At 42.8% G+C, this 144,179-nt stretch overlaps 2 protein-coding genes and 1 long non-coding RNA gene across 6 annotated transcripts; 2 read left to right on the top strand and 1 right to left on the bottom strand.

Moving 5' to 3' along the window:
• Positions 1 to 8,214: 8,214 nt before the first annotated feature.
• LOC127034924 (uncharacterized) lies at positions 8,215 to 20,288 on the bottom strand. Its single transcript, XR_007769526.1, has 3 exons — positions 20,048 to 20,288; positions 13,226 to 13,331; positions 8,215 to 11,728 (listed from the first exon to the last, which is right to left on the bottom strand). It is a non-coding gene; the product is annotated as an uncharacterized LOC127034924 (long non-coding RNA).
• A 1,955-nt stretch (positions 20,289 to 22,243) lies between these two features.
• On the top strand, positions 22,244 to 42,197 carry SLC38A2 (solute carrier family 38 member 2). Its single transcript, XM_050923807.1, has 16 exons — positions 22,244 to 22,642; positions 23,628 to 23,866; positions 24,225 to 24,306; positions 24,468 to 24,583; positions 29,502 to 29,575; positions 29,682 to 29,774; positions 29,955 to 30,036; positions 32,330 to 32,412; positions 34,363 to 34,421; positions 34,553 to 34,732; positions 35,578 to 35,657; positions 35,752 to 35,852; positions 36,760 to 36,884; positions 37,533 to 37,677; positions 37,796 to 37,893; positions 38,875 to 42,197. Exons 2-16 carry the CDS (start codon positions 23,754 to 23,756, stop codon positions 38,971 to 38,973), a joined length of 1,530 nt encoding a protein of 509 aa, XP_050779764.1. The 5' UTR covers positions 22,244 to 22,642; positions 23,628 to 23,753; the 3' UTR covers positions 38,974 to 42,197.
• Positions 42,198 to 85,032: 42,835 nt separating this feature from the next.
• SLC38A1 (solute carrier family 38 member 1) lies at positions 85,033 to 131,725 on the top strand. 4 transcript variants are annotated; one of them, XM_050936258.1, is made up of 16 exons: positions 85,033 to 85,659; positions 102,440 to 102,649; positions 107,127 to 107,202; positions 107,650 to 107,765; positions 114,602 to 114,675; positions 116,338 to 116,430; positions 116,761 to 116,842; positions 118,431 to 118,513; positions 119,512 to 119,570; positions 119,681 to 119,809; positions 120,731 to 120,810; positions 122,357 to 122,457; positions 124,892 to 125,010; positions 126,019 to 126,160; positions 126,253 to 126,350; positions 127,608 to 131,725. In XM_050936258.1, exons 2-16 carry the CDS (start codon positions 102,531 to 102,533, stop codon positions 127,707 to 127,709), a joined length of 1,473 nt encoding a protein of 490 aa, XP_050792215.1. In that variant the 5' UTR covers positions 85,033 to 85,659; positions 102,440 to 102,530; the 3' UTR covers positions 127,710 to 131,725. The 4 variants fall into 4 exon arrangements, with proteins under 4 accessions (XP_050792215.1, XP_050792218.1, XP_050792216.1 ...); XM_050936261.1 differs by lacking the exon at positions 85,033 to 85,659 and adding an exon at positions 97,373 to 97,795; XM_050936259.1 differs by lacking the exon at positions 85,033 to 85,659 and adding an exon at positions 101,480 to 101,613.
• The last annotated feature ends 12,454 nt before the right edge of the window (positions 131,726 to 144,179 follow it).

The following is a 144,179-nucleotide window of genomic DNA, read 5'->3' as shown; positions in this document are numbered from 1 at the left end:
AGTCTCCCAGACAGTACCTGAATTTCTAATGTCAAAAACAAATCATTTTTTTAAAATAACCTTTCAGATGTTCTTTATATATCACATTGTTTCCTCTTTTCCACCTTTTTATAGTGACTTTTTCTAAAATTCAAAATGCTAACTTCCAATTATAGTTGAATAATAGTGTTCTTAGGATAAATTTTATTCAACCATAATAAAACGTTAAGATTTTCTACTGCCATACTAATCTTTTCAAGCTCATTATTCTTATCAAATATATATCAAGACAAATATTCTAATGTGGAACCTTATTGCCTGAACTATCAATTCCACAAGTGTATTATTTTCTTGTGGCTTAATCCTGTATTTCTTGCACCTAATCCAAACCTGAAATTACTTAACAGGAAATATGAGATGGTCATGCAATTCAAGAAAACCATTTTTCCCCCCAAAAAACTTACACCTTTTAATCACAATGTCAGCTATTCATTCTTCTAACATATGGTAGTTACATATTTTAGACTTGATTCTCCTTTCACTTACACTGGTGTAAATCAAGAGTGACTCCATTGATATAAATGGAGTTACACTTGTGTAAGTGAGAAGAGAATCAGGCCCTTTTGATTATAGTATTTGCATCATATAGGCAAACCTATCTGGCAGACACATCATAATTTATATTAATTTATCCATATTCTTTTCAAAAAAAATGTGTTAATTAAGTTAGATTCTATGCTATACTGAGGCACTCAGCTGCTATGGTGATGGGCAAACATATCAAAACCCAGATAGTCCTGACGTGTCTTTAGAACAATTCCTTTTTATCTTATTTAAAATCTTGCCTTGTTTTATTTAGTGCATAAGAGTACTGTATCAGTCTTGCCACCAATGTATGGTAGACAAGCTTGCCTATGGAACTCTACGTTTTTTTAGCTAGGTAATAGAAAATTAGTTTTTGTGTGGAAAAATAGTATTTTTTTCTCCTGTAATTTCCTGTGAAATCTTTCATCATCTTATCCCAACTCCAGCTGAAGATGCATTAGCAGTTCTCAATATCAGTTGATTTCCATGGCCAATTGCTCGCGAAGTATAGTTTGAGCCACATTGGCCTATAGAATACATAAATAAAGGGTAATCTTTTTAAGATCTCTACTTATTAAAGACAGTTGAAATGTTTTCCATCTAAGTATTTTCCAATAGAAAATGGAAATTTTAATCAAAAATGTTTGATTTTTCATTTTAAAAAAACACACCAAATCTCCCCCCTCTTCCCCTTGAAAACTGAAGATTGGATTTTCACATTTTTGGGACGTGCTGGTGGTGTGTTTTTTGTTTTGTTTTACCAAAAATGGTAAAAAATAAACCACACTAATTTTATCAGGGGGAAACAATTTCTCAACCAGATCTATTATTTATTGAATTTGAGTCCACACAAATGTCCAATTTGCTGTAAAGTGGAAATTAAAAATAGTTATATCTTTCATGTGATAATTTAAATTATAAAAGTAATAAAATCCAACTCATGCCATGTTTACCTACATCTGCTTTATACACCCTTACACAACCTGTGAGGACTGCAGCAGGTGGAACTCCTCTGGAAGGAGGGTACTGTTGCCTCCATGACATTATCCCTCTCAGTCTTGGACCTCACGAGTGTGACAGATACAGCAATTTCATGCAATATCTTTGAAAGACCTTATTGTATTAAGGTTATGTATTATTGTGGGCTGGGACTGTATGTAATGTCTCTAGGGTGGATATGTGACCAACATAAAACCTGGGAGTTCAAATGAATGTATTGAAAATTGCCAGATAAGAATGGATTTTGGGGACTGTAAAGGTGCGGGACTTACCCCTGCAGCACCTCCTGCTGGTCATCTCAGGGAATTAGCACAGCTGTGGCTGCTTCCCCAATCAGCCTAGTAGCTGCTTTCTCCCAGCCACAGCCCTCCCCAGAGCTACTTTTAACTCCTCCTGGGCAGAGGCGAGTGATCATGCCGCTACAGGGACAATGAGTATTAAGTGGATTTCGTGGGGAATCCCTGCGGGTAAGTTCATGTACATTACCCAACTATGGTTATGCAAAAACCCAGCATTCTGAAGGTAGGCCCTGAGGAGAGGGTCATTGTCTCCTGACAGAAGGCCAGGATCAAAGGCCTGAGCTACATAAAGAAATGGCTTATCTGCCTGGTCTTTGTTCTTTCTGGTTCTGGATCTAAAATGGATGAACTTGTAACCATGGGAAAACCCAGTTTGGGGTTTTGAAGGGCTAAAACCTATCAGAACCCTAGGCTGGAGCTAGGAGTGAGTTTTATTAAACTTTTCAGCATGCACGTAGGTTTTTATTTTACTATGTTTTCTCTGCAATGCTTTTACCTTTAGAATAACTATGCTTACTTACAAAGAGCTGTATGATAACTACAACTGCTGATACACTGGTCATAGGAACTCTGCTGGGTTTTGGATGTTCTTTCCACTGGAGGTTTTTTCCATAGTTGTGGCTGAACAGAGGCACGCAGCCAGTGGCAGCATGTCTGCTGCTGGAGGTGAGTCAGTGGAGCTATGCGAAGGGAACATCATCCATGCAGGATGCTTCTAGAGGTTCTCTTACCCATTGATCAACTGGATCTGTGGAGTTGGGGAGTTTGCCACCTCTCCACTCCTTGACAACTAAATCTGTCCAACCAAATGGAATGATTCCATGCAAATCCTCTCAGGTGAACCTTATAGAGTCCTCAGTCCCCTTTGGACCTCTCCTATAGATTTCTCAGTGAAAGGGGGAGATCTGGACCCAGCATATGAATATTCTGTTTCTGTAGAAGTGAGATAATGTTATATTAATATTTTAATGTTATGATGGACTTAGCCCATCTATCCTGCTAGGAATCTACTATCACATCCTTGCACAAGAGGCCACTTAGGGCTACATCCTCAATAGGGCCCCATGAGGGTGCAAGCATCCACAAGGAATCTCACCCTCCCATTGGGATCCATTGTGAAGGATATAGACCTTATTCTTTATTTGACCACATCATGACTGATATTTAGAATTACTGTTCACTTTTCAGTAGCTGCACTAGAAGTTTCAAAATCTCCAGCTTAAATGTAAACACTTTGAGTATTATCTAAATTGTCTCACTTTTTCATCCATCCAGATAGTCCTAATGTACCTAATAGTATTGTCCAGAAAACCTATATCATTCAAAGGATGACCTTCTCCTAATTTTCTTTTGAAGACTGACGAGCTGGTTAATCCTGAATCTGCCATTGTAAACACCTTGAGCATTGTACATCTCCTGGCATTTATCACACTGGTACTTCTTGCTAGCACATTATAATACTATCATCAGATACTACCCTCACTTGCTGCTTGGCCATATCCATCCTTAAAGAATGTTCTTTTGGAATATCTTTCAAGCTCCAAGCAAGGAAAGCAGTGAGATCCTGTTGAGGACAAATTTGAGAATCAAGTCTTATTGTTTGGAAATACAGATATTTATACTGTTCAAACTAAAGGCAGTAGTCTCTGAATGCTTCCTTGGGATTTTAAGATTCCTCCTTGTTCATTTTGCCACATAATCTTTCTCCTAGTGTTTAGAGGTCAGCCCAACCTAACCAGAAATAGGATGTTTCAGTTTCCGGAATTTCTGCAGTCATACTGATTGGTTCAACAAATTCAACAATCCTTTAGACATGAAAAGCTTCAAGGCCCCTTCAGCAGAGCTTTTATGGGACTTCTCTACCAAAATCTGACTGTATTTTGTTTTTTTTTGTGATGTGACAGCTAATTTGTAGTTTAATATTATTCTTCTGTCCTCTTAAAGCTTGAGGCAACACCACTAAAGAGAGCTAACATTCAATAAAATCTTGGATCTCTCCAGAAACAAAATATACCATAAGGGGAATCTTTCTGTTTTAATGGTATACTAACTACAACACACATTGAAAAATAATCTGGAGAAAAAAAAAACTAATTAAACCAAGACTGCCTCTAACTCTAAAAATAAGTAACACAGAGAAACATTTCTGCAGCAATAGTGATGGAAAGTAATTAATCTAGAAAGTATAAAAAATACTGAAAAGAGGTATACAACATAGATAACTGGGAACCAGTGGACATATCTGTGAATGCTACTGAGAGAAAAGGAAACAAAAGGTTACATTAACAAGAACGGTGTGTAATCCCCTCAAGATATTCATGTCCTCGCTAATGCCTAACAGTTTTATGTTAAGGTCAAGGACTTGTCTATGGGCTCGTCTACATGGGAAAATTGACCAGCACAGCTCTAGTGGAATAACTATTCCTCTATATGATGCTGATATAACTCCCCCATTCGGACACTTTATTCCAGAATAAAAGTGACTTTATTCTGGAATAAAACAGAGTAATTATTCCTGAATCATATCACTTTTATTCCGAAATACCAGTTACATCAGTATAGCTATAGAAGAACAGTTATTTCACGATGGTTATGCCAGTCAATTTCCCCATGTAGATCTGAGTTTTGAATTAGACTCTCACTACTTTACTATGCACCAAATGCTACATAACTCAAGAACACTGAGCATACTTGCTATTTAAAGAGGGTACAGTATTACCTATGTTAGTAAGAAAAAAGAATTCCTCAGGTCAAGGAATTATTTGGGCCAAATTCTTGTCTTGTATGGATGGAAGTGTCCATCTGTCATGGATTTCATTGAAAGCAATGCATCCGTATCCAAGAGCAGAATCTGGCTTTTTGTATTTCTGGCAGAAAAGAATAGACACAACACAAATATTGTGGCCCAAATTCTTTCCTCCACCCAAGTCAACAGAGTTACACCAGCAGAGAATCTGGCTCAGTATATCACTTTGTCTGCATAGTTTGTTTCAGACATCATAATTCTGGATTGGTCAATGTTTGTCTAAAATATCTGACAATAATCTCACAGATATATAGTGCCTTACATTCAGATTAGTTTCAGGGCATTATACAAACTTTAATAACTGAATAAATTATAAATAGCCATCGCTTCACCCATCACTCAAGTGCAGCCACCTCTTTAACAGCAAACAGCAGCACTATAGAACAGTTAGGAACAAAAACTGAAGTTATATCTAACTCAAGTCATTGAAGGAATTTAGGTAAACAGAATGTAATTACCCAAGTTGGAATGTAGCCAACATTTCTGTATACAGTATCCAAATCTGAATGAATGAATATATATATATATATATATATATATATATATATATATATATATATATATATAATTTTTTTTTTTTTTTCAGATTTGGATACTGTATACAGAAATTCTATTTTCCTGTTTCCAATGTTGCCATCTGTTTAATCAGCTGAGCATATTTGTCATATAAATTACACCCATGACACGAGATAATGACAATCATGTGATAAATTGGAAAGTCATATGACAAGCTGCATTTGTCCTGCACCTTTGACCATCTCACCTGCATTATGCTTACTAATCCATTTCTGCCTGGATGCATCTGGCATCCAAACTTCCAAGCAACTTTAAGCTGTAACGATATAAAAAATAAAGTGACAGAAAAATGTTTCCTCCTTTTCTCCTATAATGGGCACGTACTCTCCACAACTCGGCAGCACCTTTTCATGGATCATCTGGGAAAATTAGCTTGCCGCTGTCCATGCCACCACTGACAGTCGCTCAGCCCATTAGCATTCACTTTGGCTATCCTGCCTAACTCTCTTACAGCTTCACAACTCATGGCCATTATTGTTTATACAGAGCCTAAACTGTGTTGGGTGCTTTACAGACAAATTAAAAGACATGATCCCTGCCCCAAGGTGCCTATAATATAGGAGTCCAATGCTACAAAATACATACTGATGTGAGTAGTCCCACTGGCTTCACCAGGGCCCACTTTTATAAATGCCTCAATTAGTGAGAGCTTAAGCCAATAAACATTTTATACTATATCACTTGATCTTCTATTCTCTCTCTCTTCCTATTTCATTTGTACTCTCACTATATATAGATATATACACACACACATACTGTATATATGTAAATGTATGTATATATGAGTATATATGGTGTGTGTAAACAGTTTACATACATATCTTTCTATCTCTATATATATTGTGCATGTGTGTAGATGGATAGATATGGACTTAAACTATTAAGAGATAACACTGAGATTTTTTAAATTATTATTCTGTTAATAAATGAAATTACAAATACCCTTTCTAGTTTGTGCCAAATCATACATATAAAGATATTGTAATAAATCAGGCATTTACCAAAAATATACCTCATATTTGCAAAACTAGTGTGACTAAGCCAGCCTTCTATAAATGTTTGCAGATTCCCATAAAAAGGCACACAGGAAATGCCTTATAGTGCAGCTGGTTACATAAATTTGTGTGGGCAGATGGTTGGATTTTCTTCAGTCACTTCTTGCTAGTTACACCACTGAATCTAGAGCAAGAAAAGTTTAGACTATATGGACCAAAAGCATTGCTATCACAACTCAATGGAGTTACTTCTATGGAGTTTCGCCAGCAGAGAATTTAGCACTGTGTCAGCTAAGCACAGTGGAATAGACTACTAAAGGAGGAGGTCAAGGCCCCATGACTACAGATATAAGTCAGGTAAGACATTAGCAAAATTGTGTAAGAAGTACTCCCTAAATTTGCACGTCGTCAGGCTACCTTGCCCAACTGGTCATATGCTTAATAGCAATGCATAATGTATAGACAATAAAAAAAAAGTGATTGTTAACTGTACAAAAAATAGGGAGGAGGAGGTAAAGTATTTGAACACATTTACTAGTATTACTAATATGTGGTAAACTTTCATATAAGATGGCCCTTGCATAAATTGCATAAGTGGTTGAGGGTCTCCTTTTTGCTCACTTCTCTCTGTACACCCTGTACTCCTGTATTTTTTAGTCAGAACTATTTATTCTCTTGAAAGTATCTCCAAAGGTCCCATGAAAGTGGTACGCTTTTCAGCACAATGGAAACTTTCTATACCAGGGTCCCCAATGCAGTGCCCGCAGGCGCCATGGCGCCCATGGGGGCATCCTAATGCGCCCGCGTCCTGGCCCTCGGGAGAGCACCTGGCGAATTTCAGCGGCATTTTGGCAGGGACGCCTCTCGATGACGCCCCTTGCCGTCGACAAGTGACGTCATCGAGAGGCATCGCCCCCGAATTTCGGCGGCAACGCCTCTCGATGATGTCACTTTACTTCAACAAGTGATGTCATTGAGAGGCATCGCCCCCGAATTTCAGCAGCAACACCTCTAAAGGATGCCGCTTGTGACGTCATCGAGAAGCATTGTTCCCAAGTTTCGGCAGTGATGCCTCTCGATGACGTCACTTGTCAACGGCAAGCAGCGTCATCAAGAGGCGTCGCCGCTGAAATTCGGGGGCCTTTCGGCGGGTGCTCTACCGCTGCAGTGGTCCTTCATCTGGCGCCCGCCAGACGAAAAGGTTGGGGACCACTGTTCTATACATTATCCATGAAGAAAGTTATAGGCACCAGTCATGCATGTCCTCAGTCACACAGGTCCCAGTCCTGACAACAAACGCCCACAAGAAATCCCACTGTGGTTCCACATGAGCACAGAACTTTGTGCTAGCACACCTATTTTCTAGAAAAGGACCACAAGTAGAACGTGAGATCGATTGAACTTCTGAAATGAATAAACCTTTGATGGATTAAGACCATGTACTATACCAGGGATGGGGCAAACTTTCTGGCCCAAGGGCCACACTGGGGTTGCAAAACTGTATGGAGGACCGGGTAGTAAAGGCTGTGCCTCCAGAAACAGCCTGGCCCCTCCCCCCTATCTGACCCCTCCCACTTCCTGACCGCTGACTGCCTCTCAGAACCCTGACCCATCCAATCCTCCTCAGTCCTTGTCCCCTAACCGTCCCCTCCTGGGACCCCAACCCCTAACCCCCCCCAGGACCACACTCCCATCCAACCCCCGGCTCCCAGTCCCCTGACTATCCCGACCCCTATCCACACCCCTGTCCCGACAGGCTCCCCCAGAACCCCCCCCGTTCCCTCTCCCCTGAACCCTAACCACACCCCCTCCCCCGAGACTCCCACTCTTATCCAACACCCTCCTATGTTCCCCATTCCCGACCGCCCCCCGGAACCTCCACCCCATCCAACCACCCCCTGCTCCCTGTCCCGACTGCCCCCTTGGACCCCCGCCCCTTATCCAACTCCCCGGCCCCCTTACCTTGCCGCTCAGAGCAGCAAGTGTGGCAGCCACACCACCCAGGTGGAGCTAGACACGCTGCCATGCTGCCCTGCAGAAACGTGCAACCCTGCTGCCCAGATTGCTGCCCGGGCAACAGCGTGGCGTGGGGGAGGGGTGACAGCAGGAGAAGGGCTGGGAGCTCAAGGGCCAGGCAGGACAGGGGCTGGCTGTGGCCTGCGGGCAGAAGTTTGCCCACCTCTGTGCTATATGGAAGCATGAAAACAGATCAGTTCATATTGTATGATATTTAATTTTATGGGACCTAAATAAATAGACATGTCTTTCATAGTTCCTTTTAATTTATAGAAAAATGTTTTTTTGTTAGTTTGACACATTTTACATCACAGTGGTAAAATTTAGGACCAGTTTCTATATAATAAATGTACTGGCATGTTTTACTATCTGTAAACTGCTGCAAAGACTTACTGTTCTACAATATTTTTAGCTTTTGGATTTACACAAGGAGGGACAGAAGATCAGCTATATTTAAAATCTGGAAGGCTGTCACATAAATGCTAAGTTTACATGCTCACTTACAGATTAACTACAAATTCTACATTCAAAAACAGATCATCATAATCTAAAGCTTCGTCTACACTACAGATTGAACCTCTCTAGTCCAGAACCCTCGGGACCTGACCTGACCTGGCCAAACCAGAGAATTTGCCAAACCACGGGAGGGCAATGCAGCGTGCCAGCAGGTCTCCAAAGGAATGGGAAGTAGGCTTTGCATCCAGCATGGCCCCCCACTCGGGAGCCCTACTGCCACCTGGGGTCCCAGCAGCCGGCCCCTCACCCAGGATCCCATCCACCGGTCCCAGGTCCTCCCTCTCCCTCCCAGAGCTTGAACGCTGCAAATCAGCTGTTCGTGGTGCTCAGGAAGTGCTGGGAGGGAGGAAGAGGAGTTGATAAACACGGGGCTGCTGGTGAGCGAGAGGGGGAAGGAGAGAGGGGAGCTTGGCATAAGTGGGTACTCCACACCCACTAATTTTTCCCAGGGGTTGCTCCAGCCCCAGAGCACCCATGGAGTCAACACCTATGCCAGACCATGGATGTTGGCAGACAAGGGAGTGCCAGATTAGAGAGGTTCAGCCTGTACAAACTTATCTCGAGGGAAGCCACCTTCTGTTGACTTAATAATGTATGTGTCTACACTACCAGGTCCCTTCCATCCGACCTAACTCACCTGTAACATGACTTAATTACTTCACCTCCATGAGAGGCATAGCACTTAATTCAATGTTGATGGGTCGACAGAGAGGCAGTATAGCACAGCATTGTGTAAATTGACTGAATTGGGCTCAAGGAGGTGTCTCACAATTCTCCACTGAGACCAGTCTGGAGATCATTTTCAACTCTGCTGCACAGCAGCCAGGTACACAGAAAACAACCCTTCCCTATTAAAGACCCAGGGACTTTTGAATTCCCATTTCCTGTTTGATCAGCGTGGAGAGCTCGCCAGCCCAGCTGATTGTGGTGACTCAATGCCCCAGACATTACGATTCTTTTCCAGCTAAAGCTCCAACACTACAATTGACTAATTTCACGTGCAGTCCTGTACCCTCCAGGTGTCAATTGCAAGATTGGGTCCAAACTCTCACTAAACATCATTGACTGAAGACAACTTAATCTTATGTAAATATGAATTTTCTATAATTAACATAAAGAGTTTAAAATGATGTAACTATTTTACAAACACTTATCTTTTGCTGTATGCTTGTGTACCTAAACTTTCACTGAAGTCAACAGAGTTCAGGATGCATACAGCTAACTGATGTGAAATGGCACCATCCCACCAGGAACTCGGGGGGAGGCGGGGGAGCTTGAGTTTCCCAAAGAGCAATGCCTTCCAGTTTCCAGGTCTGCACAAGCATCATACTCACTGCTATATCCCATGTGAGGGTGCCTTATGTACTCCCCTATCTAGCTGTCCATTTCCTGTAAATGTTTGAAAGGGAAGAAAGTTCTTTGAGCCCTTCTCTCCGGTTAACTAACACCTTTATGTGCATACCTTTGACTCTGGCAACAATCTTGCCCTAAAAACTCAATCCTGCATGCCATTGACAACTGCTGAAAGATGTACAGAGAGGAAAATTATTAGCACACAGTACATATGTCTTAACATTCAGTCAGCTCCTCTGCAGAGAAGTTTGTGAATTGCACCTGATTCACACCTGTGGCCAAGAAGCACTCATATACTGTGTAAAACCCATCACCCAAGCCTGCTATTGCTCTGCATCAGGCCAATCTCACAGTGCCAGCTACCAATACTTGGAGGGATTGTTAAAACAGCCTATGATCACTGTGAGGTAAAGATGTGTACAAACATAGGGGATCCTTGGGTGGCATAGATCTATGGTGGTAATAGGGTTTCTTAAAAGTTGCTGTCGTGGCTCTGTGGTACACAGGGATGCCTACATAAAGGTGATCCTTCTGTGGCTGGCTAAGATGGTATTAGGGCTACTTTGCACCAGTGGAGTGGTAATAAGCCTTAATGCAGGAGAGAATCTGTCCCGTTTTAAAGAGAAATTATTACAGCACTCAGCAATGTGAACAAATCTCTATACTCTCACTGGAAATTTTGAATGAAGGGAAAGTGAACATGATGAAGTGTGGTGAGAAGGTTAGGCCAAAGCATAAGGTCTTAACTTACTGTTAAATTCAGTGAATGCAAGTGATTAACTGACCTCTGTTGACTCTGTCATCCCACGTCCCCTTTTTTATCAGTTTTTTTCTGTGCCTTCATTCTCTTTTTTTTTTTTTAAGTAAGGTTCTAATATTGATGCAGCCCAACATTTTGAACCTGATTGAACACTGCAGAAAAGTAGTTATCCTTGTTATTAAAGTTTTATAAAGTGCCAGTCTGGTCTGCGGACTAAGGGTCACTGGCATCAGCTATAACACAAGGCAGACAACGGGGAGGCAAGCAAAGGTCTGATGGAACAGCAGAGAAGAGCAAAAATTGTCTGACCTCTGAACGTGGAGACTTGAAAGCTATGGTTGGAAGGGTGATACTGTTAGTGTTGTTTCAGTTTTGGAACCACTTTAAAACTATTAGCATAGTTCATGTTAGTAATAATGATTGTTGTACACTTTAGTCCAAATTAGTAACTATTACTACTGTGTCAATCATCATCCATATCCTCCGTGAAATTAAAAAACATACTCCTGGAAGTATTCTAAATTCATTCTGAATCTCAGTACTAGCTAGGGACTCAACATTTCCTACACATAGCAGATTACATTAGTAGGCTACAACCCCAACAGAACTAAAACAAATAAATACTTTAAAAGCAAAGGAAAAAAACAGAATGATACACAAATCTGATGCACTCACATTATTTTAAGTTTTATTTAATTTCCTTTGCATTGTAGTATAATTTTCACTTTAATTATTTTACCATTTTTAATTCATTCTATAATAATCTGTGCCATTTCTCCATTTGGGGCTTGTCTTCAGTAGAAAAATAGGTTGTAGTAGAACTTGACCTTGAGGAGTTCTGAAACTAACAAGATGTTAAACATAACTTTGCACTCAGAGTAGACAAGGACAAGTTGCATTTAACATTCCATCAGCTGGGCATGGTTACTTCTATGGTTCCAATTAAACCGTATTTCTGATGTTAAACATGTTACCCCGCGAACACTGACTGCTGAATTGTGTTTAACACTGTGTTAGTTAACACGCTCAAGGTCATGTTTTAACATGACCTAATTTGCTGGTGGTGAAAAGCCCATAACTTCCTAATCTGGAGGCCCATCTAATGCACTAGTCTGCAGAAATTTTAGTACTCTCATAATGTATGCATGTGAGGAGACACACTGATTGAAGTTTATAGGACTACTCAGATATGTAAAGTTAGACACATGAGTAAGTCTTTGTAAGACTGGGAACAAGGGGCTCTCCATACCCATGTTGGCTGACTAGCTAAAATGTGTGGGAATCAAAAGCCCTTAGAGCTCATAACATGATTATTACAAATCCAAACAAGAATCTCACAGGAATTCAAAAAGAAATTAATGTTCACAGCATCTTGTAGCCTCATAAACTATTAAATATAGATTAATATCATAAACTATAGCTCATATGGATCATATAGACTGAGATTTAAGCATTCTACTTGTGTGTATGTCCCACTCTGTTTAGACACCATACCCAAAGAAGAGGGACATGCAGTCTTCTGGGATCTAATATTCCATATATATTCAGCAAAACTCCTACTGAATAACTGTATGGTTAAACTGCTAATTCAGCACAATGACAGGAACATGATTACATTGTGTTTATTTAAAGATTGAACAGTTAATACCAATTAATGATGTACTGTAGATAGGGTTGGATTACTTTATATGACCATACAAACATACTTCTGTTCTTGTCCATTACTTTTTCTAAACCTATCTAGAAGCGCTGTGTCATGCACTGGTTGCCTGAATAAGGAATGCAGATAGCCTTCCTAGCATGGACTGGAGGCAATCATCCAATTCTGGGTCAGAATGTGGAGCACCAGTTATGCAACCTATGCATGACACAGCATTTGCTGATAAATTCAGTAAAAGTACAGCACATAAAAAGAGAAGAACAGAAAGGGTAGTTCAGGTAATCGATCCTTACTGATGCTAGAGATTCAGCAATATTTAAATAAATAGAAAAATACCCTTCCCATTGTGCTGAATCAGTATATATTCCATAAAAAATAAATGTGCTTCATACTCTTGTCTAATTTAAAACAATTTATTGTATTATAGAAGACAATATGAACTGGAACATCTAGCCATCCCTAACTTCTGCCAGGAGTTTGTTCACAAGAACTCTTATAACTAAATGAAAACTGTGTCCATTTTGCCCAGCTGAAGAATATGAAAACTCACTTGCTAGAAGGCATTTCCCACTACATTCAAAGTGTTTAAATGCATTTCCACATAATGTTTTAAATTAAAATTGGCATTTTCAAGTTGAAATGTTCTAAACTAAAATGAAAATGTAAATGTGTTTTACCCACCAAAGAACTCTTAAAATGCCCAGGTTTGGAGTCCGCCAGTCCCTGCTCATGCAAAATCCGCACTGTGTTGCCATAAATATTGCAGGGAAAATGTCTTCACTGAGAGCTAAAGTATGTTCATTTATACATAAGGATTAAGGAAGAAAATAACAAACAAACAAAATCATTCATAAAGGAAGAAAAGGTCTGTTTACTATCATTGTATATAGTACCTTAGTGTAAACCTTTATTCTTAAAAAAATTAAAAATAGACCTAATATTAAAATGGATCAACTATTGATGAAAATGAAGTTTTACATTCAGTAGTTGACTGGCTATCATACATATATGACCTGATACTACAAACACTTAGCCATCTCAGTAACTTTTCATAGATAGAACTATTCACATGCATTAAGTTAACCATATGCACAAATATTTGCAGAATTGGAACCTTATTATGATATTCATCTATGCCCTTTCTATTGTGACATGTTTTTGCAAAGAATACAAACTTGGGACTGACTTTGCAACCTTTAACCATATAACTTGAACAGTCCGATTAGTAGTCAAATACGAGTAGCAAAAACAGGCTTTTAAATATCATATATATTAAAGGTTTTCCATCATCATTTTAAAATTAATTATAGAAAAATAATATTTTAGTTATAGTGGTTTAAACACTTGAAGCTCCAATGTATGGAGAACAGAGGGGAGTTCACAAAGAAATTCTCAAAGAAAATGTTAAATTAATTATAGGAAAGAGCAAAATTAAAAAATTGAAATTAAAAATCTAAATAAGCCATCAAAAGCGGGAGAATTCTGTGTAAAAGAGAAACAATGGATGTATTTAAGACCAAACTTTCACCTAACTCAACATTGTTATAGCCTGATGAAAATGTATCCTAACTTAATTTCTTATAATTTCTTACAAAGTAAATGTGCTCAAGAAGATGCAGTTTAAGAACAGAAGATATCTATTTTATCTTTAAGATACATATCTCTAAAATACCTCTATTTTTTAACAAGTAACTGGACTGTGAGTTGTGGGTGAGCTGAGGAGGTGAAATTCTCATGCACAAAGCCATACACCCTATAACTAGAGCAGGAGTGCATTGCAGCCATATAGCCGTTTCTCCAGCATATGTGCCGCCTCTCTGAACCACCTGGAGTATCTCTGTGCTACAGGTTCACATTAGTTGAATCTATGTCAATTCATTTATCCCGATGCAAGCTAATTAAAGTGCATCTACACTTAAAACACACTAACATGTAGTGAGGTTGCTGCTACCCCCCACACACAAACACACGCACAGATCTACACTGTCACTGCCCTCAAATGTGTTGGACACAGTAACTTCTGGGCATGCATCCCATGGTTCCCAGCACTGCGGCAAACTGCTCATTGCATTAGGCATTTTGGAGGAAACGATCTGCCCCTTTTCCAGTAGAAATTATGGAAGGAAAGGTCCAAACCTCAGACTTCCACAATTCACCCCCACCCCCAACAGTGCTGTGATGTGATGATGAGCTGAAGCACACCAGCTTCAGACAACTACAGGAGAGGCCTTTCTATTTTTAATAGAGCTAGCGGATGCCATTTCCCATGATGGATGAAGAGCACTTTTTTTAGTGTCAGATCTAGACCCAGCCCCTAAAGGCAGCGTGGTATGGAGACATGAGATGGACAGCCATAGACCGAGAATTTAAGGATGAGGAAGGCCACATTTCTGGAACTGTGTGAGGATCTCATCCTATCTCTGGAGTATCATAACTCAAGAATTAGAAAGGCAATACCACTCCAGAAGTATATGCCCACTGTCCTCTGGAAACTGGACATACCTGAAAGTTACAGATCTGCTGGGAGCCAGATTACAGTTGGCGGGTCCACCATTGGCACTCTGGTAATAGTTGTTTGTAAGCCAATAACTGCTGTGCTGCCTGCATATGTGTTAAAGGTGGCTAATATCCTTGAGATGACAGCATGTTCTAAACAGCAAAGGTTTCCCAAATTGTGCCAGAGCCATAGATAATTCTTATGTGCCCACATCTCCATCCCCACCACTCACCAAGGAGCAAATGCTTATGTCAACAGAAAGGGCTGTTGGCCCAGATCCTCAAAGGTACTTAGACACCTAACTCCCATTAATTTAAATGTGAATTAGGTACCTAAATACATTTGAGGATCTGGCCTGTTGCTCCCTCATGATGCAGACCTTGGTAGGCCATTGGGAGAAATTCAAAGATACATATTTTAGATCAGGGGAGGCTCTAGGTATTTTGCTGCTCAAGCACGGTAGGCAGGCTGCCTTTGGCGGCTTGCCTCCGGGAGGTCCCTGGTCCCGTGGATTTGGCAGCACGTCTGCCGGAGGTCCGCCAAAGCCGCGGGACCAGCGGACGCTCCGCAGGCAAGCCACTGAAGGCAACCTGCCTGCCGCCCTTGCGGCGACTGGCAGAGCGCCCCCTGTGGCTTTCCGCCCAGGCACGCATTTGGCATGCTGGTGCCTGGAGCCACCCCTGTGTTAGATACTCCTGTAAAGTAACTCAGGATTGTTCAAGAGTGGGCAGGCAAGTGCGTTGTTCCCATCAAATAATATGAACATGAATGGAGTATTTGTTTCTACTATGATTCTGGGTAACGCTGTCTACCCTCTACTGCCAAAAGTTATGAAGGCTTTCCCTGATGCGCAGTATCCTGGCCAAAGATGCCGTGGTGCATTCAGGCCATTGGATTAATGTAAATACATATCGCATGGCTCCTCCTCTGCCTCCATCATTGTTCTTCACACTGAACCTTGTGAGACTAGTATGAAGGCATGTTGGGACCCCCAGCCAATTGCTATAGTTTCTCTCCCTTGTGAATATAACACCATTGTGTGGCCTTCTGAACCACTCTTCCATTTTTGTGGGGCCCACAAAAATGCAAGTGAGCTTTTCTAGATCTGAAGCGGATTGAGGGCTTTGTTGACATCATAAATTATGTTTATACACAAACAATGAAGTAAATGTGTGACAAACATCTTTGAGATTCTAAATATTGATTTTAAAATTGATTTTCCATCACCAGCAAAATTTAGAAGAACAAAATTATAGCTCTGATCCCTGAAGGAGCTAGACAATAAAAATGGGAGGGAGGGGAGAGAGAGAAGGGGAGGATTCAGACAGTGGAAGGAGCTTGAGCTAACAAATACTAATCCCCAAATTGTACTGCATTATCACAGAGCGAAAAGATAAACAAAAACCTGATGTTAATTTCACACAACATAGGGAGAAAATCAATGTCTGCTGAGTGGAAAAGGTCAAGATTAATGGAGAGAAATACTATTTTTAAACCTTTTTAAGAGAATGTTAAAGAGTGAAAAACATAAAGTGAAAATCTTTTTCATAGCTTTTGGCAGTGCCCTTTTAAGGCTCACTCATTTTTGTGTGGGGGTATTGTTACATATATTAAATGCAGAATCCACTGTTCTGAGTGAACTCAAATACAATAGCACAACTGTATGGCTTAAAAAACAAGGCTCAGGATTCCTACCTACTTTTGGTATGTCTAAATTTTAATATAGTAAATATAATTTTGTTTAAAAAGTTGTTGTTTTTTAACATAATGATTTTGTAGTGATCATATTGGAAAGCTAAAACTAGGCTAGGATGAACCTAGGAATACAGGATTATCCTTGAGGATTAAACAAGGTTTTGAATGATACTCTTAATATGTGAGTCACCATCATATGGGCAGCATACACACTCACAATTCCTGTTGGCTTCAGTGAGCGTTTTACCTGAGAAAGGAGTACAGGGTAAGATCCCATAATAGCATGCCACTGTTTGTCTCTTAATATGAAATATATTTACAGAGTTCATTCGAGATTACAATCTCACCACTGACATCTGAGGCTTCTGTTGTGGCCTACTTTAAAGAAACACAATCAACATGAAGTTTTTTGTATTAACCAATTTTTTTAAAACTAATTTCTCACAGAGCAACCTTTAAATATGTTCTGAGGATTTTTTTTTAATTCATAAGGGTTTATTCCACTGACGTTTATAGGATTTTTTTCAGCAAAGAAAAATGACTCTACAGGCAATAGTGAAACTGTACACAAAGCTATCAATACACACAAAAAATATAGAAAAATATTTTTCACTAACTTCGTTCATTTTTAGCAGTTTTATGTATTACATGGATAACTATAGTAGGTACATAAACTTCATACAGAAAATTCTGTTCCCTTTACATATCCCTTTACATATACACAAAGCACTAAGTATTATAAGGAGGCCTGAAGTGGTTGAAGACCACCTACAAGGAACAAAGTGGAAGGGAGAGGAGGCAGGACAAGAACATTTTAGGTATAGAGATGAGGGAGGATAAGGATGAGGAGAAAAGTCTGAAGAAAAGGGAAGGGGAAGGAATATAAAAAGGCTGAAGAGAAAAAGGGAAGGAAACAAACAAAAAGAAGAAAGGAGCAAGGATGAATAAAAAGGAATAAAAGGAAGAATAAGTGGTAAAGTGGTAGTGGAAAGAAAGGATGAGTATGATGATTGTTATTCTGCCTCCAAAATACATGGAAGAGACATAAAAGTATTTAAATATTTTTTCAATTGCAAAACAAATTAAATCACGAAATTCAGAATTAAAATAGTTAGGAACTGTTTACATTGGTCCTTGGGAAAAAATGGACAAGGTAGAAAATGTAATAGATTTACTGAATCAACTTCAGGTTCTATGATAGATGAAGGAGTTCAAAGACTGTAAGTTCTTCAGGGCAGGGACTGTCCATTTGCTATGTGTTTGTATAGTGCCTATCACAATGGGGCCCTGTGGGTCCTAGGCACTACTCTAATACAAATAATATCAATATTTTCTTTCTAGATTATTTATTTTTATTATCTTCTCATACATTACAGCACCATTCCTATCCTTCAATAAATTATTCACTTATTAACTCAACCCTTTAACAAGTCTTTATATCTCATCCTTAAACCAGTAGCAGTGAAAAATCTCCAGGTGCCAATCCAGCAAAGCATTCAGAGAGGCCTAACTTTAAACAGTAGTGTCATTGATTTAGATGTTCACCTGCTTAATATTATGCACATACTTAAGTGTTTGCTGGATCATGGCCCAACAAAGTAGCAGCCATGGAAACTTTCATACTGTCCAAGACAAGATTTTTTTTTCAAATTCTCTTTTTGTTATGTTAATACTTCTTTTCTCTTCTACAAGAAGTGTAATGTTCATGGCAAGTGTGCATAAATGGCTTTTACATTTATCAAATGTTTTAGCTTCACTTTGGCATTTAATCACCCCCAAAAGCAAGGTGATTGCCTTTAATAGGGTGCTGCCATGGACATTATCCCATAAAAGACAAGTTTATGGTAAAAAAAAAATCCTTCAGGGGATTGACAGTGCCTACAAAAAGCATAGTTTGCACTGCAGCACTCTTTACTTGTTTGGTATTATATTAATGCAAATCACAATAAATAGGTCAACTTGACTTATCTTATTTAAAATATAGCTATTTGTATAATTGCCAGTGCCTGAAGGTATGATTTTGGCCCAATTTTTGATCCAATTTAAAAGGTATATTTTTCTCTCCAAAATTAAAGTGGATACACATTGTTTACCTCTATTATTGTGCTTTTTAGATTTCCCAGTAAAGTGAGCTGTGGAGCATGAATTTGCTTTGGTTCGATTCTTCAGGTTGTTGCTGATTTGGCAAAGTAGCTTTTATGATTGATTTATTTATCTGGATTTATACAAGCATTAAGGGTGCTTACTCACAGGCTACAGGCATCCTTCATATAACTTTAAAATACATCAAATCATGGGTTTTATTTTACATTAAAACCCAAGAACAAATCCCACTTTTGGATGCAGATAGGTAACCCATGTGAACACCTGTGGGTAGCAGGCCATTCAGCTGAACAGTACTGTTTTTCTATGGTTTGTCCTCTGTCTGGTACACATGGGCGCCAGGTTTGTAACATTTTTAGTGGTGCCCAGAACGGGTCCAAGCAGAGCCTTCTTGTCCATAGGATGGACTGGGGCAACCACCCCGGGCCCCATGCTTTGGGGGACATGGGGTCCAGAGAAGGGGCTTTGGAGAAGGGGTGGAGTGGGAGTGGGCTGGGTTGCTCACTGCTGCTGGCACCAGGCCACCCTGGACCCTGTGTCTCCCTGAATCACAGGGCCCTCCAAAGCACGGGGCCTGGGGTGGTTGTTCCTGTCTGTCCTATGGATGGGAAGGCTCTGAAAATATAAGCCCAAACGTTGGTGGAGCCAGGCCCACTTTCCTTAATATTGGAGCATGGGCACTACAGGCCCACATTACTCACCACCTATGCTGGTACAGAGACTAAATGGGACATGGTTTTGACTGGTAGCATGCACAGCGAACAACATTCTGAAGAGCACATTGCTGCACCCCTCACCAGCATGACCTCCCATGTGCTATCATGCTGGCAGAGGCGGGGGTCACACCAGCAGGGGTTAGATCATGCCAGCAGTGGCACAGTCATGCTGAGGGTCAAAGCCGCAGGCACAAGGTCACCTGGCAGGGTTAGGGTCACAGTGTTCCTGGAAGTACTGGAATGTCCATGTCCTGTGTGCAGGGGATTTGTCAGTGACCATCCTGCCTGTGGCACATTTGCCTTGATCAGGCCTTTGCTGAGCACTGACCATCTCTTTCCCAAGGCACCAAACTTCCCAGCCTTGTTTGCTTGAGGGCCACGTTTAACAACCGAACTCACATGTGATGGCAAAGCTGGGTCGGCGCCAAACCCTGCAAGAGTCTCAGCAGATCGCCCCCCAGCCACCATTTGTGCAGGGCGTTTGGTGCCTACCGTCAGCTCCTTAACAACATGCAAACAGGCCCGCTCCGCGTGGCTGCTGGCAACCTGCGTCACGGGGTATCCCCCAGCCAGGGGCACCGTGTGCGGGTTTGCACACGCAGCCCGGGCACCCCTTGCCCCGGTTCAGACCCGGCCCGGCAGAGCGAAGGGAAAAGGAGCAGACGGGTCCCCCTGTCCCTGCCAGCGCGGGCACGTGAACAGCGCGTGAGCTGCCACCCCGCATTCCTGCCCGCGCAGGCTCCTGCCCCCCTGGCCTGGGCGTTGACTAACGCGTCACAACGCCAGGGAGGCGAGGCCAGCGAACACCTCTTCTCTCGCTTGCTGCAGTTATGGAAAATTTTTAGAACCTTGGCCCCGCCCTCTTCCTCCTCCTCCTCAACCCCCCCGCCTCCGAGTTCACCCCCCCCCCCCCCCCCGCCTGCTCTAGAACTTTCGGCGCCTCTACCCGGGCAGGCTGGGATCTAACGGTCGGCTCGCGCCGTCGGGCTGAGGCCCCGGGTCTCGAGGCGCAGAGTGCCTGAGCTGCTCGCGCCGCCCTGCCGGGGAGAGCCGCGCGCGGTCGGCCACTAAAGAAGCGCACACCTGAGTGTAGCAGCTGCGCCTTAAATCCGAGCGCCCCGTGCCCGTGGGGATAGGACACCGCCCCCCTCATCCTGGCCCGCGCGGGGCCACGTGTGGGCCGAGTTCGGAGCGCGCGGGGCTGCTGTGCGTGGCGCTCCCGGGGATGTCCCCATTGCAGCCCTGACAAGGGGGGCGGGTGGGGGAGGGCTAGCATACGGCGTGCGGCTCAGACGCAGGAAGCTAGCCCAGCCAGCACACAATCCCCTCCCCGGCTCTTACCCCGTAGAGTCGCCGCACACACGTGCGCCCCTCCCCGGGCAGGGGGCTCCATCCGCTTGCACACAAGCACCGCATGCTGCATGGCCACCCGTGCTGCAAATGCACGCACCCATCGGCCTCCGGCTCCGGCGGCTGGCAAGGAATTAAAGGGATACCTCGCGGGGGGCAGCGCACGTTGCACTGGCAACAGACTGTCCCCCGCTTCCAAAGGCACCAACCTCGCCACTCACGAGGGGGGGACTTTCCGCAAATCCCTCTCTCGCCCTCCTAAGGCCGCTCGCTAAAGGCGTGTGAATTACAGTGGAACATTTGTCTGCATCCCTGCACGGGGGAAAGATCGCGAAATCCCCCCACCAACTTCCCAGAGCGGGGAGAGGAGCCATAGAATAAAATCCATGCCCAGCCCTCCCTGGAGAGGCGGTAATGCTTAGAACTGACCCTCACCCCGCCACAACCTGCCTACATCGTAGCGAGAGCAAAACCCTCCAGCTCTCACTAGGGGGAAATAGTAAGGCGTTGGCTGAGGATAAGGGTGTTGTGTCCCCTTTCCTGGGCCCCTTAAAAGGTGTGAGACCCAGGCGAAGGCCTTGGAAAATATTCCAGTGACGCAAGCCTAAGGGTTCCTTTTAAGCTCCAGCTACCATCTGGACTTGTATGTCTCTGCACCGCATCATACGTTACAAATAATAAATGACAGCAGTAGGACCATGGGACGGATCAGCTTTCACCTCGGCAACCTTCGCATCATTGTAACATGACACAAACACTAAAAAGGGGTGACTGGAAACAGTGAGAGTCTGGGGATCACTCACAGTGATAGACGGGGGAGTCAGCTACACCCAATTAAATGGTCCTGAAATCAAATAATCTGTAAACTGCAATTGGCAAGTGCGAATTTCTTTACACCAAGGAATTCTTTACAAACAGCCTCACCCCACCTCTGTGAAGTAGGATTTTAAAGATGGGGGAAGTTAAAGCCGCAGAGCTTTCAGTAATGAATGATGTCCTTGAAAGAATGATGGTTATTGCATCATGCACTCACTGAACCGCTCTGTACCGCTAGTGTTGTGAGGTTTCATACATTGATGTCAGGCCCTTTTAGATCCTCTGAAATAGGTGAACACAAAGTAGGGGTGGTATCTCGTTTGGTGATGGGGGATTAGTTAAGTACAGTCTGTCTGCAGTGTTACATCAGTGCTAAATAATGTTCTCTTGGTATTTCTCGTCGATGGAGGAAGAGGTTTAGAAGTAACAGCGCCTGAACGGCATCTTCAGCCGAGCGAGAGAGGAAATGAGCCGGGGGCGTGGCTACGGGGCTGGTGTTGGTATACAAAGGAAAGGCGGCACATTGCTGTGTATGTTGGTGCCTCGCCCTCTCCTCCCCCCGCGCGTCTCCGCAGTCCGCTCTCAAAAAGCAGAGGCAGCAGAGACATTTTTCAGACCTGTAGCAACGCCGAACGCGAGCAATATCTGGCTGCCCGGCAGGGATAACAACACTCCTTCCCAAAGCCACATGCTTCTCCTACTCAGCCGAGGGTTTGAGTAGAAGGGGAACCTTCATTTTTTTTTGTCTCGTGTACCAGTGGCTTGTAAACGAAATTTTGATACTTTTATTTATATTTTTTTTACTTTAAGGATTGTGGTTTTTTTGTTTTAAAAACATCTAAAATTATCGATTTAGAAAAAGATCTCGTCGGTATTCTGAAGATTTCAGAGAGGAAATCCTCGGTTTTCAGCTTCGCCAAGGTAACGTACTGTGCTTTATTGCTCGCGGGGTTGAGGGGTCTGGGCTTTAAATCGCTGAGTGGGTTATTGGTGCCTTCAGTTAAGATCAATATTATGTTTCTGAAACGATATTTAAAAACCCCTGCGAGGGATTTTCTGTGTATGAGAGTGGGTCAGACGGACGTAAAATCTCGTCCCAGCTGCTGCTTCCTTCCAAGGTTTAAAAAAAAAAAAAACTCACTTTGCTGGTGCAGTCTTGTGACTGATTTGCATTTTTTCCCAATTTAAACTGCAGGGATCCCATGTCCCTGGATGGGGGGAGGGAAATAGAAAGCAGGGAGCAGTATGGAAATGTTTGAGAGGAAGGTTAATCAAGAGTGAATATGACAATCGCACATGGATGTTGCATCAGTTTTCTTTTCTGGCACAGGAAGGGTGGACTGGAGGTATTTCTCTTTCACACACATAGTACACGTGTGTGTGTGTGATCAAATACATCTATGTGTAAGGATATTTTATTAATATAACAAATATTTTTCATTGTAGTATACTGTGGGTACTTCTCCGTTATAAATCTTAATGTGAATATTATAGTTTTTTCATTGCAATATGATTGGTCTCCATGTAAGTTATGTAAATTGGGTGGATTTGATCATCAGATATAACTGTCTTCCTAGCAGCTGAAGCGTGTGATCTTGATTTCAGTCTTTTGCTTTTGTGTATGCATGAAAGAACATGTCTCAGAAAGCCCAACGTACATACACAGACCCTTTCCTATGCAGGTCACATCTTTGGCGTGTGCTTGGGTGTTGTAGTTGAAGATTTATCTTTGTTCTCCACTGTAGTCAGTATCTTGTACTTTTCCTCTCCGCCCCTCCTCGGCTGGTACTTTTCCACTCGCCTGGCTGGCGATGAATCAGCCCCAGAGCAGCAGCAAGCAGCCGCTCTTCACGTGACCGGCTTGATAGACCACTGCAGTATTGACGTTTCCTTTTTACCTTCACAGGCAAGGCAAATCCACCGTCCAAGGACAAAAGAGCGAGCTCAGTGGAGACTGCCACCGAGGAGCAGTCATCAGGCCAAATATTCCCCACTTCATCTGATACTGGGAAAAGCTAATTAAATTCCCATCATGGACAGAGCAGATGTGAGCAAGTTTAACATCTCTCCAGATGAAGACAGCAGTAGCTATAGCTCCAACAGCAATGACTTCAATTATACATATCCAACCAAAACACCCATGAGGTCAGAAGGATTTTGCATTGCTCTTAGTTTTGTTTCTATTTGTTAATATTTCTACAGTACTCTAAAGGTGTGAAGTACATTATGTATAATAAAGTACTCTTTTAAAATGCCTTGCAATATATTAATGTGTTTAATGTTTTTATCTATTAGAAATATAGGAAGTTGAATATACAAAATTTTGTATAGTCATTTTGCAGATGACAGATTATGTAGTTAGTTTTTGTTGGATGATTTGCTGGTTTTCTAATTCCCTTTGAAACAATAAAAAACAGGAACAACTAACTTCTTAAAGGCAGTTAACATATAACTGGTTCATTATAACAATTAAATATGCATTTTATTTATTTTTTTCTTACAGACCTTGTGTAGACAGGGATCCAGAAAATCAAAATTTCCTGCTTGAATCCAATCTTGGAAAGAAGAAGTATGACATTGAATATGTAAGTATGCCTAACAGTTTTAAAATTAGCACACTAAACAATTGCTTTACTTTCAAACATTTAACCCTGAAAAGTGGAAAATGTTCATTTCAATTCAAATCTAAAGCACGAATAAATCACCGGTTCTCTATTAATTATTAGCTTTTCCTTCCCTTACACAGCATCCAGGTACTACTTCCTTTGGAATGTCAGCGTTTAATCTGAGCAATGTTATTATGGGTAGTGGCATCCTTGGACTTTCTTATGCCATGGCAAACACTGGAATTATTCTTTTTGTGTAAGTATGTTTTGGTTAATTAAAAAAGGCTCTTCTGCCATGTATCTGTTAATAGACAATATTAGCGGTATCCAGTGTAATTGTAGCTCTGTTGGTTCCAGGATATTGGAGAGGTAGGTGAGGTAATATCTTTTATTGGACCACTTTCTGTTGGTGAGAGAGACAAGCTTTTGAGCCATATAGAGTTCTTCTTCAGGTCTTTGAAACAGTTACAAGCCTTGTGGGTAGGCACAAGTAGTAAATGTGATGTAGCTCAACTTTAACTAGGTTTTCATATGGTCTCACATGACCTTCTCAGAAGCAAACTAGAGAAATATAGTCTAGGGGGCATGGAATGTATTCAGGGGGCGGGAAGGGAGAAGCTTTAAAAGAGTAGCAGCTGCTGGCTGGGTGTGCCTTACCTTGATTGACGGCGGCGCTGCCTTCAGAGCTGGGCATCCGGCCAGCAGCCGCCACTCTCCACTCTGCCTTCCAAGCTGGGCAACCAGAGAGCGGTGGCTACTGGCCAAGTGCACAGCTCTGAAGGCAGTGCCGTTGTCAGCAGCAATGGAGAAGTAAGAGTGGCAGTGTCATACCTTTCTACTCTAACTTCTGCATTGCTGCTGGCGGCAGCACTGCCTTCAGAGCTGGGTGCTTGGCCAGCAGCTGCTACGCTCCACTCTGCTTTCAGAACTGAGTGGCAGTATATGTGCTTGTGGAGTGGGGGAGGAGGAGGGGTGTAAATGACTACAGATATAAGCAGGAGTGGGAGAGAATCAAATAAGTTTGAGAACCACTGGGCTAGATGAACCTATTGCAAGGCGGGTGCACAACTGGTTTGAAAATGGTATTCAGGGAGTTATCAGTGGTTCACAGGTCAGGCTGGAAGGGCATGTAGAGTGGAGTCCCACATGGATATGTCCTGAATCCAGTTCTAGTCAATATCTTCATGGATAATTTGGATAAATGAAATGGAGAGTACATTTACAAATTGTGTGGACAATACCAAGCTGGAAGGGTTTGCAAGTGCTTTGGAGGATAGGCTTAGAAGTCAAAATGATCTTGACAAACTGGAGAAATGAGCAGAAATAAATAGAGTGAAACTCAACAAGGACAAATTGTTCCTTCCTAAGTGGAGTACTTTCAATCAGTTCCACACATTCAAAATGGGAAATGACTACCTAGGAAGGATAGTGCAGAAAGGGATTTGGGGGTCATAGTGGATCACAAGCTAAATATGAGTGAATAGTATAACACCGTTGCAAAAAAAGCAAACATCATTCTGCGATGTATTAGCATGAGAAGTAATTCTTCTGCTGTACTCCACACTGATTAGCCTCAACTGAAGTATTGTGTCCAGTTCTGAGCATCACATTTCAGGAAAGATGTGGACAAATTGAATGAAGTCCAGAGAAGAGCAACAAAAATGATTAAAGGTCTAGAAAACGTGACCTACTAGGGAAAGACTGAAAGAATTGGGCTTGTTTAGTCTGGAGAAGAGAAGGCTGAGGGGGAACATAAGTTTCCAAGTACGTAAAAAAACTGTTTTAAAGAGACGATTGATAAATTGTTCTCCTTATCCACTGAGGACAGGACAAGAAGTAATGGGCTTAAATTGCAACAAGGGAGATTTAGGTTAGGCATTAGGAAAAGCTTCCTAATTGCAAGGTAGTCAAGAAGTGGAACAAATTACCTAAGGAGGTTGTGGAATCTCTATTATTGGAGGTTTAGTGCATGGCATGATTTTTTTTCTTTTTTTTCCTTGCTAAGAACTTTTATATACCCTTTTATTTATACTTACTACTAATATTTTTTAATTAACAAAGCTGTGCCATATAGTAAAAATAGCAAAGAGGCATTTACCTGCCCCTTTTATATGCCAATTCCATGCTCTAAAGAGGTTCTGTAGTAATTATGATAGCCTACCATGTCTTATGCTGGTGACATCTCTTAGGAGTTAGTGTAGACAAAAAAGTAAAATAGGTAGGAAGAAGCAAGTTTAAAGTCAGTTATTTGACTAATTCAGCACATTATGCTATAATCAGTTCATTTAAAAAAAAAAACACTTGTAGCTAGCAATTTAGCAATCATAGGTGCCATAGTGGTTTAATTCATTATTTTATTTTTTTTATCTCTAGAGTGTATTCAGATATATTGCTACTGAAATAAGGCTACACTAGTTCACATAACATCACAAAATTAAGTATGATTATTAGTCTAGATGCAGAAGAGCACAGGTTGCAGTAGCTAAGACGTTACTGAGAGTGCATGGCTCACAGGATTAATAACAGTATAAAAAGCGTTTAATGTCTAGCTGTTTGGTTCACATCTGGCCCAGGCTGATAGTGACTTTAAATTTTTAACATAATAATTATTAGGTGGATTATATGAACTGAGCTGGTGGTATGTACTGGAGAAGTGTTCTCAGTGTGTGTGCTTGGCAGTTTCCGCATAGAAGCCAGGAACTAAATGAGCGCACGGACTACACTAGGAGTTCTCACAGTAATTTTTTTGGTGGCCTCAGAGCGTGGCCACCAATTCTTGCTAGTGGCCACTCTGACAATTCTTCCTAAATTTCCTAATTAACTTTAGGAAAAACAAATAAATATGCACATCTACATGTCCAAATCATAGTAATTTATATATGTAGGGTTTGGGCTGTTCTGTTTTGAGCAGACTCAATAATATACATTTGTCTCTCTTCTTTACTGGACTGAAAGATGATGAAGGTGTTTTGTTTGTTTTTGCCTTTTGGTTGCTTTGTTTTGAATTGCTAACTAGTAAGTCTGCTTCTGTGAAAAGTGATATTAGCTAATATCACTTTTCACATCAGCACACTTTATAGCTAGTTGGGAGGCAGTGAAAAGTGATATAAACAAACAAACAAACATACAAATACCACTTTTCACAGCAGACTTACTGGCAAGCTGGGGGACCAGTTAAGCCCTGGATGGGGAGGTAGTAGGGAACAGGGGGTGATGGTGGGGGATGGGAGGGGTCCAAAGCCCTGCAGCTGGGGATCAGAGCTGGAGGACACAGTAGGGGCCAGGAGCAGTGGACGGGTGGTGAGCCCAGAGCCAGGGCCAGAGCCTGAAGCCCTGCTGCAGGCGGGGGACGGAACCTGATGTCATGCAGCTGGAGCCTGCAGTTTGCCACCCCAGGCTGAAGCTGGAAGTCCGAGTCCCGTCACCCTTGGGAAAGTGGGGAACTTAACTGGCTGCCTGCTTCTCTGGCATTTGCAGCTCCAGAGGGGGGCAGGGCCAAACCCCAGCGGGGGGGGCCTGCTTTGTCACCTAGCCACTCCCCACTCCCCTAATCACTACCCAGGAGGCTGTGGCTTCAAGAAAATCTACTGGTGGGAGCATTTGAGAAACACTGGACTAAACTACCTTGTTACTCTGATAAAGTGGCCATTCTAAGTCTGAGGTAGTGTTGAAAAATATATCTATTATCTATGTTTTTTGTAGTACCAAACATTATAATCTGTACGCTCTTTCCAGTACTGCTTATGACCGGTGAACAAATAAGAAGTCCAGTTACCAGTGCATCACTTAATCATTACCTTTCACAATCATGAAAATTTATTTGTATATGATTTGCAGTGTATTCTGCAGTACACTGATGGAGCTGGGTGGAGATTCTTGTATTACTTGTCAACAATATGCCTGATAGCAACTATAGTCTCTCTGGGAACTATTCTTTTAAAGCAGAATGCTTGTATTGGTGTAGGAAGCGGTGTGTTTTTTTTGATTTATTACAGTTTTGTGACGGTGTTTTTTAGCTGCAAAGAACAGTGCAGCTGCTGAAGGGTGTATTCGTTGTGATTCATTGAGAATTTTTAGAGGTTACAAAGAAGCATGTCAATAAAGCATATATCAGAGGGGTAGCCGTGTTAGTCTGGATCTGTAAAAGCAGCATAGAGTCCTGTGGTACCTTTATAGACTAACAGACGTACATGCATCCGACGAAGTGGGTATTCACCCACGAAAGCTCATGCTCCAAGACATCTGTTAGTCTTTAAGGTGTCATAGGACTCTTTGCTGCTAATAAAGCATATGTAGTTCTAATAGAAACTATAAGAAAATTAGACAACTTCTGGGAGCCATTAACAGTCTCTGTTTAAGCACAGGTGAAACAACATAAATGTTAAGCAAAGAAAACTGACCTGCATTCAGATCATTTCCATGTATATGAATTTTAAAACAAACCGTACTGAGTCACGAGCTCTTACCATTTTCTAATTGTCCATCCATACTTTACCAGTCAATTAACTGTTTTTTGTATCTTGCTTTCCACCAAAACATCACATACAGCTATAAGGTGATTTGTTTCAGACTTCAGCAGATTTTCTCACCTAGTCACAAATTACATCAGTCACAAGTCTAGTATTTCAGAGATGAACTAGCTGTGATCTAATTACCTAAGAATATGAGGGGGAAAAGTAAGAATAGAAAAACAGCTGTTACAGAGATACAAAATAATGGTGTCCTTTTTAAAATATTTTTGTTAAAATAATTTGTCGGATCAATCAAAAATATATTGGGTCTGATTCTCATTTATACTTGCACCTCTCTAAGGCCCCTTTACACTATTAGAGTGATGTAAAGTCGATGTAAGTATCTAATCCTACTTCACCAGTATCTAGTATAAATGAGAATTAGGCCTGTTGACAAAATAATGAAAATAGGTAGGTGTACCTTCCAATGTGGATTTAAGTATGATGTCCTTTCATAAACAAGCACTGATTGATTCATACCTTCTCAGCTAGCATTGGAACTTAAACGTTTTTTTCTTAATTATTGTTTCATTTCACTGTATTTTGATATTGGTTCTTATGTTCTATCTTAAATCCTTCCTATTCAAATAGCTCACTTAATATGGCTAAACTAAATAAATGTAAGGTTGTCTAAAATTTTTTTGGCTTTTCCCCCCCCCGCAGGATTCTCTTGGTGGTAGTGTCAATATTCTCTTTATATTCAGTTCATCTTCTCCTAAAGACTGCCAATGAAGGAGGTATGGTAAATTCTTATTATTGTACAAATAGTTATTACTAACTTCATATTATCTTTTTCCTTTGTAAAATACAGCTTTTCAATTGATTTATTTTGTATGTTTGTAGGATCTCTATTATATGAACAGCTAGGAATGAAGGCATTTGGTTTGGCTGGAAAAATTGCAGCTTCTGGATCAATTACAATGCAGAACATTGGAGGTGAGGGTTTTAAAAATATGTACTGTAGATTGTAATGTCAAATAGTAAATACTCCCTCTCCATTCTCGGACTTTTTTTCACATATCTTTTTATTAATTTTGTCAAGTAAAGTTATGAAATAAGTTTTTATGTCATGTTCCATCTATATTTTTAATGATTTATAATGTTGTTCACCTACAGCTATGTCAAGCTACCTCTACATAGTGAAATATGAGTTGCCATTGGTCATCAAGTCATTTATGAACATCGAAGAGAACACAGGGTAGGTGATAGAACTCCTCCTCATCAGAGAAACTATTAGTAGAAACAGAAATGGACAACGTATACATTCTATATGAAGACCTCCTTTGGTACATCTTATTCTAGCTCCTTAATCAGAGATAGGGCTCTGTTAAGCTCCAGTAAGTGGTTTTTTCCTACCCCTTGGGTGGTCTATTTGACATGGATTTAGCCTCTGCTGGTAAAGATGTTAGCAAAATATAAGTATTCAATCATATATAGAAAATAGTTATGGAAAGAATATCTGGTAAGTGCTAATGGCTGTGCTGGTCAAAATATTGCTCAATAATGAAATGAAAGTTTTTAATAGGGTCATAGCTGTTATCTCTAATGTATTTCAGGAAGCTTAGACAGATAAGAGAGTTTTCAAACATTAACATTGTGGGAAGTATTCTTACGTTTATAGTAAGCTGCATTTCTACAGTGATTCTAGTTAATATTTGCTTAAGGACAAATATTCAGTTAAGTCTGTGGCAATTTAAAAACACCAGGTCATTGATTACAGTGCATGTAGTGATTTAAGATATGCTGCCTACATCCAAACTGTGCATCTACATAATCCATTAATCCACACAGAAATTCCATAACTTCTTAACTTTGCACATCATGATTTCCTTCACGTGGGCATCACCAGCAATAAGATGCATTCTGATGAGAAGTGCTGAAGGCCTTTGATATCAGTGTTTTTTGTTTTGTCTGTTTTTTTACTCAACAAAACTTTTTTCTTGTTTTAAAAAAAGACAAGTGGCAGTACATTAACTTTTATCTTACAGATGTCTATATCACACTAATTTTGAGAATTTATAGTATGTTTTGGGTTTTTTTTTTTAATTCCAAATAAAGTAGCTAAAGAAATGGTCCAAATTCTTCTCTCATTTGCATTGGTATGAATCCAGAGTAACTCCGTTAAAATTAATCCAGATTTACACCAGTTTTCAGAATTTAGCCCTTAATGTTCAAACCAGTAAAGGCTTTTAAGATGGATTATTTGCTCAACAAAGCTTCTTTGCTCATCCAAAGATTACATCTGGTTTAAAAATATCTCCTGTTATGGATCAGCTAGTACTATTTCCAGTATTAACAGTGGGATAAAGGCTACACTATTATTCCCACAGTTGAATACCCATGACCAGTTTTGCCCTGTTACTTCTTTGCACTGAAGTTACATCTACTTTACACTGAGAACTGAATTTGTCCCCCCAGTGTTTCAGAGGAAGATGCTCCCAATACACCTGACAAATGACTGATTACTTTTGCCTATTGAAAGAAAAAGGAAACACAGGAGGGGGTTCAGGGAAGAAAATGTCTATTAAATTTCCCTTGTGGTGATATTCTTCCATATTTTTTCAATTGCGATGGGCCACATTTGCCCCTATGGAACCGAATGAAATCTTCCCTGTGTCCCAGGTGAGAGGCAGAAGGCCAGGGCCAGCCATGCAGAGGCCATGTTCTTGGCACTCTCTCTCTGGCTTTTCCCCTAGCTCCCTGGCAGCATAGTAGAGTCACATTACCAGAGATTTCCCCTGGCTCTTCAAAGCCTCTCTTAAAGGATGATCTCCATCCCAGATGGGGCATAGTGAGAAAGATAATGCAGCCTCAGGGTTGGGGGCTGGGGAGCAACAAAGAGACAAAGGCCCAGATTCACTTAGGCAGCTACCTCCCATTAGAATTCAGGGACATAAGTACCTTTTGTGAATTTGAGCAATATGCATTTTTATTTCCACCAGCCTTGTTATTCACCTGACCAACCCACTGTCTATCTCCTGTCTCTTCCCCCCCAACCATGTATACACCTATCCTGGCAGAAGACACTGAGGGAATGGGACATTGTAGGAGGGAAGGTGATGGCAGAATCGCCTCAATATAGTTCTGGGAGGTGTAGTTCTTTTCCGTCCCCCTGCCCCCTTGTGGTGTGATCCTTCCTGACTTGGATAGTATTCTGAAGAGTAAAGTTCAAATAGTATATCTGAATTTTCGAATTTTGAGCATCTAAACCTATTTCTCCCATTTATTAGGTTTAAAAAATATATTTGAAATACTGCTATTTCAAGATGTATCTTCAATATCCCCTTTTATACATTTTTTTTTTTTTTTGTGAAATTATCACGACATAGTTTTATTCTCTGGTAATGTATTGTTACTGGATATTTTATCTTTTACTTATATTTGTTTCTATAACACACTATTTTTTTGTAAGGATTAAGCTGTAAGCACCATTGTTGTAAAAATGCTTTGATACTTATATAAAATTCTCTTCTTTTTTTTTTTTCTTACAGAGAATGGTATCTTAATGGTGACTGTTTGGTTGTGCTGGTGTCTATAGTGTTCATTCTTCCTTTGTCACTGCTGAAAAATTTAGGTAAGCAACTATTCATTTAAAGTAAATGTGGAAACATAAGTTTGATTGGTTGTTAACATGTGGAAGGCCCAAATATGGGAGCTACCTCCACATTACTGATCTCTTGCCAGGTGAATGCTGGGAGAACTGTGCAAATGCTCTCAGTCCCTGAGGAGAAGAACAGGACCTCTCTCTTTAAGAAATAAATGAGGGCTACAGAGTGTTTGTAGGGTATAAGAGGAAAAGAGAGTGGGTGAGGACAGGATGGGAAGCCTGCAGTTCCACTGTCTTTGACTGTGATCTTGTCAGATCTCTGTTTATGCAGATTTGACCTGGTCAACGTATGTGCTATGCACATTTGAGGAAAGCATAGATGCTTTGCAAAATGATGCTCATGATTCAGTTGGTGGAATACTTTCTCTGAACCAATACAGAGTGAATACCCCACATGGTGCTTGACTCGATAACCCACCCTATGTTGTAGAGGACTATGAACTGAAAGTGGCATTTTTCAGATAAAATAGAGGACCAATTTCTGCTCCCACTGAAGACCATATCAAAATTCCCATTTCACTTCATTGGAAACAAGATTAGATCTATTAAGTGAAGCTTCTGACTACTTGTGGTCATCAGTTACCACATGGTACTCTTTCAAGAGTGGGGATGTTAGCCCTTGTGTCCTGACCAAATTTCATTTTGGGTAACTAAATTTTCCCTGCAATTTAAATTGGAAATAATAATTTTTGTTGTTGTTTGGGGTCCTAAACTGTTGTATTGCTGCCTAGTTTCTTAGCAGAAGTGGCTGCACGTCAGTGATCTATATAGGTGGTTTTTTAAGAAAATGGAAAGTGGTGGGTTGTTTTTGATTTTGTGATTCTTTGGGTGAATAAATCTATAGGAGATCCCCAGGGCTTGTCTACACAGTGGGCTAATGTGCTTTATAAGGTGTTTTTTTTAGTGAGTACTAATGTGCTCTGCATTGATTGGGCCATATGCATCCTTCTGGTGCACACCAGCAGGGTATACACAGACCAATTACTGCAAAGCACATTCATGTACTTCAGAAATCATACCCCTATAGAGTCATGATGACTGAGAGCTTGTTTTCACTGTACCAGTTAGCATACTTGAATTACTCAACTTACTTGAGTGAGGCCTAGTCTACGTGTAAAAATTAGATTGACCTAGCCATGTTGCTCAGGGCTGTGAAAAATTTTGCACCTTGAGCACCATAGTTAGGTCAACCTAACCCTAATGTAGATGCAGCTAGGTTGAGAGAAGAATTCTTCCATTGACCTAATTTTACCACCTCCTGGAGAGATGGATTAATTACATCAATGGACAAACCCCTTGGGGGGTTGCCAGGTTATTACATGGGGGTTGTGAGCTGTCAGCCTCCACCCCAAACCCGCTTTGCCTCCAGCATTTATAATGGTGTTAAATATATTAAAAAACGTTTTGGTTTTTTTTTAATTTATAAGCAGGGTTGCACTAAGAGGCTTGCTGTGTGAAAGGGGTCACTAGTACAAAAGTTTGCAAACCACTAGTCTACACTATGGCACTACAGCAGCACAGCTGTGCCAGTGTAGTGTAGGAACAGCCTAATAGTGACCACAGAGTGAAACAACAACTGTGTGAGTTTGATTAGCAGCACAGTCACTGGATTAGCAATTGCTGATGAACTGCTGCATCCTCCAACTGTATTACTAACTCCAGTGACAGCAGCTGCCTCTTAATAGGCCAGCTTGCTCAAGTTTAAATTTAAAGTTTTTAAAACCATGTAATTTGAGCTAGAAATCTTCGGGTGTGGAAGGAGGGGCAGAACTCAAGTTCTATCGCTTGAGCTAACACTGCGTGAAAACAAGCGATGAGACACTTGTAAATTACAACATTTTGTAATGTTTAGCAAATAAGTGGGGAAAATAGCAAGGCTGTAATTAAAATGTTGTTGTTTCTCTTTCTTGATGACAGGATATTTAGGATATACAAGTGGCCTTTCCTTAATGTGTATGGTCTTCTTCCTTATTGTTGTAAGTATAATTTCTCTGTAGATTTACAGTGCTTGTAATAGTGCATTTCAAGTGAGATTTCATATGATTTCAAAGAGCTTTGTTATTTTTAACTGATACAGTATGACCATGTGGTATGGTGGTATTTTTAGGTAATTTGCAAGAAGTTCCAAATCCCTTGTCCTTTGGGATTGGAGTATGACATGATGAACACAACTCTGAATGGCACATTGGCACACCTGGCAACTGCTGCACCTTTGCATGGAACAGCACAAAACATGACTAGTGATGATGACATGTGCAGGCCAAAATATTTTGTCTTCAACTCACAGGTAAGGTAGCATATACAAATGGCATTCTCACTATTAAAAATAAAGAGGGAGAACAAACATTACATAGAAATGTGGTCATTTTTGCTTACATAATTGCCAAACCTAATATTTTGGAGGCCATTAATTATGTCACAATCCTGAAAGGCATTGTGCACCTCCTGCAAAGTGGGGCTTCCTTAACTTTTATTGAGCTCAAGATGAGATGAGGGTTTCCAGCCTCTCCTGGGAGGCAGTCAGCACTCCTCATGGTAAGGCAAAGCACTTAAGCACATGTTTAACTTTAAACATGTGAGTAATCCCATCTGTATTCTGGAAAACAAATAATTTACCAGATTAAGTTGCACTGGTGCAAACCTCTCACCAGTAAATGGATTTTGCACTGGTGTAACTGTAATGATTGAAAAGTCTCCATTGACTTCAGTGGGCTTTGGATCAGCCCCTAAAGGCCAAATCCTGCAAACCTTTACTCACACATATACCCCTAGTGATGGAAAATTTCATGAGAGGAATACTCATATGAGTAAAGATTTTCAAGATCAAGCCTAAAGATTCAATCCAGCAAGGAGCTGAGCACCTCTTAGGAGATGCAGAGTGTATTCAACTACCATGGGCTTAAGTGGGGCTTGAGGATTCTCAGTATTGGGGCCGTTAAGAACAAAAAAGAGAGAGAGAGTTGTAATAACCTTACAGAATAGTTGACTTTTTTAATGGAAAATTGAGACCAATTATACTTTCAATGGAAAGTAAAAATATAAAGTAGAAACCTACTGATGAATTCTGTGCAACAAAGATAAATTTGCTACATCTATCAAGAAGTTTTGTAAAGCATGTTTTATGTTTTTCAGACTGTCTATGCCGTACCAATCCTAACATTCTCTTTTGTCTGCCATCCTGCTATTCTTCCTATTTATGAAGAACTGAAAGGGTAAATGTATAGATTGTATATAACTTTACTATTCAAAAAGAAACAAGCAATATATTGTCACTAAACCCTTATTTCTGTTTTGTTTCTTTAATAGCCGAACCCGTAGAAGAATGATGAATGTGTCCAATGTTTCATTTTTTGCCATGTTTATAATGTACCTACTGGCTGCTCTCTTTGGATACCTGACATTTTATGGTAGTTATTGCCTCTTCTATTTTCTTTTAAATGAAGCATGTCTCCAGAAATTCAAAATAAATCTTGTGGCTTTTAAAATGTAGAGCAAATTAGCATCAACTAATTAATTATTTTTATACATTCACATACAAAGGGGACCAGTGGTCTTATGGCTAAAGTTCAGGACTGGAAGTCAGGCTATTTTAGTGCTGTTTGACACAGACTTGGTGTTATCCTTGACCTGTCTGTGCCTAAGTTTGTCCCTCAGTAAAATGGATTTACTACTTCCAGGGATTGTAAAGCTTATACAATTCATTTATATTTGTAAAGTACTTTGAGTCCAACATTGAAGTTACTATGTAAGGACAAATATAGAAGTGAGTTCATTATGATTCTGAGCCTTAATATGTCTAAGAAGGGAAATGAGCTTGTTTTTTCTCACTGGCCCCTGTAATACTCTTCACAGACCTCTCATAACTGCACATGATTGTATTTTTTCCTTTTCTACTACTGTGCAGAACTTTTCTAAGTTCTGTTCTGTAGCTTCATTGTCTTTAAGGAGTCTACATTTGTATAACTGAGAATAGAATTTGGCTCTAAGAATTTGCTATGATGTTGCCATAGTCTAATAATAAGGTGAAAACCTATATGCCTTTGTCATGCAAAGTCAGTGAGTAGCAGAAAGCAGAATTTGGCCCAGCTGAAGTACATGTGCAAATAAAATGAGTGGTGCTAGGCCCTATGTGTGTCTGTCTCTCTTCCACAAACACACAGGACAATTGAGTTTTTAATTCATTGTAAATTTGTGGAGGGACTGTTCTGTTTTATTTCTTAAGTATACAGGGATATTACCATTCTGTTATGTCTTGCTGCAGTCTTGTGAAGAGTGTGCTATTATAGTTCAATTAAAATGCCATTTTCTTTATAGGAAATGTTGAAGCAGAATTGCTTCATACTTACTCTGCTGTCCTGGGTGCTGATGTTATTATTCTTATTGTGCGTCTGGCTGTACTTATGGCTGTAACCCTTACTGTACCTGTAGTTATCTTCCCAGTAAGTAATCCTTTTTTATTCTGTGTGTCCATCTTAGCCAGTAATTGGGTACCTTTTCTTCCTCTCTGGCTGTGGACTAATAGTAATATTAAATTAATTGGGCAAGTACAGTTTGCTAATTTCTAGTAATTTTTTAACTTAAAAAAATTGTTCTATATAACAAGTCTGCATGTGTGCTTTTTACTCATTTAACTGAATCGGAATAATTGAAATAGATGATAGGCATCAATTTAGAAAGTAAAACATTTTTACATAGAGGGGTCAAAACCTTTTATTTTTATTAATTTATAATAAATATTTTACCCTATATCATTTTTCTATATTCAAGTCATTTTAAAAAAAATCAGATAAAAGTAGTGTTGGGTACTACACCTGTTCCTTAGTCCCTTTACCAATTTCTTTGTTTTAAATGGTTTTTAGCTAGGTTTTTTTCTCTCTCCCCTGTTTATAAACACCTATATATAAAAACTGGAAAACCTGTTTTTCATAAAGAGCTGTCAAATGGATAAAGTCAAGTGCAAAACAGAGAAACCTTTTTCTCTCTAATGTCTTACAAAAACAACTGGGATTACTATAACGGTATTAAGTTGACAGTGTCTCTTTAAGGACTTTTGTGATTAATACTAATGTCCTCATTATTTTTTGCAGATCCGCACTTCAATTACACAGCTGTTCTGTGCAGAGAAGGAGTTCAGTTGGTTACGTCACAGTTTAATTACAGTTTTTGTTTTGGCATTTACCAATGTTCTCGTAATCTTTGTCCCTTCCATTCGAGATATATTTGGATTCATTGGTAAGTTTTTGTATATTCATTCAGGGTTTTGTTTGTTTTTCAAAATCAGAACAATGTCTTCAAAAGTCTAATGAAACACTGTACTTATTTCAAAAAACTTTTATTATTATTAATATAGGTGCCTCTGCTGCTGCCATGCTGATCTTTATACTTCCTTCTGCTTTCTATATCAAACTAGTGAAGAAAGAACCTCTGAAATCAGTGCAGAAGATTGGGGTATGTGTAGAAGAGTATTTTCATTAACATGCTTTCATCACTGACTGGCTCAGAGCAAGGGTTTTAGTTTATTCCTTTATAATCTAAGGATTTCAGAATGTCTGTGATCTTCTTCATTGATGAACTAGCAGTAACTAGTAGTGTCTATTATTCTAACAAGCAGTAGTTTCATAGGCAATTGTAACTGGAGAGAGAGCCACCAGGAAGTTATTTCTGCATACTTCCCCATGTGACCTCTCCAGTTGTCCCTGCCAACTCCAGAGGTGACAACCAGGATTTCATCCTGAAATAGTAAATTGTTAGTGGAAATTAAATAGTGGTGGAAATAATTTTATTTTAATTATATACAGCTATTGCACCATTACTTGACACTAAAGTAGTGTGAATAGAAATGGAGCACATTTTGTCTATTTTATAACAAATAATAGAAATAGAGGGAAAGTGCCTGATAAATATTTAGTGGACTGTATTCAACAAAATATCTATTCAGTACTGAAACTGCTGTATAATATTATACAGCCTCACTGGCCTCTCTCAAATATTTCTTTAAAACCTACTTCTCTCGGTTACTCTCAGAGCTGACCTCCTCCTGATCACTTGGGCCCTTTGCTCAGTGTTGCTGCTTCTGATCTTAGACATTCAGGTTCAGATTCCTAGCTTGCGAAGCCAGGCATAGCTCCATTTAAATCAATAGAGCTATGCCAGTTTACACCAGCTGAGTTTGTAGCCTGCTATATTAAAAATAAATTTATTAATCCATTTTAAAAAGGCACCAGAGCATGTGAAAATCAAAGGTTATCTCATTCTCATTTACTATAATCTTTGTTCTTCTTTTTTATTAGTCATTCCTTATAGTGTTCTTTGACTTATTTAAGATTAGTCACTCAGGACAGGCACTTACCTGTTTATGTCAGGTATACATTTTGTAGCTGAAGAAGAAAATAAAATGTCTGAAGTGAATTTTATATTTTCTCTTTCCAGGCTATACTCTTCCTGGTGAGTGGCCTGTTTGTGATGATTGGAAGTATGATCTTGATTATTATGGATTGGATCCATAATTATGCATCCGGCGGACATTAACTGGCATGATTTAATCTCGAATACTCCAGCATTCACTGAAATATCTACTGAGAAAGAAAATGTACCTAGGTTTGCAATTTTGCTTCCTTTAAAATGCAGATTCTTTGATGCTGGTTCTTCTGACTGTAGAATAAGTGAACTCTTGAAAAGAAACTATTCTGCATGATGGAAGTGGATATTAACATCAAACCACCTGAGTCTCTGGCTGAGGGAAGTGACAATTTTATTCCATTCCAGAGAATGGACACAACTCTCTGTAGAATTTTATCAAGCCATGTTTGGCTTTCGTCATTGTTACTTGGGTATTTTATTATTTTACTTGAATGTGCCTAATGGAACCATTTGATGTGAAAAATAACTCTTAATTTACAGCAAAGTGTTGATATATCTAATGAGAGAGAGAGGGGAAAAAACACTATTTTATGTACCAAACATTCTTATGGACCTCAAAAGCATGATTTTTTTTTAATTTAAATTGTTTTCTTAAAGTCAAAATGTATCCCAGTGACACAGAACCTGTACAAACATTTAATCTGTGTTCTAAATTTAATACAATTTTCCCTTCTATGGAGGCATAATTATACTGACTTTTAACCAATTTGAGTAGGTCAAAACTCCGTAACTAAATAGAAACAGGGTTTGTTTGTTTTTTCAGTGAAACTAAGATACTCCAAAATTTAATCAAAGAAGTCATTGTTGATATATCACAAGTCATTGTACGTAATCAACTAGAAATATCATAGTTTTAAAAAATGGCAATCTGACTCAAGTTTTAATGCTTTTTAACAGTTTCAGGTCATCAGAATGGGTGATGTTTAAAATAAACTTTTATACAGTGAAGAGCTCATAAAGATCTTGAGAGTTCTCCTCTTGAGGTTCTCATTAGTGCAATTGGGTAAAACAGAGTGGTTGGTTGTTCTGATTCAGTTGCAGCTATCTACCAGATCACACTGGGTCATATCATGCCAGTGATATACAAAACTCTCTCTCTCTTGAGATTAATGGGGGGGTTCTGCTTCATGATAGCATATGGCCCACTGTCAATTATGTTAGGGTTTTTTGGCCAGTCTTTCTTGATCTTGCTGCACCATAAAAAAAAAGGTCCTGCTATAGTTTGTTTATTGTACAGTTTTTACAAACTGCACAGTATTTGTCAATTTCTCATCCACTGTTGGATTTTAAATTACTTGATTATTTTTGTTCCGATTTTGTCCATGTTAAAAGCCTAATACACAAACTGCACCAGTATTTGGTGCTCAATACAAGTTCTCTTCATATAGGCAACTGGGATTCCTCATTAAGTTGATACTGTATAGTAGTTTAAACAAAACAAAAATCCTCATGAACTGAACAGTCATCTTATACTTGTTTGCTTCAGAAATAGATATGTTTTGTTTGAGTCCTCACTAGCTACCAAAACAAGTGCTATGTTTGTGATTAGCTGTCTTGTTTCTACTGCATGTTTACTATTTATTCCTATCCCAGTTTGAAGAGAAATGGTACCTGCATACGAGCACATTTGACTTATCAGCAGGCTCTTTCTTAGACACCACGCTGGTGGGTGCAGTATAAGAACCTAGACAGAGATAATAAAAGAGTGTGTCATGGTACTTTTTTGTTCAACTATATTTGGCATAATGTTTTTAAAATCTGATATACAAAATTCAGTTTAGTAGTTGGGTCAGAGGGAACAAACAATGGCATGTAATCAGTTGATTAAACAGCACTGAAGATTTTGTCTCAAAAGCCAGAATCAATTCTAGGTAACAATCACTATTTGGCAGATGATGCCTGTCTTTCTCCATAATTTTAAAATCTATGAAAAATTGCAGATATTTTGATTCATACTTCTGACTAAAATTACCAATCGCCACATCTGTAGAAAACATAATGAGAAGTGAGAGTTTTCTCTCATAGTGCTTGTTTGATTAGTCCAGTGGTACTCAACTTTCAGTTAGCACTTTGAACTGATCAGTGCTTCTCTTACTGGGACTCAGGAAGAGGATGTGGAGTTCAGATCAAAGGCTCATTTATTTCTGATCTAGGGATCAGTGATATGGCAACTCTTCTTCCTCTTCCCCACGCACAGGGAAAGCTGGAGGAGGATTTAAAATGTCCTCTCCCTCCAAGAGTTTATAGTGTGTGTGGAAGATGAAGAGATCCCCTTTCCAGCATCAAAGGGAGCAAAAATGAATCTTTTCCTTCTCTGCAACCGGAAGAAAGGGGGAAATCCTTCAGTCACTGTCAGGGGAGATAGGAGGGGAAGATGTTACATGATAGCACCTCATTGCATTGTATCAATACATGTTATTGAGTCTTGCAAATTAATGCAGCAATGTCTGGATGTTACATTGTGAGTCAGTTGTTCTCTGAAGCTCCATTTGATGACTAAGTAGCTCTTCAGCTGTTAAACTTGAGTACCACTTTGCTAGGTAGTTTTCTAATATATGAATCTGCTGCAAACCTGTCAGTTTAGAGGTCCGTAAAGAACATACCAGTGGAAATAAGCAGCTTCAGTATTAAACCACTGTATTGTCACCTTGTTTTTACGTTGCTGTCTTCCATGATATTTCAGTCATAACTGTAATGTTATTTATAGAACATTAATCAATTCAAACTAAAACCTATTTTTCAATATTTATGATAGTTATGTACATAAGCTGTATGTGTCTATATATAATGTAAATATATTGTGTATATAATATAGGTTTGGGACTTTGGGTATATGTATATATTCCTCTGTCATTATTAATGGTTATTGCATCATTTCAACGAGTTGTTCATGTTGCACATATGTGCAACAACAGTCAAGGGAAAGTTTCTTTACAGAAAAATGCTATGCTTACAAAAACTGAAATAGTATGTTACCACTCAAGATGTAAGAACACAAGAACATGAAAGATTTTATTTATTACAAATGTAAGTGTTACAATAAAGAGGAGTCTTTGGGGTCCATAAAGAAGTATAGATCAGGTACAGATTTTTTTCATACAGTTTATCATGGATGTTATAATTTCCCAAATGCAGTGACTAACAACTTCTTTTACAGTCTAATGTATCTGTTACAGGTGTTGTACAGTACATCTTTGTATATATTGTGTATATATGCCCACTGTATTGTTAGAGGTCAACAATTCAGCTACAGTTGTTGGCAAAGAGTGTTACACAGTTTCAATGAAACATTGTATGTTTTAACTGAATTAAAAATAAATAAATAATCCTTAGCAATTTTGTTTTTTCTTGGGGGGCATGAAGAGGTGAAGGAATTACTATCAACTCAAAAGCAATGTACAGCACAAAGGGGATTTAATTCTTTATCTGTTTGACATTGCTTGTATTATATATTTTTTTTTCAGAAGTGTTCACAGTAATCTAATAGAATTATGCAGCATTTGACTTATGAACAGACTCTCAGGAACCACTGATGAGCATGATACAAGAACCTAGACAGAGATTATCAAAAAATACTCATGGTATTGTGTTCAACTATATTCATCCAGTATAATGTAAAATATCTGATTTATAAAATTTCATATAGTAGTTGGGTTGGAGGGAACAAGTAATTCCATGTAATCTGTTGATTAAACAGCACTGAAGAATGAATCATGCAAGGAACATACCTCTATTACGGTAGCACTTAAACCTATCCTTGACTGGAATCCTATAGTGTTAGGAGCTGTATATCCTCAAACCACTCACTACATCCTTGCCAGTGTGGACATCACCTCCCTATACACCACCATCCCTCACCATGACAGCGTCGCTGCATGCCTCAAATACTTACAAGATACTGTACAACACTTAGAAACCCACCGTAAATGAATCACCAAATATCCATTTCATCCTTACACACAACAATTTCACACTTAACAGTGCACTTTGTCCAAACCATGGGAACAGTCATGGGTACTAGGATAGCTCCCGCATAAGCCAACCTTTTCGTGGGTCAACTTGAAGAATTTCTGGGAGAAGGTACCACCCAACCAACTATGATGAATTGATATTTTCATCCTCTGGATGGACAAATTAAACTCTCAGATTTCCAGCACAACTTCTACAATCACCACCCATCCATCAAACTCTCTAGAACACTTCAACATCAGCATCAACAATGGAACCCTATTAATGACTACATCCAACAAACCCATGGATCACCACACTTAACCTCCACAGATCCAGCAATCACCTCAGACACACCAAGGCACTCAGATAACACAGAATTTGTTCCAAAGAGCAGTTTGGGGTACACAACACACTTAAAAAGGCCTTCACTAAACAAGGACGTGCTGCCAGAGATGTAGATTGGATGGATCATTCCATGCTGTGAACACCCCATGAGAACCTGCTTCAATATGGGGAGCAGTGGGGGAAATCTCAGTAACAACATTCCCTTAGTTGTCCCCTGCCAGCCCACACTGGAATCTGTGGTATCATCAAACAGTTACAAACCATATTTGATGGGGACTCACATCTGAAAGAAATATTTCTTGAATGCCCTCTTCTGGCCTTCAAGCAACCCCCCAACTTCACCAAGCTCATCATCAGAATTCACAGACCAAGTCACACCAACTCAAAGCAGCACTAGCCCCTGCAGACATATATCCACTGCTCTGATGATAAATACCTTTCAAGATTCATGGGTTCTAGACATACCTATCACAACATGTGGTGTACCTTATCCAGTGCATCATGTCGCACATCCACTGTGTGGGTGAAATCAGACAATTATTCTCAAATGATACAGATAAATGCTTAATGACAAAGACACTATGTCACCCATGGACAAATACTTTTCACAAACAAACAACTTCATATCTGACCTCTCAGTCCTCATCCTCAAAGGAAACCTGCACAACACTTTCAAAAAGTGAGCCTGATAATTTAAATTCGTAATGATGATAGAAACTAAAAATCATGGACTCAAACGAGACACTGGTTTTAAGGCTCCCTACAACAATTTGTAACACACCACGCTGCCTGCTAACCCTTAACTGCCCACTTCATTTTAAGCAGTCTCCTACAGCATGTGTGAACCCCTTATGCTTAACAATCTATCCCAACTTCTGTTTTGCTCAGACACTTTGGTTACCTTTCGCAGACCTGAAGAAGAGTTCTGTGAAGCTCTAAAGCTTTTACCTTCCACCAACAGAAGTTGGACAGTAAAATATGTTAACTCTCCTACCTTGTCTCAAACATAATAAAAGACAGTCCTGCTCGAAAAAGTTCACAGTCTAAAGCCATATTCCTGTAACTGGAGCTGCAGGAGTAGAACCCTGTACCTGTGCAGAGCTTTAGGGCTTTTACATTTCTAACAAACTGGGTTCTGCCAAATGAAGACATATGGAATAATATCCAACTCCTCCTAATATCCAAGTTTGCATCCATCCATCCATTCATGCAAATAAGAATGTACGAATGGCCATACTGGGTCAGATCAAAGGTCCATCTAGCCCAGTATCTTGTCTTCCAACAGTGGCCAATGCCAGCTGCCCCAGAGGGAATGAACAGAACAGGTAATCATCAAGTGATCCATGCCTTGTCTCCCATTCACAGCTTCTGGCAAACAGAGGCTAGGGTCACCACCCTTGCTCATCTTAGCTAATAGCCACTGATGGACCTATCCTCTATGAATTTATCTAGTTCTTTTTTCAACTCTGTTATAGTCTTGGCTTTCACAACATCCTCTGGCAAAGAGTTTCACAGGTTGACTGTGTGTTGTGTGACAAAATACTTCTTTTTGTTTGTTTTAAACCAGCTGCCTATCAATTTCACTTAGTGACCCCTAGTTCTTGTGTTATGAGAAATCTTACTTCCCAAATTATAACAATATATATAATAGTGTATGTGTAAAAGAAAAAGACTTTCAACTTTGATGCCATAACATTAGGGCCGGTGCAAGGATGTTTCGCGCCTTAGGTGAAACTTCCACCTTGCACCCCCCGCGCCCTCGCTCTGAGGCGCCCCTCCCCGCAGCAGCTCGCCCCCTCCACCCTGAGGTGTCCCTCTTGCAGCAGCTCCCCACACTCCACCCACCGCCCCGAGGCACCACCCCACCCCAGCTCACCCCTGCTCCAAGCATGAGCACCCTGAGCATGGCGTCGCTGCTTCACTTCTCCCGCATCCCAGGCTTGCGGCGCCACAGCTGATTGGTGCCACAAGCCTGGGAGGCGGAAGAAGTGAAGCAGCTCACCCCTGCCCCACCTCCTCCCCAGCACGCCATCCCTGCTTCACTTCTCCCGCCTCCCAGGCTTGCGGTGCCAATCAGCTTAGGTGCTGCAAGCCTGGGAAGCGGGAGAAGTGAAGCAGGCATGGTGTGCTTGGGGAGGAGGCGGGGCAGCGGTTAGCTGGAGTGGGGAGTTCCCCTGCGTGCCACCCCCCCCTCCTTACTTGCTGCAGGCGGCCCTCCCCGCACTCCCCTGCCCCAGCTCCCTCCGCCTAAATGCCAGCGGCGACCAGGGTAGCCGAAGATCCGGCCGCTGCGGTAGCTGCCAAAGAAAATGGCACCCTCCAAATCCTAGCGCCTTAGGCAACCGCCTAGGTCTCCTAAATGGTTGCACCAGCCCTGCATAACATACAGCATATTCTGTATATTATCACACACACAGAAGAAGTTAAAAGAGCATTATTAAATGGTGCAAAGTCAAGCACTCAAAACATAGGAAATGCCAGAATTAAGGTTGTGTGAGCAACTTTATGTGCATTATGATGCAATCTTTAATTACAATACTATCATTTCCACAGAATCCCTGCCACATTCAATGCAGAGGATGGATGGTGCTCCTGTGTAGCTATTTAGTATTTTGTTCCTTCTTCATTCAAAGTATGGCCCAAAGTCTTATTTATTGCGTACCCTTCAAACCCTTCTCTGAAGATAGAATTATTTATTTTTTGAGCATTGTCCCTATGGGAGATCCACTTCAGGTGTGGATAAGTCCCATGGGCCTTTCATTGGAGATTTTCAGAAGCAGTGCCCATTCAGCCTATATATACGATCCAGATACCCTTGTGCCTTATACCAAAGATAAATAAAGCTGCCTGGCAAACCACCCTCAGTCTCTTCTCAACAACCTTATAGCCTGAGCTGGAACATCAAGCATGCCTGCTTTCAGCTTAGCCATAGCCATGTATTTCAGTCTAGGTGTAGTTTAGCTTTCTAATTAGTCAGCTGTTTAATCTACTAGTTTGATGTGCCTTTTTATTTGATAGTTTGTCTGATGACTACCCCATCTTTTCTCCCCACACCCTTTCCTCCTTGAGGGGCTTTTCCTTGGAGGTACTTGTCACTGGTTATGCTGGGTTCCCCAAGCTTTAAGAGCTGCTTTTCCAGCCAAGAGTCTAGCCCAGTTAGCAACAGGCATTCCACTGGTTGGGAGACACCCATACACCAACCAAGCGCAAGATCAGCACTTCTCTCAAGAGCAGATCTAGAAAAAATATATAATATCCAGGCTCCTTATGATGGAGCAAGCACTAAGACCAGTTTCAGAGCTGGGCTCTGCTGACACCCTTGTACGCCAGCCTTCAAGTGAATTTAGTGCCCTGTATCCCGCTCACTGAGTTCTTCACAGGATAAAGGCACCGAAGTACCAACAGGGCCCCAAGGAAAAGGAGTTCTGCGACTCCCACCAGAGAACACCTCGTTAAATAGATCCCAGTCACCTTAGAGAATGACTGTGTTGGTGACCTCAGGGGTCCCAAAGAGTGACTTTGAGGCACCAGTATGTTCTGGTACTGAGAGCTCATCAAAGACTTCATGGTCTTCTAAGAGCCACGGTACCAAGCAGGGACAGAATCCAATTTCTGGGGCACCATTCAACTGCATTAGCCAACAGCCTTAGCCAAGGCAAACCACAGAATGCCTCCAAAATAATTCCTAGATCTTTCAGAAAAACATCCAGTCTTGATTTAAATATTGATTTAAAAATTGTCAGTGATGGAGAATCCACCACAACCCTTGGGAGACTGTTCCAGTGGTTAATTACTCTCTCACACCGTTAAAAAATTAAGCCTTATTTCCAGTCTGAATTTGTTCTGCCATTGGATCATGTTATACCTTTCTCTGCTAGATTGAAGAGGCCATTTATTAAATATTTGTTCTTCATGTAGATACTTATAGATTGTAATCAAGCCACCCGTTAGCCTTCCTTTTGTTAAGCTAAATAGATTGAGCTCTTTGAGTCTGTCACTATAAGACATATTTTCTAATTCTTTAATCATTCTTATGACTCTTTGAAATCTCTCCAATTTATCAACAGCCTCCTTGAATTGTAAGCACCAGAACTGGACACAGGATTCCAGTAAGATCATCCCTCAATCTTCCTCCCCCTGCACCTACTTGCTTCCAGCTCCCTGAGCTCCAAGGCCTTGTATCCTTACCCAGGCAATCCCAGTCTCCCGCTTCATCCCAACTCTTATTCAATTTCCAGCTCCCCACATCCCCGACCAGCCTCCAAGCCAGTTTCCCCCATCCCCCAACCTCCTTGTCCCAAGCTACTCTCCCCATCTCCCCCCTACTCTTGTCCCCTCTGCATTTGAATCAGGCAGCTTTATCGCCCACATTGCCTGGGCTCTTCTAGGAGGTTGATGAGAACATAGGAGAGCTGGCACCTCGCTCTGGGCTGGCCTTTGCCCAGGACAATTGCCCAGGGTGACATACTGAAGGGGGCATGTTTGCTACCTCCTATGTGACCTGACCTTCCAACCAAGAGCCAGATGGCCTTACAGAGGCAGCCAGCCAGCCAGGGAGAGAGACATGCATCACTGGAGAGGAAAGCCCCAAGCTGCACCTTGACTAGGCACTCCATCAGGTAACTACTCCAGTAGGAGCAGCAGGGGTGGGTGCCTGGGCTCCCCACTCTCTCAGGACAGAGGTCTCCCTGCATTAGAAGCCATGGGGAGTGGGGCTGGGCTGGAAGAGGCTCCTGATCTGATCTCTAGGATAGGTGACTGAGGTTGAGGGGTGGGGGAGAGAAGGAGAAGGAGGGATGTGTGTGCCAGCAGCTTGCCTCTGTGTCCCCCAGCTGGGGGATTGGAGCAGCCTCCCATGCTATCGTGGTTGTGATGGGGGTGGGCCTGCTGCACTAATGTCCCTTAAAAGCCCCAGTTGTTCAGGAAAGGGTTTGCTCTGTCCCCCAGCACTGCTGGCAGGAGCGCACACAACTCTGCACAGGTGAGCACCAGGCTAATCAGGGGTGCTGCAGCCTGCTCCCATCCATCCCATCCCGTCCCTGCAGAGATGACACATGGGGGAGGGGGAAGCATGCAGGGTGTCTCCCCCCCCTCAGTTTTCTGGCAGGTTTTGCCTGCCAAACCCTCCCTCCCTCCCCTGCAGAGAGGCAAAGAAACAGCAGGTGCACCAAATAACTGGGAGCTGTGAGGAGGGGATGCTGCTTCAGCTCAGCACAGGAAGAGGTAGTGGAGGAACAGCTGCTTTCCCATAGGGGAACTGAGAGTAAGGGAGAAGCTGCCTGAGAAGGGGGGGCATGACTCCAGCTGTTGGGGGGGGAGCCTTTAAATTGTGCCCCCTACCCTCATCAGCAGGTAAGGGTCCTTCCTGCTCCTCTGGCTCAGAAGCTTCACTCACTTGGTCCCAGGGGCTGCCTCCTCAAAGTCAGGCAGGAGAGTGCACAGGAGATAATGGGTGTGAGATCAGCTCCCCCATGTGCCTCCCCCCACCATCTGAACAGGAGTGGGAATGTAGGGCACAGTGGGTAGGGAAGTTGCATGCAGACTCACTGCACTCTTCCCTGTCCCATGGCTGTTCCCGGCACAGTGGTTCTGTAGTTTTAATAGCAGATTAACCATTATGTAGGTGGTGCCTGCCTGCTGTGACCTCCTTGAAACCCATCTCCCTTTCCTTCACTTCCTGATTGCCTATCCCCACCCTCAGGCTTTCTGTTTGTATCTCTTTCTGTTTCCACTAGTTGTGCTTAACTGTATACTGAAATTCCTGGGGGCAGGGCCTTGTCCAAAGACAGGTCTACACTACAGGGTTAAGTCAACCTAAATTACGCAACTCCAACTGCGTGAATAACATAGCTGGAGTCAACCCAGCTTAGGTCAACTTATTGCAGTATCTACATCATGCTGGGTTGACGGGAGAAACTCTCCCGTTGACTTACCTTATGCTTCTTGTTCCAGTGGAGTACCAGAGTCGACAGGAGAGTGATCGGCAGTCAATTGATCACCACAGCATCGATCCCCGGTAAGTGTAGACATGCCCTAAGTTCAGGACCATCCTTAGGATTTATGGGGCCCTATGCAGTATTATTAATTTGGTGCCCCTATGCCTGATGGCAGCCCAGGCTCGCATGTGATATGGGTGGTCTTTTGAAAGATTTATTTAAAAAATGATATGTCTGAAGATCCAAGCATTTAATGAAGCTAAAGATGAATACTCAGATTGTGCATCTCAAAATCTATCAGGATTTTTTAGAGATATAATTTTATAATTTTCAGCAACACACTAATGAAATACTTTTAAAGCAAATTTTAAACTAAGGTCCCGTAGACTAACATGTTCTGAGTTAATACTACAGTAATGCACAACTATTTTTGTCAGTAAATTCAGAAACTAACCTGGGGGTTAGCAAATGCCTGTTAAATGGCTTTATTACCACTTGAATGGCTCTTTAACAGTTTCAATGTTGTGCTAATAGGTTTGGCAGGCTGGAGGCTTTTTCACTGTTAAGTACTAGATCCCCTCCAGAGGAAGACTCACCAGGCTGCAGCAGCCAGCTGTGGTGGGAGCCTGCAGGAAGGGTCAGATTAGAAGGGATAGCAAAAAGGAGGAAGGGTGCACACTAAGACCCAGGGGTGCCTCCAATTTTTGGGTGCCCTATGCAGTGGCCTATGCTGTGTATACCTAAGAATGGCCCTGCATAAGCTGTTGGGCAAAGTGCTGTGCACATTTCTATACTGCATGAAGAATAAATAAACTTATTTCTCTACTCCCATCTCTGACTTAATCCCATATCCTGAAAACCTCGTTCAGCCTCTAGAAGTCAATGGCATTCCTGCTCCTAGTGTGAGGACAACGTTAAACTGAGGGTATGTCTACACTATGGGATTATTCCGATTTTACATAAACCGGTTTTGTAAAACAGATTGTATAAAGTCGAGTGCACGTGGCCACACTAAGCACATTAATTCGGTGGTGTGCATCCATGGTCCGAGGCTAGCATCGATTTCTGGAGCGTTGCACTGTGGATAGCTATTCCGTAGCTATCCCATAGTTCCCACAGTCTCCCTCGCCCCTTGGAATTCTGGGTTGAGATCCCAGTGCCTGATGGGGCAAAAATCATTGTCGCGGGTGGTTTTGGGTAAATGTCGTCACTCATTCCTTCCTGCTGGAAAGCAACGGCAGACAATCATTTTGCGCCCTTTTTCCCTGGACTGGTCTGGCAGACGCCATAGCACGGTAACCATGGAGCCCGTTCAGCTTTTTTTACTGTCACCGTATGTGTACTGGATGCCGCTGACAGAGGTGATACTGCAGCGTTACACAGCAGCATTCATTTGCTTTTGCATGATAGCAGAGACCTTTATCAGTCGTTCTGTACCGTTTGCTGCCATTGTAAATTGGCAATGAGATGACGGTTATCTGTCATTCTGTACTGTCTGCTGCTATCATGGGTGCCCCAGGCTGAGGTCAGCCAAGGGTGCAAAGGAAAAATGGGAATGACTCCCCGAGTCAATTCCTCCTTCATGGTATCTAAAAATAAAGTCAGTCCTGCCTAGAATATGGGGCAAGTGTATTAGAGAACCAGTGTATCAGAGAACCAGAGAGCACAGCTGCTCCGTGTCAGACCCCGCAGAAATGATGAGCTGCATGCCATTCACGGGGCGTGCCCCTGCAACAACCCCACCCATTGCTTCCCTCCTCCCCAACCTTCTTGGGCTACCGTGGAAGTGTCCCCCCCATTTGTGTCATGAAGTTATAAAGAATGCAGGAATAAGAAACAGTGACTTGTTAGTGAGATAAAATGAGGGGGAGGCAGCCTCCAGCTGCTATGATAGTCCAGGCAGGACATTAAGCGGTGTGGGGGAGAGGAGCCCAGCATCTCACTGCTATGACAGTCCAGGAAGTACAGAATCTTTTCTTTACACATGAAAGGGAGGGGGCTGATTGAAGCTCAGCCCCCAGTTGCTATGATGAGGACGGTTACCAGACGTTCTGTACCATCTACTGGGAATGACCAGGAATCATTCCTATTTTTACCCAGGCACCCCCTTGGCCAGCCTCACCTGAGGCCAACCAGGAGTACTCAGCAGCTATCAAGCATATTGTACTGTCTACAACTGGGGAGGGAAGAGGAGCAGATACTGCTCTTTACTGCCGCAGCATCGCGTCTACCAGCAGCATTCAGTACACATAGGGTGACATTAAAAAAAGTCAAGAAACAATTTTTTTCCCTTTTCTTTCATGGGGGAGAGAGGGAGTAAATTGACGAGCTATACCCTGAACCAAGCCGGACAATGTGTTTGAACCTACAGGCATTGGGAGCTCAGCCAAGAATGCAAATACGTTTCGGAGACTGCTGTGGACTGGAGGATAGCTGGAGTCCTCAGTACCCCCTCCCTCCCTCCATGAGTGTCCATTTGATTCTTTGGCTTTCCGTTACGCTTGTCACGCAGCACTGTGTAGCCTGGAGATTTTTTTCAAATGGTTTGGCATTTCGTCTTCTGTAACGGAGCTCTGATAGAACAGATTCGTCTCCACATACAGCGATCAGATCCTGTATCTCCCGTACGGTCCATGCTGGAGCTCTTTTTGGATTTGGGACTGCATCGCCACCCACGCTGGGCAAACAGGAAATGCAATTTAAAAGTTCGCGGGGCTTTTCCTGTTTACCTGGCCAGTGCATCCAAGTTCGGATTGCTGTCCACAGTGGTCACAATGGTGCACCGTGGGATATCGCCTGGAGGCCAAGACCGTCGATTTGCGGCCACTCTAACCCTAATCCGGTATGGTAATACCGATTTTAGCGCTACTCCTCTCATCGGGGAGGAGTACAGAAACCGATTTAAAGAGCCCTTTACATCGATATAAAGGGCCTCATAGTGTGGACGGGTGCGGTGTTAAATCGGTTTAACACTGCTAAAATGGTTTAAACGCTTAGTGTAGACCAGGCCTGGGACATAACTCTAGCGGGGATAGGCTCTGGCCCCTCCTCATCCCCACGCTTCAACCCTGCTGCTCTGGTGGCTTATAAATAGGCTTGGTAGGATGCAATTTTTATTTTTTTATTACTTTGCTCCATAATATCAATTGTTTATTTTTAAGCTTTTCTGGATTTTTATAGTTTTTAATGTTCACAGTTGTGGGAAATTATGGGGGAGGCCAGATAACTTTTTAATGTCAGTAGAAGTTCAGATTCAAAGAGTTCAAGCTTTAAAGCTGTTAAAACACAGAGGCGAAAGATGGGTGAGGTAATATCTTTGTCTGAGCCAACTTTGGTTGGTGAAAGAGACAAATTTTTGAGTTCCACAGACCTGCAGGAGAGCTGGGGGGGCGAGGGAGGGGTGTTTGAAAGAGTGTCTCTTTCACCAACCAGAGTTGGGCCAATTCAATATATTACCTCGCCCATCTTGTGGCTCTCATATCCTGGTACCAACATGACTACAGCAATACTGCAAAAACCACAAACTGTCAATATTACATGTCAGGATGTATAAAATAAATATCCTAAAACCAGAAATGATTTTTTGATGTAACTATTCATTCACTAGTCCATTTGTAACAATCCTGATTCAGAAGTTTATATCACTGAATTTTGGCTTTAACAAGTTCTCAAGCAGCATTTTTCTTGCTTTCTCTATCTGTAAATTTCAATTACTACTGATGGAAATATGTTTGTAGATTTGTGTGTGAACGGTGAAATCAACAGCTAATTTCTGAGTTATCTGCAAAAAAAACCCTATAGTTTTCAGGTGCCTAAGTATCCCCTGGAATCACAGTTGAAGTTGCCCCCTTACCAAAATCTGAAATGGCACCCTGGTGAGCCAGGAATAGCCAGAGGACTGCGGGTTCTGGCAAGATGCAGCCCCCGTGTGACAGCACGAAGCCCACCTTGAACCACATGCTGAGCACCAAGCACCACAAGCCACAGCAGAAGCACAGAAGTAAGGGTGCCCACACACCATATACCATGCCACCCTTACTTCTGCACTGCTGCTGGCGGCGGCATTGCCTTCAGAGCTGGGCTCCTGACCATCACCCACCAGTATCAGGCCGCCCTGTCAGTGCTTAATTTGTGCCAGGGCTAAGCTCTAGCCTCTGGCATCTGTTTCAATACAAATTAAATAGAGCTATCAAGCGATTAAAAATTTTAATTGTGATTAATCGTGCTGTTAATAATAGAATACCATTTATTTAAATATTTTTTGATATTTTCTACATTTTCAAATATATTGATTTCAATTACGACACAGAAAATAAAGTGTGCAGTGCTCACTTTATATTTATTTTTATCACAAATATTCACACTGTAAAAAACACAAGAAATAGTATTTTTCAATTCACCTAACAAAAGTACTGTAGTGCAATCTCTTTATCATGAAAGTTGAACTTACAGATGTAGAATTATGTACAAAAAATAACTGCATTCAAAAATAAAATAATGTGAAACTTTAGAGCCTACAAGTCACTCAGTCCTACTTCTTGTTCAGCCAATCGCTAAGTTTGTTTACATTTGCAGGCGATAATGCTGCCCAGTTCTTGTTTATAATGTCATCTGAAAGTGAGAACAGGCGTTCATATGGCACTGCTGTAGCTGGCGTTGCAAGATATTTATGTGCCAGATGCGCCAAAGATTCATATGTCCCTTCATGCTTCAACCACCATTCCAGAGGACATGCTTCCATGCTGTGGATGGGTTCTGCTCAATAACGATCCAAAGCAGTGCGGCCCGACATATGTTCATTTCCATCACCTGAGTCAGATGCCACCAGCAGAAGGTTGATTTTCTTATTTAGTGGGTCAGGTTCTGTAGTTTATGAATCGGAGCGTTGCTCTTTTAAGACTTCTGAAAACATGTTCCACAGCTCATCCCTCTCAGATTTTGGAAGACACTTCAAATTCTTAAACCTTGGGTCGAGTAATGTAGCTTTCTTTAGAAATATCACATTGGTACCTTCTTTATGTTTTGTGAAATCTGCAGTGAAAGTGTTCTTAAAATGAAAAACATGTGCTGGGTCATCATCCGAGATTGCTATAACATGACATATATGGCAGAATGTGGGTAAAACAAAGAAGGAGACATACAATTCTCCCCCAAGGAGTTTAGTCACAAATTATTTAACGCATTTTTTTTTAACGAGTGTCATCAGCATGGAAGCATGTCCTCTCAAATGGAGGCAGAAGCATGAAGGGGCATACAAATGTTTAGCATATCTGGCATATAAATACCTTGCAATGCTGGCTACAAAAGTGCCATGTGAACGCTTGTTCTCACTCAGCTGACATTGTAAATAAGAAGTGGGCAACATTGTCTCCCGTAAATGTAAACAAACTTGTTTTTCTTAGCGATTGGCTGAACAAGCAGTAGGACTGAGCTAACTTGTCGGCTCTGAAGTTTTACATTGTTTTGTTTGTTACTGCAGTTATGTAACAAAAAAGATCTACATTTGTAAGTTGCACTATCACAATAAAGAGATTGCACTGCAGTACTTGTATGAGGTGAATTGAAAAATACTATTTCTTTTGTTTATCATTTTACAGTGCAAATATTTGTAATAAAAATACACCTCTACCTCGATATAACGCTGTCCTCAGGAGCCAAAAAATCTTACTGCGTTATAGGTGAAACCGTGTTATATCGAACTTGCTATGATCCACCGGAGTGCGCAGTCCCTCCCCCCCCGGAGCACGGCTTTACTGCGTTATATCCGAATTTGTGTTATATCGGGACACGTTATATCGAGGTAGAGGTGTAATAATATAAAGTGAGCACTGTACACTTAGTATTCTGTGTTGTAATTGGAATCAATATATTTGAAAATGTAGAAAACATCCAAAAATATTTAATACATTTCAGTTGGTATTCTATTGTTTAACAGTGCAATTAAAACTGTGATTGTGATTTTTTTAATCATGACTAATTTTTTTTAGTTAATCGTGTGAGTAAACTGCACTTAATCGACAGCCCTAAAATTAAACACTGGGGGAGACAGCGGAGCCCAGAGGTGATGGGGTGGGGAGAATAGTAAAATCTAAGAAATCTTTACTTAACATGTGTGAACTGTATTTTTTCAATGGTTTGTGAATTGACCAAATTTGAGTGGATTTTCATGAGGATGGCAAACAGCACATCTCTGACACAAAAATTTCCCCCACCCAAATTTCAAGTCCTTGCTCCAAAGTATGGGGCTTTTCAACGAAAAGCTTTTCAAAGAAAACGTTGCCAGAAGTTCTTAAGATAGGCAACACATCGTACTTTTCCTTAGCCTCATTCTTGGAAATGTTGAAACCATTTTTGGTGAAATTAAAAAAATCAGCCAGATGCAGATATCCAGCATGGACAATTTCAGCCCAAATGGTTACTTTGGCAATGTTACAAACAACTGAAAACAGGTTATTATAATGGGAAATGTTGTGCAATCTTATAATAGGTGGTGCTATTAACTCTGACAATAATATCTATAAAATAACTGTGATTGTTATTTTTGAAAAAGAGCCACAGGTAGGGGGTGAATTATTGGAAAGGCTCCTTGCTAACACTTATTAGTAAGGCTAAGATTTAGTCACTGGTATTTTTGGTAAAAGTTATGGACAGGTCACGGGCAATAAATAAAAATTCATAGCCTGTGACCTGTCCATGACTTTTACCAAAAATACCTGTGACTAAATCTCTACTTACTACTGCTCAGGGGACCCCTGCTGGGGGAGGGGCGTGTGTGCTCCAGTGCTAGGGGTTGACTGCCTCCCAGCCACTACTCCTGGGGATCACTCTCCAGACAGCCTCCAGGTGCCCCCGGGGCCATTGCTCCAGCTGCCCTGGAACCGCTGCTGCTTGGGTGGTCCCCAGGGCACCCCCAGGACCACTGCTCAGATGCTCACCGTGTCCGCCCCCAGAACCTCTGCTCAGGCGGTCCATAGGACCAAGCATACTGGCCGCTGCTTGGGCGGTCCCCAGAGCCAGCTGCCCAGGGCTTCCTGAGTAGTGGCTGGTGCAGCTGGCTCCAGGGACCATCAAAACAGCTGGCCCTGGGTCACTCCACCAGTGGTTGGTGCTGCTGGTCATAAGGCGCCTGAGCAGCTGGCCCTGAAGTAAGTCAGTGGCACCAGCCACTGTGGAAGTCATGGAGGTCGCGGAAAGTCATGGAATCTGTGACATCCGCGACCTCCGTGAAACAATCGCAGCCTTACCTATTAGACAGAAAAAAGGTTTTCCCAGATTACAAAACATAAAATTGGCTAGATAATACTTGCTATGAGTAGCTAGTAAAAATAAATTATGAATCTAGGCTTTAGAAAGGAACTTTTAAGTCTGATTTTAAATATTGCATGTAGAGTGGTTGCATGTAAGGTCTAGACATCTAATTTGTTACTAAACTGGTAAAAAAGATAAACTTAAGCTGAGAAAGATCAGTTGTTATGTGCTTGTCTGGATGTCCAGATGCAACTGGGGGATAATATGGTTAACCATGATTTTACTTTTGTAACACAAATAAATGTCCATTCTCAAACACACAGTATAGAGTTACTTTCCTATCTAAATCAATAGAATAGTTTGTTGTGTTGGTAAGGCAAGTTCCTAGGTTAGGGCGAAATTCAAACTTTAAAAAGAAATCACTTCCACAAGCCAATTTTTCAAGACTTAGGTAAAACTTGATCCTGCAAGGTCTGCCACAAACTTCAAGGGGAGCTGAGAGCATATGGCACCTTGTAGGAATGAGCCCATATTGCAGACGCTGGCTCAATATTTTTTTCCCTTACCTTCAATGTAGCTCATGCTCATGAAATTTGCCAGGCTGGCAACCTTTCAGAACCAAACTTCCATCCGAACATGGTTGTGCCCTCTCAGTTCTTGGCTTCTCCACTGAGACTGTAGCAATATTACCAGCCGGGATGATGGTTTTTGTGTTGTGCACACCTCTTCACTGAAGGTTGGATGCAGACAATTAACCCTACAGTAACAACTTTCAGGCAATATGAATCCAGATTTGTTATAGGGACCTAGGGGGGAATGGCTGTACCATTGCCAGTTCCCCGAATACGTCAGGGGTCCCAAACTTCTTCATAGTAATATTTCTCTAAGAGCAATAAAAGTATTCTGATGTCTACCCGCATGAACAATTTTTTTAATGAAGTGCTGGGCAATGGGTCTTATTGGGAAAAAAAGCTGTGGATTGGGAGTATTGTAATGCTCTGGATGAAGAAGGATGCTCACTTTTTCTCTTGTCTTGTTCCTTTTAACAGAAGACTCAGCAAACAAGCCCATAAATATTCAGCCTGTAATATTCAGTACGGCGTCTGATTCTGGCACTTGCTAAAAAAAAAAGAAACACCTCCTTTTTACTCAAAGAACCAAGAGGGAGGTTGAATTCAAACCCCTTCCACTCCTGTTTATTTCTATTTTTAATATTATTTATTTGTATTACCGTAGCACCCAAGGAGCCTTAGTCTTGGACAAGGACCCCATTGTGCTTGGCGCCCAGACTACTGAGTTCAATGGGACAAAGCACCTGAATACTTTTAAGCATCTGGGCCCTGATGTCTTCAACAGAGATTGCGTGAGTGGGGCTTCTCCACTAGGAATATTGTAGTTCTCTAAGTATGGATCCTCCTCAACACCAGGCAAAATGGGAAGGTAGGCAATTATCCAAAGTAAACGTTACACGTCAAAGATGATGTAAGAGTTACCCTTCAACAAGTAGGCCTCCCCTGCCTATTGACACATAAAATCAATAAGCAGTGGAAGAAGAATAGTTTTGTGGCTAAGGCATTGGCTAGGGCAGGGGTGGGCAAACTTTTTGGCCTGAGGGCTGCATCTGCATCGGGTTTTGAAAATTGTATGGAGGGCCAGTTAGGGGAGGTGGTCGTGGCCGCCCCCGGACTCCTGCCCCATCCAACCCCCCCGGATTCCTGATGGGTTCCCCTGGAACCCCTGCCCCATCCACCACCAACAACCCCCTCCCTGCCCCCTGACCCTCCCCAGAACCTCTGCTCCTGACTGCCCCCCGCCACCCCATCCTCTCATTCCTGATGCAAGCCCCTGGGACCCTCCCCCCTTCCAACCACCTTCTCCCTGTCCCCTGACTGCCCCCAGAACCCCTGCCCCTGACTGCCCCCTGCTGCTCCATCCAACCCTTCCTCTCATTCCTGACTGCCCCCCCGGGACACCTGCCCCCATTCAACTCCCCCCCCCGTTCCCTGCTCTCTGACCTCCCCGCCCCCAATCCACACCCCCCCCATGACCACCACTCCAAACTGCCCTGCCCTCTATCCAACCCCCCCTGCTCCCTGCCCCCTTACCTCACTGCCTGGAGCACTGGTGGCGCTACAGCCACAATGCCCAGCTGGAGCCAGCCACATCATCGCCACTGCGCAGCACAGAGCACTGGGTCAGGCTGGGCTCTGCAGCTGCGCTGCCCCAGGAGCTCACAGCCCGGCCGCCCAGAGCATTGTGCCAGTGGTGCAGTGAGCTGAGGCTGTGGGAAGGAGGAACAGTGGGGGAGGGACTGGGGGCTAGCCTCCTGGGCCAGGAGCTTAGGGGCCGGGCAGGAGGGTCCCACAGGCCACATCGTAGTTTGCCCACCTCTGGGCTAGGGCCTCAAAAATATGGCTTCAATTCCAACTTTGCTCCAAGCTTTGTGTGGGGTCCTAAGCACGTCATTTCATTGTGATTCAGTACCTCAGTTATAAAATAAAATAAAATACCTCACAGAGGTGTTATGAGTATAACATTTCAGATACTCCAGGAATGGGGGGCCTCTGAGAGAAAGAACCTTTGTTTTTCATATTCCTGTTGCTTCTTTTTTCTTGCTAAGGTGGCATTGGGCTATGGAAGGAATGGCTGAATACCCACATGGGGAGAGAGGTGTCTGAGCTCATAGTCCCACATATCCATAGACTATAGTATCTCCAATTTAAAGTTGCCTAAACTGTCTCTTGAAGCTGGTGGAGCTGGATGTGGGTTAAGGTAGGCACGGAGGTAGGTAAGGATGTTTGAGATACTGTAACTGTGAAATTTCATACCATTGCCTTTCTTTTTGTGTTTTGCTTTGAATTTCACTTTCATTAGAATGCCCTGGCTTTCTCATATTTAGATATTTAAAATTACTGTTGTCCCTTTTTATCTTGTAAGGTATGGTACTTTCTCATCCTTAATTCCAGCTTAATTAAGTTTTTTGTCTGGGAATTGACACTAAGATTTATTCTCTCCCCGCTAGTGATTCACTAGGTTCATTATTAACAGGGTGTACCATAAAAGGGAGATTTTCATTAATTTAAATGGTAACATTGCCCAGGCCAGAAGGTTTACAAGCTTCAAAGATCTGTCCAATTGAAGAGTTTTTTAGGATCTGATCTTTTTGAAGAGAACAAATGAGCCACATTACACCACTTATATTCATGTTTCTGAATGCGAATAGGACTCATGTTCTTTTAATCAAATTAAAAATATGAGCATTCCAGGAACATACTCCAGGAAATTATTTATGCTTGAAGTGAGTTGTAGCCATGGCTTGGGGCCAGACTGGAGCTGACTGTATGCATATATGCTGACAAGATAAGGTGCAAGGGCCTTCCCATTCTGCTTAGGTCCTTGTGAAGGAGGTGAAGTGGAGTAGGGTGAGACCCAGCCTATGGCTCCGCAATCCTTCTGAAGTGAAGAGCAGACCAGCCTCTGGGCATGGGAGCCCACATTATGGCAGCAAAGCTTCTGCTCCTGCACTCTTTCCCCTACAGTCTTAGGAGGAATTCTGCTGAATTATTTCTCCCCAGGCTCATAGTGCAGCATGGTCCTTCTCATCTCTCTATTTACAGTGGCCAGTGGTTAACTCCACAAGTTGGCCGTTCATCTTTAATGTGCCAGTTCTGTGTGGATATTCTGTCTGGTACCTTGTATTTTATCTGACTTACCTGTAGAGAATTTTACAGAGTAGAGCACACCCTTGCATATAGTATCCTGTGTGGCAAATTGCTGGCACTATTATGATGGGTCTCGTGCTTTCTCTTCTTGGGGGGCAGGGGGGTTTCAAGGCACCATTTCTTGCCCCTGAATTGGAATATTAACTGCCTCACTAGAGTCCTAGAGGAGTGGAGTGGAGAGGGAGGGACCTGGGCTCACCCTCTACTCCAGGTCCCAGCCCAGGGGCCCTGAGGATAGTGGTAAACCACTTGAACTGACGGTTCCTTCCCCTGGGCTACTTCCCTCTCCTGCCCTTCAGCTTGTGAGGGGCTTCCTGCCCTCCCTCTGCACAATGCAAGTGCCTCTTTACCTAGGGTCCTGGACTTCTTAGCCCACCGCAGCACTTCTCCAAACTGTCCTCTGCTTCCCTTCAAACTGTTCTCTGCTCCAACACCAATCCTTTCTGCTCCAACTCCTCCAAACTGTTCTGTGCTCCAGAGAGCAGGGGTTTTTATCATGTGACTGACTGCGGGTGCTCTAATTGGCTTAAGGTGCTCTAGTTAATCTATGGCAAACTTTCTTCCCCTTACAGGGAATAAGGCTCCCTTCTAACCCTCTCCTGCTGCCCTCTGGCCATGCTGTATCACACCTGTAAGAAAGCACCTACCTCCTTCTTCCCTCCCACCAATATACTTTCCATGACCACAGTCCCAAAGTGTGTGTATGCTCTTTTAAGCTATCAAAGAAAATAAAACTTGCACTAAAAACTAGGTCCTTGTGTCTGAATAAGACTTTGTTTAAAACCTTTTCTGAGTCAAACATTTAACATTGCCAAATATTTTGATCCTGGCATTTTGATGTAGCATTTTACCACCAGCAACTACCTTTAACAGAATTTGTTTCCCTCTTTTGGTTCCATTCCTCAAACTGTTCACCAAGGAGATCTTTGAACATGACATTTATAACTTGTATTTGTTTCGTCAGTTCATTGCTCATCTCTGAGTTTCACTGAAGATCAGTATTGACTGTACATGAGAGATTTGTGATGGTTATTTTTGAATCTGTAATATTCGAATTAAGTGCAAAGTCTAGTGAGAATATACATTTTGTTCTTCCTTTTAACACCAGTCTGATAGGGAATCACACTCTTTGACCTTGACAAATTATTTTCTTCTGCTTTGTATTTTCTGGCTGTAGTCTGGATAGAATTAAACTTTTGTAGAACTGTAGTGCTGATTTTGATGCTGATCGAGCAGCAGGACCAGATCCCTCTCTATATTTTTCAGACACTTGGATATTAGAATTCTAATTAGGCTTAGTTGTGTCTCCCTTCACCATCAGTGACTTTCATGTCTAATGAGAGTAAACCTCTAAGTAGTTTTTCTACAAGTTTTTTCCAGATTTCACTCTTTAAGGCTTATATCAAGGCCAATAAATCACAGGATCTTCCACTATGCTCTTTTCAAGTTTCTGCAATGTATTGCAAAATTTATTACAAAACTTTTTTCTGGAAAAAGCCTCTCCGTTGCTTTTTAGAGATTTTCCATTTGCTCTGTGAAGTTTTCCATTTGTCAAGTCTTTACAGGGATTATAAAAAGCTACCTGAATTCAAAAAGAATAAATAGATAATTATCCCAATTTCCCTACAAAATATAGATGGAAGATACTATTGCATAGTCTGACAATGGGATATGATGTATTGATTGAAGGGTATGGTTACGTTAATTTTGGATAAAATGTGGTTTACAGGGTGCTTATGCATAGGGAAGCATGCTGTGGCTTACTGGCCTAGGAACATTCTAGAGAAGGCCGGGGGGGGGGGGGAGAGAGGGAGTTTAGTATGTGGAATAGAGAACTATGAGCATGTGATAGACAAATCCATATATGGAAAGGTTAACTCTTATTGGTTAGAGGTTCATGTTATGTAACTTGTTATGTAAGTGCCATGTGCTATAAAATAGCAAGGGAAGGGGCTCCTGGCTGGAGGGACTCTGCCTGATTTTTTGTTCCAGGGCTTTCCTTTTGTGCACATATTGAATAAAGCCTTGTTGAACTGAATTGAATCGCATCGAATTGAATCGCATCGCATCGAATCGAAGTCCCTTGATTTCTGCCCAGCATCTGACTCATTGGGAACCATAAAATCCCAACATGATATAATAGGTGGGCTAAAAATACCCAGTATTTAATGCCTGCAAGAATCAACTCATTTGAAGGCTAACCTTCAAGAGTATCTACTTAACAGAATGAAACAAAACTAGGAATAATTTTACTATTTCCAAATCCAAATAAAACTTTTGACAGGGTGAAGTACATTGTTATTGTTTTTTTTTAATAATAAGATATTATCTGGCCCTAAATTCAGGTAATGAATATTTGATAAATAATGTAATATTATGCTGATGAGCATGGTATCCAAATAGGTACATTTATGTTATTGAACCGTGGCTTTCTTTGAGGTCCAAAATGGCAAATAATAGAGACAAGAGAGTCCCAACAAAAAGGATATTTGGTCTATCTGGTAGTCAAAAACTAAATGTGAAGTAGGCACTAAATGCTTAGCCAAGGAATTGACAAAGGGACAAATTTTGAGGCCTTGTCAGAAAAACAGAGGACAGTTTTTTCAATATAACTTAACGTGAGAATTTAAACCAATAAAATTAAACCAGTATAACCCATGTTAGACATTCTTATTCCAACATAATATGATCTTGTTTATAAATGTAAGCTGTAATGTGACTCACTTGTTCAAGCCACTCTAGCTAAGGAAGAATAATTAGCCTAGTGGGCTTTGTTTAGGGGCCATTGCTGGGTCATATCAGTAGCAAATGTGTAAACACACTCCTCTCCTCCTTCCGCTCACACTCAGTTTTAAAAAATTCTTAATCACCTGGGTCACAAAGTGACATAACAGAATCTGACCTTTACTTAGTCACTTTCTTTCCTGAAACTGAACAATTTACTGAACTCAGTTGCCTTGATGCAATCAGATAGGAAGGAAAAGAGGGCTACTTTGAACAAACAGACTTACACAATGCTGTCCGTGAGTGAAGGCATTGGCCTGGAAGAGGGTGGGTTGTTTTTTTTGGCTCATCACAAATGGCTTAATCACCAGGAATTTGAAAACATAGCCAGCTCTGTGTAGTGTGTCTGTACTACGAATGATTTTCCTATGGTGGTTCCATGGAGAATGAGTTTGTTCAATAAACAATAAAGTGAAGCAGTCTTTTAATTGGATACTGTGGGCCTTTCCATTTTTCATTATACCTTGCTGCAGTGCATCGTAGAGTAACCACATTGCTTTTTAAAGATAATGTATATATTTATATATATAAGCTGAGAGATACTAAAATTTCATCAAGATAGCTTTATCGGTAGTGTTGGGGAGGAGTCGGAGGTCTTGGCATATGTAAGTGGTACATGTAAGTACCAGACATAGGGAAAAGTAGGAGAGAGGTCTTGGAAGCCAAATTTAGGCTGCTAGATAAGAGATTAAAGTTCAGGACCTCCACAATAGCATTTCTGAAATGCTTCCAGTTCCATGCGCAGGGCTAGTAAGACAGACAGAACCGCAGTGTCTCAATGTGTGGATGAGACAATGGTGTAGGGCTTTAGGTTTACTAAAAACTGGAGAATCTTCTTGTGAAAGACTGGCCCATATGGGAGCCACAATGGAACATAAAATCAAAAAGATTGTAGAAGATTTTTTAAACTAAGGGCTGGGGAAAAGCCAAAAGGTGTGGAGGAGCACGGTTCAGGTAGAGAAGTCCGTTAGGAAAGAATTTACTAAAGAGAGAACTCTGTATCCTAGTAAAGCGGACGCAAAAGAACTTGGTAGGGTGGGTAGTGGACAAGCCATAGGGACACACATCTTGAAGTACTATAATTACTGTACAAGGTGAGTAACAGCTCTTTCTTCTTCAAGTAGTGTCACTTTGGGTGCTCCACTTCAGATGACTATCCCTGGGAGGAGGGAGCTTCAGAACAGAGACAATAGAGAAGTCAGAGCTGCACTGCCCACTGCCATGTTAGATCTAGAGGCCTGGACCAAGGCAGTGTTTGGAGAAGGTATATAGTGAAGATCCATAGCAATCATGCAGATTTCAGGTACTGGAAAGTCCTTCAATAAAGTCACAGATGTTGACTGCAAGCTAGTAAAGTGGGGCCTGGTCTATACTACAAAGTTAGGTCTACACATGCTGTGTTAGATCAAGTTAATAATGTATGTGTCTACACTACTGAGTCCCTTCCGCCGACCTAAAGGGCTTGTAAAGTTGACTTCTGTATTACATGTCTGCGAGAGGCATAGCGGTTCAGCTGACATCCACACATCGACATGGGGACAATGTAGACACTGCGCTGTGTAATTTGGATGAATTGGCCTCCAGGAGGTATCCCACAGTGCTCTGCTGTGACCGCTCTGGAGAGCACTTTCAACTCCACTGCACTTCAGCCAGGTACAGGAAAAAGCTTCCCCCCCTGTTGAAGCCCCGGGAACATTTGAATGTTCATTTCCTGTTTGATTGGCGTGGACAGCTCGTCAGCACAGCTGACAATGGATACTCAAGGCCACAAATGTGCTCCGGCATGGAGCACACAGGAAGTAATGGATCTTATTGCTGTGTGGGGAAAAGAGTCTGTGCAGGCAGAGCTCTGAACCAACAGAAGAAAGGCTAAGATTTATGCCAAAATCGTGCAAGGCATGGGGGAGAAGGGCTATACCAGGGACACACAGCAGTGCTGCATGAAAATAAAGGAGCTTCAGCAAGCGTACCAGAAGACAAGGGAGGCGAACAGTCACTCTGGTTCTGAGCCACAGATATGCCACTTCTATGAGGAGCTGGATTCGATTCTAGGCGGCAACCCCACCATTACCCCAAAACGCTCCATGGATACCTCCCAGGAGCCAATAGTGACCTTGGGCAACAACGACGAGGACATTGTTGATGATGAAGAGGAGGAGGAGGAGAATGCACGCCAGGCAAGCAGAGGATCCATTCTCCCCGACAACCAAGAACTTCTTTTAACTCTGAAGCCCATCCCCTCCAGGACCAATTGTCAGTGGAGTGTGATGCCGGGGACGGCACCTCTGGTGAGTACACATTTTCAATCAGACTGTAGAGGTTACATCTATTATTTTTAATGTTGAATCTGAATTTAAAAATTGGGATAGAAGTTATCGGCGGCCACTCCAGCTACACAGAGGGTGCTCTCTGGAAAAGACTGTTTATGTGCACGGGGATGGCCCAGGAATCCTCCTTCGAGATCTCTAGGAAGCTTTCTTGGAGGTTTCTGGGAAGCATTGCCTTCTTTAATCCACCATGAGAGGACACTTTCCCGCACCACACCAGTATTAACTCTTCTGACATCATTGTAGCACACAGCATTGCAGTATAAGGACCAGGTCTGTACCCAAACACTTGCAGTATCTTCTCCCTTTCTGCCTCTGTTACCCTCAGGAGAGTGATATCGGATATGGTCACCTAGGGGAAACAGGGGAAGGTTTTAAATGCTAGTCCTTAAACTGCAAGCAATTCGATAAGTAATCCGCCCCTGTTTGGTGAATTCTGGGTCACACAATTACACTTTCCCGAGGATGCCCTGATCATGCTTGAAAGGGATCACTGCGTATTGCAGCCAGCATTTAAAAAGGGGTGAGCAGCTTGACGCTTCCTGTTTGCCACTTTTGTAACAATCAAACTATTTGCGGTGCTTTACGCTGGTGCCTGTCCTCAAGCACCATCCAGGTTGCTGTAGGAAAGGGGGCTGTGCAACCAGTGTTCCCAAGGATGTCTTAACAAAAGCTGTAGCACAAGACCTCTAGCCCATGTCTCGTGGCCTTAGTCACTGTCATGGTATAATTCCCCACTCTGAACCTTAGCGTCCAAAAGATGGGGTACCAGCATGAATTCCTCTAAGCTCAATTACCAGCTTAGTACTTGAAGCGCTGCCACTAACCAGGAATTCCAGTGCCTGGTACACTCTGGTCCCCCCAAAACTTTGCCCGGGGACCCCCAAGACCCAGACCCTCTGGATCTTAACACAAGGAAAGTAAACCCTTTCCCTCACTGTTGCCTCTCCCAGACTTCCCCTCCCTGGGTTACCCTGGAAGATCACTGTGATTCAAACTCCTTGAATCTTAAAACAAAGAGAGGAAAATTCACCTTCCCCCCTTCTTCTCTCTCCTCCTCCCAGATTCTCCCTGAGAGAGAAAGTAATCCTAACACAGACAGAAAGTTAACCTTTCTCTCCCCCTTCCCTCCTTTCTCCCCACCAATTCCTTGGTGGATCCAGACCCAGTCCCCTGGGGTCTCACCAGAATAAAAAAACAATCAGGTTCTTAAACAAGAAAAGCTTTTAATTAAAGAAAGAAAAAACAGTAAAAATTATCTCTGTAAATTTAAGATGGAATATGTTACAGGGTCTTTCAGCTATAGACGCTGGGAATACCCTCCCAGCCTAAGTATACAAGTACAAAGTAAAATCCTTTCAGCAAAATACAAATCTGAACTCCTTCCAGCCAAATACACATTTGAACTCCTCCCAGCCAATACACATTTGCAAATAAAGAAAACAAACATAAGCCTAGCTCACCTTATCTACCTAATACTTACTATTCTGAACTTATAAGAGCCTGTATCAGAGCGATTGGAGAGAAACCTGGTTGCATGTCTGGTCCCTCTGAGCCCCTAGAGTGAACAACAATCAAAACTAACAGCACACACAAAAACTTCCCTCCCTCAAGATTTGAAAGTATCCTGTCCCCTGATTGGTCCTCTGGTCAGGTGACAGCCAGGCTCACTGAACTTGTTAACCCTTTACAGGCAAAAGAGATATGAAGTACTCCTGTTCTATTAACCCTTAACTATCTGTTTATGACAGGTGTCCATAATAAGACACAGCCCCGAATATCGGGACTGTCCCTATAGAATCGGGACATCTGGTCACTCTAGTCCTGAACCAGCAAGTGGCCATGCTTTGGGATGCAGGAAATCCATAGCTAGCTAGGAGCAGCAGGGAAGCTGGATGCAGGGGCTGCATGCCTAGGCAGGAGCACCAGAGTATCTGGAGGCAGCAATGATTCTCCACAAACTGTACGCAGAGCCATATATGAAACAGGCTGTGATTGACTGATATTACAGCTGAGTGCAGGTCTGTGTGGGACTTTTGGGGGAGAAGTAGCAGTTGGGGAGGGAATCCGTGCAGAGGGGCCCCAATGAGAAACAGTAACTGAATCTGACCTGGAAACCTGCAAGCTTCTATTTGCTTGAATAGAAATTGGGCTTAAAAGGTTACCCCAGGCACTAGGCCTGACTTTCAACTGGAATGCCCCTGGGACTCTAACATTTACCACTATTGCTCACTTGAACTATAACTGTTTAAGCCTCCATATCTAAGGTATTTGCAACCTTTCCCTTTTCTGCCAGCCCCACAAAAATACCCTTTCATTTAGCCAGGAGATTGAGTTGTTATTGGGACTCAGCAGGACTAGCTCTTACAAGACATAGCTGCTGAAGCACATACAGTGCTTGCCTCCAAGTCGAGGTACACCTGGAATATGACTGGCACCTTAGGGGTTTGGTGTTCTCCATTATTGAGCAGCCCCAATAACTACAACCTGTACCCTACCTCCAGGCTGGTAATCAACACAGTGTATACACAAGCAAATAACCATCAATTGAATAGGGCTTCCTCATTATGTTTCCCAAGAAGGCTCCTCTAACTTCCTGCTGAAATGCACTGAAGGTCCCTCCTCCATTAGAGGCTTCCTTCTCTTTGGACCTGAGCCAAAGCCCACTGAAGTCAGTTTGAAGACTCCAACAAATTCAGTCAGATTTAGATCAGTGCTTTATAAACCCCCCAAGTGAATCAGACTCCAAAGGGATGTTTAAGTCTTCTTTCTCAACTCCCTTGAGCTATGTGAGAAACTCCTTCCGTCCAAGATTCCCCCACAGCTCTCCTGTGTCAGTATCTGCATTGAGGAGATCTCTCTTTATTAGCAAAGCTGTAATAGGGTTATATCAGGACCATAAGAGAGACCCAAAGGGTCTGTACCACCTGTCATAGTAAGTTTTGGGGAGTTCAGTTTACATGAGTGTCACCAATGCTTGAACCTGCTCCTTTGAAGTTAATGGCAAAATTCACATTGACTTCAACTGCATCAGGTTTAGGCTCTAAGGCCCCAAATTAGCAAAGCATATAAGCACATGCTTAACATTAAGCAGGTGAGCAGTCCTTTGACTTCAATGCATGTATTTAAGTGTTTGCTGGACTAGGGCCTAAATTAGGGATCATCTTCTATTCAGGTCATCTTATACACAGATATGTAGGAAATGTATGTTAAAGTTTTATAAAACAAGGGTCCAAGTGATGCCTCCAGTGCCTAGCAAGTACTCAGCTAGCTGCTGCAGAACTCCACAGGGGAAAGTGAGGGTGGGGAAGAACGCTTCCTCAAAGAATGTAGTGGGTCACTACTCCATGGCCACTACTCCTGCCTAACACTATTTCAGAATTATGTCTGGATGATTACCAAAAGACTTTCAAGGCCAAAATGATCTGTGTGTGTGTGTGGTGTCTGTGTGTGTGTTGCATCACAGCATGGTTAAAAGAACTGCTAATCCACGCAGTATACCTAACTTCCAACTGGCCAGATGAGACCAACTATGGAAAACCTTGTTAAATCAACAGAATGCATTTAACAGGGACTGGGTGACCTAACCTCTCAGAACAAGCTGCCTTTTCAGTTTTTAATGGCTCTTACAAATATTACCAGACATTACGCCAACTGCGCCAGTAAAAGAATTTCTTGCAAGATGGTCTTTAACAGTGAACATTTGCTTCTGAGATTACCAAAATGAATGTATCTATAGAAACATCTTCTCACTCTTAGAGGTTGAGCATTCAGAACGGGGATGAGCCTTAATGGCAGGATAGTGTCAGGAAGACTGTAAGACTATGATTATTATGATTTATTTGTATTATCAAGGTGCTTAGGAGCCCAAGATATGGATGAGGATACCATTATGCTTGGTGCTGCACAAATACAGAACACAGAGAGTCCTTGCCCCAAAGAGTTTACAATCTATCTGAACCTCAAGCTCCAGGACTAACAATCCATATCTTTCATGAATGCAGACAACAGTGATCTGGGGAGCTGGATAATTTGATAAAGAATAACTCAACATGGGCTATGTGTGAAATGGAATCATATGATGGAATAATGTTTACAATGCCTCTTGCAGTGCTTACTTACTGCTTGGCTTCACAGTCAGTGGCCAACTAGGGTATTTCTATTCATACCTCAGAACAGATTTTAATAATTTCTGAATAATCGTATTAAGTAGTATGAGTATGAAAAAATAATCACTAAATTTATGTTCATTTTTCATTCCTATATGATTAAAAATATTATATAACCTTTTACTATCATTTTCTGTCAGCTAACTTTCTCTTCTACATAGGAGATACTGTCTTGACATGCAGTATTAAGCATTAAAGAGGATCAAATGAAAAGAGATCAAAAATTCAAATTTTAGTATTATCAGAGTCTACTTCAGGGTTATTTTCTTGTTTTTCATTTCCTGTCAGAGCTTGATTCTCAGATGAATTTTACATATGCAAAATCTCTACAAATGCAGTAATCATATTTAGATTTAGATTTATGACTAGGATTAGTGGGTGGAATTGGGGCTAGATTGGGATCATCAAGACTTTGGTTGCTAGCCTCCTTAACTCTGGGCTTGGAAGAAAGACATATTTGATAGCTATTACAACTCCGTATCACAAAAGTGTTACTGAAATAACACATCATTATTAAAAATGAAAGCATTATGTTTGCCTGAAAAGTATATAATTATCTCCTGGAAAAAAGGAAAACTGAATGCATGTTACATTGAATGTACACCAAAACTGATACGGAAAACTCCCCTGTACACTAACAGAATGTTCATTTTGAAGGGGAAAAAGCCCTGAAAACTACCATCTTTCTGCAACTCCTGAACAAGACTGCCTCAAAATTACAGTGTAGTATAGGGTCCCATGCTTGCAGAAAAGGCCATTCTGAAGTCTGCAGGATCCTTTTGAGAAACAATGATTTTATTTTGCAACTTGCCTTAGTGAACTTCAGAACAAGGATATTTTTTCTCACACTATTCATTTTTACATCATATAGGATGAAAAACTGGAATGTGCCATCAAAAATATGTCATATTCAGTATGTGCTTAAAGTCTGTTGACATCTCCTAAATCCCATTTACCAGCATGAATTGTGTCGCACAGTATTAATTGGCATTCTATGTAACATATGGACTCCAATCACCTGAATGCATAGAAGCCACAGGACAAGATTTGCTATTCCTAAGTCACAAAAAATATTGACACTCAAATATAAATATAATTATCTTTATGCTGATGTGATTTATGAAATCCACTCCGTGTCCCTGGTATAGGAGAAAATAAATAATAGTTTAATCTCAAGAATGAATTTCTTTAAAACTGATGTACTGTGATGCAAAACAGGGTACCTGCAAAATGCATATTATTGAAATCTTATATTGCCCAGTAAATTCAATGTTCTGGAACCTGTTTTGTTAGTAACATAATAACTTTGAGATTAGGAATGCCAAAGTTAGGATAGTGCTATAAGAGACAAAGTCAGTGAAAATGTTAAACATCATAAACAGTATATTCAAATTAAGTAATAAATATTCAGGAATGCATTGATTTCTCTCTATATATAAATCAATGCATACATAGATCATAGAAACATGGAAATGTAGGACTGGAAGGACCTTGAGAGGTCATCTAGTCCAGTCCCCTGCACTCAAGGCAGGACTAAATTTTATCTAGAGCTATTGATTATATAGCTCAATCAATGCAAATATATACGCATATATGTGTCAAATATCAGAGGGGTAGCCGTGTTAGTCTGGATCTGTAAAAGTGGGAAAGAGTTCTGTGGCACCTCATAGACTAACAAACATGAATACCACCCACGAAAGCTCATGCTCCAATATGTTTGTTAGTCTATAAGGTGCCACAGAACTCTTTGCCGCGTTTATGTGTGTGTGTGTGTGTGTGTGTGTGTGAACACACACTCACACAAATCTATGCATATATATATATATATATATATATATATATTTGAATTTACTCTCCCAAAGACAACATTTAGGCTAGATTGTAACTTGGACTCCACAATTACAAAGAAGTGTAAGAGAGAGTAAGAGCCCCCGCTTATAACCCCGTGTGAGCTCACTAGAACTTGGGTCTGGGACCACAGGGCTAAGTAGGTGCTGCACAAATGCCACTCTTCCCTCCCAAGCAGGTAGATGAGATGTTGTGGTTGGAACTTTGGCCTGGTCTACACTACGCATTTAAACCGATTTTAGCAGCATTAAACCGATTTAACTGCGCACCTGTCCACACTACGAGGCCCTTTATATCGATATAAAGGGCTCTTTAAATCGGTTTCTGTACTCCTACCCAACAAGAGGAGTAGCGCTAAAATCGGTATTACCATATCTGATTAGGGTTAGTGTGGCCACAAATCGACAGTATTGGCCTCCGGGCGGTATCCCACAGTGCACCACTGTGACTGCTCTGGACAGCAATCTGAACTCGGATGCAGTGGTCAGGCAAACAGGAAATGCCCCGCAAACTTTTGAATTACATTTCCTGTTTGCCCAGTGTGGAGCTCTGATCAGCACAGGTGGTTATGCAGTCCCAAATCCAAAAAGAGCTCCAGCATGGACTGTACAGGAGATACTGGATCTGATTGCTGTATGGGGAGACAAATCTGTTCTATCAGAGCTCTGTTACAGAAGATGAAATGTCAAAGCGTTTGAAAAAAATCTCCAGGCTACACAGTGCTGCATGACAAGCGTAACGGAAAGCCAAAGAATCAAATGGACGCTTATGGAGGGAGGGAGGGGGTACTGAGGACTCCAGCTATCCCACAGTCCACAGCAGTCTCCGAAAACTATTTGCATTCTTGGCTGAGTTCCCAGTGCCTATAGGTTCAAACACATTGTCCAGCGTGGTTCAGGGTATAGCTCGTCAATTTACTCCCTCCCCCCACCACGTGAAAGAAAAGGGAAAGAAATCGTTTCTTGACTTTTTTCAGTGTCACTCTATGTCTACTGAATGCTGATGGTAGACGCGATGCTGCAGTAGTGAAGAGCAGTATCCGCTCCTCTCCCCTCCCTGGTGGCAGATGGTACAATATGACTGATATCCGTCATCATCATCAGCCCGTGAGTGCTCCTGGCTTGCCTCAGGTGAGGTCAGCCAGGGGCGCCTGGGTAAAAATAGGAATGATTCCTGGTCATTCCAGTAGATGATACAGAACGGCTGGTAACCGTCCTCATCATAGCAACTGGGGGCTGAGCTCCATCAGTCCCCTCCCTTTCATGTGTAAAGAAAAGATTCTGTACTGCCTGGACTATCATAGCAGCAGGATGCTGGGCTCCTCTCCTCCGCATGGCTTAATGTCCTGCCTGGACTGTCATAGCACCGGGAGGCTGCCTCCCCCTCATTTTATCTCACTAACAAGTCACTGTTTCTTATTCCTGCATTCTTTATAACTTCATGACACAAATGGCGGGGGACACTGCCACGGTAGCCCAGGAAGGTTGGGGAAGGAGGGAAGCAACAGGTGGGGTTGTTGCAGGGACACCCCCCGTGAATGGCATGTAGATCATCATTTCTGCAGGATCTGACACAGAGCAGCTATGCTCTCTGATACACTGGTTCTCTAGCACAATTGCCCCATATTCTAGGCAGGACTGACTCTATTTTTAGAAACCATAAAGGACGGATTGACTCAGGGAGTCATTCCCAGTTTTGCCTTTGCGCCCCCGGCTGACCTCAGCCAGGGGCACCCATGATAGCAGCAGACAGTACAGAACAACAGATAACCATCATCTTACTGCCAATTTACAATGGCAGCAGACGGTACAGAACGACTGATAACCGTCTCTGCTATCATGCAAAAGCAAACGAATGCTGCTGTGTAGCGCTGCAGTAACGTCTCTGTTAGCAGCATCCAGTACACATATGCTGACAGTAAAAAAAAAAAAAGCTGAACGGGCTCCATGGTTGCCGTGCTATGGCATCTGCCAGGGCAATCCAGGGAAAAAGGGCGCAAAATGATTGTCTGCCATTGCTTTCCCGGAGGAAGGAATGAGCGACGACATTTATCTAGAACCACCCGTGACAACGATTTTGCCCCATCAGGCACTGGGATCTCAACCCAGAATTCCAAGGGGCGGGGGAGACTGCGGGAACTATGGGATAGCTACAGAATAGCTACCCACAGTTCAACGCTCTGGAAATCGGCGCTAGCCTCGGATCATGGACACACATTACCGAATTAATGTGCTTAGTGTGGCCGCGTGCACTCGACTTTATACAATCTGTTTTGTAAAACCGGTTTATGTATAATTGGAATAATCCCGTAGTGCAGACGTACCCTTTGCTTCTGCCTGCCTAACAAACTGGACAGCACAATTATTCAGACATGTAGACAAATCAGAGAAACTATTGCAGCTCTTGGTCCAGATCTGCTCTCATATATTGTATGAGGTGCCCTGAAGCAAGAGAAAACAAGGAGAAAATTATGCCTACTTTTATGTTGGTGCAGTTTACGCTTCACCCTTGCTCAGGATTATGCCTAAAGGTACAATCTAGCCCTTAGCAAAGAAAAGAACACTGGGTTAAGAAAAAACTGGGAAGTTCCAAGGAGTAATTACAGGAGAATGGAGAGATGTGAAGAAACTCTCTGTTTATGGTCAGTCTTGGAAGTCCTTATACAGGCATTTTTGCTTGTGAAAGGACTGTAAAACCAGGTCTTTAGCAGGGATCTCTTCAGGTTCTCTTTCTATTGCACTGTGTGTAAAATAAGATTGCCGCTGCTTTTCCACATAACTAGTTACCTAATTCTGCAATATGACACAATGAATCACATGAATTTGTTAGCGGAAGTAGTAACAATTAATTAATGTATTTGTAACAAGCTAACCAATTACTGACAAGCAGTAATTCCTGTTTAACAACAGCTGTACATGAAGGAGAAAAGTAAACAGATATAGAAATACTGTATTCAACTTTGGCAACACATATTCCTGCTTCCAGGAAAAATGAAAAGCAAACAAGTAGGGTGGAACTCCTACGTCTGTACAAGCTACATATGCATATGTCGGCAAAACCATCAGCTGTACAACTGAGAGCAACTATATACTCAGCATAAAACAAAAATACTTGGATTGTAATAATTACATAATGTTGGAAATATCTGACTTCCAGGCCTTTTAAATTATTTGTGGCAATTACATCCCCTTGTAGAAGGTTTAGTAAGAGTAGGGTCAGGGTTTCTTTGTTTTGTTTTGTTTTTATTACCACCTCTGGTGAAACTGGTTAAATATATGTACATTTTTTCATAAAATTTTCTAGAGTGAAAGCTGTAAGATCCAGCCATATGTACTACTTGTGGGTTTAAGATTTACAGCTATTAGAAGATTAAACCAGTTTTTATTTTCTTATTTTGTTGTTGCTGTTACATGGTTGATGCTTTTCTCATTATTATAAGTGACACAGGTATAGTTAAAGTTGTCCATGGTTTCCATTTGATTGTTCTATTTTCAGTTCCTTAAAACTGCATAACTTTTACTGTTCAGGATGAAATTTTCCATGCCAGGTTTCTGCCTCAGGCTGATTTTTCCCCCTAAAGTTTCTGCTAAAATAGTTCAGCCATTTTCAAGCTCAACCTTAGGGGGAAAATACTTTGTTTGCCTAAACTAAAAAACTTGTTACACCTGTTTCATCGAGAAACTCTAGCACCTCCATGTTTTGTAACAAGGTTTTAAAATTTAGCAGGGGAGTATCCCTTGTGGCAGAGATGTGTCTTTTGCTGTCCCTGTGAAAAATCTCCTCCAAATCATACAATGTCTCTTTTTGTTCTGCAGCCAGCTTCTCCTTCTGCTCTTTCCACAGAATAGCCAGTGAGAATCCTTTCTTTTATAACCTCCAGTCCCAGCTCCAGACCAGCTACATCAGGTGATCAAAGGCCCCCACCAAGTGATCTGTTGCTTAGTTATCAGCCCACGGGGGCAGCAACAGTTTTCTTGGCTTGGCTACCTTTTTTTTTTAATCATATTCAGTGTCAAAAACCTACGTTAGTGCAGAGTCAGTGTGGCTTGGTGGTATGTTTGCAGAATGTTGAGTTGAGCAAAACTCAAACATCTGAAAACCAGGAAATGCACAGTTAAGGTTGCCCATGCAAATTAAGACACTCACACCCACACCCACACCCATACACTGCAGCAGGGCATGCATCCTTCTGAAGTCTTTGCTCCCTGTTATACAAACATTTCTATTGCTCTTACTTCCCTCCCTCCTATAACTGGACTCACATGCAGTGCCTGGAGCAAAGGATAACTATGTTACAGTGGAATGGTGTTCCTGCTCATGTTTCATAATGGTTGGATGGTGGAGTTTGTGGCAAGGCTGGATTTCTGTTCCAAAACACTTAGCTTTACTTTTGAGAGAAACATCCTCTTACCCCTGTTCAATAGATGTATCCCATCTCTGAGAAACCGTGAGGTGTCAGAGCTTATAATTTTCTGTGCCATACAGTATACATTTTCTGAGGAGCCATGAACCCTTCAATCGCCAGACTAATGTTCTTCCAACACTTATTAATAGTTTTCATATTGTTGCTTTAGCAATTATGCAGATATGCAGACAAATCAGAGAAAACTATCGCAGCTCTTGGACACAAATCTCTGATGTGGTCCAAATCTGCTCTCAGACTTTGTATGAAGTGCACACCATGAATATGGCCCAGATCATTTCCATCAAAGTGAATCACCACAATATTCAGTAGATCACAACCTTTTAAGTCATCACTTAGATGCTGCAGAGTGGGCAAAGCATGATGTCAACACAAGCCACCTCTCTGCACCCAAATCAGCCTGTAGTCAAAATCCCCATGTCATGATGTATTCCTTGCTCTCCTGCACACTTCGGCAACCTCATGATCCAGGAATCGCTCAAAATCCACACATTGGCAACACTGGGCACACATATTCCTTTTCCATCAGTGGTCACAGTACCTGCACTGTCAGTTCCAAATCTCCATCCGAGGCACCTTTGGAAACATCACATTCATCTGCCCCAAAATCAAGAATTAGCCATTCTATTTCCCCCTCTCCTGCCCATCCCATTTCTGCAGAGGCTAGTAAAACACAACAAACAACAAATGAAAGGCTTGCCTACCACCTGTCCTCATTTCCCATACCCTCCACAGCTGTAACCCTTCTTCAAGTCCCTGTTCCTCCAACACACACAAAGTTCTGTTCTTTGATTCCTCTGCACTCAGAATAACAAGACTGTGGCTAGAACTCCTGCTGACTAATCTGCTGTGTTCACAGTAAACCTACCCACAAAATAAAAACGTTATATTCTAACAGAGACAACTTGATGAAAGCAACATGAGCTATTAAATCTTTATTGCACAGGTACACAAAGATTCAGACTAGAAACATCAGTGGCAAGGTGTTCACCAGGGGTAATGGTGTTGGTACATTCCCTTGAACTACTCAGGCAATCATAAAGTGGCTGCATAGAAACTCTCTCATTTTTTTTACTTTATTGGTGCATGTGCACTGTAATCCTTCCAGATGGCACATCTACACAAGCAAAGAAGTGAGCATGTTCTTAATACTATTCTCATTTGGATTTCCCAAAGATTTAACAGGTAAAACTTGACAGAATGAGACCATTTTGACCCATATCACATCAATAATTTGATGTCTAGCTCTGCTTAAAAAACAATCGACAACTACAACAACAACCCTAGAAACTTCTTTGAAAATGGCTATTTTGGGTTAGAGGACATATATCTCTACAACCCCTAACTCCAATGAGTCCACATTTGGGTCACTAATCCCACTCTGCACCCACCTGAGGTATACCAAAATTCAGAGGAATCTGACAAAGTTAAGTCGATGTAATTCGCCTTGCGTCAACGTATTTGTGCATGTGTCTATGCTAAAATTTGTCTCCTGCTGATGTAAGTGCCCTATCACAGTGATGCTGTAAAACCACCTCTCCGAACAGCAGGAAGCTGTGGTTGATCTACTCAGATCAAAGCACTGAAAGTGTAGACACTGTGCAACCTGTGTAGACCCTAATAGTGACCTACCTGCTGTCCTATAATGCCCCATTCCTTGAAACAGTGACTGTTTGGGCCACACTCATAAACTCCTCTGTTCAGGGGTCATGGAGACCAGAAGACTTCTCTCCTTTAAACCCAACCCCCATTTTTGAAATACGTTTTTCTGATTGCCTGCCTTGGTGAGCACACCTAATGTAAGCAGAGTCAGGATGAGCTCTACCCTGACATCTGGTGGAAAGAATTTCAGAGAGTGTATTTGCATAGGCACGCCTACCCCATCCCATGCTGCCGAGCTGTGGGACTGCTTTGTGACAGAAATGACTCAACCTCAGTTGAGTGGTACTTGCTAGACAAGGGACATGGGTTTCAAAACCCAGTGAATTGAGAGAGGCTGGGGACAGGTATCTGTGCCTGGTGGTGCAGTCTCCTTGTGGAGCCAGAAGCACCAGTTCCACCCCCTCCTTTCTCCACTGTGGAATGTCAGAGTTGATTTTTTTATTCCCTCAAGAATCTAAATACAGGTTACTGAGCTGAACTCACTTTGGGCTAATGGTGCACTAGCACTGGGGCTCCCCTACTAAGAGCTGAGATCACTAAGAGTTGAAATCACTAAAGAGCTGAAATTACTGAGCTGAGAGCACTGAGTACTGTGCTAACTAGTGGGGGAGCCTGAAGCTATACTGCGGAACAGAGCAGCTGGCGGAGTGGAGCAGTTTGTGGGGAGGGCTGGAGCGGATCACGGGACAGCTGGTGGCAGCAGAGCGGCTGGCAGAGCGGAGTAGCTGTGGGACGGGTGGAGTGGCCCACAGAGCGAGCGGAGCCGAGCAGTTTGCAGGGAGAACTGGAGCAGCTCATGGAGCAGAGCAGCTGGTGGAGCGGATCAGTTTCTGAGGACGGCTGGAGGAGCAGAATGGAGCAGCTGGTAAAGCGGAGCAGTTCGTGGAGAAGGCGGAAGCAGAACCCACAGAGAGGCAGGGCAGTTGGCTCCGGACCACGTAAGGTGCCCCTTTCTACCCAGGCTGGGGTGAGGGACCTCTACAGATAAACTCTCAAACTCTGGGGTGGCATTGACCAGAGACTTTTGGGTTGTTGGACTTTGGAGTGATTGGACTTAAAACTCTAAGGGGAAAAAGGACAGTGCCAAATGTACTTGGAGGTGGGTTTTTGTTTATGGTTTGTGTTATAACCCTGTTTGTGGTGTTTCTCCAATGGGATGCCGCATTGATTCCTTCCTTTATTAAAAAGATTTTGCTACACTCAGACTCCGTGCTTGCGAGAGGGGAAGTATTGCCTCTTAGAGGCGCCCAGGGGGGTGTGGTATGTGAGTGTCCCAGGTCACTGGGTGGGGGCTCGAGCCGGTTATGCATTGTGTTACTGAAATGGAACCCCTTGATACCCCTTGATGGAACCCGGCCCTTGTTGCTGCCAACTCAGAGGGGCAGAAGGGTTACACTAGCAACTCTCCTTGTGTGAAACTACTCAACTGACCATGCCAGCTCCACACCAGACATGCTAAACCTGCAAAACACCCCACAAAAACCAAAATTGGGCTTGTTTTTGGTGTAATTGGCTTGTGAGTTGCTTGTTGGCTAGTTTTTGCCTTGTAGTTTGTTGCTTCTTTTTTTTGATCAGCTCCCAGCAAGCAGGGGCAAGGGGAGAGGAGAGTCAGGTGTGCACAGCGGGCCCACCACAGCCCCAGACTGCACGTCGGGGAAATCTGGTCACATAGTGTTGGGGTTCTTAGGGACTGTCTTCTTTTGGCCTTGTTTTGAAATGAGATTAGCTTGGCTTATTTTGGCTTATTGTGAAAGTCGGGGTGCTTATTTACCACGTGAAAGTTGGCAGCTGTGCTCCACGCACTAAACATGCTCCTGCCTGGAGTAAGTGGGATGTATTGGATCTCCTGGGCCTGTGAGGAGAAGTGGCTGAGCAAGCAGAGCTACAGACCAGTCGTAGAAACACAGATATCTATGAAAAGCTTGCATGGGGATTCAACAAAAGGGATACAACAGGGATCAGCAGTAGTGCTGTGTGAAAGTGAAGGAACTGAGCCAGGCAGATCTGCCACTTTTTCAACAAGCTGCACCCCACCAGCACCCTAGAAACCATCATGGATACCTTGTAAGAGCCTGAGACAAAGACTCTTACTGTGAACAGTGAGGAGGAGGAGGAGAAAGTCACCTTGTGTTGTGCATCTTACTGTTGTGACTGTAAATCCAATGATACATCTGTCTGTTTTTACTAACAGCTGCTGCTGTTACAGCCTTCCATGGTTCCCTTCCATACCCGCAGAATGTCTAACCCTGCTGAGGAGGAGAAAGAAAAGGAATAGGGGGGACATGTTCACTGAGAAACTACAAGCCTGTGCTGCATCAGACTGCAAACATAGGGCCTGAAGTGCCAACATAGCAGACAGCATGGAGAGGGAAAGATCAGACAGGAGAAAGACCCAGGAAAAAGAGGGGGATTCACCATGACGTAATGGGTCTTTGCAGGCAGCAAATGCAAACGCTGCAGGCCCTGGCTGCTCTACAGGTCCAAAAATCCCAGACTTCCCACCCTTTGCTCTCCTTTGAGAACTCCATGGTAGCAGCTCCCTATAGCCCCCAATATTCTATGTGGCACCAGGGGCTACATCAATGCCCCTACCATTCCATGCGATGGGTCACCATGGAAGACTGCAGCTTCTCATGCAGTGACCTGTGAGAGCCACAGTTGTATATGTGTAGCCACAGACTATGTATGTGCACTGAAATGGAGATAAATGTTTGCTGCCTTTCCAATTTCAAAATCTCATTCCGTTAATTTATCTTTAAAATTTGTATTACGTTGCCTGGGTTTTTGCATTGTTTTCCTGCACTGTTTTTTGCCACTCAGTAAAATTCTATTTTTTTAAAAATAAAATGATCTTCATTAGTTCACGCCACCTATTTGCAGAAGGCATAGCAGTACTCAAAACACCCAATACTTATAAATGTAGAATAACACAAAACTCGTAGGTTCAAGAAAACACTCAGTCATAGTTATAAATGTACAACAAGCACTACACAATACCTAGCAGCACACAAGCTTCAGGCCCGGGGAACAGTCTAGAACAGAACACTACTGTGAGTGAGCATTAAAATGCTCTTTCAAAGTCTACATAACTGCATAGCTTCACGTTGAGCTCTTGTACTGGCCCTCATGTCTGGCTGTTCAAAATCAGCAGACAGCCGCTCCACTCTGGCAGCAGCTTTTCACCCTTAACCTCACACATATTACTCAGAAAACAAGCACTGGAGTATTTTTCTCACTGAGATCCCATCTAGTGAGTAGTCACCACAAGCATCCCTCCAATCTACCAAAAGCACATTCAACAGTCATTTAGCCCCTGCTTGGCCAGCAGCTGAATCTTTCCTTGCTGCTGTCAAGGTGGCCAGTGTATGGTTTCATGAGCCAGGGGAGCCAGAAGTAGGCTGGATCCCCTGGAATCACTACTGGAATATCAGCATAAACAGTGGTAATCCGCTGGTCAGAAAAGAACGTCCCTGCTTTAAGCTTTCTAAACAGTCCTGTGTTCTTAAAGATGTGAGTGTCATGTACCTTCCTTAACCTGCTCATATTGATACTGGTGAAGCACCCCTGGGGATCCACCAATGCTTGCCTAATCAGTTGATGTTATCAGGGTTCATGGGTTCGCTGACAAATGTGGGCAGATATTTTCAGAAAACCACACTAGCCAAATCATGCTGTAGACCACCCCATTAAGCATGTTTTTATAACTCCACTGTTAGACCAAATACCCTTATATATAAAAGTCAAGAAACTTATGTTAAAATGCTGGTAGCAACAGCAGTGTTTTAACATCAGTGTAGCAAGTGCAGTTCTGGCAGCCCTTAGTTTAATACTCCATATTAAAGAGTAATACCTCAAACTAAAGAGTCAGTATTGTTGACTTTCTGATAATGTAATTGATCTTCCAGATGAGAGTGTCTTACTTAATAATGCAATGTATTGTGATAACGTAGCCAACAAAAGAATTATAAAGTATGTTTTCATTTTTCAAAGTACAGTTTTTATTATACATGTATAGTTTTAGATAGATAAGATAGACAGATAAGTGAACTTTTGAAAGCCAATTTTAAAAGGAATTTTTAGGAGCTGAGAGGAAAACAATTGTATTTCAGGGTGTAACTCTGAAATTAATTTGGATGCTAAATTTCTCACATTTATAAAATATAAATAGGGCAGATCTAAAGATGACCCTCAGATTAGGGTTAGGGTTCAACAACAGGAAAGATGGGAGTGTTGTCATTAGTGACAAAGAATGGCGAGTAGGAAATGTTTCAGAGGAAAGATGAGAAGTTCAGTTACAGTTAGGAAAGTTTAAACTGATCATTGGTTGGAATTCAAGAGGAGATGTCAGAGAGAGACAGGCCTAGATATGGAACTGGAGTGGGGGAAACAGGATTTGAGTAGAGAGATACATTTGTGAATCATAAGTATAATGAAGCCACGTTTGAGGATGAGATCATACAAGAAAGGAATATAGACAGAGAGAAGAGTGGGGCCAAAGAGAAGGTGGGAGAGAAGCGGCCTTATTGAAAGAAAAGCTGAAGGAATGAGCAAAAGTTAAGAAAACCAGGAGAAGTTTGGTCAAAAAAGAAGGTTAACACAATATCAAGGAGAATACGATTAACAATGTCAAAAACATGAGAGAGATCAAGTAGGATCAGGGTTGACAACTTAGTAATATTTGAAAACTAGACATTTCAGCAGGAGTGCTGGAATCTCCCCTGCCCTACCTCTTCTCCTGAGCCCTCGCCCCCACCATGCTTCTTCCCCCAGGGTCCCACCCCTGCCCCCAAGGCCCTGCCCCATCCGCTCCTCTTCCCCTATCCCCTAGTCGCTCGCTTTTTTCCTCCCCCCACCCCCTCCCCGGTTGGGAGGGACTCACCTGTGGAGCCAGGGCTGGGAGCTGCAGCCACCCAATGCAGGTACAAGGCAGTCCCAGATGAGTAGGGGCTGGTGCAGGTCATGACCCAGTGCCTCCATGCCTCCCCCACCCACAGTAAGCAGACTTTGGGTGTCCAGTCAATAGATCTGACTGGGTACTGTCAGGTCCCCTTTTTGACCAGACTTTCCGGTCAAAAATCGGGCACCTGGCCACTCTAAGTAGAATAAGAATAGAGTGGAGACCCTGAGGCCCTATTTATGGCATGATATGAGATCAGGCATTCAAACAAGCATACTATGTATATCTAGGCTTGCATGTGGATATGTGTATCTGGAACTCCATACCTGATTATGCTGTTTAAAGGTTAATGGGAAGAATTCTGACATTTATAACTAGTTTTCTTGAACTTATGAAAGGAACTGAGTCTGTGGCAAAGCTCATGTGAGGTTTTATAAAGAAGTTGTTCTCCTAGGGTAAAACGTGTTAGCCTTGTGCCAAAAATTCACAATTCTTACCTGCAAGGCTAGGTTTGGACTAGTAGAGTCCTGATGAGTTTGCTGGTAAGGCAGACAAGTTGGTGTGTCAAGGAGTTGTCACATAGCTCAGCACTAGTAAAATTTTCACTTACTGAGGTTGAGGGGAACTCCAGCAGGTCATCACAGTAGTGAGTGAGGTTACTCACATAAGGGCTTCTAGACTGGCCCCTTGTTTTGTGACTTTGAGCAAGCCACTTACGGTCTAGCCTCAGTTTCCCTATCTGTAAAATGGGAACCGTCAGAGGATACTGTGAGGCTTAATTAGTGAATGTTTGTAAAGCACTTTGCAGAGGTAAAGTAGTAAGTGTTATTTTTAATTTATATAAAGCGGTTTAGGCCTCATTGATGAAAAATGTTACATGCATACAAAATATTATTACACTTCTACCCTGATAGAACATGACCCGATATAACACGAATTTGGATATAGCGAGGTAAAGCAGCAGGGAGCCCCGGGTCCTTTAAAGCACCACCCGAGCCCCGGGTCTTTTAAAGCACCACCCAAGCCCTGGTGCTTTACCGTGTTAAATCCGAATTCGTGTGGAGCCCCAGGCCCTTTAAATCACCGCCCGAGCCCCGCCACCAGAGCTCCAGTGGTGATTTAAAGGGCCCAGGGCTCTCCACAGCAGCTGTAGCACCGGGCCCTTTAAATCCCTGCCAGGGCTCTGGCAGCTGGGCTCAGGCGGTGATTTAAAGGGCCAGAGGCTCCAGCCGCTGTGAGGAATCCTGGGCCCTTTAAATCTCTGCCCGAGCCCCGCTGCCGGAGCTCCAGTGGTGATTCAAAGGGCCTGGGGCTCCCCGCCGCAGCTGGAGCACCAGACCCTTTAAATCACTGCCTGGGAAGCTGGTCCAGTCCGGCACGGAGTATCGGCTCTTGCCGGTATGCCATATCGGACCAAACCTGATATAACGCGGTCTCACCTATAAGGTGGTGAGTTCTTTTGGCTCTGGATGACCACGTTATATCGGGCTAGAGGTGTATTTTAAAGCCATAGTCCTGCAAGTTTTACAGCCACCATCTTAGCTGACACACACAGGATTAAACTGAAGACCTTCAAAACTAAAACCATGAGGTGCTACAGCCTGAGCTAAAGAGCCAAAGCCTCTGTAGCTGTAATAACGCAGATCCTCTGTGGAAGAGCATAGCAGGCAGTGGAGATGGACCTGTAATGTGAATGGGTTACATATGAACACTTATACATAAGCTTAACTTCCAGCCTGTGAGTGGGCCCACTGAAATCAATGGGACAACATGATTATGCATAGTTAAAGTTATGCATGGTTGTAGTGAATATAGGATCTGGGTCTACATTTGTTAATGGTGATGAAATTTTACTTCTGCTTTATTCCTTAAGTATTTTTTTAGGCTGAGAAATGATTGAAATGAGCTGATAAAATAGTTTACAGAGAGCATCTGTGCAGTATCAAAGTATGTCGTACCAGTTGTATATTTAATGTACACATTATTTCTCCTAAATGTGTTAGCATTTCAAGAAAATGGAAACTTTTAGTATGTAGTTTGGTATAATGAGTTGGGGAATTGGTTTCAGTACATGTTGAATTTTCTGTAGCTATTTTGGGGACTTGAAACTAACCTTTATATAAATTCGTTTCTTCTTGCAATAAGGGGTTCTCCCTGAAACAAAACTGTCAGAGCACTAAAAATTCAAGAAAAGAAAGAAAGCATAAAACACATTGGGAAGAATAGCTTTCACTTAAGATGTTATTTTTCAAGTAGTATGGTTTCTCTTAAGATCGTATAAATCTTTCGCCTTTTACTGAAGAGCTAGGTCAATTAAACCAGATGACATACATAGATTAAATGCTCTCCCACTTCTCTGTATTAGAAATTAGTATGAACATTTGGATATGAACAGTATTACAGTTTATTACCCAACACACTCTTTTATTTTGTAGAAGCCAATAAAAACACGGATGGAATCATGGAGATTTCCTTTATCTCTGTGTATTATACCTGGTGTACCGTGGGATCAATTCTACAGAGGAGCGGGAAGGGCTACAATTATTAAGTCACAAGATGTGGAAACCAGACAAAGGGTTTGTCTGTTTTTCGGAACATGGTGGGGTGCTACTGGAGCCAGGACAGTGGGCTACATCTCTGAGCTAAGCCACAGTGCCCACCTGCCAGCAGCCCTACAAGCACAGATCCAGCCCATATACTCACTCCTTGCAGAGGTAGACAAAGGCAGCCTGAATTCGCTCCGAGGCCCGGCTGTTGCTTCCATCATCATCCCACAATGCAGTTTCCACCTGTGTCATCATCCCCACTGGAGGGGTGGGGGTGGCTCTCTCTGCCTCGAGTCCAGACGTGCAGCTGCTGGCTGCAATTAACACCGCCTGTGGTCTGGGAGCACAGACACAAAAGCTGCCTCTCCGTTCAGCCAGCACACAGCTGCGGCTCTCTTCGCGTGGCCCCTGGGGCAGGAGATGCTCTTGGATCGGGCGCAGCAGCTCGCAGGAGGCGGCGGTAGGTGCCTCTGAGCCGCAGTGGCGTGCGCACAAGCAGAGAGGAGCCGGTGCCCTAGCCCCTGTCTACAGCCGGCTGGACGCGAGAGGGGCCGCGTTTTTAATACGATGTCTGCAGACACACGCAGCTCGGCCGCGTGGGTGGGTTATTTGGTGCGTGGCGCGCAGCTCTGATAGAAGCGGCTCGGCAGCGCTGCTGCACGCAGGAGGAAGAGGAAGAGGAGGGGAAGCTGCTTTGGTCCACGCTGCTGCTGAAGGTCGCGTCTAAGCATCTCCCGCTCGCTCCCCTTGCCCGCCTCGCTGTGAGGAAAAGGCGCCGCTTTGACCCTTCCTCCCAGGCTGGACACAACCCACGGGGCTTCTCCGCAGCGCAGAGCCCGAGGTGGCCAGCGCCTTCCACGAAGGACACCGGCGGCGCGGCAGGCAGGGCGGGGCGGCGGGGACACCTTGAAGGCGAGGCCCATCCTGGCTGGGGAGGTGAGACGCGTGGCTGCTGCGCGCACTGCTCGGCGGGGACGGGTGGGCCCCCCAGTCTCCTTCCAGCGTGAATCTGGCCCACGGGTCGGTCTGGGGATGGCTGGGACTCAGTGCCCTGTGGTAGGGGAGCCCGTGAGGACAGAGGCAAGCAGCGTGGTCCCGGGTCTGCGTCGCCGCAGTGGCGGGGCTGGGGTTTGCTGCGGTCCATGGCGGGGCTGGCGGCAGACAGGGAGCAAACAGGAGCATGTTTCCCATCCCGCGACTCGCCCCGCGCTGTCTGAATGGGCGGGTGGGAGGCGAACGTGGTGAGCACGTTTCCCGCTCACTCCGTTTTCTCCCTCTTCCCGCCAGCCGGTCGGGCTGTAGCTTTTAAATGAAAAGAACAATGGTGAGAAGAGATGCAGTCCGGGGGAAGGGCCCTTCGGGGGGGCGGACATTCTTCGCCCCCCCGTCACTGCACAAAGGCGGCCCCCCCAAATGGCCCTTGCCCGCCCCCCGCTTTCATTTGTAATTTGAGTTCTGATTTCAGTTTCTATCACTCCCGCCAACATTTGAAAGCTATAAATAGGCCCATTGTGGTAGTAAAATAAGGATAAAATCTTTTAATTCTTATTGAAATTCATTGGGCATGGGGAGATTTTGATGCAGAAACATAGAGTATTCTCCTGAAAGTTAGAGACTTCCCCCTGCCTGGACGGGGACAGTTAGAATGTGAGTATTTGCATTTTAATTCTGCTAGATGTTCATTTTGAATGAAATATTGGGAGGGGAGGGGTTGATTTTATCTTTTGGTTACAGCCATTGCAGTAGTGTACAATGCCCTGGTAGGGATGCTGCTTTAACAATAAGGCAGACTTTCTGTTTTTAAATATGGCATTGATTAATAATCCTGCTGATAGATTGCAGCAATAACATTTTAAAATAAAGTCTTGGGGGGGAAATGAGTATCAATCATCTGGGGAAGAAACTAAAAATATGATGTGAATGTGTGTGTGTCTGGTATATCTGAAACACACTTATATGCATAAATCAGAACCCACAATTACTGGCTTTTTGTCTAATCCTGCATTTAAAAAATGCCCAATAGTCTTATTAATTTCAGTGAGAGTTTTGTTTAGGCAAGGAATGTAGGATGGGCCCGCTATATGTAAAACCATTAAAAGGGAGAAGCTTAGTTTATATTGTGTTGGCCTACTTTCTCTTATCACGTAATTGGTTTCCTCTAGACCAAAGGTTTTTGTTCCATTTGTTTTTGAAGTTGAGGTTGTAAATTAAAGCAAACTGTAATTATAATTTATCACCTTCTTGAAAAAAAGAGGTGGTATATGTAAAAACCTGTGCTTTGTTTGTCTGATATTGAAAGGACAACTGAAATAAAACCTTGACAGCTGTTAGCATGATTGTCATACAGTATGAACCTGCCAGATATCATTAGATTCCCACTGTGGTCATATTGCTCTTAGGCATTTTGACTAACCTATATTTCAAATTATAGTAACTGCTGCTTTATGGTGCTTCATTCATTTTTTGTGAGGGGTAGTATTGGTTGAAAGCCAATATAAAATGAACCTATCATTGTTCTGATGTTAAAGCACTGATCAGAATGAGAGACACCCTTAATTAATCCTTTTAACTCAGAAGTATTTTTTAAATTAAAAAAATGTTTTTGCAAAAAGAACATTGTATCATAAACCCAAACTTTTACCAATTTCAAAACAATCTGTGAAGAAGTGTCATCCGTCAATGAAAAATAAATAATAATCAAAAGGCATCTGATTAAGACCTGGGGCTTGTTCCTCTCACTAAAACTGAATGAGAGAACTTCATTACATCTCAGGAATCACTTCAGTGAGAGCAATGGACCCTTGATGTAAAGTGGTGCAGTTCCACTAAGTAGTTCTGATTTGACTCAAACACTTTCTGTGAAAAAACATGTGAGAAAGGAACACTCACTTGAACCCTTACACACCAAGGAGAGTGGCTGAAACCAGGACATTTTCTCTCCTGTACAGTAGACCAGTTTTGGATGGGACAAAGGGGATGGGACAAAGGGGACTCTCAAGACTGAATAGCGCCTGGGAATCTGTGGGTAGCCAAGGGCAAGACGCCATGAACTCTGGAGAAGAAGTGCAGAAAACCATCTTCCCACATGCCTCTTAGAACCCTTCTGGATGTCAGAGAGCATGGAGGATGATTTATGCTTTATTACTTAATCCTATTTTTTTACAAGGACATTAATGCACATAGGAGGAGGAGCAAGTCATTTAGAGGGGTTGCTCCTTGACTCCTCCATTCTGTGTCCTTGCCACTCTTTTTTTTTCCTCACTTCTTTTTTCCCATAGGGAAAAGTGGTGACTGAATAGAGAGTGGGATTGTCCTGTGTTACCATATTTTCACCGCATTTTTGCAGTTCTAAGGTGGTTTTGCTCATCCCTCCACAGCAGAAGCTAGCATACAAGCCTAAGTAAATATGATCTTTTAAAATATACATTATGCAGGAAAACATTATTTTCAGTAAAAATGTAAACAATTTAAGTGTTTTAAATATTAAGGGACTCTTGCACATGATTGACCTTCAGTCAAGTTTACACAAAACAGTATTGTGAACCAAAGAATCAGTTGAATGGAAAGCAACTTTGATCTGTTGGGTAGGGTTGCCAGGCATCTGGTTTTCAACTGGAATACCAGGTTGAAAAGGGCCCTCAGCGGCTCCGATCAGCACTGCTGACCAGTCTGCTAAAAATCTGGTCATCGGGGCTAAGGCAAGCCCCCTGCCTGCCCTGGCTCCATGTGGCTCCTGGAAGTGGCAGGCACATTCAGCTCCTAGGTGCAGAGGTGGCCATGGGGGTGCCACACACTGCCCCCTCCCCGAGCACCAATGCTGGCTCCACAGCTCCCACTGGCCAGGAACCATGGCCAGTGGAAGCTGCAGGAGTGGCACAGGCAGTGTGCAGAGTCCCTTGGCTCCTCCCGGAAGCAGCCGGCAGCCTCCTGAGGTAAGCACCTCCTGGCTGGAACCTGCACTCCAAACCCCGTCCTGCACCCCAGCTCCCTGCCCCAGCCATGAGCTCCCTCCCACACCCAAACTTTCTCCTGGAACCCACACCCCATCCTGCACCCTAACCCCCTGCCCCAGCCCTGAGCCCCTCCAGCACCCCAAATGCCCCAGCCCCACCCCAGGGCCCGCACCCCCAACCAGAGCCTGCCCCAGGCCAGAGCTCCCTTCCACACTCTGAACCCCTCATCCTCAGCCCCACCCCAGGGCACACACCTCCAGCTGGAGCCCAAACCCCAACCCCCTCCCCAAGCCCTGAGCCCCCTCCAGCACTCCGAACTCCTCAGCCCCAGCCCAGAGCCCTTTTCTGGAGTGGAGCTCATTTCTGGCTCCACTCCAGAGCCTGCACCACCAGTCGGAGCCCTCACCCCCTCCCGCACCCCAACCCCCACCCCAGCCGAGTGAAAGTGGGGGAGAGCGAGTGAAGGAGGGAGGAGGGGGATGGAGTGAGAAGGGGCAGAGCCTAAAATTTAATTAAGAACAGATTTCTGTGCAGACATAGTCTTACTAAAGAGTCTGTTAGCACATTTAGCAGCAAATTAAGTTTTAAATAACTTTTTCCCCTTTGTGAATCCTCTTGGTACTTACTTCATGTTTTATTGGTGGTATCCCACAATTTATCATTCTGTAATTTCACAATTATTATGGAAATCCATGGTTTGAAATGAGATTTTAGAGATTTGTGAGGTTGCATTCTAAGATCTCTTCAGCAAAATAGTAAATATTAAGAGGCTTTCACAGGAAACAATAATGAGAAAAAAGTTAAAATGTATTTCTGTGCTGAATGCTCCTTATAGCTTGATTGCTGAGGGCTCAGAACTAATTTGTACTTAAATCTATTTTCCCTTTTTTTGCTTTATCTTTAAGTGAGTTGCCTAAGGCCAAGCCATAAGTCAGTGAGAGAGTCAGAAATAGAACTTGGTGATTTCTTTTTAGTTACAGTCCTGTGCTCAAATCTGCAGACCATGGTTTCTCAGTTTGGTGTGGGAAGGTTGCAACCAGACTTCAAGGAGTCGTGACCATCCTCTCTTTCTTAATTTTTTGGATGCCTCCTTCTCATCCAGCAATAATGGAACAGGGGACAAAGATTTTCCTGTTGTAACACAAGGTCACAATGTGGCAAAGGTTGAGAACCACTTCACTAGTCATAGAGTTTAGGCCCAGAAAGGACCACCAGATCACCTAGTCTGACCTAGCAGCAAAGAATCCTGTGGCACCTTATAGACTAACAGACGTTTTGGAGCATGAGCTTTCGTGGGTGAATACCCACTTCTTCAGATGCATGTGGTGGAAATTTCCAGGGGCAGTATATATATGCTAGCAAGCAAGCTAGAGATAACGAGGTCAGTTCAATCAGGGAGGATGAGGCCCTGTTCTAGCAGTTGAGGTGTGAAAACCAAGAGAGGAGAAACTGGTTCTGTAGTTGGCAAGCCATTCACAGTCTTTGTTCAATCCTGAGCTGATGGTGTCAAATTTGCAGATGAACTGAAGCTCAGCAGTTTCTCTTTGAAGTTTGTCTTGCAGTAGGAGGCTTCTGGGTACACGTCTGTACCCAAAACCCAAGAAAGAAACCAACAGGACTCCACTGGCCATCACATACAGCCCCCAGCTAAAACCCCTCCAACGCATCGTCAAGGATCTACTCTGCATACAGGTTGTCTTAGTTTCCAAACCCTTTATTATCATAGTTACTTTTTTCTAATCTTTCCAATTTATCAGTGTTCTTCTATAGTAACCATAATTGCACTTCATATTCCAGATGTTCTTGGTGTCACTAGTGCTAAAGGAAGTAGTTACCTTCCTGGCTTTTCACATGAAATTCCATTTATAAGACTCATTATTGTATTTGTCTTTTAAGTGAATATTTTTATACACACAATTTCAAACTCATTGTTTCATTATTTATATCCTTGGATTCTTACTGGTCATATTGCTGTTCCTTTCAAAGAACACTCAAAGGTATGAGCCAAGTAAAAACACATATCACATCTCAGTCTTTTTGTACAGGAAGCAATCTGTGTGAAACTCAAGCTCTGGGTTCTGATAGCTTTAGTAAACGTCACAGAGGGATTCTTCACAAGATTACCAACCATATCTATGAACAGAAAACTGAATCAAATTTCAGCTTTCAAGCAAACTATCTCTGTAGTTAAAACTACTAATTGTATCTTGGAGGTTTAACATCCTACCACAACACTGAAGGACAATTTGATTACTGGGAACTCCACAATGAATCTATGCAAGACCATGTCACTGTGAAGAAAGTCCTGTCCAGTGGTGAAAGCACACAAGCCACTCAGCTGCACCAAGATACCTCTCAAATACCTTGTCTGCTTCTGAGAAGATAGGCTCTGAGATCACTATTTTGAATTATGTTATTTGAGGAAAACTGTCAAATTAAAGGAGTATTTCAGTGAATGATGCCACAGCATCAAGCAATCACTTTTTACCTCTTGCTGTGGTGACATTAATGCCAGAAATACCACTTTCAGGAGAGGTATTTTCTGAAATACATAATTTAGAAATACCACCAGGACTGGTTCATGCTTCCATTGGGTAGTGAGATACAATGGGACTGTTTATATCAGGTTTTGTTTTTCCAAATACCCAGACTTTTCAGATAAATTAAGCCCATCTCTAGTGTTATGATATTTAGACAATCCAGAAAACTGGAGTTGCAGGGATTCTATTAGAATTATTGACCTTTCAGAAGACAACAAAGAAAATGGCTTGGATTCTTTGCCTGACAGGTTTTGACAGTCTGTGAGGTTCTCAATATTCTTGAGGAAAAAGAAGGGCATATCCACTCATGCGCATCTGTCAATCCTGCTTTTAAAATCTGACAAATTGTAATCCTTTTCTATAATATTCAAGGCAATGGTGTTCTTCTGTGAGCAGCAAAGTGTAAGCAAATTATCTGTAATAGGTTTTTCAAGATATGTCATGGGATGTCTAAAGACAAAGGCAAGCTTCCAGTCCAATCACATAGAGACTGCAGGATACGAGAGTGATCCCTGCTTGTTCTTCTGGACAGAGGATCTAGATTAGCTGCTAAACACATACTTTTGAAGCTCCTTCTCCGGTGAACCCAATCCTTTCACACTTCCTCTCAAGGACAATTACACCACAGAGGATTGTTGTATCCAGCAGAGTGGAAGAGTGTCATGTGAACGGAAGAAATCTTATTTCTTGGGCTAATTTTCTTTTTATAGGTGGGTTTAATTAGTACCAATTAGAACATTGCTTTATCTTTTTGGAGGTAAGGCATGGAGTGGGAACATAGGTAATAGCTGGAATCGGGAACTGGAATTGCTTAGTTACCAATTGGACTATTGTTCATATCTATATTGCTTCCTTGAAACTTTGAGTGAGAGTTAAGAAAAAGGCCAGGTCTACACTAGACATTTATGCCAGTTTAGCAATGTTGATTAGCTGTGTGAGTTTTGGGGATATTTGTATGCTAGCAAAAGTCCTAGTGTGGATGCGGTTATACGAGCATAAAAGTATTTTTGCCAGTATTTCACTCTCCAAACCAGTGTAAGAAATACCATCAAAAACACTTTTTGCTGATATAAGCCATGTCTACCCTAGGAAGATTTTGCTAGTATAACTGTACTGGTATTGCTATACCACTCACAAATTTTTTAAGTGTAGACTAGTCTTGCGTTTCCTTGGCTATTAAACAAGGAAGTTCTGGAGTTTGCTTTTGAGAATAATATTATTTTGCCCTTTCAACTGTGGATTGCAAAGCACTTTAAAATGAGGAAAATACTAACACTTATTCAGCTTTGTAAAGATAGAGATACTAAGGATTAGATACTTGTCACTTGCCCAAAGACTCTCAATGAGTTAATGGCAGTCAGGCCAAGAATCCAGGCCTCCAGACTTCCAGTTCCTGTCTCTATCTTCTAGAGTCCATAGTGCCTCATAACTCGTGTTTGAAAATTAATGTATTTGTTTGGTCTGATGAAAGAAATAGCCCCTTGTCTGAGTTGGAATGAATGACTATTTCTGTCAAGTATCAGAGGAGTAGCCGCATTAGTCGGGTTCTGTGAAAGCAGCAAAGAGTCCTGTGGCACCTTATAGACTAACAGACGTATTGGAGCATGAGCTTTCGTGGGTGAATACCCACTTCGTCGGATGAATACCTACTTCCTCAAGGATATTGAGAACCTCACTTTCACCCACGAAAGCTCATGCTCCGATATGTCTGTTAGTCTATAAGGTGCCACAGGACTCTTTGCTGCTATTTCTGTCAAGTTATTTTGTTGATGTTAATGTGAATTTTTATATATTTCTTGATGAGATACTGTGGTCTTATAAGCATTATGGCCCCAATCTTGCAAGTTACAGCATGGGGTGGACCCTGCACTCATGGGGAGCGCTGTGAGGTGCAAGTATATGCCTATATACACAGTGTTGCAGGATTAGGGTCTCTGTGTGAAATTCTGGCACTTCTGAAGTCAATTGATTTCATTGGGGCCAGAATTTAATCCTATATCGTTAAATCAATTTTCCATACAATCTAAACCAGGGGTAGGCAACCTATGGCACGAGTGTCAAAGGTGGCATGCGAGCTGATTTTCAATGGCACTCTCACTGTGCAGGTCCTGGCCACCAGGCTGGGGAGCTCTGCATTTTTATTTAATTTTAAATGAAGCTTCTTAAACATTTTAAAAACCTTATTTACTTTACATACAACAATAGTTTAGTTATATATTATAGACTTATAGAAAGAGACCTTCTAAAAATGTTAAAATGTATTACCGGCACGCAAAACCTTAAATTAGAGTGAATAAACGAAGACTCAGCACACCACTTCTGAAAGGTTTCCGACCCCTGATCGAAACATTCATTTTTAAAAGGTTCTCAGCTTTTTCATTACCAAGAGAACCTTCACAAATCAATCAGTGCACTTCTGCCCTGTTATTCCCGACTTGCAGCTCTTTAGATCAACACTAGCAGAAGCAAGGGGTGTGAGCTTTTACCTCAGTGAAGTGTTAATTTCATCACCTAGATGAGATTATTAAATGCTAACTTTATTAAGCACAGGCAATGTAAAGGCAATTCTGCAAATGCTCCAGTGGGACTAATCAGGATACTGTGGTCTGTACTGGTTAACAAGTATTTGCAGAATGGGCCTTAAAGTCATTTAATTTAAATCAGTTTTTAACGGATTTAGTCAAACTGAGGCAAACCCTTGTGTGGACACTCTTCACTTTCAAGACCTTCATTGCCTATCCCTACCTTACCTGTCATCTGTCATTCAGAATCAATAGGTTGACTCCTTCCTCCAGTAAGCCCATGAAATAAGGATGTCAACCTCCATTGTCCACTTGTGAAACTTTCAAATGAGCATCTTTATGCTTTCTCCCATGCTGCTCCACCCACAAACATCCCTGTAAATGTCTGAAAAGCACTTCACTGTTCTCCTTCAAATCCCTGCTTAAACATTTTTCTTTGCCATGATTCTGACCAAAACTCACGCTGTTGTGCTGAGACCAATGTCTATCATGCTGACCAATACTGACTCATTAGTCCCTTGTGCTTTCCTGTCTGTCTCCATCTGTTGCCTCTTATTTTATCCTTAGGGTATGTCTACACTGGCAGAGTTACAGCGCCAACAGTTACAGCACCGCGCAGAGAGCGCTGAAGGGAAACTGCTGTTGTGTGTTGACACTGTCAGCTGCCTGCACAATAGCATGTTCACACTCACAGCACTTGCAGTGGTATTTGGAGCGGTGCACTCTGGGCAGCTATCCCACAGAACATCTCTTCTTCTGCCGCTAAGAGTTGTGGGAAGGCGGAGAGTCATAGGGCATCCTGGATCCTGTCCCAATACCCAGTGATGCATTACTTTGCATCCCAGCAATCCCTGTGCTTCCATTCGCATTTGGCGCCTTCTTTCAATTGTTTGTGTACTGCACACTCTGCCTCTTCAGTCCGCAGGAATGGATCCTGCACTGTTGATCAATATGCTGCTCGCTCTCACTAACACGTCATGAGTGGCAGTGGAGTTATTCCTTAAACTGCAAAGGCAAGAGGAGTGCGATATTGATCTCACCACGTGTAGTAGCTACAACATGAGATTGCTTGTGGCATTCATGGAGGTGCCGACCACAATGGGACACCACTTTTGGGCTCAGGGAAACAAGTACTGAGTGGTGGGATCACATCGTCATGCATGTTTGGGATGATGAGCAGTGGCTGCAGAACTTTTGGATGAGGAAAGCTACATTCATGGGACTGTGTGGTGAGCTTGCCCCAGTCCTATGGCACAAGGACACAAGAATGAGAGCTGCCCTCCCGTTGGAGAAGCACGTGGTGATTGCAATGTGGAAGCTGGCTACTCCAGACTGCTACCAATCGGTCGCTAACCAGTTCAGAGTGGGAAAGTTGACTGCTGGACTCGTGTTGACAGGGCCATTAATTGCATCCTGCTCCGAAAGACTGTGAGTCTGGGCAACGTGCATGATGTTCTGGATGGCTTTGAACAAATGGGCTTCCCTAACTGTGGAGGGGTGATAGGTGGCATGCATATTCCAATTCTGGCACCAAACCACCTAGCTACCAAATACATTAATCGGAAGGGGTATGGTTCTCCAGGTGCTTGTAGATCACTGTAGGCGTTTCAAGGATATTAATGCAGGCTGGTCAGGAAAGGTGCATGACGCATGCATCTTTCGGAACACTGGTCTGTTCAGGAAGCTGCATGCAGGAACTCTCTTCCCGGACCAGAAGATCACTGTAGGGGAAGTTGAAATGTCCATTGTGATCCTGAGAGACCCTGCCTACCCCTTAATGCCATGGCTTATGAAGCCATTCCCTGGGCTTCTCGACAGCAGCACAGAGCGGTTCAACAAAAGGCTGAGTAAGTGCATAATGACTGAGTGTGCTTTTGGCCATTTAAAGGCCTACTGATGCTGCCTATATGGAAGGCTGGACCTGGCCGATGGCAGTATTCCTATGCTTATAGCTGTGTGCTGTATGGTCCATAACATTTGTTAAGGGAAGGGGGAAAGCTTCACTCAGGGCCGGACCTCTGCAGCTCAGTGCCTGGAGGCTGAATTTGAACAGCCAGAGACCACGGCTATTAGAGGGGCGCAGCGCAGGGCCATAAGGACCAGAGATGCCTTGAGGCAGCAATTTAAAGCTGAAAGCCACTAATATTTGTTGCTATGCTCAGGAGTTCAGTGCTTGTAATGCTAGAAGGTGATTGTGATTGGTGCAGACGATGCATTCTGAAGGTTTAAGAAAATTGTCTATTGCTTTGCAGGGCTCTGTTGGCTTTCAGTTAATAGAATAAAGATTGCTTTCAAGCCAAAACAATTATTTTATTAAAAAACAACAAGAGGAGACAGACAAACAAAAAAACGCATCAGCACTGCGGGGGATGGGGGAAGTGAGGGTCCCAGGAGGAGGTAAGATCCTGGGACAGTTAAAGATTTGTGTATGTCCACTTATCATATCCAACCTTCGCCTTTGGGGTACAGTACAGCAGGTACTGTACTTCAGCAGGGCTAAACTGCAGAGGGACGGTTGTTGAGTGCAGTGGGTACTGGGAGTCCGCAGGGCTGGACTGTGACGGGGCAGGAGTGTAATGCAGCAGGTACAGACTGGAACCAGGAGATTGATAAGTATGTTGGCAGTGTCTGTGGGGCGAATGGGAAAGAGTTTTGTGACAGCAGCTGCAGGGCAGGGCGGTCGCAGAGCTGCTCGGTTTGCAGTGCTAGTAGTGCCTGGAGCATGTCCACTTGGTGCTCCGTAACAATTAAGAGCCACTCTGTGGCTTCATTCTGGCGTGCCGCGTTCTCCTTTCAGTCCCTCTTCTTGCTGTCCTGCCAGTCCTTCAGTTCTTGTTTTTCAGACGTGGTGTGCATAATGACCTCACGCAGAAAGACATCTTTAGTTCTTTGTGGCCGCTTTCTAATTCTGCGCAACTGTTCAGCTGAGGCTGGGCTCCCAAGGTCATATCTGTGAAGCCAAAATGCAACATTTTACAGAAGCAGTATTGTTTGCAACACACAGAGCACTGATTTAACACACAGCCAGTATTCACATACCTGTTACTAACTGGCTGACCCCAGGCAAGCACATATGAGCCACAAGCCTTGTGAGGGGAGTTTGAGCAATGGCCTGCTAAACCCAGGGTTCTGAGCTCAATCCTTGAGGGGGCCATTTAGGGAACTGGGGTAAATATCTGTCTGGGGATTGGTCCTGCTTTGAGCAGGGGATTGGACTAGATAACCTCCTGAGGTCCCTTCCAACCTTGATATTCTATGAAGACCCCCCCCCCAATGGTGAGTAACCGCAGGGGCAGGGGAAATCAGTGTTCCAGGACCGTACTGTACACTGGGCATGTGGCTCTTGGGGAGAGCCAGTACTGTAGAGGGGGCCTTATAATCATTCCTGTCCCCACATTTCCACAGGCTGTGTTCATTATGGAAGACACTTCACTGCTGAGGGTGAGCAGTGAATCAACGGCGGGTCTTCTCCAAGACTGTGGCTTCTGCCCTGGCCCTTATGCAGCTCGCCTATGTGCAGCAATGGTTCTCCCCCAACCCCAGTGATGGCACAGTGGCATGGGTGGGAAAGTTATACTTAATGGGGAAGAAACAAAGCAGCTCTGCCAAAGAACCCGCAGCAGTGGATTGCCCAGTATCCCCATGAGAGTTCTGTGGAGATCTCTGTGGCAGATTCCTGTGAAATGAAGGAGTCAGTCAACAAACACCCTGTTCTACTGCTCAGACTAGGCATGTGGTGGTATGTGCATCATACAGACACAACCCTGCTTTCTGACCCTCTTGCCCCCAACAACTCGCTTAGCGATTCCCAAAATCAAAGCCACTTACCGGGAGCCTTCTCTCCTGTTTGCGCTTTGCCAAGATCTGACTGCTGCGACTGGTTAGTCTCCTCTGGGGTAGAGAACAGCTCCTGGCTGCATGCATCTCTGGCCTCCAAGTCGTTCTCTGCCTCTGGTCCCCCTCCCTATCCTTGTCCAAGATTTCCTGCTCCTGGCTCAGTCCACTCTTGACTGGCACGTGAGCCACCGAAGTATCCACAGGAGCCTTTGCAGTGGAGGTGAGGTTTCCATCAAGTTTCACATCCAGCTCTTTGTAGAACTGGCAGCTCTTGGGCTCAACACTGGAGCGGCGGTTTGCCTCCCACACTGTGTTTCACAGCTCCTGCACTGCGGTGTGTCCCGGTCATGGCCCCTTTCTGTCCTGCATCGTGAAATCTATCCGTAGGTATCATCATTCCTATGGCTGGAGCACAGCAGAGACTGGACAGCCTCTTCTCGCCAAGTGCTGATGAGGTCCAGCAGCTCAGCATTGCTTCAAGTGGGGGAACGCTTGGTGCATGGAGCAGGCATGGTCACCCAGAAAGATGCACGGAGGCCACTGCATGTGTCACTGAGCAAACAGGAAGGGGACTTTCAAAATTCCCAAGGAATTTAAGGGGTGGGAATGACGGTTGGTCACCTTAGGGCAGGCCAGTAGAGTTCAAACTGAGGACCAGAGAGGCAAGAACAGGCATTGTGGGACACCTCCCAGAGGCCAGTCACAGCACTGTAATTGACTAGGGTGTCTACACTGGTACTCCAGCGCTGTAGCCCTGGCACAGAAAGCTGTATGCCTCTTGTCGAGGTGATTTTGTTACAGCACTGCAGCTGCGCAGTTTCTGCGCACTAAGTGGCTTGGCAGTGTGTACACTTTGAGAGTTACAATGCAGAGAGCTGCTTTACTGTGCAGAAACTTGCAAATGTAGATGAGGCCTTGGATTGTAAGGTCTTTGGGGCGGGGACAGTCTCTTTTTTTTTTTTCTGTTTTTGTGCAGCTCCTAACACACTGGGGCCCTGATCCATTACTGGGGCTCCTACGTGCTATGATAATACAAACAATTAATAACTCCTTTTTAAGAGAGGTTTATACTAAAATGAAATTAACCAATTTCCAATCTACTTCAGTGAAACGGGGGGGGGGAGGGGCACGCAGGGGAAACCTGGTTTAATAAATAAAATAAAAGAGTCCAGACATGGTTGTATGAGTTTAAGTACATCACTTAAAATTTACACTTTAGGCTCTGACTGATGCAACTTGCTCACACACACGGAAGTTTATTGGCCTATTTATAATAGAGGAAGGATGGTTCAATGGTAAGAGCACCACCCTCAGATTTGCAAGATTCTGGTTCGATTCCCTGCTCAACCACCGATTTCATGGGTGACCAGGGGTGTCACTTAACCTCTGTATCTCAGTTCCTTATCTGTAAAATGGGAATAGTTCTGCCTCAAAGGGGTGTTTTGAGGTTAACTACATTAAGGAGTGTGAGGTGCTCAGATACTGTGGTGGCAGGAGCCATATAAGTACCTACGATAGATACAAGTATAATTATAAGAATGTCCACAGGGTGAGTTATACCTGTGTAACTACAGAGATATAATTGTGTTGGTATATTTCCCTGTGTAGACAGGCCTAAGAAAACAACTCAGCTGGAGTTGAGATGCTTTCTTTCTAACAATATTTTTAGGAGTGTCTTTTTTTTTTTTTTTTTTTTTTTTAATCAGAGGGGTAGCCGTGTTAGTCTGGATCTGTAAAAGCAACAAAGAGTCCTGTGGCACCTTATAGACTAACAGACATTTTGGAGCATGAGCTTTCATGGGTGAATACCGGATGCATCTGACGAAGTGGGTATTCACCCACGAAAGCTCATGCTCCAAAACATCTGTTAGTCTATAAGGTGCCACAGGACTCTTTGCTGCTTTTTCTGTTTTTAAACTGAGATACTTATACCAATACAGCCCCTAGCATGGAAGCAGTTATACTCACAAAAAGTTTTTCCTACGGGTATAGCTTATTCCGCTTTCTGTATGGGAATAGCTATACCAGTATTAAAGTAGCTTGTACTGATATAACTTTAGGTCCACACTGAGGGGGTTGTACCATTGTGTTAATATACCAGAATAATTAAAGCAGTACAACTTTTGTGTGTAAATGCATTTAGGAGCCTAACTTTAGGGACCCATTTTTGAAACTTTTAGCTTTAGTCTTTTTATCAGGAATTTTTATAGGTAGATCGCACTATATTTATTAAGTAGTTCTAATTCATGTTTAAATTGTTTTTACTGTGTCATTGTATGTCATGGGATGACTGGGTCTTTCTTTAAAATTAGCAAAAGCCACTTCAGCTGGGCCTGTTTACTTTTTCAAGTGCTGTTTTTCAAGGATGTTTGTTTGATAGGGGGAATTCCTCATTTTTTTTTTTTTAATCTTAAACTTTGCTCTTGAAAATTCAAGAGGTGGATTTTCAAAATCCCCAGAATAGAAAATTATCTGTTTAACGACACATGTGAAACTCAATATAAGATTTTATTATACCTTTTGAAGAGATTTTGAGAGATTATTTAAAGTGTTTTCAAATGCAATGAGGATGTGGGGTAAGCAGCAGTTTTGGATTCTGTACTGTTTATTTGATATAGATAGGAGGCAGTCATAGTTGGACAGGAATTGAAATAGGACTCTGCATGAATATGTGAGGCCCTGCAAAAACTAGGGACAGCCCTGCTTCCTTAGTCATGTCTGAATATTCTGAGGGGGTTTTTTTGTTGTTGTTTTTTTGAGGCAGCTCTGAGGGCTTCAGAGAGATCCCCCAATATCCTGAGGTTAGTCTGCTCAAATTCTCCCTTAAAGTTTTGGAAACCTTGCATTACAGAAAAAATGCTGAGTTTAGAGAAGTTGTACCACACATCAACCATTAACAGAAACTGTTTCTTAATGACACTTTGTCTTCAAAAGCTTGTTGGGATTGTGGGGCAGTTGAGTTCCAGAGTTCTTTGATTCTTAAATACATATGGTCTTGGGGTGATGAATCGTAACCATAGAAGCAAAAGTATGGCCTTTCAAATTATCTACATTTCTGATGAGGAAATGTATTTTATCGCAGTGGATTAGACCAATTCTGCACAGGTGTTATTTTTAGTTGTCTCAGGTGCTGCATCTTCTCCCAGGGGAGAGACTAATTTATTTCTCACAGTTGATAGCTTAACAATTGCTGGATACAAGACACACATTATTCTCTCTTCAGACTGTCCATGAATGTAGGGATTCGGTTTCTCAATCAGAGGACTGTTTGTGGTCTGAATCTTTATCTCCAGATAGTAGCGTAGTCAAATAACTGGAATGAAGCTATTTCATGAAAAGAAAACTGCAATGATGATATCCCTGTGTCTTCATTTGGTACTAACGTGGAGACTAATAATGAAAATTATATTGAATGGGACATTTTATATGTATATTAAAAGCAGGAGAGAGACAACATGAAAAAAACACAAAACACAAAGGCGTGACAACTAGCTGGGGCTCAAACTAACACACTAAGAATTTTTTCCTTGACTACTAGGTTGTAAACCTATTTTTTGAAGTTGTGTGTTACTACCATATATACTCGTTCTTATGCCGAATTTTTTTAGCAAAAAAGAAGGGACACACCAGAGAAGGGGGTCGACTTATGAATGGGATAGAGAGGGAAAAGTGGGACACAGCCTCTCCTCCCAACGGAGGGAGCAAGGAGAGGCAGCAGAGCCAAAAGGGAAGAGGCGAGGTCAGAGTCTCTCTGCTTCTGACCACGCTGCTCTCTCCCCAACCTCCGAAGCAGCTGCAGCTCTGGGGCTGGCAGGCTGCAGCTATGTCGCTTGGCACCGCCCCCTAAAGCAGGCTGTGGCTGCACCATCTGAGCGCCAGAGCACACTGCGGCCTTGCCGCCTGGCCCAGCCTGCTGGAACATGCTGCAGCCGCGCCGCCTGGTCTGGCCTGCTGGAGCAGGCTGCAGTTGCGCTGCCCAGCCTGCCAGAGCAACTCCAGCCAGGCCAGAGACATCCTCCCTGGCGGTCCCCAGATAAGGTGGGTGGGGATGGGATTGGTGGGGGAGGGACCTGGGCTTGTGGTTGGGTCATGTGGGGGAGTGGTCACAGGGTTTACTCCCCTGACTTTCAGCTTCTCCCCCTCAAAAAAAATTTCCCTCCCAGTTTCTGTCCCAGCCCGTCAGGGTAAGCAGCTGGCGCGCTGGGACACTTTGTTTACTGAGGTTTACCTCTGTGCCTGCGGATGCTCAAGGTAAATAAACCATCTCGGCCCACCAGCGGCTTATCCTGATGGCCTGGGAGCCAAAGTTTGCTGAACCCTGAATTATAGGGTCGGCTTATGAACGGGTTATAAAAATTTTCCATTTCTATTTATCCATCTTGGGGTGGGGGGCGGGGTCAGCTTATAAATGAACCAGCTTATGATTGAGTATATATGATATTTTGTTCACTATTTTATAAATGTAAACATAGCCAGATCTGTGGTAAACAGCTACTCATGGGATTGACAAAATATAGTTACTTAAACAGAGATGTTCAGTGCTTACTTTGTAATGAAAGAGGTGTCAGGGCTCAAACAATTAGGTGCTGGGGCTCAGGCAAAATTTTTACTTTCATAACTGATGCGGCAAGCCCAGCGGTGCCAGGGCTGTGAACTGCCAAGCCTAGAGGTGCTTGAGCTGAGCCTTGGCACAAATAAAGCAATGGAGGTGTTCTTCTAATTAAGCTGGAGGAGCCTTTTACTCCACCTGTACAGTACATTTGGGATATAATCTGGTTTGCTTCTTGATAAAGGTGTTCTCTTGTACAGATTTCATTGTAACCTTATTAGAATACTTCATCTTGTTTTTCTGACTGCATTTTAGGTTTGTCGAGCTCACATTGTGGCTACTGTCTACCTACAAAATATATACTTATTTGCATAAACATTTGGATACTTATACTTCGTAGATCAGAATGCCTTTCAAAAGCGGATTAGAATTAACTGAGTTGCAGAATATGACTGTCCCTGAGGATGATAACATCAGCAATGATTCAAATGATTTTACAGAGGTAGAAAATGGCCAGATAAATAGGTGAGTATTTTTCCACTGATGCTGTCTATCCTGTGAAACACACTGTTTAAAAACAGCATTCTAATTTTCAGTATATCTCTTGAATTATTCATTACTGAGTCATGCTCCATTTGAAAATGTAATTTGAATTTCTTATATGACATCTGTTGGGCATAGGCTGCAACAGCAGATAAAGCAAACAGAGTAGCAATGTATTCATCATTTTGAATTTTTCAAATGAGTCTAATAAAATGCATAAACATACAGAGTAGCAAAATGCTAACATTTCAAAATATCTGCATATACAATACAAAAAATAAAATAAATAACATTAAACCAACAAACATTTTGGGCAAATATAGGATTTTCAATAAAGGCTGTTTCACAATCTGATGTATGTAACCACAATGGTTGCAAAAATGTTCTTTAGACTTCTGTGAATTGATAGCTCATGCTGTTAACAGGAAATGTAGATCATATCTTCCTGTCTGTTTAAAACTTTCAGCAAATGAGAATGTATATCAAACCTTTGCTCCTAAGTTTGCAATAGCACAAACCTAATAGAAAATGCACTTTTAGAAAAAAGTGACAGATTTATAACTAAGGTTCAAATTTAAATGTAAAAAAAAAAATTCTCTGCTCAGCAATTAAAGTAAAATACAATTATTAAATGATTACTTAAAAATTATTATAGCATTTATTTTTGTATACACTTTTTGTTAATTTAATACAATAGAACAATATTGTTTCCATCATAATAAACCCTTCCAAGCCTTATTGCAAGGTAAAGAGTTAAATTTTCAGGTTTTGAATAGCCTTCATATTTATGGTAAGGATCTGCTGTTGTACTAGAGTGGCTGGCTGTTTCTGGGGCTTTTTTGAGCTGGAAACAAAGCTCCTCTCTGTGCTCCTTATTACACCATATGCAGAGTTTTTCAGCTAGAGCACCTGAGTGCCATGTAAACTCTTCCCATTCAACAGCCTACATTCAGCAACATGACTTAAAAAAGACATCAAAAGTATACAAGTTCCAACTCACTAGAAGCCCAGGGCCAAATTCTGTTTTATATGAATAGAAAAAATCTGCATAGTGAGTAATAAAATGTGAGTTCTCCCTCAGAAAGAGGGTGACTGATTTGCACCTCATATGTAACTGGAAGGGGAATCTGCTGTCTGCCCCCAACAGATCTCAGGACTCTTGACATTGACATTGCAAATGTTTTTCCGTTTTCACTTGCTGTATCTTTCTGAAAATGAATAGTTTTTAAAATGTATGAGAAATTCGGATGTAGATAAGCAAAGTCAGACCAATCTGATAGATGTGAAGCAAATCTGTAAAACTAGCAATGGGATTAAGTACATTTTAACAGCAACATATGTATCTAAGTTTGTCTTGGTTTAAGGGATAAACTCAAAAGGGAATTATACAGGAGAGATGATGACTAAGACTTCTTAAGATATTTTCCATCAGAGTGTATCCTTGAGGAACCACAGACAGAGCACAGAAAATCATTTTTAAAGAGAACCTGTAAAGTTAGTAGACTAAATGCATCCCTCATTTAACACCACTGAAGTCAGTGGATATACAGACATCTGAATATGGCCCATAGTCAAAACAACACCACATTCTCATCATGCATTGCCAGTAATAAGGTCACAGCCAGGGTAGTGAGAAGTGTAATAGAACTTTAAATTGAAAGGTGCAGGGGTATAATATAGCTAAGGCTTCTGATTTAAGATTTAACCAATAAACACTGATTTAACCTTGTCAAGGTTCCTCCCCCACTCTGAACTTTAGGGTACAGATGTGGGGACCTGCATGGACACTTCTAAGCTTAATTACTAGCTTAGATCTGGTAACACTGCCACCATCCAGAAATTTCAGTGTCTGGAACACTTCCTGTCCCCCCAAAACCTTCCCCTCCCTGGGCAGCCTTGAGAGGTATTTTCACCAAGTTCCTGGTGAACACCGATCCAAGCCATTGGATCTTACACAAGGAGAATTTAACAATCCCCCCCCTCCTTTCCCCCACCAATTCCTGGTGAGTCCAGATCCAATCCCCTTTGATCTTAAAACAAGGAAAAATCAATCAGGTTCTTAAAAAGAAAGCTTTTAATTAAAGAAAGAAAGGTAAAAATCATCTCTGTAAAATCAGGATGGAAAATACTTTACAGGGTAATCAGATTCATATAGCCTGGAGGAACCCCCTCTAGCCTTAGGTTCAAAGTTACAGCAAACAGAGATAAAATCCTCTCAGCAAAAAGGAACATTTATAAGTTGAGAAAACAAAAGTAAGACTAATACGCCTTGCCTGGCTGTTACTTACAAATTTGAAACATGAGAGACTGATTCAGAAAGATTTGGAGAGCCTGGATTGACGTCTGGTCCCTCTTAGTCCCAAGAGCGAACAACCCCCAAACAAAGAGCACAAACAAAAGACTTCCCTCCACCAAGATTTGAAAGTATCTTGTCCCCCCATTGGTCCTCTGGTCAGGTGTCAGCCAGGTTTACTGAGCTTCTTAACCCTTTACAGGTAAAAGAGACATTAACCCTTAACTATCTGTTTATGACAAACCCACCTCCCCATCCCCCGATACTAAAAAAATAAATAAAATGAATAAGTAAAGGAAATCAGTGTTTATCCAATAGATACCAGAAAACCCCCAGACATAGCTACTCAGTTCATGCTGATTTCACCCCTTGTGCAGTTTGTTTATATAGGCAATATCCCTGCTCCCTGGCTTGTATTTAAGGGCCTGTCTATGTGGAGCAGTAATGCAAACCATGGAGTGTGATTTCTAAAGCACACCTTAATTGGTTTGTGTAGACTCTGCTGGTGTGCACTAAAGGTTCCCTAGTGTGCGCTAATGTAGTACTGCTTGAAACAGTACTATGTTAAAATGCATCAGGTATCAAACACTAAATGCGAAACCAAAGGTTTAGTAACAAGGATGCAAAGGTTTATTCATTTTTATACATATAATAAAAATGAAAATACTTCTTTTGGGAAGTACCTGAAAAAGCTTCTCATTACAGTATTAAAAACAGCCCCAAAAACCTCAGTTTTTGGACATGTACATAGAACTCTAATTGTTAAAAATAACCCCCCAAAAATGAGCCCCGAAAAAGATAAAGCCCAAAAAATAGCCCACAATACTTTCTGATGTATTGCTATAATACATGGTTTGATTCAGAGTTTATTATATATTTACAGTTAAATTAGAACTGTATGGCCCTGACCTGAGGATGTTAGCTCATCGAATGCCTTGAAATTGTAGCAAATTGTTGGGGATGATATTTTTTAAGTAAAGCCACCCAGAGTGTTTTTGGTTTGGTGTTTGTTAAAAGAATCACCTAAAATTATCTAAAGCAAAAGGATCTTTGAAAAGGGGTGGCAACACATGGTTAGGAATGAAATTTGCATAATTGTTGATGCAATAGCTAGGGCCCAGAGATCCATGTGTAAGTTAACAAGGAAATCAGGGACACTGCAAAAACTGAACAACCAGGCCAAGGGTTACACAATCTAAAAGATTTCAGCAGAGAAAAGAAGTGGCAGAAAATACATGCAAGAAATATAACTCCAAGATGGTGAAGCCCAAAAGCAGGGGACAGACAGAAAAATAGCAGGGTGCTTTTGTTGTCCTAGTGATAATAGATTTCTAATGTGCACATTGTGATGACAAAGCAAAACAGCATGTGTGAAGAGTATGGAGGAAGAGAGTTATGTTACTCTAAAGAGCAGCTCTTCTGTTAGTGCTTTCCTAAGCTAAACTAAACTGAACTTTATAGGACAATGAGCTAAATCATTGGCTTTGCCAGGGCCCTAAAAGATGACTTTGATGGAAATACTAAAGGCCAGATTCTTGGCTACACCCATGGAGTACCCAGTGCAGCTCAGGAGGGGGATGTGCTCTCCCCCACCCTGGGCTGGTTAAATTCAAGGCCAGTCCCACAGTTTAACTCCAGCTGCTATTGGCTCCTGTATGGCAGCCTACAGAGCATAGGAAAATCCCAGACATGCTCATTTCCCTCAGCTGTACCCCTTGTACCAGGAGCAGAGAAATTAGGTGGCTGTACAACACTAGAAGATCCTCTACAGTGGGATGAACTTCCCATGGCTGGATTTGTTGTCTTTATGGCTAAGATCTACCAGCAGGTGCACCATGCTAGAGGATCTGGACTAATAAGTTCTGTTAAGGTGTATGCAGATTAATTACCATCCTGTCTACAGAAGCAGTACTTCTCTTTTACTAAAGATCCAGGAATAGCTTTCTATATGTCTTAGGTCTGGTTCTGTTCTCACACTACTGTAACTCCACTGACTCCTGATTTACACAAGTGTAAATGAACATAAGGCTCGTTATAACCCTTTAAATAGCTAAATTTGACCCCCTTTTGCAGGTATAAAATCATGCTGTGCTTATAGCATTAAAGTGTATATTCATATTCTTTACATCCTCATGATAGAATATGTATTCTCTGACTTCTTTTCAGCAAGTTTATTTCGGATCGGGAGAGCCGAAGAAGTCTCACAAACAGTCACTTGGAAAAAAAGAAATGTGAAGAATATGTAAGTCTTTCTTTTTCTCTCTCTCAATATACTGTTGATTGTGAACTATACAACCCTTAGATCTGCTCTTCAGAGGTGCTAAGCACCTACAACTCCAGCTGAGCCGGGAGAGCTGCATGTTCTCAGCACCTCTAAAAATCCGCTCCTATGATTAATGGAAGGCGTTTTTAAAAATACTGGAAATATTTAAAGCAATATATATTGCCCGCACTATTTCTGTTCTTTAAGTGCATTTATCCCTTCCATTAAGCAGTAATTGGAATGTCCATGTGAAAAGGTTCACTAGGATTTATTCTCTTTCAAATCTTGCTTTGTATTTTTCTGCTGTAACATTGCTGTAGCAGTAATTACTTTTATTTCCTATAACGTAAAACTTGGAATTCACAGTGTATGTGCATTGTATAATGAACTCTAAACTATTTATATGTCTGTTTTTCCTGTGTCCAGACTCCAGGAACAACCTCATTGCAAATGTCTGTCTTTAATCTCAGCAATGCCATTATGGGTAGTGGAATTTTAGGTCTTGCCTTTGCATTAGCCAACACAGGAATCATCCTTTTTGTGTAAGTATCCACACAGTGAATAGCAGGACAGGGCACGCTTTCATTTTGATTTTAAAATGTTTGCATTTAGAGAGAATGTGGTTGTCTATAAACCATTCAAAATGCAGTGGGCAGTTTTACTAAATGAAGTATGCTACATACATAAGTAGCTGGGATTTCAGAGGTGCTGGCTTCAGTAGCAGCAGCTAATGCCTAGATCTCTGATTTAGGTAACTAAACATGGACTTAAATATGCGAGTTTGATCATTTTGGTCATGGGTTTCAGATATGAATGTATCACAGTGATTCATGAGGTGTAATTTTGGACCTGTTGAATTCAATAAAAGTTTAGCCATTGGCTTCAGTGAGGCCAGGATTTTACTTGGAGTCTCCAAGCTGCATAAGTATTAGAGCATTTTTGGACAAGAAATGGTACGAAAAATGTTAGCTTATAAACAAGAGAATAGATTACCCAATTTATATTTTAATCACTAATTTGTTATCCTACTTCTCCCAGAGCTCTAAAAAACAAAATTTAAAGAATCACACACCCTTGGGTGAATCTTTGGGTGTTCTATGTCCAGGTCCAGAATCTCACTCACTTTCTCTATCAGTTCCCTGGGTAAGATGACCAGAAGGGTAGTTTTTTATTAAGAGACAAATAGCAGGCTATATTTAGGTATTTTTAATATGTGAACAGCTAAATGTCAGTGATTAAAAACCTGTCCTGATCTCCATGAATCAATGAGAGTTTTGCCAGTGCCTTCACTGGGAGCAAATCACAAATCCAAACACTTATTATTTTAGCGATGATTGTGAAACTACTTCTGAAATACAAAGCAAATTAAAATCCGTCAGCATAAGCACTCTGTGTAATATAATAATGGTAACTTACAAAGAATAGGGTAGGCTATGCAGTTTGCACGACTTGTTGGAGGCAGTGTAGAGCCGCTCCACCCAAGGGGAAGCACTAAGACAAATTGTATCTCTCTCAAAACTGCCTGGCGTGTATAGGGATTTACACATGGCATTGTCTAGAAGTAGGGCCCTACCAAATTCACAGTCCATTTTGGTCAATTTCATGGTCATAGGATTTTTAAAATAGTAAAATTCATGATTTCAGCTATTTAAATCTGAAATTTCACAGTGGTGTTGTAGGAGTCCTGACCCAAAAAGGAGTTGTGGGCGGAGGGTGTTGCAAGGTTACTGTATGGGGTTTGCAGTACTGCTGCCCTTACTTCTGCGCTGCTGCTGGTGGCAGCACTGACTTCAGAGCTGGGCAGACAGAGAGCAGTGGCTGCTGGCCAGGAGACTACCTAGGAAGGCAGTGCTGCTTCCAGCAGCAGCACAGAAGTAGGAATGGCATGGTATGGTATTGCCACTCACACTTCTGCACCACTGTTTGCAGAGCTGGATGCCCAGGCAAAAGCCGCAGCTCTCCAGCTGCCTAGCTCTGAAGTCAGCGCACAGGTAACTGCGGCAATACCATGACACACACCCTTCCCCCCCCCTTAAAATAACCTTGCAAACACACACACACACATCCCGCAGCTCCCTTTTGGGTCAGGACCTCCAATTTGAGAACCGCTGGTGTCCTCCATGAAATCTATGTAATACAGGATAAAAGCACAGAAAAAAACAGATTTCACAGGAGGAGACCAGATTTCACGTTCTGTGATGAATTTTTCATGGCCATGAATTTGGTAGGGCCCTATCTATAAGGTTCCACTGGCTGGCGTGATGAGAAGCATGACCATGGTTTCTCCTGGTCCCTACTTCCTTTAACATGGTTTATTTACTGCAGTGTGGAGGGAGGAAGTAGCCCCTACTCTTAGAGGCCATTATTGTGCCTATTCTTCAGGTGGATCACACAAGGCATAACCCCCAGTGGCAAGGCAGAACACAATCTGGCCCCAAGACACCTGGCTGCTTCAGTATTTGTCCTAAAACCAGGGTAAGGAACACTTGGACAGACAAAGCTAAAAAGTTCCAGTTGTTCAAATGCAATCCCAAGGCTTAGATGTTTAATTTTTATACAGTCTATGCTGACGGGAGAGAGCTCTCCCATTTGCATAATTACTCCTGCTCTCTGAGCAGCTATAGCTATGTTGGTGGGAGAGCTTCTTCTGTCAATATAGCACTGTCCTCACTGGCTCTTAGGTCGGTGTAACTTACATCACCCCAGGGGGATGGCTTTTCCACACCCCTGAGTGACTTAACTTATGCTGAAGTAACCGCTAGTGCGTACAAGCCCTAATACTTTTTTGTGCACAGGTAGGGGAAAAAATGATGAGTAGGAGGCACATGAGATTTATATCCTCTATTTTCCTTTCTGAGATCTAGCACGTGGTACCAAGAGACAGATCTGAAACTTAAAATATGAAAAGATACAAATCAGTTCAGGATTTTTTGAACTGCTTTGCTACTGCAGCACTGACAAATATTTAATTAAAAATAAACTCACTAGCTTATATGTCAAACTAAAAATGGAAGTGGACAGAGCTATTGCTACATCAGTGATTTCTAATTAAAAATTATAGCAGTGCTTCAATTTTTTATAATCAGTTTGCAAATGTCTGTCTTGTGTGTGCAGTACAAGATTGCCCTGTAAAGAGAAAATCATTCTGACTTTCACTCTGGGAATTGACTTGCTTTGGAGAGTTCAGGGTCCTGTCTACCCTACAACTGTAACCAAATTAGGAATCAGCCCCTGGTCCAGTTACGCTTTAAAAGTTACAGTGTAGATGGGAACTATCTGTGTCACTGTAACAGTCCAAAGCATTAGTCTAATTCCATTCTGATTCCACTCAAACTTTAGTTCTTAAACTCTCACAGCCTTGTCTGCTCCTCTCTTCAACACACATAGTGCTACTGAGTGCATCATTAGCACTAACAAGAAGCTAACACCACATTCTGTAAAGCATTCTGTTTCCAGGGGCAGTTGAGAGGTGTGTATCTCCTAAATGCTTACATTAACGAGATAAAAGCAGAAGTAGATCACATACGCCTCTACCCTGATATAACACTGTCCTCGGGAGCCAAAAAATCTTACCGTGTTATAGGTGAAACCACGTTATATCAAACTTGCTTTGATCCGCTGGAGTGCACAGCCTTGTCCCCCCAGGAGCAATTCTTTACCGCGTTATATTCAAATTTGTGTTATATCAGGTTGCGTTATATCGGGGTAGAGGTGTACATGATACTGAACCCTAGATATGCTTAAAAATGATATTTGATAGTAGTTGGACTTGTTGTGAATCAAATACTGGGTAGATCTGTGGAGTTACCCATGTTATACAAAGTATTTAGCTAAGGTGAATACTGGGTAAATTTTTTGTCCTATAAAGAACAGAATTATTCTCTACTTAATTAACTATGCAGATTTAATAGCAGATATTTATTAGCCATGCTTTTGTTAGCTTCATAATGGTTTTCAGTCATGTTAGCAATGTCATAGACAAAGCTATTAAGACCAAAGATGCAGTAGTTAGTGACAAGTTAGAGAGTGAGAGGCAAGTTAGCAGGGAATGAGCCATCAAACCAGTCTTCGAGATACTAAACCCTAATCTGACTTCTGGAACTCTGTGGCAAATAAAGAGCACTGTTTAAAATGTTCCTATGTCCTGCAATGCAGAGAGTTGAATCCAGTTGATCAAGAATAATTTTTTTTCCTCACAACTTGATCAAATGTATCTTTCCAACAAATATATAGTGCTATCTTTATCACACATTGCTTTACAAATGATTAAAGACAGAGACCAAGTATTATTATTTTTGCGTTTTGAACCGAGGGCCTTGCTGTATTCATTACTTGTAAATTACACAGATTTGAAATGTTTCTAAGCCTTCTTTGGTTTGGATAGACTTTGGTTACTGAAGAGAACCATGCACTGCAATCTAAAAGTAAAATGCAAAGATGGAAAAGGAAATCTGTATGTTAAAAGCCTAATTAAGCAAAAAAGGGCCTGCGTTTCTACCAGCATGACTCTACTGACTCCAGTGGAATCAAATTTAACCCCTACACAACTGAGATCAGAATCAGGATTATATAGTCTTTGCATACTGAATTCACAATTAACAAAGCAACAAAAACACTATTGTTATATATTGTGTAACTTAACACAATAGGTAGGTATGATGCTTTGCAGGTGTAAAATAAGATGAGAGGCCATAGGTGCTTACAGTCTAATATGGCTAATAACTATGAGTTATGCCATAGAAAGACTCTTTCATATCAGCAATAGAGCAGAAATTCTCACAGCTGCAGAATGTTTGGAAGTCTGCACATGAGCCAGTCGACAGAGGGACCTTAGGAGGAGGATTCTGCCAACTTTGGCACTTGTTGAGCCGAGCTCTGCTGTATGCTGATTCCCAGTGGAATGTAAGGGGATTTGTGTGGCAGAGCTGGGAGAGGCAGATGTGTGACCTGTTAGTCCACCAGTTTTACAGATCCCCAGGTCACAAAGCCCAGGCTTCTGCAATGCAGTGGGTCACAGTAGTTGCTACAGCTGATGAGTGAAGGAAGCAGCTGTGGACAGACAGCATATCTTCCAAGTGTGGGTGGTAGGATTCTGTTCCCCCTAGTCCTGCATCGGTCCTCTGCATATAGCTATACACTTGGCTTGGACTAGGGATGAGAATGTTGCCCGGATTTCTTATGTGGTTGCCAGCACTTTTTTAAACTGTACAAAATGTGAAGCATGAGAACAATTTTGATGATACTGAGTTGTCAAAGCTTCACTGCTTATGTTTTGGGTTTGCAAAGAGCTAGGGGCACTAACATTTTCATTCCATTCTGTGGGATGGTACTGGCACTAGGCTGCATAAACCACATCCATTCTGTGGGATGGTACTGGCACTAGTCTGCATAAACCACAACCCTCACACAAACAGGCTTTTCATATGGCTTTAATGAAAAAGAACAAGTTTCTTATAGCAACTTGTGAGACTCCTGAGGGGAGGTAAGGAAACAGATCAGATCATCACCTGGCTGGCTTGCAGCTGTTATTTTTACCTCTGTGAAGACGCCCTTTGCTTGGTGTCAGCAAATTAGGAGTTTAATGTTAAGGGCTCAGTTACAGCTTGCTTCAACAGCCAAGCAATGACTAGCAAAGTGACTAGCTTCAACAGCTAAGCAATAATGGCTGGAGACATTATGCCCACATAGTGCAAAAATGTGCATGTGGCCTCTGGTGGGAGCATGCTCAGCAGCAGCACTTACTCCACCTTATGAAAAGGTTCAGTGTGGGCTCTCCCAGCACTGCCCTCCAGGCATTACAATGTACAATGCAGCCAGGGTGGACAAGTTCCTTTGGGAAGTGCAGTGCTAGTGTCAGCTGTTTGGTGCCCCCTTAAGATCAAGTAATGCTTGTCTGCATCACTGTGGCATGTTCTGTACAGTTACACTGAGAAGAATGGGGCTTCTTGTGCCCTTTTCCACTCTACCCCGCACCTCAGGCCATGCAATCATGGCAAGAGCAGCTATTTGGCCCCTAAATACATCTAGTCTAAGGAAGAAAACATTGTTCTCGAACTGTCATTCCTGCATGTTCTTTTCAGTGAAAAGACTTGTTTTTGGCATTTTAAACTGCACACCTATTGTAGCAGCTTGTTTTCTGTTTAATTTTAGATTTGTTTACATGGTGTCCTAAGACATATTGTCTTGATAAAAATGATTGTTTTAATACTCCTTACACATATCATGAAAATGTGTCAATCAGCCCATGTAACTGTACACAGAGAAAAGGAACACACAGTGCTTGAATTGTACCCTGGTCTACAGGAGATGGATCACTGAGCAAGGGTAGTGTTGTGCACTTGACTCATGGTACTGCCTTGTTGTCAGGCATGCTGCTCAGTCCCTGGCAAATACTGACTAAACATTCATTCCCATTTTAGTTTCCAAATTTTTCTGCAAACCAGTGATTACAGTGCAGGGGTCAAATGATGGATGCCCCATCACAGGAAACACCAACCGTAATGCAGGATGCAGCAAACCCTTCTGCCTCTGCTTCTCTCAGTGCAGTACAGGGACTGGAGTTGCCAGTGCCATGCAGTACATCAGAGGAGGTGTCTCTGCTGTCTCCCCTGCTCAAAATCTGTAGCTCAGAGACCACCACTCTGGGGAGCATACAGTGTGAGCTAGTGCCAACAGGGATGCTAGTGCAAGGCAAAGAACTACATCTCCTTCCGCTCCAGAGCAGCTGGAATGGTGCACAGACTGGGAGAGATCACACTACATCCTGTACAATAGGCTAGCAGGGCTACTTGGGACAGTGCTGCCCCCACTTTCCCAGTGTCACTGGCAGAGTCAGGCACAACAATATCAGGAGATACCATCAACATCCTCTGGAACATGGCTTGGGAAAGAACATTAGGATGTGACCTCGTATGGACATTAGGATGTGTCCTTATATAAACACTTAGATAAAATTCTGTGCCTCAGATTTTAGAAAGATCGTTAACTAAGTAGTTGGGAGCATAGGGCTCACAGCTGCTCTGACTAGATCTTCCTGCTTAGATGGAAGGAGATTTTTATTTTGGTTTAGATTTAAAGTGGGAGGGGTTACTAATTAATAGGCTATAAACTTTGAGCACCACAAGTTGATCACGGCTGGCCTTCAATATAAGACTTAATGGGCCAGAGCCTCATTTATACTAGGTCCCCTTTTTACACTATAGCAATGTAAAGAAGCCATAAAGCATGTCAGTTATATTTATACTTTAGGGCCCCTTTGCACTGCCAGAAAACTATGAAGGTGGCTTAGTGTAAATGAGAATCTGTCCCAATATGTACAAAATTGCAGCACCAAGGAATTCTTTTATTATAATACATTTTATTTTTCACTCTCTTGTAGGTTTCTATTGGCTTCAGTGACATTACTGTCTATTTATTCAATAAATCTCCTGTTGATATGTTCAAAGGAAACAGGTAATTTGAGACCATAATGTATCAATTTAGTAGGAGGGAAAAGGACAGGGGGTGAAAGATGTTCAGAATAAAGCAAGGTGCCTGGGGTTTTTTTTTCTCATCAGTTTGAAAAAGAAGAGAGAGACTGGGCCAGAAGCCCTCAGAGTTACTCTATATTTATACTGGTATAAGTGAGACTAGAATCTGGCCCATTGCTATAAAGAAAAGATATAGTCAAGCCAATTCACAGTGAATTCTGATATGGTGAAACTCCCTTTAGTGAAGTAGAAGGAAAGACTCAAACTGTTTTATTGCATTACAATCTGAAGATTGCAATTCCAGTTATAATGAAACTGTATAGTGAAGCTTATCTGGGATAAGATGATATCACTAAAATAGAGTTGATGTTGTTCCCAACAGTACTCATGGTATAATAATAGGTACTTTCCATATAGAGAAGAAGCCACACTCTGCCCTGAGGAGCTCACAATATATGTCTAAATACATGTATAAATTCCATTGTAATGTTAAACTCCTTAGGCTAAGAATAGGCTCCATAGGTTCCATAGGCTAAGAATAATGTCCTGAGGTTATAACCTTTCAGACCAAACTTTCAAAATTACCCATGCACGAGAATGCTTCCACATTTGAACACCTAATTTGTGTACACAATTATCATTACTGTGTATACAATGGCAGCAACAGCATATTCAAATTACACACGCAAATACACACACATTTGTGTCCTGAAACGCTAAAAATTTAGTTCTGGGCTTCAGGCTGCAAGGGATGACATTGCATTAAAACTCAAACTGAATTTTGCTTCTTGTTCATGTGAGTTTTAAAGAGAAAATGTCAACCAGGAGAAAATGTAAGGAACCCAGACTGTGCGACACCTCTTTTGGATAATCTGTGCAGCGTAACACCTGAAATACTTATCTTTCATTCTCATTGCATACCCTCTTGTGTTCTTAATGCTGTAGCTTTTCTGTCAGCCCAAGCCACAACTGGGGGAAAAAATTGCTAAATTCAACTGGAACATCTTGTAATTAATAGAGGGTCTAGCTACTAGTTGAATTTAACAGACTTTAAACAAGGAATATTTAATTATAGTTCTCATACCTTCCTCCTTTTGCAGGAACTCTAGGAGAATGAGAACTCATAAATTTAAAATATTATAAGGAAATAAAAATAATAATTTAAGTGAACAGTCTGGCTTCTCTGCATTAATCTATGTCAGTTAAACTGTATAAAATTACAGGATTGCTGTGTTGTGTCTCTCTGGCTTGCAAATCCCTGCTGTGTTGAATATTATCTTCCATTAAATCTTATATTATTCCTACTGAGGGAGCAAACTTAAGATGTCAGGATGCCAGGTTTGTAAATATCATGATGACTGTATGTGTAAACCTATTAAAGGGATATAATAATCTCATTGTGAGTTCCAACTTTCAAAAAGTGATTGGTAGCCACTCCTGACATTTAAAAACATGAGGAGGATATTTCCAAATAAGTTTGCTCGACTCCTGTGAGTTACAGTAGAGACCCATATTTGTGTGAAAAGGGAAGAAATAGCAGCATGGATGGGGAAATTAGCTGAATGAAGAGGAATCTTAAATGTTTTGACCTGACAGTTGCTTGTCACCCCTGATTTCTGATTTCTCCTCCAATTGGTTTATGCAGGCTGCATGGTGTATGAAAAGCTTGGCGAGCAGGTCTTTGGCACTCCGGGAAAAATGATTGTTTTTGGATCCACTTCTCTCCAGAATACTGGAGGTAAAGGAAGAATAAAAGACAAGAGCAGACAAAGGAATGCACACACATTTATGCCTGTCGGCCACTCAGATTTCTCATTCTCCCAGTGATGTTTTGGGGTCCCTCATGTTCTGTTGTGCAGTTCAAACTAATATTTTCTGTGTAGTCTGTTGAAATGACATATCAGGGAAAACCCAACTTGGATCAGTAGTTAGAATCAGTTAAGCTTCTTTGCCTTAGATCAGCTTGTATTTTCTTAGGGTTCGCATGAGAACAGGTTCAGTATCCTTCTATGTGTTCATTCCACAAGGTATCACATCCACTTTCTAAAATGGTCTCATTTTTCCCCAGCAATGCTGAGCTATCTCTTCATAGTAAAAAATGATCTGCCTTCTGCCATAAAGTTTCTTATGGGAAAAGAAGAAGAATTTTCGTAAGTTTAATACTATTTTGCTTACTTGACTTCAGAGTCTATACTTCATGTAGAAAAGCTAGAGCATGGGTTTATAAAAGCACTAATTATTGGCTGTTCCTCATGATAGTGTCAGATCTTCACAGCAGGGTCCCTAATAGGATTGTAAAGTGTGGGGGGAGAGGGAGAGAAAACAAAAAATAAATGAGCCTTTAGTGATTACTGTCTAGTTTTTTCTTCAGAAGAATGATTTCTACAACATTCTTATCTTATGGTCTGATCCCACAATATGCTGATCAATACCAGGGGCTATTAAACACCTTCAACACCTATTGAAACCAATGGGCATTGAACGCACTCAGCACCTCCAGGAGTTTGAATCCTACAAGGTGCTCAAATCTGTAAAGAAGTCCCCATAGTGCAGGGGAGGCCAGACTTACTGACCCTCCAAGCCACATGTGACAATCTTCAGAAGTTCAAGGGCCGAGGCGCACCTGCTGGGGCTTGGGGCTTCAGCCCCATGGGAGGCACCTGATGGTGCTTGGGGCTTCAGCCCTGCTCCTGCTGAAGCCCCAAGCCCTGGCAGGTGCACCCCATGAGGCTGAAGCCCTGAAACCCGCTTCCCCATTGGGGAGAAGCTTATACCCCACCACCCCGCTGCAAGGCAGAAGTCCTGAGCTCTCCCCCCTACACCTCCATCTGGTAGGTGGAGAATGGGAGAGGTGTGCGGGGCTCAGCAGGTTGCACTTTAACTGTAAAAGTGCTCACGTTTAGCCACCCCTGCCATAGTGCGAAGTGCCCCAATACTAAACTTGACAGGAGTGGAATACCTAGGGTAGATTTCTGCCACTTGTTACTACTTGATGGCATCTACCATTGCCTTAAACAAAACAAAAAGAGGGGTAATTTCTTTACATTGGTACATGTCTTGTTTGTTACATCAGGTTATATGATGTCTTGCAACTTAGCTAAAAGGTGGGAACACCATCCTGGAGATGCTTCATACAAGACTGGACAGAGCACTTTAAAATATGTTGTAGAGAACAATTCTGCATTTCTCCCCTTTCCCTGCAGACCACCAGGAGAGGATTCTAACCACAGCCTATGGGAAGTGTCAAGTGACCGGGGTGGCCAGTGAATCCCAGCCCTCAGTAGCATGGTCTGTCATTTAGGGCATGTGGCCAGGCCCTCAGCAGGTTAAGTGGGTATACTGCTGTCTGCAGCATATGCTGCACTGCATTATGTCTGACCACTTGATCTGTCTTTTCCTGTGCTGGCAGGATAGCTTCTATCTAATGCCAGCTGGTATTGCTCCATCCCTTCACCCATGCCACCACTCCTACCAGGAAGGGCAACATTTTGCCCTCTGACTATGAAAATGTGTTGTGGCTCAGATTCCAAAGCAATTACTGATAAAATATTCCATTTACTATCACATGTAACCAGTGCCCTAGAAGTTCAAAACTTGTCCTAGTCTTTGCCTGTACTTGAGCTTACAACATATGGAAGCCAGAGAAAATGCTGTAATTCTGGATGGCTGATCCAGTGTTAAAAAACAGTGATAGTGCTTTAAGAGGAGATTTCACTATATCTTTGAAATGTTTTACAGGGCATGGTATGTGGATGGGCGAATTCTTGTTGTAGCTGTGACATTTACTATAATCTTCCCCCTGTGTCTTCTTAAGAACTTAGGTAAGAGTGCAAATATCATTAGAATAAAATGGGAGTACACAAATTTTGCTCCCCTCTACGTCATATTGGCCACTCAGATACAATGGAGAGGACTGTGCTCAGTCATGAATAAAGTGGCCTTAGCACAGGAATAAGCTATGTATTAGGCATCCTGGAACAAGCCAGGCTAAACTAAAAGCTAGTAACATGACAAAGTAGCACAGTATAACTAAATTGATTCAAAATATTGTGTTTGTTAGCTCTTCCATTTGCTTGTGGCAACTGATTACAGATTTTATGACCACCTGGGTATTGATTCCTTTAGGTAAAGTAATATTACATAGAGCCAGTACTTTTTTTAAATTGCAACAGAATTATCAAAAGTTTTTCCATAAAAATTCAAAATTTCAATAACAATTCTCATTGAAAATTTTTGACTAGTTGTGTCTAGGTAATGTGTCTATGGACATGGATATTACTTATATTCCACAAAGTGCCTCTCACCCTATATGGCCAGATTTTCAAAGGTATTTAAGTGCCTAAAGCTGCTGATAGGCACCTGTTGGAATTTCCAAAAGCACCTAAGGAGGAGAAGAAATCCCTTGGAAAATCTAATCCCATAGTAACTTTTAACATTTAAGCACTTCATGATTTGCAGCATATGAGGAGAGTATTCTCCTATTATCAAGTTTACGTCCATTGTGAAAGTCATTCTCAAGAGTGCAGTTAGTCAAGCTGCCATATAGATGATCTGCAAGGAGGCAGGAGAGGAATATTAAATGAGAGTCAAACATATCAGAACAGAGTTTTAATATGTCTGAAACGTAGCAACCTTGTGAAATGACAGAAAAATGAGAGACACTTTTATACTACCCTGAAGTTCATGGTGCATATTACGTGTATAATGTGTAATAACTTTAACTATGTTATAAAGTAAGAAGCTATAAAAAGAACAAAAACACAAACAAATATGACCATTAAATGAGCTATTGATTAGATTTCTTTTGTATTTCTTTTAGGGTATCTTGGATATACTAGTGGATTTTCCCTTGGTTGCATGGTTTTTTTCCTCATAGTGGTAAGTTCTGCTTGCTGTTTTGGTTGGATTAGAGTTGCCCCTATAGTGTCTTTGGTATTTTTTATTTTAATAATAGTTTTTACAGTTTACCATGTGGCACTTTATTGCAGGTTATCTTCAAGAAAGTTCAACTTTCCTGCCAAGTCCTGGAGCCAAGTGCAACATCACCTATCATATCAAATGTTAGCTCAGCACATGAAGATATGTGTCAACCAAAGTATGTTACCTTTAATTCCAAGGTATGTTTCTTTCTATGATGTTTATTTTTAATTCAGATAATTTGATATCACACTCCATATTCCTAGTCAATGAGACACATCATTTAGATCCAGAGTCTCCATGGCCCTTTCACAGATGGGCTGTTATGGGAAGGGCATAATGAACCTTCTCCCTCAGCTTGTGTAAGGGGCAGGTTCCATTGGACTTTAAGGAGTTGAGGCTTTGCCTCTCTTTGCACCAGGCAGCAGATCTGGCCAGCTTCAAAGAGGGAATGAACTGCACTATCAATCAATACACAGAGATTGTAATGCCTGGGAGCTCCAGCAGGCATTTGCCTCCTTGAAAAAGAATGTGTCCCAGTACTCCTTCTGGGACAGTGACCCTCTGCACAGCTCCTTCCTATAGGCTGAGACTAAATATCACAGTCAAACTCTGATCTTATCACTGTCAGACTCCTCTGAGCATCCATTCTATGGCACTGAAATAATAATCCTCCTCATGGCATGTAAAGATCAAACATTTGCCCCTCTCACACAAGAGTGTGTTTGGCAGCAATAGTAGAATCATAGAATATCAGGGTTGGAGGGGCCCTCAGGAGGTCATACAGTCCAACCCCCTGCTCAAAGCAGGACCCATCCCCAGACAATATGAAGAGGATATGAAAGTGTCTTATTGAAGGGAATAAACCTGGTGGTAGCAGCAGCTACACAATTGCGGTCTCTGAACTGAGTCAGAAATATTTGCAAGAAAAATACATAGATTGTATCCTCACATTGAAAAGTTATTGTTCCTGATGTTTTTGACAGGCACTCTGCCTTCCCTGCAAGGACTCTCAATGTTCAGTTGAAGAGTTTAGAAAGTTGGGAAATGAGGTAGTTGAAACACTGATTTCTTAATATGTATTTTTCCTAACTGGCTTTTTTTCAATTATGTTCAAACAGACTGTTTATGCTTTGCCTACCCTTGCGTTTGCATTTGTGTGCCACCCATCGGTCCTTCCAATTTACAGCGAACTTAAAGAGTAAGATTTTTTTATTGTTTGTTTATTTAAAATGAACTGTTTAGAGTCTAAAATGGTAGTGCAGAGTTGCTCCACATCACCCTTGTAATTCAAAGGAAAAGTAGTTTAATAAAATCAGAAAACAAAGGAGCACTGCTTGAAGCGAGGTAAATCCCTATGGGGTAACATGACATCCCAGGGGGTTTCTTTAGCATGACACAGCGAATTTGGAGAGCCAAGCAGTGCAAATTATTATAGTTTACAAGCTAGAGTCTTGTACTTCAGCTAATGCCATTGATTCCAATGTATCAAAAAGCCTGTGACAGTAAGAAGCTATGCTTTTTATGTACAGGCTTTCACCCCAATGTATTTTTAAACCACATCCGGTATAGTTTAACGATATGACTGGCACCAATAACTTTTCTTTGTGTAAGAAAGATGAAGAAGATGAGCCTCTCACACCAGCAACTGTACCTCTATCCCTCGCATAAGGGGAGCAAAGGGGCATGAGCAGGCAGTAGGTGTGGTGACCTGATTTGCACTGGTGCAAGTTACAGTAGGCGCCCTGCTGCTTTAACATCCATCAAGGCTGAGCGGCCAATGATCAGGGAGCTGAAACTGGCTCCTTGCAGCTGCTCCCTCCAGCACAGCTCAGATCCAGTGGAGAATCAGGACTGATATTTTTATACCTTAGATAAAAACATTTTTTGTCATGAAGCAAAATCTGCTCCTAAATGACTGTATGCCATTTTCTCTCTTTACTCCATTTTAATGTCTTTGCATTAGTGCTTCAAGGCCAAAGAGTTCAGCTCCTATTTAAATACCTAAAACAAGTTACTGGAATTTCAGCAGTGCTCAGCCTGCTGCAGTTTCCATACTTGTCAAAGGATCTGCTGTTTGTTGAAATTCTGGCTACTTAATAAGGTGTCTAACTGGGAACTGTTGGGCACTTTCAGCTTCCATTGACTTCAGTGGGATTTTTGTGTGCTCAGCTCTTCTATAAATTTGGGTGTTTCTATTTTGGTATCAAAATATTGATTAAGAGCCCAACACGAGGCACCCAGGTTTAAGCATTTCAAAATTAGTATAAAAAATGAAATGTTTGTTTAACCAATTTTTTTTAAACTACAGCAGTTCTCCTTACCAGAGGACACAGACCATTTTTTGCAAACATTTAGGATGTTAATATTCTGTTTTACTGGTCCTTTAATTTGCACATAGAAGCAGTTCCAAGCTGACACTTTCTCTGCTATAGAGGTTACTGCTAGGGGCCATAGCCACCCATTGGGATTTGGGGATGGCAGTATTCACAGAATGGTCATTATGTTCTCTTGACTTAAAACCCTAGCAAAACTGGGAGGCTACCAATGGCTTTTGGGAGACTTAGTCCCCCAGTCATTCTTCTCCTTCAGTACAGCTATTGGGGATCGCTGATTTAAATGAAGAAAGGCACACTCTGGAGTCTCTCCAATGCTAGTTAATTTTGTTTGTGTGAAGGCTCATACATTTCTACGAACAGTTATTCAAACAAAATGCAGCCATTCATTATGTTTTCTTCTTTTTCTAGTCGCACACAGAAGAGAATGCAAATGGTTTCCAATATCTCATTTTTTGCCATGTTCATTATGTATTTAATGACTGCCGTTTTTGGCTATTTCACTTTCTATGGTAAGTAAGCAGCTTTTGCTGATCTAACATATCGGTCAGAAAAAATCCAGCTGAAATCAATAACATTTACCCACTGAAAAAGAAGAATCCCACTCATTTACCTTACTAGAATTTTCAAAAAAAAAAATTCCATAATGTTTTCCGTAAAGATACAAATCTCTTCTTTACTGGTGCTCTGAGTGGCTACAGACAGTAGCTATATGCAGCATTTGCCAATGTAACTTTAAAAATGAAAGAGAAAGGAGGAAAGGCCAGGCTAATGCGCTGAAACTCCCAGACACCACAGCACCCACAGGGAAAAATTAATGGGTGCTCTGCATCCACCAGCTGGCAGCCAGCCATGTCCCCACTCCTCTGCCTACCTCCCAGCACTTGCCACCACCAAACAGCTGTTTGGCGGTGTACCGAGCTCCAGGAGGGAGGGGGGAGGAGAGGGAACATGGTGCGCTCAGGGGAGGAGGTGAGGCGGGGGCGGGGATTTGGGGAAGGAGTCGGAATAGGGGCGGGGGGCAGAGTTGGCATAGGGACTTTGGGGAAGGGGTTGGAATGGATGCGGGGATAGGGATGGAGTTGGGGCAGGGCAAAGGGCAGAAAGGGGTCAAGCACCCACCGTTGGGAGCAGAAGTCGGTGCCTGTGGTGCTGGGACCAAGTCCTGGGGGCGACCTGGAGCAGGAACCCTGGAGACAAGTCCATAGAAGAGGCAAATCTAACCCTGCAGATTGCGTGAATCTGTGAGGAAAGGAAACCCAATAATTCTTTCCTACTTTATCATGTGCCTGAATATTAATAGTGTGTGGATAATGCTGAATCTGTGAGAGCCCCCAATCCCGATGTTCACCTGCACCCTATCAGTTGCAGAATTGGGGTGTGAAAAGGCAGCATTATTTTTCTCCTTCCCCATGGATCATCATTTGAGGTTGACCGAAACATGCCTTTTTTAAATGCATTTTTTTTTCTGTAGCCCTTTCCCTCATCTTTTCATAGACCAGAATAGCATTTTCATTTTGGCCTTCTCTTTTTTAAACCAGCACTACTTGTTTGTTTGCTCAGGGTGTTGCAGTTATTGCCATATGTACATTACAGGAGTACAGTTACAAAAAATTAGGTATTGGTAAAGGTCACTTGCTTGGGCTGTATAGTATTTCGCTGTCATGCTGAGTAGGAAACCAGAGGTACAGAGGCAGCAACCTGGGCTTGTAATGGCAGAATGCGCCTCGTGGTATAAGCCAGGTATGAGAAGGGACTATGCCAGCCCCCTTTTAAAATTGCACCTGCAAACTGACGGGAAGTTTGGGATGATTTCAGGCTTTCTGTATACTTATAAGTGATTCTTGCCAGAGAGGGTTTATCCTTTAGGGTCAAATCTTTCTGACAAGTAATATTTTTGCCTTCAAGAATAGACCAGATTGCACCAAATGGCAGGTATTTTAAAATTATATATCCCCAATGAGCCCCCTGCAAGGTCTTTACCCTCCTGCCTCCTCACATCAGATTACACAGGCTGACTACTCTTCTGTACTGTCAGTTTTCTCAGGACACCTTTCAGAAACAAAGTCTGAACACTTCCAGGAAAGGGCAGATTAATATACTTTTTTTTGTGGCCAGTGCATTTGCTTCCTTTGGTTACAGTTATGAGTTTTTTTAAAGATGCGGAAACAAACAAATGAATACTATATTCTTCCTGTCTGCCAGCATGTGCACACCTGGTCCACAGCATTTCTCACTAGTTAAGGGAGATGCTTTTGTGTGAGGCCTTGTTAAAATATTGTCAGTACACGTGGCGCTCCTGGTGACCCATATCAGCAGCATTTAGAATGGATCACTTCCTCCAGGAGGTGGTCATTGAGGTGCAAGGGCTGTGAGTGTTGCTGAGGGAGGAGGGTAGGTTCAAGGGGGAAAATGGAAGCTGGGGGGTAGCCACCAGAAGTAGCTGGATAGCAGTTTGTGTGGTCAGAGAAACCTCATGGGGAAAGGGTTGACCTAAAAAGGGATTCGTTCTTCAAGAGAAGATGTTCTGTTTTCTCCTAGCACTCTATTTGCTGTTTGGATTTATTTAGTGCAACCTAATCATTTAGTATAAATTCAGCAGGGACAGCGCATGTGGTTATTTTTATGTAAGTTTAAGCTGCCAAAAAATCCCCAGTAGCTATGCTATGTCTCCCTGTAGTCTTCCTGCAATGGACTTTAGCTTAGAGTTAACCTTGTGCTTTCTTGACTGGGGATGCTTTCCTGAAACAGGGCCCCAAAGAGTTAATCTTGAAACATGGAATCACTGGAGTATGGTTTAAAACATATTTTAACTCAACAATGTTTCATTCCCTGCCCTTTTGTTTACTGATACATCACTTATTTGTTCAAGAAGGCCATTGTTAAGTGACGGTTTCTGTAAATTGGTTATTTGCTGGAACATTTATGTTATTGTGTTCCCTGCAGACAATGTGCACTCAGATCTGCTTCACAACTACCAGAGTAGAGATGACATCCTCATCCTGACAGTGCGGGTGGCTGTCATTTTTGCAGTCATACTCACAGTGCCAGTGCTGTTTTTCACTGTAAGTATAAGGCTCCTTGCAATTTAGAAACAGCTAAGATCTGTAGTAGGTACCCTCTCCCAAAGCAAGGCTGGTTTGTGTGTGGGGCCTGGTTTCTGAATCAATGACAGATTAGAGAGTACTTGATCCTGCAGTCAGTCTTTCCACATATTAAACTCCTCATTGACTTCATTGGGAGTTCTGGATGGGAGAATAAGAAGCTATCATACAATTAAAATAAATTAATCTCTCATGGAACTGGAAGGTGTTAAGTTGATTTAAAATGAAAATACGTAAGGGCCTTATCCTATCCTATTGATCTCAATAGGGGCCGAATCAAGGATAAATCCAAGAACAGAGGAACCACAGAAATCCCTTTCAGTAACCCTGTTGTAGTAGGGCTCTTCATGAGGGGGTCAGATGGACTGACCATGAGGGCAGCCTCCACTTCCCCTGTGTGTTGCAGGAATCAAGGAGCTCTGTACAACAGTTGAAGAGTCTGATACAGAAAGAGGCATTATGGGCAGGTTGGGGAAGGAGTCACTGAATCCGCAATTATGCAGATCTAGTCAATTTAATACCTCCCCACCCACATGAGTGACATTATTCCAACCTACTGTGTAGGCTGGAATGGCAGCCACAGAGTGGCTATGTTGTAGAGTTGGATGTAGGTGAATTCCATTCCTTCTCATCGCTGTTTAGTTCCACACACAAAGCCGATTACGTGAGCTTTCACCCTAGCAGAACAGCAGTTAATTTTGAACTAAAGTGTACATGTTAACATACTCCCTGACCTCTGTCAAGAAGTATAATCTGGGGGAAAATACACTTGTACAGACACATAAAAATCCAGTTCTCAGATTTTGAATTAAATGTAAGGCTTATTCCAAAGGCAGTACATTTGAGTCTTCCAGAATCATTGGGGCATCTATGAAAATCTCATTGTCATGCCCAGTATCAATAAAAATTAGTATATGGGCTCGAAAGTTGTATGCTCCTCCTAACAGAGAACTCTTCCTTTTCCTACAGGTGCGTTCTTCTTTATTTGAGATGGCTAAAAAAACAAAATATGACTTATACCATCATTTTCTGGTTACTCTTGTCCTCCTGATTTTCATCAACATGTTAGTAATTTTTATCCCCTCAATGAAGGATATTTTTGGAGTTATAGGTACAGTATTCTGGTTTTATATAATAATAAATAGCTGTTGTTAGCAGATGTGAAATTCCACAATAACTAACGTATTTATTTGAATGTTACAGGAGTAACTTCTGCCAATATGCTGATTTTCATTCTTCCTTCATCACTGTATTTAAAAATCACACATCAGGATACGGAAAAATTTACTCAGAGGATTTCGGTATGTTCTTCTGTAGATCAGTGTAGTGCTTTGCCTGTTACTCATTAAAATGTATTAGGCTGAGAACAGATCTAAACTGTTGTCTGAACATATGTGAACCTATTGCTGCTACCCTTGTCCTCCCTCCCTCTGTCACACTCCTGTGTAGTGTTTTGTCTTAAATTAGATTGTAAGACCTTTGGTGCAGGGACTCTTACCTTCTTACGTTTGTACAGCACCTAGCACACTGAGGCCTTGATCTGATTGGGGCCTCAAATCTAATTGGGGGCCGTCCGGAAGTACCACAATTTAAACAATAGTAATCCCTAGCAAGGTTCTGAGTCCCTTGAAGTTTGGCAGCAGAGGAGCTGCCATGATAGCCACAACTTATTTTGCACTGCAACACATTACCTGAAAGCGCCTGCAGTGTGTCATGTTTGCAGCACTTCACATTTGTTTTAAGGGATCACAGTCAAATTTTGGGCGCCCCCTGCAAAAGGAGCCATCTCTTCACCGTTTGTGAGCATACAGGACTGTGACAACTTGATCTCAGCAGGGCCTTACAAGTTTTTACTGCATGTCAAGGGAGGTTTACAGTCCAGAAAATGTCACAATCCTTCCCATACTGAGATTAGAATAAAAAACTTTTTTGGTGAAGGTCAAAGATCCTGCTAATTTCCCAGCTGTGAATAGAGTCATGTAAGATTCTGAATAGTCCCTGTGATTTGCTGGGTGCACTCAGTGCACTACCAGAACCAGCCCTTCTGTTATCATGCCTTTGGGTTTTTCATATTACAGTAGTTATTTGGATTAATTTTATTTGATTACTCCATAATCAAGAACTTCATTTGGGCCAGGCTCGTGATTCCATATAGTTATTTCTCTGCACTGGCATGCAAGAATCTTAGGTTACATATGTGGGTTAATTCATTAGCTCCCCAAGACGACAATGGCTGAAATGCTGTGCAAGTAAACCCTCATGGGATGACCCAGTGCATGTGCTTTACTTCATTCTGCAATGAGCCCATTGGCTAGTTAAAGAGCAGAGCCAAGGGGTACCAGAGGAGAACCCATTCAGCCCTCTTCAGATAGTCACTGAAATGAGCACTTAAGGCGGAGGTTGTGAACTGAGGATGGAGGAAATTTTCATTCTCAGTGCTTAACAAGGAATTCAGAGCTTTGTTTTCATTTGTAATTTTGAATCCCAGTATCAATTTTTAAGTCTCTCTAAGGAAACTGTTACCTTAGCTGAAAGGCTCCATTCCTTTTTTCTTTCAGGCTTCTCTTTTCATGGCATTAGGAATATTGTTTTCCCTAGTGAGCATTCCTTTGGTTATCTATGACTGGGTGCACTCAGGAGACAGTGCTGCAGGCAACTGAAGTCAACATCATGCTGAAAAGGATACATCCCTGTTTGGTACTCACCAGAATCACCACCATTCTGTTTTATCTATCCCATCCATTATGAGTTTACTCAAATCAAATCCAAATATTGAAATACTGATATAGATGTATTTGCTTGCAGAAAATGCCCATTTTCCCAACAGCAATATCAGTTTCTCCAATTCCAGTGAGTTATCAAATCAATGTTAAGTTTGTGTTGATTGTCTGCAAAGGTTTACATGGCTTTGCTACTTGGTTCCAATCATAATTAATTTTTACTCTTCTGGCCATGAATTAGATTGTTCTAATACTAGTCCTAAAACTTCCAAACCATAATATTTAGTCCCTTGGAGCAAGACCTGTATTTGTTTTTTGCTTTGCAAATCCAGATTCTAGAATCGTTTTCACAAATGATGTTCAGCTCTCACCATCTTTTTTTAACCAAAACTGTACTCTTAAATTGCATACATTTAATCTGGCTTTTCATTACTATTTTGTAAACCATTACCCCTCATTTAGTAAGTGTAGCATTCTGGAGTGTTTATATGAAGGGCACCATGAAAGCATCAGCTGGTGTTAGATAAAAGTATGTCCTGTATTGGTGCTGCTCTTTGTGGTGTAAAAAAAAAAAAGTAATTGGAGCAGCCAGTCCAAATGGTTGAACTGATAGTACATCAAATCACCATACAGAGACACATACTCAACCATGAGTGACCTTAGACCAAGAGGAATATCAAATATCACTAACCCTTTTGAAGCTGACTAGAAACAGACTTGGTACAGAGCACTGAACATTTGAAACCAACCAGGAGAAGGCAGAGCTCATTTTTGTGTGAAAGAAAAGATTCAGAAATATGCATTTTCTTCCATGTAAACCAATATTTACTAAATACATCTACACTTTTCAAGAAAAAAATGAAAAATTCCAGTTATATCAAAAAACACCGCCTTTAGTCATACTTACTGCCTTTTCCTTTAGGATAGTTTTGCATATACCTAAGGCTGACCTTGTAAAGAAGTTTAAGTTAACCTTTTCGGGTTAGCCCTCCTCCGATTGAAGTCAATGTGAGTTTTTGACTCCAGTGGGAACAGGATCAGGTCCTTATGCAAAACTGGATTCTTAATTGGAATCAAGCCAGATTTTTTTAACATCTCTAAATAGAACACATTTTTATATTTAAAAAGCCTATTTCTGTTTCTTCAGGATCAAACAAAAATAGCTATAAATTATTTGCAGAGCCACTCTAACTTTGCATTTATGTTGTGGCATATTGTCAGTTTGGAGAATGGCTCAGGTTAGAGATTCAGGTACTAAGCAGGTGATCTTTATCATCACATACCGAATCATTTTTAGTAATAATGTACTACCAGGGACACACATTTGTTCATGTTGTATTGTTCTTGATGTGTGAATTAGAGTCTGAATTCTGCTGTCAAATGTGTGCTAGGGTGCTAGTGCAGGGATCGGCAACCTTTGTCTCACAGCCTGCCAGGGTAAACCCCCAGTTGGGCTGGGCCAGTTTGTTTACCTTCTGCATCCGCAGGTTCGGCCAATTGCAGCTCCCACTAGCTGCAGTTAGTCACTCCAGGCCAATGGGGGCTGCGGGAAGTGACGCGGGCTGAGGGATGTGCTAGCTGCTGCTTCCTGCAGCCCTCATTGACCTGGAGTGGTGAACCACAGCCAGTGGGAGCTGCGATTGGCCAAACCTGTGGATGCAGAAGGTAAACAAACCGGTCCGGACTGCCAGGAGGCTTACCCTGGCGGGCCGTGTGCCAAAGGTTGCTGATCCCTGTCCTAGTGTAAACAGAGTCTGAATGAGCTCTTCCTTGACATCTAGTGGTGAGCTGTGGAAAAAGACTTCAGAAGCTGATCTCGTTTGCCTGGACACACCCACCCTGCCTAGGTGTTCAGCATGATGGGATTGCTTGCCCAAATGATCACTTATGGTTGGAATTGGATCCCCAGTCTCCTTGTTATTGGGGCAGGAATAATAAAGCGTTGTTATCCTTGTTGTGTGAACCGAGGGCAGCAGAACTGTACCTGGCATACCCCAGTGGAAGTATTAGATTAGTTTCCTGTGAGCGGCTGAATTGCCTTCACTCCTATTGCCTTGTCCTTACATCACTTAAAATCACTGGGAGTTGAGGTCACTTAGCAACTTGCAGGAGGTGCTCAACTGAACAACACTTGCTAGGCAGAGGACATGGGTTCCAAAGTCTAATGACTAGAGAGAGGGTAGGCCTTGTTTAAGGGTCTTAGACACTGTTTGACCCTTCCTCTCTCCATGGTATAATAGAGTTAATTTAGATTCAATTGAGAGTCTTGTTACATGCTGCAGAGCTGAAATCACTGATACCCAGGTCTAAGTATTAGACCTACTTTGGGATAGTGTCTCTAATGCAAGAGACTGGCCAGTGTGCACCAGCAGTGAGGCTCCTCCACTAACAGTTGAAATCAGTGAGAGACATCTTGGCGGGTGGCTGGCAGAGAGGCTGGTGGAGAGGGCCAGAGCAGAGAGGTGCGGCAAGTGGCCACTGGGGCTTGTAAGGTGCCTCCTTATACCACACCCCCCACTTCCACACAGCGTGGGAGGTGAACTCTGCAGATGAACCTCTGAACTCTGGGGCTGCACTGGCCAAGGACAGCAACTGTGAGTGGGGTACAGAGAAGGGATAGGCACGTTGAAGGGACTTGGGTTGCTGGACTTAAGAACCTGAGACGAAAGGACACTGCCCAAATTACTTGGGGTGGGTCTTTTGCTCATGGTTTGGGTTTATGAACCCTAGTTGCAGTGTTTTCCCAAATTAATTCTGAGTTACTTCCCTCCTTTTATTAAAAGTTTTTGCTACACTCAGACTCTGTGCTTGTGAGAGAGGAAGTGTTGCCTCTTAGAGGCATCCAGAGGGGTTGTGTGTAATTGTCCCAGGTCACTGGGTGGGGGCTCGAGCCGGTTTTGTGTCGTACTGTTGAAAAGGAACCACTAGATACTGAACCTGGCCCTTGTTGCTGCTGGCTCCACCTGGCAGAAGGGTTACACTAGCAATAGAACTAATGGCTAACAGGAGTACAGGTGCACATTCAGGGTTGAATGATGCCCTTCATAAGTTCAGGTGTACCTGCCAATTTGTGATGACTCTCATTTTCAGTGGTTGATTCATTTTATACTCACACTATAACTAAGGAAAAAGAGACTAGGATTAGCAATCATATCTATGGATATTATTTGTCACTACAGTTTTTTCTTTTTACAGACCTGATACTTCAAGATAATTGAGTTTCCTGTGAGCGGCTGAATTGCCTTCACTCCTATTGCCTTGTCCTTACATCGCTTAAAATCACTGGGAGTTGAGGTCACTTAGCAACTTGCAGGAGGTGCTCAGGACCTGTAAGCGTCTAGCCCTATGGGCTGTCTATGCTACACAGGTCAAAATAAGGCAGCTTATGTCAACCTAATTATGTCAGTGTACATACTACAGCCTTGTCCCGCCGATGTAAGTGCCCTACTATGCCGACATCATAACTCCACCTCCCCGAGAGGGATAAGGTTTATGTCAGTGTAGTTAGTGCAGTGCAGTGTCTGTGTAGACACTGCATCTCTTACATCAGCTTTCATGTCAATTTCACAACAGGAGCCCTGCTGTCCTGGAGAGATGGGCAGCTGGATCCTTCTCCCAGCTGGAGTCAGGGTGAGAAGCTTAAGCGGCCCCGTGCCAGCTTTTGGTGAGGGGAGTGGCAAGAAGCTGAGGCAGCTGCACGCTGCTCCCCAATGGTGAGAAGCCCCAGACGGTTTCCCCCGGCTCCCTGTGGGAAATATGGAGGTGAAAAGCCTCAAACAGCTTTGTTCCACTCCCAGCGAGGACTGGGAAGCAAAGAGGGGGACAGCCCGCTAGGAGCTTGTGGGGCAGCTAGGCTCCAGGCAGGGAGCTGCCAGCAGAGCTCAAGAGACCAGGCTGTCAGCTCCCCACACTGCCCCCTATTAGGTCAGCAGAAATGCTCCTGGTGTGGACATGCACCACCACATTAATTACTGTGATGGATGTAAGCTGACCTAATATAAGTAGACTTAGGTTTGTAGTGTGCACAAACCCTAAAAGACTAACTTTAACCTGTGGAAATTTCATAGGTGACTGTTTTATCCCACAGGTACTCTGGGGTTGTCCTCCTCCTTCCCTTTTCCTTCCTTCTACTACTGACAGTAGAAATTACTGAGTTGATGGGACTGTGACAGAGGAGATATTGAGGAGGACTTTCAAAGGCACAAATGAGTTAGATGCCCAACTCCCACTGATATTCAATGGGTGTTGGGCACTCTCCCTCTTTACTTCTTCCTCACCCACTTTGTCCCCTTCTTCAATTTGCATAATGCAGTCTTACTGAATAAAATAAATTTAATTAGCAGGATTTATGCACTGAGTGCAATTTCCACTAGGCATAGGACCATCATCATTTCTGTCCTGAAAGGGTGTAAGATGGGCTCAGTCCTTAAACAGGCTGTGTGCTGACCCTGTACATGGGGTTGGGGGTGGCGGGATTTTACTCAGACTGATTTACTGGACTCGTGTGTATATATAGCTATTTATGCAAAGGAATAATATGTATGTAGATGTCTGTGGTACAGACTGTGAAATAATGCTTTTTTATTTTCTCATCAGGTTTATACATTCTTAACAGAATGCAATAGACCCTGCTGTAACGGTCAAATCACTGTATAAGGTTATCTGTAAAATGTACTGCTATTATTCAGTTTGTTTGAAATAGTGAACTTATAGCTAACAAAAGTATGAATCCCACATTTTAGCTAGGCTTTTAAGAGCACTGTAAAATGCTATAGGAGTTCCTCTGTTAAATTAGTAGGATCCAGAGTACTGTATCTACTTAGTAGGTGGCAGCATGCTTCTCTTTTCTAGAGAGCTTGTCACTCTTGTGGACACTGCAGATTCATAGACTGGACGTGAAACTAGTTAAATTGTTCTGTTACGGTTACTGGAAAGTGGTGGGAGAAGGAGGGAGTAGTTCCAAGCAGGAGTTCCTAATAAGGTTTTAGGAGTAGATCATGAGCTAGTGTTATGTTGACTGACACCAGCTGCAGATCTGGCCCATAAAATCTTCTGCTTTTGGCTTTTGATCTTGACTAGCATTTCATTGACAGTGAGCTGTGGAGAGAAATGAAGAAGATATCTCTCCCTTCTCTCCCCCTGCCTGTTTATAAACATAAATAAGTAAACTTTATTACAATTTTGGACCTAGAATCTTGGAAGTAACACTGTTTTGGGATGAAGTGTACAGATGGGTCTGCACAAGACCTATGTGCCACATAAGCCCTAATTTGAGGATGTAAGGGGGATCTCAGTGGTACACAACCCTTGTTCTGGCCCCTTGCCAGAAGGGTAATTCCTACCCTTCAGGATATCCATCCACTCCAGAAAGTTGATTTTCTGAGCTTAATAATGATACGTGTGTGTTCTATTTTGACTGGTCATACATCTAAATGAAACTTTGAAAACATGTTTGGGGACAGCATGGGTTTCGTCTGTACATCTGCCTCATGACACGAAGCACCATACGTATTTATGGTGCTGTATGAATAATTAATTATATATAATGGTATCTATAGCCCATCCTAAATCCGCAAAGACTAATTGCTTTAATCTTATATTAAGACGAAAGAGCATCTTGGCAAAAAGCCTTCTGATTTTGAATGACCCCAATCTAGTTCCATAATCCTAACACTGGTATCCTTAGGACCAACCCACAACAATGTATATTCTATTCCATCAACAATACCAATAATGGCTCTTCTTTCCTGCTACCAAGAAGCTCACGCAAAAGTTCCCAAGAGCACTTTGCATCAGGAAAACCTTTTCCCTATAATATATACAAAGAATGTTTTATTTGTATCAAAATGGAAGGCTTTCATTACAAACTGTGAAAATGGTATCAAATTAATAAGTACAGGGCTGAAATGGTCTGAACATTCACACACTGTGCACATGTTTGTTTCTAAAGAAGAATCTATGCAGCTGTGTGGTATTGTATGAAATGTTTCATTTTTATGTATATATATATATTGTAAATAAATAGGATGCTGTATATTTTTGCTATTGTTTATCCCCTATGAAATAGATGTTAGTCACTGCGTATTAACAAAAATAGGTGTTTATATCCAAATTTGAACAGAAACATGAATACTTTAGCTTCTCACATAGCAAAATGTACATCCCCTCCCCTCTATCTTTACCTTTGTTGCCTAAAGTAAACTTTAAACCTAAAACTATAATTATATTGATGAATGTAGCAAGAAAATGGCTGCATTTTTTCAATATAGTCCGATGAATTTATTAGAATTCAATGCTAATGCCTGTATTCATATTTTCTCAATAGCAAATTATTCAAACAATGCTCATGATGGGTGAAATTACTCCCTGTGCAAAGGACCCACACAATGCCTAGTCACCTCCTAGATTGTTGGTAGTGATCAAGTAGCACTAGTATCTTGAACAGGCCTTGCTGCACCAGGTGAATTTCACCCACTAAAATAATCATGCTTTAGAAATAGGAGCTAGAGACAAAGTGATCGAGCGTATTCCATACCATGTTAACACTGTACAATATAGTATTCAGTATTTATGAAAAATAGAAGTTGAGAAACGGGTCTAAATAAATATTTATTTTCCAAGCTTGCTTTGTAGTCTAGGATAAGGACAAGTCTTGCAGTAATATTTGTTTTAAACATGAGCACAAATTTGAAGGAAAATGTATTAGTTGCTTTTACAGAGCTTTTCAAACTGCTGCATGTATACAGTGTTTCAGCCAAGATACAGACAGTAAAAGGTATTTTTTCATAAGACTTGAACTTTAGATTGTTTATACTAAATCCATTTTCTAGAGTCCCTATGTAAGTTAAGGTTCGCCCAGCTGCAGTACAAACACTACAGTGTGATGTACACTTGATGCCAGGTAATTTCCAATGGGGTTTGCAAATATGTCTTGACTCATGGGTGATCTTTTGCTCCTGCTGTTGTCACTATACTTTGTGCTGTTCATGTTAAACATAAGCAAATAGATTACAGTGTTTCCCAGTTTGTGTGTAAATAAATAAGAGTAATAAGTTCTGTAATCTGTTACCAATATAGTTTTTAAACATTAAAAATGTGATAAAAAATAATGAGAATGTTACGTTCATTCTTTCAAGGGGACAAATATGTGTTTGTTACAATCTCTTAAACAGCATGAGCTAGCAGCTCTTACTCATGTGGAGTAGTACTTATGCAAGTAATCCCATTGAACTCAAGGCTTGCAGCCCTGGGTACCAGGTGTACTAGACTCTCAGGGAATTGATAAGTGGGATTGGATAACATTTTCAAAGTCAGCTGAATCTTACGGACTTCCATTGACACCTAGGTGCTTTGGGAAAAAAATCTTTTTCACCTTTAAGTCACTAGTATAACTATAGCTCCGGTCATGGTGAACAGTGCTCGTGGAATGAATTAGTGGCTACAATCCCACCTTCGGTCTAAAATCTTCTCCCTGAATAACTCAACTGAATGAAAGGGAACTATGTGGGGGGGGTTAAAATAAAAAGGAATCTTTTCCTAGCACCCACTCATCCACCTCAGGAGGGAGGGAAAGCCAGAGGAGCCATGCATCAAAAAGATCCTTGACCAACCTCTGCCATGCCTCCAATCCCTCTCCATGCACATTAGGCTAGGGAGCCCTCATGGAGCAGGGCTCCATGCAACATGCATCCCTCTATTCAGCATCTGCTAACCCAGCCCCCCTCGTTTGGCAGAACTGCACCATTTCCACTTTCAGAGGGCATTCTTAATTACCATCTTTGCTCCATACATTACTGTGTAGGGGAGTGTGAATTGGTGAAACTGAAAACTTAAACAGAGAAGCAATTTTCTCTCCCATCCCCTTTCTTTCCTCATTTGGAGAGCCCAGGGCAGGAAGATATTCCCTCTTGCTCCTCAGGCTGTAGCATATGTTAAGACCACTGCAAGAGAGCTTGTAAGAGGTACTGGGGGTTGGGAGCAATAAGGATGAGTGATAAGGACTTCCAAGCACGGCTCCATGACACAGGATTTTGACTCCCTTTTGTCGTATAACCTGTCCCCTCCCCCATTACCACGCAGTGGAGCAGCATCAGTTGTGCTGCATAATTCAAAGCTGCCAGCAGTCCCCACTCAGACCATGGGATTTGTGCTAGAGGGCTTTGTGGCAAAAGCAGAGCCTCCTGGAGGGTGTATCATGGGTTACATAATTGTTAAACAGAAGCTTTCAGTCTGACATTCATCATAAGTATTAAAATCAAACACCTTATCTTTCTGTTTCAATTTAGAGAAAATAATAAATTTATAAATGCCATAGCTTCGGCTAGGAACGGCAGTCTTCTTACTGGTTTAATGGTCCTTGACTTTCAGCTCATCAGGATTTATTGCTTAAAAAATAGGGGATTACCAGAATGCTCAGAAAAAATGTGTTGCTTGAGTTAGATTTAGATAAGATGGCAAAGAAATAAATTGGAATAGGCAGGAGTAAGAGCTACTCCTGAGGAAGGCCACTGTGCAATCCAGTCCACTGAGCAAGGCAGCTTTACAGGCCTGACTTGGTTCCTTATTGATCAGAGTCCACTTAAGAACTTCATTGAACTGATTTTCCAAGACCTGCTGGCTATGGCCCTTGCTACCAGAAAGACCACCCCTTCCTCCATAACCATGACCACACACGGCATCTTCACTTCATTAGAAAATAAAACTGGAATGTCTCATACTGCAGAAACAACATTCCAAGATTATATAGCCCCAAGAACCCCCTCACTCCTTGATTATGCCCTGCCACTTTTCTCTGCTCAACTCTATATCCCAAGCCCAGTAGGAAAGTGCTAGCTACCTACTTACCTGTTTCCAACTCTCTCTCGACTTCATTTAGGAGTGTGTTCCCCTAGCATCCATCGTCCATCTTGGACAGTGACTTGCTGCTGCACGTTAACTTCAGCCTGGTGAGTTAGTCATGGCCCTGTCATGACTAGAGCAGCACCAGGTCAGATGTATGGACAGGTTTTGTGCCCTTCTGAAAATCCATCTTGAGTGCTCCAGGCTACACTTGCCCCTACCCATCTGATTTCCTCTCTCACATGCAGGGGACTTGTGTTCAGCTAACAGACCCTTTTTGAAAATGTGTCTCAAAGCTGCCATTTTACCAGCATGGCTTGCTACATGCACCCACTAAAACTTTAGAAAATATTGGCCATGGTACTAAGGCTTGGTACTAGCTTTATTGGTGGGGGGATACAGAGAATAGTCCCAATGGTGTGGTCTGGCATGAAGGGTCCACTGGGACTCATTGGCATGACCTATATAACTCATTTGTGGTTTTGCCACTGATGAATAATGCATCCAGCTCAAATTCATGCTGAAAGAACCTTTATAGCACACCATTCTATATTTCCTATATAACACACGGGTAGAATATTTCCAGGTTCTTAGGAATACTGCAACCAATTGTGCATTTTATAGGTGCCTCTTACAAATGCCATAGAAACAGCAAAATCTTCAAATAAAACGTCCCACAAGCTTGCCAGTTTTGTTGCAGGAACTGACACTGAACTGCAGCAAAATGAATGAGGCCTCCCTTCCCTCCCCCGACAGAAAACAACTTTATAGTTTGCAGCACCATAGAAACGGCCATCAAGCAAATAATCACCTGTGAGACAGCATTCCAAAGAGGTGACAGAAGGTACTGCCAGGCACTGAGGCTAGCATGAGAGCTCAACCAAGCTGTAGTGTGGAAGGTGTGAGCAGACAGAACTCAAACGGGTTTTAATACAGTTCAAGAGAAGCACCTTGAAGTAAATACACTGTAATTCCAAGCCAGAATGGAACTGTGTGAACATACCACTCAGAATCATAGCAGCAGGAGCAATTTATTTTTAACCATTCAAGGAATTTGTGGCTGCATCTGGATAAGACACAAGTAAATAGCTTCATATATAATCTCTGAAGACCCATACCCTGTACACACTATATTTTGTGCGAACAGCTCTCTGTGTACACTGATTATTGGGGTCAGCTTCCACATGGTCCAGTCAGGGCTGTCCCTACCCATATGCAAAGTATGCAGCTACTCCAGCCCCTGCTTCGCCTCTTCCCTATGGCCCCGGCCCCTGCTCTGCCCCAGCCCCTCCCTCACTCTCCTGAGGACTGCCCTCCACACCCCAAGGCTGAGCAGGAGGGGAACTGCGCCCCAACACTCACCAGCGGCGTGGCTGGGAGCCAGAGGAGTGGAGCAGGCTGGGGCTGGGTCACTCCACTTCCCGCCGCCCCATGAGTGCGGGGTCAGGCCTGCCCTGCACTCACCAGGAAGTGGAGCAACCCGGCCCCAACCCACTCTGCTCTGTCTGCTCATGCTGGGGAGTGGTTCCTCCCTGCCTCCCAAGCCATCCCCCCACATGGAGGCCTGGGGCCAGTCCCCCCCCAATTATGTGGAGGCCTCGGGGCAGCCCCACACAGCCCCCATGCGGGAGGGATGTATAGGGCACTAAAATGGCTAGGGACAGCCCTGGGTCCAGTCCAGTAAGTCTGCATCTTTTTCCTCGGGTGCCCCACAGTCAATGGAAGTTTTGCTTGTGTAAGAAACGCAGAACCAAGCTCTAAAGTTGTAATTTATTTTTTCAATTTTATGTGCAAGCTTTGGCCAAGATTTTCAGAAGTGACCAGTGATTTTGGCTGCCTCAGGGTTTGGGTTCCTGATTTGAAACATACAGTGAGACTTGATTTTCAGAAAGAGCCTCTGAAAAATCAGACCCCTATGGGTGTCTCAAGTTAGCCACCCAAACACTGAGGTAGCCAAAGTCATTAGTTGCTTTTGAAAATCTTGGCCTGTTTTCCTAGCTCATTAAATATTTTACTAGCGTGTACAGAAAGTGACATGTAAGGTGTGAAAAACCATGAACTACATTGTTCCCTCTGTTCAGCCCCACTGAAGTCACATGTTTAACCCCATAAAGTCAGTGGGATTGTACAGATGTACCTGGGGGAGAATACATCCCCATATCTGCAGTTACTGGTCCTTCAGAAGTTCACAGCTTCTTTGTAGGGAAATCTCTACTTAAATAGAATTCCTCTAGCTACTGTGTAACTGCTTCTCTGAACTAAACATGATGAACTCAGCCCTCCCCTGTTCAATTGGCTTTGAGCAGGGAGGCGGGTGTGGATGGACACAAGTCATCAGGCTGCAGTAGTCTTCATAGCGGTTATCTCCCTGCCCTCTTCCAGTGGGAGAGGGGACAGAGGGTTGCGCCAGGAGGATCAGAATTGACATCTCCACTTCAAGCCTCTCAGTTCACAGCGCCATGACACACAGGATGTGGATTCCTTACAACACTCTACAGCCTGCCCTTCTCTCCATCCCCATGCAGTGGAACAGCCCCATTTATGCTGCTGGTGGAGCCTTCTGCAATCCTCACTTTGACCACAGGATTTCTGTTAATAGAAGCCAGATTTAAAATACTCTGCTCACCAGTGTTGGTAGCAGTTATTCTTCCAATATTGAGATGTTAGTAAAAGAACCAAATGAAAGATTGTAAAAGCCTTTGTGGGCCTCTGACACTCTCTCTCAGCATTTCCCCTCTTGTTTCTATAGAAACAAATCTCACTTTGGTTCACTATTAGCAAGGAGGACACAGAAAGCTACTAAAAGGTTTTGGCTGACAAAATCCAATACCTCTATACGGTGTCAATACATTACTGTCTTGTGGGTCATATGCTCCCTCTCCCAATGAAAATCAGCAGTTTCATGACCCTTGCTAAGCACTTCCCTTGAGAAGTGGGAGAATGACCACTAACAGCATTATTCCTATATAGCACACTGGGAATCTCAACATATGCAACTGGTGCCATTTAAATAGCACATGCAAGTTTGGTAACAGTAAATGAACCAAAGTGTATTTTGTGTATGCTCATCTAAGGGATCCTTAGCTCACTCTCACCATTCTGGATATGTCTGATACAATGGTAGCTGAAGAAAAACTTAAGTACAACTGTTTGCAGAGCCAAATGCTGCTCTCAGTTACACTGATGTCACAGAGTAACTCCATGGAGGCCTTTCATATGTAAGTCTATAGCCCTTATTTTCCATAAATGATTAATACAATGACACACATAGGAAAAAACAGTTACCCACCTTTTAGTAACTGTTCTTCGAGATGTGTTGTTCATGTCCATTCAAAGTAGGTGTGCGCGCGCTGCGTGCACGCCAGTCGGAAGATTTTCCCCTAGCAGCGTCCGTAGGGTTGGCCCAGGCACCCCCTGGAGTGGCGCCACCACAGTGCCATATAAAGGGGCCCGCTGACCCCTCACCCCCTCAGTTCCTTCTTGCCAGCACTCCGACAGAGGGGCAGGAGGGTGGGTGTTGGAATAGACATGAACACCACCTCTCGAAGAACAACAGTTACTAAAAGGTGGGTAACCATTTTTTCTTCGAGTGGTTGTTCATGTCCATTCAAAGTAGGTGACTCACAAGCCTAACCTTAGGAGGTGGGGTCGGAAATCACTGCTGACTGGAGTACTGCGCGACCAAAGGCTGCGTCATGCCTAGCCTGGTACGTGATGGCATAGTGAGACGAGAACATGTGGATGGAGGACCACGTGGCCGCTCTACAAATCTCCCGAGTTGGAACCTGAGCCAGGAACGCAGCAGAGCAGGCCTGCGCCCTAGTGGAGTGGGCCGTGACCAGAGGGACAGGGGTCTTAGCTATATGGTAGCATTCCTGGCTGCAAGTTGCGATCCACTAAGAGATTTGCTGAGAGAAGACCGGGAGCCCCTTCATCCTTTCTGCCACTGCGATGAAGAGCTGGGTTGAGCATCTGAATGGCTTGGTACACTCTACGAAAAAGGCCAGGGCCCTGCGGACATCCAGGGAGTGTAGCCTCCGCTCTTCGCTGGAGGCGTGTGGTTTCGGATAAAACACCGGGAGAAAGATATCTTGGCCCATGTGGAACTGTGAAATGACCTTGGGTAGGAAAGCCAGATGAGGTCTCAGTTGGACCTTGTCCTTGCAGAAGACTGTGTACGGGGGCTCAGATGTTAACGCTTGAAGCTCCGACACCCGTCAGGCCGAGGTTATCGCGCGGTCTTGTACAACAGGTACAGCAGGGAGCACGAAGCCAGAGGCTTGAAGGGAGGCCCCGAGAGGACGGAGAGGACCAGATTTAGGTCCCAAGCAGGGGTCGGCTGACGCACATGTGGGAAGAGCCTGTCCATACCCTTGAAGAAACACCCAACCAGCAGGTTTGCAAACTCCGAGGCACCCCCCTCTCCCGGATGAAAAGCAGATATGGCCGCCAAGTGAACGCGAATGGAGGAAAGGGAGAGGCCCAGTTGTCTTAGGTGAAGCAAATAGTCAAGGACAGCGGGATTTGGTACCCCCAGCAGGTCGAGACCCCACTGACCCGACCATATGGAGAAGCACTTCCATTTAGCCAGATAGGTGACCCTAGTTGACGGCTTCCTGCTACCCAGCAGCACCTGCCTGACCTGCTGGGAGCACTGCAACTCCACCAGGTTCAGCCATGGAGCATCCAGGCTGTGAGGTGAAGGGACTCGAGGTTCGGATGGTGGAGGGAGCCCCGGTCCTGCGTGATCAGGTCCAGGAGGAGGGGCAGCGTCAGGGGCGCCTGAACGGACATGTGCAGGACTGACATGTACCAATGCTGGCGTGGCCACGCTGGAGCTATCAGGATTACCCTGGCGTGATCCCTGCGAACCTTTAAAAGCACCCTGTGTATCAGGAGGAACGGAGGGAAGGCATAGAGCAGACCGTCCTCCCATGGCTGAAGGAAGGCGTCCGACAGAGACCCCCCGACTGCGGCTCAGGAGGGAGCAAAACCATCGGCGCTTCCTGTTTTCCCTTGAAGCAAACAAGTCTAACCAGGGAAAGCCCCAGAGCTGGAAAATTGAGTGCACCACATCCCATCGGAAGGACCACTCGTGACCCTGGAACAAGCGGCTGAGGGTGTCCGCCAAACCGTTCTGCTCCCCCGGAAGATAGAACGCCGTCAGGTGAGTGGCATTGTGAACGCAGAAATCCCACAGTGCGAGGGCTTCCCTGCAGAAGGGAGAGGAGCATGCACCCCCATTTGTTGATATAAAAGACTGCAGCCGTGTCGTCCGAAAGGACTGAAACACACCTGCCGGTCAGGTGAGACCGCTCTCAGCTCCCTGACATTGATATGCAACTCGAGGTCCTCCAGCGACCACAAGTCCTGCATCCTGAGGCGTCCCAGGTGCGCTCCCCAACCTCGATCCGAGGCATCTGTCACCAGGGAGAGGGAGGGCTGCGAGGCAGCAAAGGGGACACCCATGCAGACTTCCCGTGGGTCGAGCTACCACCGTAGCGAGCTCAGCACCAAGCGGGGAACGGACACCACTGAGTCCAGGGGGTTCCTGCCCAGGCGATAAACTGTCGCGAACCAGGACTGCAGCGGTCGAAGCTGGAGTCTGGCATGGACCACCACATAGGTGCATGCCGCCATGTGGCCCAGCAGCCGGAGGCAAACTCGCACCGTGGTGACCGAGGAGCAGTGCAGTCCGAGGATGAGCTCGGAAATTGCACGGAACCTGGACTCCGGCAGATAAGCTTTGGCGTGTGTGGAGTCCAGAACCGCTCCTATGAATTCTATTTGTTGCATCGGAGACAGGGTGGATTTGGCTTCGTTCAAGAGGAGGCCAAGATTGAGAAAGGTCCGCCTGATGAAGCACACCTGGGTCTCTATCTGCTCCTTGGGGCGGCCCTTTATGAGCCAGTCGTCCAGGTAGGGGAATGCTTGGATGCCCCGCCTACGCAGGAAGGCCGCCGCGACCACCATGCACTTCGTGAAGACCCTGGGAGCAGCTGACAGGCCAAACGGGAGCACCGTGAACTGCAGATGGACGTTGGCCACGACGAACCTGAGGTACCGACAGTGCCATAATTCCACGGCAATGTGGAAATAGGCATCCTTTAAGTCGAGGGCAGCATACCAATCTCCTGGATCCAGGGAGGGGATGATCGAGGACAGGGAGACCATGCGGAACTTGAGTTTCCTCACAAACTTGTTCAGCCGCCGCAAGTCTAGGATGGGTCTCAGGCCCCCTTTTGCCTTCTGTATGAGAAAATACCAGGAGTAGAAGCCTTTGCCCCTGAGCTCCCGCGGGACTTCCTCCACCGCCCCTGCCTCCGTGAGGGACTTCACTTCTTGAATTAGAAGTTGCTCGTGAGAAGGGTCCCTGAAGAGGGGCAGGGAGGGAGGTTGGTGGGGCGGAAGGGAGGAGAACTGGATAGAATATCCCCTCTCTACCGTGTGGAGCACCCATTTGTCCAACGTAATTCGGGACCAGGCACAGTAGAAGTGGGATAGACGTGACCCAAAAGGTAGGGGTGGAAGGATCCAGAGTCTCGATTGGTAGGTCGCCCTTGACTGTACCATCAAATAGGGGGTCTAGGCCCAGATGGTGGTCTTGATTGGCCAGATGTCTGGCCAGAGCGGTGGCGCTGGTGACGCCTCCTGCCATTTCTGCCCCGCATGTGCCTCAGCTCCTGGCGAGTCTGTGGCTGGTATGGATGAGGGGCCGCTTGCGGCCTAAATTGTCTGCGCTGGGTCGCAGGGGTATGAAGCCCAGCAAGCGAAGCGTGGCCCTCGAGTCCTTGGCTATGGAGACGTTTGTCTGTTTTCTCCGAAAACAGCGTCTGCCCTTCGAAGGGGAGGTCTTGAATCATCTGCTGAACCTCATAGGGCAGGCCCGAGACCTGGAACCAGGCCCCCGCAGCATGACCAGGCCTGTTGCCAGGGTGCGCCAGGCTGAGTCCACTACATCTAAGGCGGCCTGGAGGGAGGCTTGAGAGATCAGTTTGCCCTCCTCCACTAGGGCCGAAAACTCTGATCTCGAGTCCTGGGGAAGAAGCTCCGCAAACTTCAACGTGGCCGAACATGTGTTGTGGCCATATCGGCTTACTGTGGCCTGTCGATTGGCAATGCGGAGCTGGAGTCCCCCCGTGGAGTACACCTTTCTACCAAAGAGCTCAAGTCTTTTTGCGTCCCTGCTCTTCGGTGTTGACCCCTGAAACTCTTGACGCTCCCGCTAGTTAGCCGCATCTACTACCAGGGAGTCCGGGGAAGGGTAGGTGTACATGCCCTTTAGAGGGACAAAGTAGCGCCGCTCCGTCCTCTTGGCGGTAGGGGCCAATGAGGTTGGTGTTTGCCATAGGGTGCGGGACGTATCAGCTATAGTCTTTATCAGCGGGAGAGCCACCCTGGATGGCCCTGAGGGGGCCAGAATGTCCACTACAGGGTCCACGTCCACCTCAATCTCCTCCGCTTGGATTGTGAGGCTTTGAGCTGCTCGCCAAAGCAATTGTTGGAGGATTCGAGTGTCCTCTAGGGCCAGTGCTGCAGCGTGCCCGAGACCGCCTCGTCCAGGGAGGAGGA

Source organism: Gopherus flavomarginatus, chromosome 1, assembly GCF_025201925.1.
Source record: "Gopherus flavomarginatus isolate rGopFla2 chromosome 1, rGopFla2.mat.asm, whole genome shotgun sequence".
NCBI classification, from domain to species: domain Eukaryota; kingdom Metazoa; phylum Chordata; order Testudines; family Testudinidae; genus Gopherus; species Gopherus flavomarginatus.
The sequence above is the reverse complement of the archived record's forward strand: the minus strand, read 5'-3'. Positions and strand labels throughout refer to the sequence as shown.

What these genes read in the sequence shown, in the direction of transcription:
- SLC38A2 (XM_050923807.1), top strand. Translation starts at nt 23,754, where the DNA reads ATGGACAGAGCAGATGTGAGCAAGTTTAACATCTCTCCAGATGAAGAC. An exon ending in ATTTTGTCTTCAACTCACAG is followed by an intron (nt 34,733 to 35,577) that starts GTAAGGTAGCAT and finishes TATGTTTTTCAG; the next exon opens with ACTGTCTATGCCGTACCAAT. An exon ending in TGGATACCTGACATTTTATG is followed by an intron (nt 35,853 to 36,759) that starts GTAGTTATTGCC and finishes TTTTCTTTATAG; the next exon opens with GAAATGTTGAAGCAGAATTG.
- SLC38A1 (XM_050936258.1), top strand. Translation starts at nt 102,531, where the DNA reads ATGCCTTTCAAAAGCGGATTAGAATTAACTGAGTTGCAGAATATGACT. An exon ending in GAAAATGGCCAGATAAATAG is followed by an intron (nt 102,650 to 107,126) that starts GTGAGTATTTTT and finishes ACTTCTTTTCAG; the next exon opens with CAAGTTTATTTCGGATCGGG. An exon ending in ATGTTACCTTTAATTCCAAG is followed by an intron (nt 119,810 to 120,730) that starts GTATGTTTCTTT and finishes ATGTTCAAACAG; the next exon opens with ACTGTTTATGCTTTGCCTAC.